Raw genomic sequence first — 144,179 nt, forward strand, 5'->3', positions numbered from 1 at the left:
TGAAATTTTTTGTGTGTGTTCAAGGGGATCTGGGAATGGTTTAGATTCACAATTTTGTCCGCTGGACAATGTTTTTTTAATTAATTTTTAATTTATTAGTAGTTGTTGATTTTGGAATGTTTTACATTGGATCCGACAGACGGCGCTACCATCGCAGTGTCAAATTGTCAGACAACGTCTGTCGGGTCCGCTAGTAAACTATAATAATATATGTCGCGTAAATATGTTTGTATATGTTTTACTATCACATTCAGAGTGGCCAGATATTTATAGACTATGTTTTACACTGTCCAGAATATTACTATTGCATAAATTTTACGGCTTTCTCTATTGCGACTGTGTGGATTTTCATCATCGTAAATTTAAACACTTTTAATTCTAACAATTTTTCTCAACATAAATCTGCATTTTAATGACTCTTGCAGCTTTAAAAGCTTACACAATGAGTATTCGACAAAAAGAAATCAATATCGTAAGAAAACAATGGAATAGTTTTTAGTAAAAGAAAGAGAGAAAGGTAACATTTGCTTTCATATATTTGGGTCACCTTGGAACGTTTACTTTTTTATTTTTTATAGATGATAAAACTTGGCCAGTATTCACTTTTGAATATTGTAACACTGGCAGGCATATCATTTTGAAAAATAAGGTTATTTAACAGTGGTAGAGTCAACAGAAAACTTTATGAATGGCCACTTACAAAACAAACGTAAAGTGGAATTCCGCGGCATTTTTTAATTTTTTTTTTCGTTGTTGACAACCCTACCGCTTGATTTATGTGCAAGCTGTTTGTTTACAGCTGTACTCAAGCTACTTCAGAGCAGTCACAGACGCTTTGTGACTTTGAACGCAGCTAAGTGCTCGTAGGAATGATATGTTATGCATAAAGCTTGATGACTTTTACTCGGTCGTGTAATAATTGGAGTACATGTCTGTCCATGTTAATGAATAGCCTTATAGCCGTTGATTTTGGTCCTATTGTCAGATGTCATCGATGACTCAGTAGTTAAGCACTTGAGTTGCTAACTGCAGGTCCTGGGTTTGAATCCAGACATGTACTAATGATGTTTTTCGTCCAATATACGTACGATGAAGGAAAACATCGTGATGCAACCTGCATGTATCTGAGAAGGGATTCAACGATATGTGGGAAGTCAACCCTCACTGAGCCAACATTGACTATGGTATGTCACCCCTAACTTAGGGTAGGCTCCGAGCCCCTTGATGGGGACGTATAGTGAGCTGATGATGAATACTTATAATACCGTTTTATAATTTTCATTGTACGTGTACAAAAATTAGATCGACCTAATCTTCTGTGGTCTTGTCTGTGTTATACTAAGCGTTTGTTTACGCCGTCTCTCCGCCTGTCTAATGTGGTTTCGGCCTAATTTTATGTGCATCTGTGTTATATTGAATTAAATAGAATTGCACAGAACAGAACTGCACTGTCATATAATTTTAGCTGTACTGACAAGATTCTTCGAGAAGCGAGACCAGTCTTTAATTATAATTAAACTAGGTGTCGCCATCGGCTCCGTCCGCGCGAAATAAAAAAAACAAAATGAGTAGCATATGCGTTCTTCCAGAATATGTTCTACTTATATACCAAATTTCATCTTTACCTTCCTAGTTACCTTCAAACTAACATCCGTCCATCCGTCTAAACATTCGCATTTACAATATTAGTATGATACGATCGTCAAACAATTATTGTCTTTACAATAATTTTTAACATATTGTTTTTCTTTCGACGGATTCGCGGGCAACATCTAGTTAATTATAAGAACACAGTTGTTAAAACCAAAGTTGTTTAAAGTTGATGTATGCTCGTTAGCTTTTTGATTTGATCTACGGGAACTTGATTGTGATGTAGATTAGAGGGCGCTCGTGTCGCGGAATACATTATCTATGCAGATGTGACGCCATTTTAGTTTTCACACGTCTTTGCTTCTCACACTTAACATATAAGTGTGAAAGAGATAAATAATTATTGTTTATAATTTTTTATATATTTAACATGTAACAAAATAGAGTAATTTTCTTTAGTAATATTTTGTGATTTGAAGAAACAATATCCAAAGATTTGATATTTAACTGCAGTCAGTTTCCTTAGTCTAATAAAACTGAAGCTAAAAAACTCTACATTTTATATAGAGTGCAGTGCTGCATATTAAAATTCCTCAAACAAAAACAGGAAGCAAGCCCAAAAGAAATAAACGTTTCTCTAGTAAACAATTGCCCTACCAGCTGACTGCGGATAAACGCAATGCGGAAATTCGAACTTTATTCCGTTTAAGTAAAGTTTAATTTCCTTTGTTTTCAGCAAACGGTATGGCCTTGGAAAAGTAATACTAGAACATACAGATGAAAATATTTTCTCGGAATTTTTTTTTTAATTTTTATCATTATTTATTCTACTTCAATTATGACTTCTTACTAATATTATAAATGCGAATATTTGTATGGATGGATGTTTGTTTGAAGGTATCTTAGGTAAGGAAAGGCATAGATGTAGAACACAGTCTAGAAGAACACATAGGTTACTTATCAAGATTTTTTTTTAGTCCTGCTAGAAGGTAAACTCAAGTCTTTGAAATCTTAATGAGCTTCACCTTTCTACACTTGCTGGCTTCTTTCATTAAATCGATGATACATTGATGGATTGCTTATGAAAAATTCAGACGACGATTGCTCTTTGCCTTGCGTATTTACCGCTTCAAAAGATTCAATTTGAAATAAAAAATACACGGGAATACGGAAATTAAAATGTCATTCCGAGAAGATGAACATCTACGTTTTTTTTTAAATAAATATACTACAACTTCGTATTTAAAATTGTTTTATGTTATTAAATAAATGAAGTAATAACTTAACTTGTACTTATTCGTATATTGCATATATTTTAAGTGCAAAAATTGGATGTACAGATTATAAAAGATATCTCGAGAACGGGATCTCGCTGTCATTTTGAATTTAGAACACAGAGACGTTTATGAAATTTGCAAGTTTCTAATTAGACTTTATTAAAAAAAAAAAATTTTTCTTAATGGCCATGACGATCTAATACTAAGTATATTTAACGTTTGCAAACGCCATTAAAGTTGAAAAATAGTTTTTTTTTTATATCATAAGGTTACAAACGAGCGAGCGGCCACCTGAAATAGCGGAAAGAGTGAAGTGACCGTTGCCCATAGACATACGCAATTGCGTATACGTTGCCTACCTTTAATCGACGGAGGAGACGATGCACGGAAAGAAAATATTTTCCCTTTCCATGCATCCTCTCATTCGGAAAGTCCACTTCCACTTCCCATCCTTTCCTTATAAGAAAAAGGGTGGGAAGGGAAAGAGGACTAAATTAGGCCTCCGGGACGCACACTCATCAGACGGTACGCGGAATTGCTTCCACTTCACGCCTGTCTTCTGTGTGGTAGCGGTATTTCATCGGGCGAACCGGGCTACTTCGTGCGAAGATGTTAAAGCGGACTCTACCACTTTTGCTACAAGCTTTTTATTGTTGTTAAAACTTCGGTTACTTACATAAAAATTGATAGCCTACTTCAATGAAAAAAGCGTTTAGAACAAAGAAAAGGGAAGTTATTATCATCTGTAAACATCACGTGTTATCTTTTGATGTTCCTTTGTTAAGAGTTTTATTTATAATAAGGTAAGATGGTTCAAATAATTGAGTAAACAGTTTACAGACTAAATACAATTTACGATTTAACATCGTTTAGTGCGAACTAACCGTGAGTTTCAAAATAGGGCGATTTGGTTGTTTTTTTTTGTTTAATATACAGAAATCGATAAATTTTATTTCTAATTAATCGTCACTAGCCTAATGGTCAAGAGTACGGATTTCCGATCACGAGGTCGGGGGTTCGATCATCACACGTAACATCACAAGTAATCCATTGAACCTTCAACGTATCATTAATTAACTAACAAGTGATAAAAATTGGGTCATGACGTTTGTAAAGTGTTGAAAAAGACCCGTTTGAAGATTTTCATAATCATCAAAGTTTACGAGTTTCTTTATGTATGAAAATGTATTCACACAATTTATACTCTTGTTTTTCTTACTTTGATTTATTTATATGTCTGAAATTTCGATAAGATAAAGTTATGCAATTGTGAAATACGTCATAGTGTAGTGGTCTTTGTTTCTTTGCAAACGAATTCAATTCCATTCTTAATATATAATAATAATAACACAGTAATATTTAAGAAGCTCCATTAAAATTGTGAGTTTCAACTGTACAACATCTTAGAAACCATATTGTTATTTCATTTTTTCCTAAAGAGTGAAAGTGATGGCAATATGTTTTCACAAATGTTATTCGGAAGTGGAAACCCACACTAAAGCTCCTTTGTTCTTTCCCTTTGTTTTGACTCTGACTTTCCTTATTAACATCTATACTACTATAAAAAAATTGTATTTAGTTGTATAAACTCAAAAACTACTGGACCGATTACAAAAAATCCTATGCCTTTAAAAAGCTATTATATATTATTACAGTTAGGAATAAAATCCGAAAATGTGACAGTGTCCAACACTAGACTTACTAAAATGTCGACGTTTATGTCCCCTCACTAGTCATTCTGACACCGGACTTTGTAACGAAAGCACGTGATCCTCGACAAAGGATTCTAATTAATAAATGTCTAAAATGACTGAGTAAGATAGACAATATTCATAACTAGTTTTTTTAATTCTGCTCGGACCAAATAGTAAACAAAAGCTAGTAGCCACCAAACTCATTTCTAACGATAAACGATTACACGTGGAATAATAAATAAGACGCTAAAGATTCCTGGCACTTGTCCTTTTTAAACGACGGTAGAATATTTAACGGCTCACAAACAGCCAGTTGGTTGCCAATTGTTGAATAAATCAATAAGAACGTGGAACTGAGAAAGTATTAAATGTTGCATTCGACATTCAAAAAGACTTATGCTTTTTTAAGTAATTAAGGGACTTCAATAATGAGTTTTTATATACTTCATTAAAAAAAACAGTAATTAAGAATTCATCATCATCATCATCAGCACACTATACGTCCATACCGAGGGGCTCGGAGCCTACCCTAAGTTAAGGGTGATTAGGCCATAGTCAACCACGCTGGCCAAGTGCGGGTTGGTTGATTTCACACATATCTTTGTATTTCTTCTCAGATATGTGTAGGTTGCATCAAGATGTTTTCCTTCACCGTAAGAACGTCGGATAAATGTACATATGTAAATCAGAAATCGAAAAACATATTGGTACATGGCGGGATTCGAACCCAGGACCTGCAGATTACAAGTCAAGCGCTTAACCCCTGAGCCACGGATGCTCTACATGTAAGTGCATTGAAACATTGTGTAGCATAATAATAGAGATAGTTTCCAGTGGTGGTCGTTTGTGCCAAACCAAACAGATTTCTCTAGTGGTTTACTTGTCTGTATTTGTTTAAACATTTAATATAGACATTGTTTTACTGACGTACGTTATGAAATGTTATGTGATTGTGATTACATTTGAGAGGTTAAGTAACAGAGTTTATGATCTATTTATTATTCAAGAATGTTTTATCTAGAATTAACTATACATCAGTATTAAGACGCATAGCACTTTTTTAAAATCTATAACTTAAATATTATGCGCTCTCACCGTTGATTTCCGAGACCAAAATTTCTGTATGAAACATATCGTCATATCTGTCATTATCTTTGACAAATCCGAGATAACATGATGTTTTAAATGGGGATTTTTGTCTTGGAAACCGTCGGTTAGTGCAGACTTATTTTATGCTTCAGATAATTTCTCGATAAGCAAGTAAACAAAAAAAAAATATTGAGTAATATAAAGGAAGTCATTAATGTAATAAAGAACAAAGTAAACTGAAGGAAACATTACATTTTGTCGTTAGTTATCTTAAAAATATAATTTTTTCATAAAATAAAAACACAAAAACATAACGAGGGAAGTTAGCATGAAGCATTAAGCATTTATACCTTTTATATCTTGAGAAAAGTGGCGTAGTTTTCAGTTTCCGCCTTTCTTTCAGTACCTACCTATGTGACCTAGAAACCTACTTTAAAACGACGAGTGTGTCAACACAGCTTTTTGTATCTAACCAATTATTTTAATGGTCACATTAGTTTAGATTGCATCATTAACTACTTTAAAAGATAAAGCACGAAATATAAATTATAGTTAATCATGAATTTCATTAAATCTTCTCTGGAGCGTTTTCCAATATCCAAAATCAATAGGGAAGAAATTATAACGAAAATTTTTATTGACTCTACATTTCTACACCATGTTTTATCACATGTCAGTTGAAACGCGTGAAAATTATCATCTTAATTAATTTAAAGCGCCCATTGTCTCATGAACATACTAAAGAAATGACCCAATGAAGTAAGGTCTTAACCCATTGTCATAGAATACATTTATGATTCCAGATACGGTGACATGGTACCGGGAACAATCGCCGGTAAGATAGTGGGTGGTGTGTGCTCGTTGTCCGGAGTACTCGTCATCGCTCTGCCCGTGCCAGTCATCGTGTCCAACTTCTCCCGGATCTACCATCAGAATCAACGTGCTGACAAGAGAAAGGCGCAGAGGGTATGATAAACAACCTTATCTCAAAATTTTTAAAGTCTTTACATAGCATAATATTAGAAAGAGATTAGATAGAGGAACAAGCAAATCAAATGTTGATAATATACTGATGTACGAACCCATAGTCATTAAAATTAATTTGATAAACTATTGATCCTTTAGAGCATTTCATTCTTCGTACGTAATACGAGTCGTACCACATATAGAAGGTTTATTATTCTGACATGGCACTAAAGATCCATCTTCTTTATATAGTATTAACTTTGGACTATAACGTATTACAGAAAGCGCGCCTGGCCCGCATCAGGATTGCCAAGGCTTCGTCAGGCGCGGCGTTTGTGTCCAAGAAGAAGGCTGCTGAGGCACGCCTTGCCGCTCAAGAGTCTGGCGTCGAACTTGACGACGCTGGACGGGATGAAGACATTTTCGAATTGCAGCATCATCATCTGCTGCGATGCTTGGAGCGTACTACTGTTCGTATACTCTTTTACTTTCAGCTCATAGCGAATCGAATAAGTTATGTCTCTTCTACTCACAAAATTTCAATTAAATCTAATTGAATTATCAAATAAACTTTTATATTATACTAGTACCAAATACATTTATGATTTTAAATGTTTAGGATCGTGAATTTGTCGAAATGGAGAATCCGTACAATGGTGCTGCAAAGCGCCCCGGCTCACCTTCCCCCCTAGCGTCGCCCGCGCATTCGGGCCGCGCCCCAGCACTGCTCGCCTGCTGCGCGCGCTGCGGCTGTTGTCCTCAGAAGTACCAGGTAACTTTACACACCGAGCTTTATGTGTAGAATAACAGCTTAATAAAATAATGAAACATGGGTGGTGCATTTCTCAACCCAAACGGCATTTTGCATAAAATTAAAATCTTTCAAAATTCATTGCAATACGTAGTGTTACAATATTACTAATAATTCAATTGGTTTTCACTAATATTATTTGTAGAAATTCACTAGCAAATACGATGTATAATAACATGTTTTTTTTTGTTTCTATTGTCAAACTAATACACAATACATTTCAGAAAACAGCAACGTCGTAAACGTTAAAAATAAAGACGATAATAAAATCGAGGTATGTTGAAGCATCGAAGAACAAACTAATATTTGTTGGAACCATGTTGAGCAAAAACATTCCAACATGTTTCTAACAAACTTTAAATACGAAAGAACTGTTTTCTTCTGTTTAATATGTTGCGGCAATCATCATGCATCTAGTTTATTTCAAATGTGTAGTGACATAACTGGCGATACTTTATTACTACCTTAAATAGGAAAATAACTTGTTCATTGTGAGATATCTCTGTTTTATTGTTAGCCAACTTCAATTGTTTTAATTACTCAGTACACTTTGTATAAAGCAATGTTTTCACAACAGAAGCGCCGTCGTTCCGTAAGGTGCATCAGTCCGATCGGGCTGGCCGCGCGGCCGCGTCGTGAGGTACAGACCATTCCGCACTGACTTGATGTCAAACCAATTTCGTATAAGATTGTTTCTATGGCCAAACACTTTCAATACAATCTCTGACATCTGACAGACATTAAATTTGATTTGTATCAGGTTTTTTTTGATAGGCCATAGAAATTGATCTCCATGAGCATACGTATTCCCTGTTGTCGCTTCGCCAGTGTGGTTACGACGTCTTGCTAGAGTCCGCTATTTGTCCCTTTCGTGCTTAAGGCGGAAATACTTCAGTGGGAACAGCTTTCGCCTTATGTAAGCACATTTTGTTATCTATATAAGGTGCTAATTCACATAGTATTTTTACACAAATAGGTTGGAATTGAGCACCAAATGATTTGCTATTGCTATTGGCCCTTTACGATATGTATTGTCACCCTGGACTCGGAAGCCGAAGTAATTCCTATTAACATGAAATGTATTGTCCAAAGTCTTATTTACGTGTTTATATAAAACATTATTTCACAAAGCATTTATTGAAGGTAATAAGGTAAGTATACAATATGATGATCCTAAGTTTATATCCATTTATCCTACTGTTACATAAATGATGTCAAATCTGTTTAGTGTCCTACCATATTGTGCTATCAACAGGTAATGATGAATATATTTAATAATAACGTAGAAGCCATGATATATATTATTTATACATTTAGATATTATAAATTGGAAAACATTTTTTCCATTCGAATTTCAAATTCATGAATTTCATGATTATAATTTGGGTCAATCATATTAACATTTTCCAACATCCGCCAATTCTTTTACACTACACAATACACTGACTTACTTAATATTTTTATCTAATAGTTAATTTACAAATACAGCCAATCGTAACCAATGTTTGAGCAAACGTTTGTGCATTTAACGAATATTCGGTATCCAATTGGCTCTAACAGGTCCTGCTATTAGATCCTGGTAGGAAAGGGCGCGCACGAGGCAACCGTCGGTACACTGCAACCTCTCGCCCCTCTGACACGTCAATGTCGGCCGCGCCCAGTGAAGACCCTTTACCAGTACGTCCACATGATTTTACCATGCAGCGAACCTTGACGACAATTTAAAAAAATGTTTTTTAAAATTTCAAAAATATTACCAAACGTATATTTGGCATTATACAACGTGTACACAGACTACAAATCAAGATAATATTCAATTAAATTAAATTATTTATTTATTTATCTCTACAGATTCGGCCAGTGTCATATGCTTGATCATTTATTCTCGTTCGGAAGAGACCGAAATGAATCAATATATGACATGACAACTAGAAAAAAATGATTTAAGAAGTTTTTGCATTCTGTTTACACATTGTATAATCCAAAATTTGTTTTAACTTGTATAATTCGATAGTATTCGCTGCGTGGTAAATATTTGTGGTAAAAGAGATGTATTTGAGGCTTTAAATGTCTGCAGGGTGTTGGCTGCTAAAAGATTTTGCTTCATAATTAAAGATTATTGTAAAACTTTCAATGTCTTAATGTATTCTTAAGCTTCTGCTGTCGTATCGCTGTAAGTCAAGTGTATTCTTGTATCCGTCAAGTGTATATTAAATGTTATGTATAAGTATTTATGTAATAAATATTGTGACTGAATCACATCATTAGCACATAAATGTTATTCTAAATTTAAATAGATATTTTCATTATATAAGTAAATACATAAATGCTAGTGATGTGATTCAATAATTAGTAGATCCAACAGTGTTGTATATTTTAAATGATTTTAGATATATATTAGCGTATACATATGTGAAACTAAACAATCTCAAAGTCATGCCAACACACTGCACACATAATTGGCAGACATAGGCTGTTTGAATCCAAGACTTTGTTTACATTTATAACGGTTAACTGTACTAACATTTTATCAGTCATTCACATACGAGTCAATTTCAACACTAACAGTATTTGATAATCAAAATTACATATAAACAATTTCGGTCGTAGTTAAACTTCACACACTAATGGGTCTACATATACAAATAAAAACAATATTTTTTCTTTTTAATTGGCATGCTTTGAGCACATTTTACACACTCTTGCTACTTGTCCCCCACTTTTACATGTCGACACTTCATTCTTAATCCTTTTTTCTATTTCACTCTCCTAAATCACGTCAATGTTTTCTTTTTTAATTTCCAGTTTTCTGGAATTTGCTTTAATGTTAATGCTTGTGCGTCTCCAAGAAGCGAATTTATTTGTGTAGATAGAAATAATAATAATTTTTACTTTTAAAAGTAATTATTTAAATAATTCAAAAGTTGTCAGATTACAAAATATTTATCAAATACTTTGTTTTGGCAATCCTTTGCGGAATAATAAAGATCGATACTTAACGATTAATGAAAAATAATCACAGAAATAAAAAGAGATATTGACAATAATGTGACCAACAAAATACTAAGAGCAGTTACAGATTTAGTTACTAATGCTTATCAAGTTACAAAAAGAATTAAAGATAAAAATCTAAAATTAACTACAGTATTAAAGTATTTCTTTTATGATTTTACAGCAAGCATGTGGCAAATACATTCCGGCAGGCAGCACAGTGCAAGGTAACCAAACGGGTGTCGCAATGGACGGGACTTACCTCGTAGAGGCATCCTTCTAGGACCCAACCACTAGCGCTCATGTCGAGAGCTATGTGTGACTTGTGATTGTGTATACAAGTTTGGACTTCAACAAATGGATGAAGATATAGTGCAATGACATTGCTAAATTTTGACAATTACTAGGTTATGAGCCTTTATGGTATTTTTAACATAATACTGCCTATTAATATCAAATTTGTATTTTGTTTCCAATTTCCAATGAGGTTTTATGGATTTGAATAGTGGTTGAGGAATAGACGATTTGCGTCGCTATCGGAATATAAATTAAACGTCCTATTCGATGTATTTCGTATAGTTGATAATGTTTAAGACTTTTTAATCTCTCAGAGCGGACACGCTTGTATAGAATCGAAAATCTATATGTGATTCTTCGTTAGAAAAGACAAATTTAAATTCTCTGTAGTCAATAGTTCGTGTCATATCAATTTCTTCATGTATAGACTTCTGATATCCATTCTTTATTGTCTTAATATTTTCCTATCTATGTCCCTTTCCCTTCCACTAGAATTCTAGTGCCTTCGTGAGACAAAACATTATTGTTACTCGGTGTTAGTGAAGAATAGGAGTTAGATAAATGTTTATTAAATACGATTAAAGATACGAGAAGTAATGTGTTTGTGGAATTTCCTGAGAAATAAAAAGTAAACAATCATAGTATTGTGATGTACAGTTTCTTGTAAAATATTAAATTGAAAATTAGTTATTTAAGTATAAATGAGATTGTAGATAGTATATCAGCCAACTTTAACGATATTATATAAATAATTAATCATATGTTATCGAAGATTTAAATGCAAGCATTTTTTTATATCATAATGTGGTCAAACGAGCGAGCGGCCACCTAAAATCGCTGAAACAGCGAAGCGACCGCTGCCCATAGTAATACGCAATTGCATACGCGTCGCCCACTTTCAATCGACGGAGGAGAGACACACACAGAAAATATTTTCCCTTTCCATGCATCCTCTCATCCGAAAAGTCCACTTCCACTTCCCATCCTTTCCTTATAAGAAAAAAAGGGTGGGAAGGAAAAGAGGACTAAATTAGGCCTCCGGGACGCACACTTATCGGACGAAACGCGGAATTGCTTCCACTTCACGCCTGTCTGTATGGCAAAGTCCAATCCAAAAACAAAACCAAGTCAAGGTCATCTGGACCGGTAAGAGGCTGCCCTCAGAGTTCTATCAGAAAATAAGTGACACCAACATGGGCATAAATAACAAAAGATAGAACAAGACAGCTATATTAAAACAAAGAACTTATTACATCTGTTTTATAGAGGTCGCTAGTGAGCTGTCTAATTTAGTTTGACATATGTCCACCGGGTCAGTTAACTTAGTAGCGTTATACTTTGTTCCTAACCATTGTAATATGAATAATTAAAAAGCGTTCAAATAAATATTGAAACTGTCATATTATGACGTCATAGCTTCATATTAAATCCTTTTTTAAGCTTAACAGTTCGAATTAGATTTGATGTTCCATTTTTTTATTTTAAATACATAAATATGTTTTATTATACTGTATTTAAATCTTTGAAATGTAATTTGATATTTGTGTTATGAAAATCTTATGAATGGTATATAAATAACACTATTTACTACATAATGTAAAAGTTGGGATAAATACATAGATAGATGAATTTATCGTGTTAATTAGAGAATTATTAAAATAAATGTTAACATTCTAGGATATAAGTAATATGACTTGTGTTTGAAACGTTATGTTACCAACAGATTGTGTAATTCGTAAGTTTATAATCGGTCTAGACAAATTATATTTTTTTTTTTTGTAAATTGCAAATCGTAACAATTTCGCTTCAATGGCTTATGAATCTTACTAATGCGAATGCTTGGATGGGTAGATGGATGTTTACTTGAATTTGGCTTGGATGTAGAACATAGTCTGGAAGAACACATGGGCTACTAATAAAGTTTTTTTTTAATTCCGCACAGACGATATCACGGGCGGCAGCTAGTCGATAAATGATATGTCAAAATGGTAATTCATTCAACATAATATTTGCTGGTAATAATTAGTCTAGTCCGATTATAGAGTGACGGAATTCAGAATTGTTCGGTGACATAGTTTAATATATAAACATAAGTTTTGTAGTTCTAAAACCGAATTCAATGTTAATAATATCTTCCATTATTATGTCATTAATTCCTAATTGTCTTGAAAATAAATTATTGATTTTTTTTTAAATCTTAAAATGCAAATTATTATAATAAGATTATATCTAGTCAAATGGTTATTAAATCTTCTAGTTATTATTTTGAATTGTTATATATGTGAACTTGTACATTTTAATCCTGTGATTCTGTGGCTGTAGTCATATTAAGTTGTGTTTGTTTGTATGTTTGTATTTATTTTATGAATTTACGAATGTTAAACCATATGTTATAATTAATTCTATTTATTTAAATATATAGATGTAAAACGAAAATGTTTAAAATAAGTAATTACTATTATATTATTAATAATTACGCTAGAATTAAAAATTAATATTTTATTTTTAATATAATTATTTATCTTATAATATTTATTTAAAAAAAATGTCCGGTTTAAGAGTTTACAATTATTAAAACGTATATACTTTATGTTTTTAATCTGATTACTTTTAAAAGCTTTCGTTTAGCTTCATATGATAGATATATAAATACGTTATATAGAATTATAATTCAATTAATGATATCCAATTTACAAACGTGTTCTTTATTAGATAATATAATAAATGTAATTCAAATCAATGGAAATGTATGTATGAATGTCATGTAATGGACCAAAAAAAGTCTTGTGTGAAATTGATGGATTTAATGTAAGTTTCTGAGAACTAAATCCCTGTAAACATATAATAAAGCGTCAATAGACGGTTAAGGGTACGGATTTCCGATCACGAAGTCGGAGGTGCGAACCGATTCGACTATTGTCGTAAACCATATCCTAACACAAGCCTAGAGCTTAGTTGGAATGGTGAAATAAATATTAGTAAATTTACAAAAAAAATCTGCTAATATTTTTTATAACAAAAAAAAACATATAATTGTCTATGACAAAACAGAAATATGTTTTTTATAGCGATTTTGGTCTCAGGAACTCACAGTTAGAGAAAAGTAATAAAGGTTACATTTTAAATTTCAATTCAAATTATTATTAATATATTATTTTTCGTATTCATTTTTATCGTTTTTAATATAAAAATTTATGCAAAATATTTTATATTAAAAATAGAACACTACCGGCTGCGGAATCCTCAAACTCAAACAACCAGTGGTCAGGGCTGCAGAGACAGGAACCTTCTCACGATGCGTGTCTTTAGTATCGGGCCCTTAATCCAACTGTTTAGCGAGAGCTTCTTGAGATGTTGGTCAAAGCTCTTCGCCATCACTCCATTCACCGAATCGACTATTAGAATAATTGATATATTATTACGTTTTTAAACTATAATAATTTGCCTTAGTAAGTTTTTTTAAATAACTACTTAATTAAAATATTATAAAAAATATAATAAATTTATTTAGTTTTATTGAAAGTTATCGTGTTCTTAATTAATTAAGAAAATATCAAAAACAATTGTGATTATGTTGAAATTTTAAATGGTTACCTTTATGCGAGTGTTCCTGACATGTTCAAAAGCATATGTCTTTGTTTTTGTCGTGTAAGGTTCAAAGTGTTGTTGTTACCGTAAAATTATAAAAATCGTTATTTTATAATGTCACTAATAAATTTATAAACTGATGGAACATTGTAAACTCCAAACTTACAATTTATATCAGTTATTTTTATCAGTTTATACTTTAACGGCTTACGACCGACAGATTATAAACTATCGAAATTCTTTATATAGTAAATCGTTCTGTCAAGAAGTGAATATGTAATTGAGGATATTGTAAAATGATTTTTACAATTTTACGGTGACATAGTCAATGTGCGTTATTCGAGGTATGTTTGTGAGATTGACTTATTCTGGAAATTGGTCAAGTCAACTATGATGTAACTTTAAGGTTCTGAACCTCTAGCTTAACAATTCTTTGTTATTTTGAAAAAAAAATGATAATAAATTTGATTGTATATAAAGGTTTTATGACTTTTATTTGGAGCTTAAAGGGAACAATAAATAAATAATTTATTTTTAAAATTAAAGCTTGATAAGAAAAATAATCCTTCATTTTAAAAAGTTGAAGGAAAACTGAAATAAAAAAAAATTCCGACTCTTTATAGATATATATTATAAGCGCCATCTATTGACACTTGACGGCATGTTAAATAATATTTAGAGGTTTGGCTTTTGACAAAAAACCCAAATGAAGTTCAAACATAAATGAGTTCTATTCGAATTTTGAATAATGGGCAATCACTAGCTCATATGGATATTTGATCGCCGATTATTCCAGTAGAAAAAATGTTTATTTCATTATTTTTATAATTACTGATTTTTCCTTAATAGCTCCATCTATGATTAAAAAAAGTAATTGTCTAGTTGATGATGCCATTGCATTTTAGTTTATTATACGTTTAATACAATAGATGGCGTTAGTACCGAATTACTATAACACTTTTATAGCCATACTTTCGGTGTCTGTAAAATGTAAGCGACATTTTAATATTTTGAGAAAAATTCAATATAGCAGATAAAAAATACTGTTAATATGATTATTAAAATTTTTAAACCCCTTTTAAATAACATTTTTATCAAAATTTTCAGGCATAACATTAAAAGTTAAACCAGTACCTTTATTCTTGCTTCCATTAAAAATCATTTGGATATAATTATATCTCAAATTAGAATTTTGTTTGGTACTACTGCACCGCCGGTGGGGCAGCAGCGCGGACGTCCCTTACAGTCCCCACCCGCCACCCCGCGCGCCTTACACTCTACATCTACCAGTTGCGCCACGCCATTCCGCCCAACGAAATACATGTCAAAACATTTTTGTATTTATAATCCTTTACATTACAATTGTCATTTCGCCAAACCACTTTTCATTCCACTTGCTCAACAAATTTAAAAACTTAGTTCTACCAACCAAATATCCACGATAAAGTATCAAAAATGTTCAAAAAAGTAACTTCAAGTCTCAAACCGCTCTCTTCTAAAGGAGTACTACATTGCCCTCATATTTTATATTATAAAAGTTTATAAATTCTGGGACATACTCAATTAAAATGCTATTTTGTAGGATAAATGACGTATGTTAAATGGTCATTACCGTGTCTGAACATAACGACAGATTCAGATGCGCACATTTTTTATATAAATACTTAAAACGGTGTATATTAACAGTTAACTTGGTACATACAAGTAAATACATACACACACGCGCCAGGTAATTGTGGAGAGAATAAAAAAGTTCGCGCTAAGTGTGGCTTACTTGAGCGATGTAAGGTGTGTACAGGGGGACGTAATATTGGACATTTATAAAATTTCTATTTTTGTTTATGTTAGTTAAAGTTTTAGTTAAATAACGTTACGAATGTCATAACCTTTACAATAACGGCGCGAATTAGAGGTTATATTGCGGTCAAGGATTTTTCGGTTAATGACGATGTCACCGTTTAATTCTAAATAATTTCACAGTCACGTGATTAATTTTGATGAAATGATTGACATTGAATTAGGATTTAATTTAAAAGAGGTTTTATTTAATATCAAATATAGTTTTACACAGAGAATATAAATATATAAACTTTCAGAAAAATAGCACATCCTAAACAGACAGATTAACAGATTTTTAACAGAAAACATCGTGATGCAACCTGCACATATCTGTTAGGCTCTGAGCCCCTCGGTGGGGACGTATAGTGAGCTGATGATGATGATTAAAGGGAAACTGATTCATAACTTTATTAGTATTTTTAATTTTTTAGTTAATTACTTATATTTTAATAAAACTGTAACTAAACATACTTAATAAATTTAATTTTCTTCATATATCACAAGCATGTCGTTCCCCTGTACATAGCGGGCGCCGTTCCAGCTGGCCACAGTTGGCCGGCAGAGCGCGAAGTTCAAATCTCCTCCGCAGTAATTGATAAATAAATGCGGCACGTGCTCAGGTCAACCAACTCGTATGCCACCACAATACCACCACTGGTATGTAAGTTAAAGCTAAGTATGTTCATGATATCACTGACAAGATTAACTGTGGGTTTTTAAGACCAAAATCTCCGTTATAAAAATGATGACGATATGTTTAAAACAGATGTTCTAGTCTAAGAAACCAACGGTAAGTAGACTGAAGAAAACTCGCACTAATTTAAATTAAGAATGATTGAGATTTTTACTGGTTGGATTGTCTGATATCATCAGCTCACTATACGTTTACTGCGGACGGAGTTGGGTTAGAAACATACCCTAAGTTGGTGACAAGGTCATTTTCTGATGTACCTAGAAATAATATAGCTAAGGTAGAGAGACATTCTTAAGATCTTTGTGTCGTATCGGTTCAAAAATTATCTTACTAATATTATAAATGCGAATGTTTTTATGGATGGATGTTTACTGGAAGGTATCTCACGAACAGCTTCATGGATCTCGCTGTAATACATAAGAACATAGTCTGAAAGAACATATAGGCTATTAAATAAGTTTTTTTTTGCTCCGGCGCCGACAGAATCGCAGGCAACAGCTATTATAAACATGCTTTAGTTTGTTCTTATTATACGTAATTTAAAATGCAAATTAACATCAAAATATTACAACGCGAAATAACCAGAAATACATTTTAAAATGTACGAGTTATTATGTTTATTATTCAAATTTCTTAATAAATAAATATACTTACGATGTGGAAAATTACCCAAAAATTAAATTAAAGAAACGACAATAATTAAATATGTTTTTGTAAAACATTTAATAGAAAAAAAAGGTTTGATTTGAAAAACTAAACTGACCTTTCACTATTTTTTTAAAAATAGAGATTATCAAATCATTATACACATACATTCGCCCGCGACTTCGTCCGCGTGGAGATAAGTAAAACATAATAAGCCTATGTGTTCTTCCATACTATGTTCTACATCTATGCCAAATTTCAACGAGATCCATGCTGCTTGTCTGTAAATATCTTATGACTAATATCCATCCATACATCCAAATTTCCTCATTTATAATATTAGTAAAATTAAGATATCTATGACATTTTTACATATCACATATTTTTTTATTATAAATATTAGCAGATTTTTGAAATTTACTATTAAAATATTTCTTTTACCATTCTGACTAAGCACTAGGCTTGTGCTAGGATATGGTTTACGACAATAGTCGATTTCAGGATTCGAACTGTCGACCTCGTCATCGGAAATCCGCACTCTTAACCATTAGGCTATTGGCGCTTCATTATCTTCAAAGTTTCTAAAGTCCATCGACTTTATAATGTCAAGTTAGATATAAGTACTAGAAATTTCCGTTAAAGTAACACATAAACTCACACAACAAACACACACATGCATTACACGCGTGCACACACATATGTAACCTCGCATGTGTGCGTACAATAAAAAGACGGCGCGTGCGCAGGCATAAGCTACATAACTGCTCCTCTCTTTCTTACCCGCTTATTAATCAATACAGCTATCTCGCTCGCACTCGTACTGGTATATAATTACTGTACCATACCCGCCCGTTCCGTTTAAAGTTTCTGACCGTGTGTTGTGTTACAGTGATTTAGTTACGAGGAAAATTGTACGTAGTCGAGAATATTGTTTATAAAACTAGATGTCGCCCGCGATAATCCGCGCGTAATTAAAACTAAAACTCTTAATAAGTAGCCTATGTGTTCTTTCAGATTATGTTCTATATCTATGCCTTTCAGCAGCTGTTCTGGAGATACCTTCTAATCAACATCCATCCATCTAAACATTCGCATTTATAATATTAGTAAAATAAACAAAATTGAATGAAATTGTTTTTTAATTTAATAGAGACGTTTTTTATTATTTAAACCGTAATTTATATTCGAGATATTTTTTACAGATTTCAATATCCTGAAATCATTGTTAATTATCTGATCTGAGGGAAATTCGTTATCAAAAACATATATGAATGTAGAAGAAACGAAAAAGGTGTTTCTATATATATGTTACACTACACATTTGTGTTGAGATTACGAGTTGCCTTTAATACCTTCTAGTACCAGAGTTTCCGAGAAAAAAACTTACCGACTTTTGTCGACCTTACGTATAAAATTTCTATATTAATACTTTACAATGGCTTTATCATTTAACAGTAACTCTTATACTACATACAGGTAAAGAAATACGGAAGATGTTATTTATGGTTTGAGTAAAAGACAATCATCATCAGCTCCTATGGATACAGATAGGAGCGTAGCCTTAAAGTTAACACTTAACACGAAATGGAATCATTTTCAAGCGCCATTTTATTCTTTTAAAATGATTTAACATATATTTAATTTAATCAATCTATAAACACACGATAGAGTCTGTAGACATAATCATTCCGTGCAGTTGTAGGCGTTGGCAACAGCTAGCAGAGGTATAGAAGCACATGTACAGTGGGCATAGATTGGGCATGATCGTGGGATATCCAGAGCCGACAGTTCAAGGCAAGCAGACGGTCACTTGCGTTTCCTCGCGGGAGTGTCGGTTGGCCGTTACGACGGTTGTACTTTCTTCGTCGCGCTCCGCCGCGTGCGGGGCTAGTGATGTGATGATATCGATAACTACTTTTTTCTACTATGAATTAAAAACATGGAGCAATGGACTGTGTTACGACTATTTGGTTAATAGACAAATAACATTTTTTAATTGATTATGTTATAACTTATAATATAATTAATTTAAAATGTTATTTGTTAGTAGTTATATTAATGAAGAAGAAAATCAACTTAAATACATGTAATAGAACAGCAAAAGATAGTCAGAGAAATTCGCAAATAATTAAAATATGTAACTTAACCTATACGACGTAAAAATTTCAAAACTTCGCAATATAATTATTAATTAAAATTAACTTAAAAGGATTTTATAACTAAATAATATTGAAAATATCGATATCGATAAACGTCGTAGTGTCGACACTTTTATCCTTCAGCGGAAGTAAGATAATTGTGCCGTCTTCCCCTCACTAGCCGGACTGCCGGCGTCCAAGCCCGGACAGATAGTTCCCAACTTATTATTATTATTGTAACACCATGGTAATGTTACTTGCTTTACTAGTTTTTACAACATTTCTACGTTTATAAGTTATGTTTTTCAAGACAAAATAGAAGTTAGAATCTCATGTGCACTATTAAATAGAGATGTGCGAATTATTCGATTCTCGAGTTACTATTACTACATCGAAATATAGAATCCAGATGTAGGACGTACTTTTAAATAAATGTTAGCAGACTCCGTACGCGCGGTATTCAAGAAACTTAGTAAGCAGCCTATGACAAAGAACATTTCAGACTAGGTTCTACAAATATACCAAATTTTAGCGAGATGCAACCAGCCTCTCTTGAGGTAGCTTCTAGTTAACATCCAATCCATTCATTTACTCGTCTATCTTAAACATTCGTATTCATATTATTAGTAAGACGCTATAATTTATACATTTTGTAATTTAGTTTTAGGCATGTGCTGGTATATGGTTTACAAAAGTCGAATGGTGGAAAGTAAAAGATCTTTTTATTAAAAAGAGAATAAGTTAAGATAATCTGTTTTTCATAGTGTGTGTACACTAAAAAGGAATGGTTACTTTGTTACAAAGTACACTCGTATATTAGACATCAACGAGTTTAGGAACGACATTTTATAAATTTAAATCATTATTATGCTCTAATAGTATTTAGAAATAATAATAAATATAGTAACTATTCTTCAGAGTGATATTGAATCTTAATAATATTATAAATCCGAATGTATGTATATTTATCTCCAGAACGATAACATGGATCTCGGAAATTCGGCATAGATGTAGAACATAGTCTGGAAGAATACATAGGCTACTAATTTATTTCAGCGTGGATAGAGTCGCGGGCGACAGCAAGTATTTACTTAAAAACAAATGATAAAAACTTTGATTTAGCTTTTTCATTAATCAATGTTGTAACTACAAAAAATAACTGTGTTATAAAACTTATTATATAATTACTACGAAGCGTTAATAAGGACGCAAAAAAAGTGGGCATAGCAAACTGGAAGTCCGTGGCCAGAGATAGACCGAGGTGGAAAAAGTTGCTGGACCAAGCTAAGGCCCACAAAGGGCTGTAGAGCTAGTAGAAGAAGAAGATAATTACTACGAAACAGTTCACTATTTCATTATTGGATGTAATAATTAGAACCGTCTTTTGTTTTTTCGAGTGATGACTATTCCGTCTACTAGTGCCGTCTCTATTCTTTCAAAGAGAATATATGAGATGACAATATATGTAATAGGGTCATTGTAGTTAAAACCTATATTTGCAAATGTCTAGTGCACCCATAGACATGTTTACAGTATAACTTGCTGACGAGAATATGAATCGAAATCTATTGTTAGGAAAAAAACAACTCTTTGTCTATATATCGACGCAACACTAGCCTTACTAAAATGTCAACGTTTATGTCCCCTCACATATAATTCTGACACCTGACTTGGTAACGAATGCGCGCCACTCGTGTCAAAAAATTATTACTAAAAATGTCTAAAACTATAAAATTGGAATCTCTATGTTATATTAAAAAAAATATTACGCGAAAATCATGTATTAGCGTTGCTTATAATGAATATCCAATTTTTGACTGTCTGTCCACAATGTGCGTTTGTTCCGGTTAATGTCTAGAACGGATGGACTGAGTTTGAAGGGACTTTGTCTGGAAGGTGGCAAATGCAAGCTGGCATATTATAGGCTACTTTTTTTTAATTCTGCACGTAAAAATCGTATGTGACTCTGTGTCACTTATTCTGCTGAAGGAAAAACATCTCTATGAGCAATTTTTCAAACAGAACACAACACGAAACAGTTCCATGTACAATTTTTCAAAATGATCTTACTAAAGTGACCGTTAATGACTCTTGCCTATAAAGTTCTAACTCTACTAAATAATAAATATAGAAAAATGTAGACTCTACATAGATACTGTTATCTTTTCTTTTTACTGCAAAATTAAATGTAAGAGTCTTAAGCTCATTACCCTCTAGACCGTAGCAAGAAGTTAATCAGATTCTAAAATAAAGTACAACGAAGGAAAACTATACATTTTTATACAGAGATTTTAGTCTCAGAAACCAACTGTAAATTTTGTATATAATTTTTTTTATAGTGAACAAATTATGTTTCATCATCACCATCAGCTATACATTCCCACTGAGGAGCTCGGGGCCTACCCTAAATAAATGGTGACTAGACCATAGTCAACCATGCTGGCCAAGTGTGGGTTGACTTCAGACATATAGATATGTGCAGCATCAGGATATTTTGCATCAGCGTAAGAAGGTCGGTACATATGTAAATCGAAAATCGAATAACACATTGGTACATGGCACGATTCGAGCCCGGAACCTACAAGTGCTTTAACCCCTAAGCCACTGACACCATTATTAATAAAAAATTATTATTATTTTAATTTTACCTACTTTGCCAGCCCGATACTTCTAACAATATAGACAAAATTACTTGAATTGTTTCTATAATTGATTTGTTATGTTATTTGTGAAATCTTTTGGTGGACAATCGTGCGCGTGCGCCGGTAGCGTTTGTTAGAACGGACAATGCTTCTCAAACTTTCATAAAAAAAATAATTTAACAATGTAACTACGTAATTAAAGTTAAAATTAAAGTAAAGCGTCAATAGCCTAATAGTTAAGGGTACGGATTTCCGACCACAAGGTCGGGGCTTCGAATCCCGCCATTCGACTATTATCGTAAAACATATGCTAGCACAAGAATAGAGATAAGTTGGAATGACATCATCAGCTCACTATACGTCCCAATCGAGGGGCTCGGAGCCTACCCTAAGTTAAGGGTGATTACGCCATAGTCAACCACGCTGGCCAAGTGCGGGTTGGTTGACTTCACACATATCTTTGAATTACTTCTCAGATATGTGCAGGTTGCACGATGTTTTTCTTCACTGTAAGAACGTAGGATAAATGTACATATGTAAATCGGAAATCGAAAAACACATTGGTACATGGCGGGATTCGAACCCAGGACCTGCAGATTGCAAGTCAAGTGCTTGACCACTGAGCCACCGATGCTCCAGTTGGAATGGTTAAAGAAATATTAGTAAATTTACAAAAAAATCTGCTAATATTTTTATTGTAAAAAAAATATTGTGGTGTGCTAGTTGTAAATTCCTAAGGCAACGTTTGTTTAGCTATTTTATAGGTATACGTCTGTATCGTTATGAACCTGCCCTTATCCCTACGGAGGGTCGGCATAGTGACCAATGTATCATCATCATCATCTCACTATACGTCCCCACCGAGGGGCTCGGAGCCTACCCTAAGTTATGGGTGATTAGGCCATAGTCAACCCCGCTGGCCAAGTGCGGGTTGGTTGACTTCACACATATCTTTGAATTTCTTCTTACGGTGAAGGAAAACATCGTGATGCAACCTGCACATATCTGACCAATATATGTGTGTAACCAATTGCAATCTAGTTTTTCAAAGAGAAAAACATAAAATCATCTTTTGACCACATCATCACATAAACTCAAGTTGGATTGTGGTCATTCAATAAATAAAAATTGTACTATTATAATATTATATATGCAAATGTTTTGAAAAAATGGATGAATGGATCTGATTCCGTTGAAATTTGACATAGATGTAGAACATAGTCTGGAAGAACACATAGGCTACTTATTAAGTTTTTTTTAATTAATAAGACCCTACAATTTTAATAGTAACGCTTAAGTTTTCAATCATACGATTCATTTTGTTATATAAATTTTGAGTGTCTGTATTCATATAATATTTAGTTTCAAATCCAAACTTTGAGAATATCCGTTCAACAAAAGTCAGTTACGACAGCCGGCCGTTACAATTTACCCATCAGTACAGTCTTCCGGTAGACAGGGACGGATATATCGAAGTATCCACGTGTGTGACAAAGATGGCAACATATCCACCTGTCTCTACACTTTGTGTTCTATGTTTTTTTTTTAAGTTTTAATTAAGTAATCGTGCAATACTCTACGATGTACTACTTTTGAGTTTCTTTTGTAATTAGAAATAACTGCTGTGTGATTTATATTAACAAATGGAAGTATTCTTTGCAAATTGGGTTGATAAAATATTCAAGACATCTTGTATGCGAATGTTTAAATGGATGGATTTTTGAAGGTATTACCAGAACGGCTGGATGGATCTTGATGAAATTTGGCATAGATGTAGAAGATATTAAATTATTCAAACTTTCGTGAGACATTATACTAAACTGATATATAAACACGGCTGAACACTCACGTATATTCGTCCGGTGGCGGCACCGACTAGTTTCCCCAGTGAGCGACGGGCCGCTTCCGCGAAATAATACCAGTACCACTCATCCTGATGAAGTGCCCCCGATGGGCTCGAAACTAGTCGGTGCCGACACCGGACGAATGTACTTGAGTGTTTAGCCGTTTTTATATATCATGTAGAAGATAGTCTGGAAGAACATATAGGATACTAATTAAGTTTTTTTTTAATTTATTGATTGATTAGTAGCATTTGTTTAAAGGATGTCACACTGGACGATCTGCATTTGTTTGCGGAAAATGACGATTAAGATGTGCTTTAATGATGTTCCAAATATTCGTTTTATAGTTAACTAGCAGTCGCTTTTGAATTTGTATGCGAAGATTTTAAAACAAATGCTCATAATATTCCCATATACGTTAGCTACCTTCCCGTTAAAGGCATAAACTAATCGATCAGCCGTTTCGGAGGTTAGCAGGAAACTCGAACTCTAAACTCGACTCTGCAAACTCCAAACTCGAACTTGCGGATACTCAGCTTTAGTTTGAGTTTGTTCAAGACAAAAATTGGTTATTCATTATGAGTAGCGCAAGTATACATTATTAACGCGAAATATAGAATTTTATCTAGAAATTTCAAAGCAATTGATAGTTCGAAGGTTTTCTTGCTAAAGTAGAGCAGTTTGTAGTAACATCTAAGTACAACTCTGGTAGCACTAACTTAAGTATTTCTATTAACTGTGGATTTCTGAGATCAAAAATCCCTGTTTATGATATCTCTATTTTGTTAAAAATAATATAAGGGGTGACGATATGTTTTATAAAGAGATATTGGTCTCAAAAACCGACTGTAATTGAGTTAAAACCGTATCGAAATCACAAAGAATGCTAGAGGAAACTATCCTTTTAATAGTTGTCGATGAATAAATAAACAATAGAATAAAGAAAGGGCTTTTTGTAAATAAAACCACTTAATTAAAAACCTACGAAACTGTCAACGCAATCACGAAAACAATAATGGCTCTTTTCCGTCTCGTGTCCAAATTATATGCCTTTACATAAGGTCCTTACATAAGCGTGGCTGTGTGTGTGCACACATGTACAGGACCTGTCTCAGATGGCTGCGCGGGAGTCGACTTGTTCCACTCAAACGCATTTGAGTACCAAACGCCGACGTGGTCGGACGTGGCTGCGATCACTTCGAATAAAAACTTTGAATAAAATTTTGTGTTAGTGCGAATAGTGTTTTCTTGACTGTGACTCTCGGTGTGTAATAGAAAGTTTTCGGCGTTAGTTTTCGTATTTTATTTATCAAGCTGTTATATTTTTTTTAAATAAAAAAAGGCAAGATTACGTGATTCTGTTCGGCCGCTCGACGATTTTACAGTTGAGGTATGTCTTGTTTCGATATTTTTCCAGCTCTTAAATGTTATGAAATTTTACGTTTATTCGTGACTATTACAATCCCTTACAGATTAAATAGTAAATCTACAGTATGTTATATATTTCCAATAATTACTATTATATACAACCTTATATGTGAATTACGTATCATTATTAAGACAGAAAACCCGTGTTTCAAAACGTTGCCGTTCTTAAACTTAGTAAGCCTTTCTGTAAGTTTCTACAGCCTGTATTAACTATTGCCGTCTCTATTATTTTAAAGATGATAATAGAGACGGCATTATAAAACTTTCGGTAGCGGAAAATTATACTATAAATTATATTTTGTCTCTATCGTATCGTTGAAAAATGAAAACTTAATTAAAATTAAATTTAATTAATCATTGGTTTCTGAGAACCTAAATCTTTATATAAAACATATCGTCATCCCTTATCCCGTCTTATTATACATTCCAGGGATAGTAATATGTTTTAGACAGGGTTTTTAGTCTCAGAAACCAATGATAAGATTCTTTTTGGAGAGTATTTTATATAAAAATTGAACAATACATAAAAAGTTTTTTAATTTTTTTTCCATGTACAGATAACGATCGGTTATATACTTACTTTTAAAACATTCGAATTTTATTTAATATTTTACATGAGTCTTAAGTTTATTAAGTTGTTTCTAGAATATAAGCTACTGCTTTTTATTTAGTAATAAATTAATCCGTCGGCTTATCGAGAATTTGTTAATATTCCATTAAAACTAGTAACATATTTTTCAGGTTTTTGATTAAAACTTCTTGCTTACATTATAAAAAACATTCCTAAATATCCTAGCAGTTGCCAGCGACGTCTGAGCGGAATTAAAAAATCTAGTAATAATTATACGTCTATAGAGATAATAGTCTAGAGTAGCTTCCCAACATTGAAAGAACTTTTTCAATCACTTCAGTAGTTTTAAAATAAACAATTTAATCATTCCACTTTATAATCTTACTAAAAATATAAATGCGATTGTTTTGTATCTTCAGAACGTTTTTTTTTGATACCGTTCGGAAGGAGTCGTGGGCGACGGCTAGTATTAATATATACAGATAACAATGTGTTAGACATATTAAAGAGTTCCACACTCTATCTCTATATTGTCTATATGTAAGCTTCTATCTGAATTTTCTATTTTTTTTTTGTCTATACTCACCCGATGACTTAATGCTCAGAAACCAACGATAAATGTCTTAAATAATATGTTTGATTGTTACTTAAACTTACTAATATTATAAATGCGAATGTTTGGATGGATGGATGTTTGTTTGAAGGATCTTGAAAACGGTTGTATGTAGAACATAGTCTGGAAGAACACATAGACTACTAGTTTTTTTTAAACCGCGCGGACGGAGCCGCGGTCGATAGCTAGTTATATTTCAAAGTTTTCACATCGTCTTGAACTTCATAGATAAACCTTACGTAAGTATACAAGTGAAAACATGTCTTTTTTTACTTAATGTTAAGCTTCAAGTGTGGGAACGCGGTATTGTGGACGCGGGTCTAGGTTAAACCTTTGTTTTACTATTATTCCCATGGCGTTACCGGTCTTAAATTAACCTTTATGTCATAGACAAGCTTATGTTTTTTTGTTTTCGACCAGTATCAGAAAGAGGAAAAATTTTATATGTTTTCTGTTGTACCGGTTTTTATATAGTAGTAATAAAATCATATAAAATAATGAATCACTTTTTAAAGTCAACTCACTGTCCCGACACCTTCCGCGCGGAATTAAAAAAAAACTAATAAGTAGCCTACGTGTTCTTTCAGACTATGTTCTACATCTATGCCAAATTTCAATAAGATACATGCAGCCGTGGTGGAGATACCTTCTAACATACATCCATCTGTCTACTCAAACAATTGCATTTATAATATTAGTAACATAAAAATCACATTGTTTTGTATCCCGCTTCTAAACAACTGGATTTATAGTGAGAAGATTTTTTTGATATAATCCGTGACACCTCAGAGAAGGCTTATGTCCTAACCCAAAAAGTACATTTCAAGATTAAGGTTTTTAACTTAAGTTAAAGCATAATTATTGACTGTAATTGATAAAACAGATGCAGTATTCAGTTTCTAAATAAATTAATCAATAAAATCGAACCTGGACCACTTTGTATATACAAAATAAAGCAAACAAACTACTGAACAGTAGAGTCTATTGACACATTCATAATCTATCATTTCTTCGCTCGCCGGTGACAGCGGCACCTTTCGATTGCTTTTTGTCAATAAAAAAAAGCAAGACAAAAACTTGACAACGCTTTCTAAAACGTTCGCGGGCCAACTTCAACTATCGTAACTAGCTTAGGGATAGGGTTTTTGGCGAATATCACTAGCAATCGACCACAACTTCTTCAGTAGGGGATTAAAAAAAAAGCTTAATAAGTAGCCTATGTGTCCTTCTAGGTTATGTTTTACGTCTATGTCAAATTTCATAACGGGATATCTGACTCACCGTCAGTTTCTGATACCAGAAACTCCGTTTAAAAATATTGCTATCTCAGTTTTGTCAAAGATAATGACAGGGATGACGATATGTTTCATACAGAGATTTTGGTTTTAGAACGGTCATGAGTAAAAATAAATTATGGAAACTCACTAGCGCCATCTATCAAATTAAAACTACGGTTACTTCATGCAAAAATCCTTCCTTACAATTGCGTTTTATAAGTATTTTTTTTATTTGCGTGACCAAAAAATTTAACTCTTCAAGACTTATACACCTTGTTAATTAAATAATTGGGTATTTTATCAATCTTCTTGATATTTCATGATCGAGTACACTGTTGAAACAATGTATAAGCAGTCATCTCTTTCATATTCATTGAAATAAACAAGGATAGCAATACGTTCGGAATTACACGTTAACACTAATTTCAAGGTAACTTAACATTGCATTAAATCTAATTTAAGTAACAACTTTCAAAAGAAACTAGGTATTGTTAGGAAGAAAATCCAACACTGTGCTATCGGCGCAAATAATCTTATTAAAATATCAACGTTTATGTCCCCTCACTAATTATTCTGATGCGACTTGGTAACGAAAGCGCGCCATTTCGCGCTAAATGATACTAACTAATGTCTAAAAATATAAATATATTCCTTTAAAATAGTAAAAATTTAGATGAAAATAGATTAATTTAAAATTGATTTACAATCATATATATAAAACTCTCGTGTCACAATTTTCGTTCCCATACTCCTCCGTAACGGCTTGACCGATTCTCATGAAATTTTGTGAGCATATTGAGTAGGTCTGAGAATCGACCAACATCTATTTTTCATCCCGCGCGGACGGAGTCGCGGCGACAGCTAGTATACTATATATTAGTGATAGTCCGCAGCAGCGTTAGCTACCTCTAAAAACATAAAGATCTACCACGAGTTTTTGTGACCAATATCTTGCTTTAAAACATATTATATACCTACGTTATAGCCTTCAACTTATTCCAATCCTTTTTTTCAGAGGGGAGTGCTTTAGGCATACTCCGTGCCTCGGGGAAGGCACGGTAGTTATGTGGGATTCTCTCCCCGAATGGGAGCACATCCACTAAACCCCTCTGTTCCCTCATACCCATAATGTGGGATCGTGTTAACTTGCCACCGCGACGCCCCTCTGACTAACCTGTGAATAGGGCCCCAATAAAGCGCTGCACCCGTAGGCGCTCCTCAAAGACGACACCGTGCAATGCAGGTTCGGGTTAACTTGTTCCAATCCTTATCCAACCTGTGATGAGTTTTCGTTCACCTGTTGCGCGTCACGCTAATCGTACCCACGTGAGGCATGCTCGAGTGGGTCGGCAGGACGGCAATGTTTGATTCGCTCGGTGGTCGCCTTGCTTACTCACTGGTTGGATATGGTTGACGGCATACTCCTCTCAGAATGGCTCCGTTAAATGTTAATGAAATAGTGAAATAAGCACGTGTTCTATTTATAATAAAATTTGGTAGTCATGGTTACGTAGATTCTATTTTTGAAAAGATAACGCGCTTAGCAAAACTCCACACAATTCCCAATGTCAAAAAAAGAATAGAATATTGTCTTCTGTTTTTTCAAATTATATTAGGCCTATTTAAATCGTATAAGTTACAAAGATAAAGCTTCCTTCAGATACCTTACTGTGGGTTGCACGCAAATTCAAGATAAGAATGTGTTTTTATACAGGTATTTTGCAATGGAACTTTACTGATTCCAATAACAACAGCAATATAGTACAAAATAATCTCTATAGTTAATAAAAATGGATTTCTGTATGTAATGCATTTCAAGTAAAATTATTTTTTGACCTTTTTGTTTGTTCCTAAATCCGCGATTGTTCCAAATAGTCCGATACGGATTGATACTTTTTGTCGGGACTCTTATTGTTAGTTAGCTGATGTGTGCTGGAATAATTTATGCTGTAGTTCCATGCTGATGAAGTCGCCAACGATATTTTGTACATAGTTTTATAGATCATTAAAAAATAAATTATCAGTTCGTCTGCAAATATTTGCAATTTCTGTCGAAATCGAATATTATAAAGTAGCGTCGTAATTACTTCGCTGGCGGCCATTTTGTAATCGATTGTCAAATTACGCGGTCGGATTACATTGCTGTTTATAAAAAGTGATGACAGTTTGACGTCACAATTAAATGGCGAATTAGAAGATTCAACGAATGTTTTGTCATGTATGAAAATTGACAAAAACTATTTAGAATCTTATGATAAAAACTATAATGACTAAATTCCAATGAATTGTTATTTAAATTGATTGAAAGATACTCATTTTAATTACGAATTAATTGATCTTCGGTTAACTGTATTTTTGTTCGTTTAAGCTCTATTTTGTCAAAGATGACAAGGTTTTATACAGAGATTTTGATGTCAGAAACCCACGGTTATAATATTTCGTAGCAAAAGCTAATGCCTTTATTTCCCGTGTTAAAGCCATTTAATAAACTATTTTAAATAACCTAAAGATGTAATCAAAATTGACAAATATTCAGTACAATAGGAATTTCCTAGCTTCAAACACATCTAAGTCATGGCTCTGATCTACTCTAAATTTGATGACCCTAATATTATAACAAAAAGTACTGTAGCATCCCTGAAATGACAAAAACCACGGAGGTCGGTTGACTAAGGCACTTTTTGTTGACTACAATTTGTCGACGAGGTTGTCAGAATCTGTCGGATTTGCGCAATGTCAATTCACTATTGCAATGGTAAATACAATAATGGTTCACGCTTTTTATTACCAATGGTGTTGGTATAAATAGTCCTAATCAGTTTCGTCTCGTTAGGTACAAATATAAAAGAAATCATACTAATATTATAAATGCGAAGGTTTGGTTGAATGTTAGAAGATATCTCTAGAACGGATCTGAAATTTGGCATAGATGTAGAAGACATTTGGCATGAAAGAACACATAAGCTACTTATAGTTCTTATTTAATTCCACGCGGACTGAGTCGCGGGAGATAGATAGTTTATTAAAATTATATAAGTAAAATTTTTTCTTACGGTTAATTATGTAAAATCAAAGTGGCCACCGGATGTACTTATGTCATCTCACCCTTAAGCTGACGATAAATAAAGTAAGCACATAAAAGTTTTAATATAATTTTAAATAAGGTGAAAACACTTCATTTGGCGAACGAACAAGGCGAATTGTCTTACTACTATTTTCTAATAAGGAAACGATGGCCAGTGACAAACGGAGCAGACGTTTAATAGAAAAAAGAAATAAGCTTGTTCAGTACAGTCCTTTATCCGATATAAGTAGGCAACGCATCTGTAACTCATATCATTGCTGATGTATAAAAAAGGATCTACGAAGCAAGCGCACTTACCTTTACTAAACTCTTATATTAACTAACAATTATATGATGTATGGATTAAAATGATTCTGTGTGGTATAGACAATAAGTTCCCAGCTCGAGGCTAGGCCAAGTTCGAAGCGGAAGGTCGCGCAATTGTCTACGCTTGATTTTTTATCATCAATTTTTTCATACAACATTGGGAACAACTTCGTTTCGTTATTTTTACGTTGAAGTTTTCGTTGTAGTTACGTGTTGTTTTTTACACACGAAACTACGTTTATTGTGCACAAAGATAAAAGATAAAAACACTCACGCCCGTGACCTAAAGTGGTGGATAGAGTTAAAAGCAACAAGGTCTTCAGTCAATGCGAATTAAAATTATCGTATAATTTCCGTTAAAATTTACATTAAATTTATACGTAAATTGTCGACTCCCATTAAAAATTCACCCATAAAAACTATAACCGTGTCCCCCCCAACAACATCCTTTCCTAAAGGAAATCCATTTTGCTCGCTCCTATTTCCCATGGATCCGACAATGGCACAGAGGCGCAGGCGCACAGACGCCGACGACAAAATGGCCGCCGCTGACGTCACTCCGGAAACGGCTCCGTTTTGAATTTGGAACGGTCGAGCGAGCAATGGCGGAACATCCGGCGCTCAAGACGTTACAGTGATCGCGCGCGCGGCAAAACATCGCGCCACGATGTTTATGCATTTATCTGTTATATTAACTAGATCATTAGTTACATCTCAGACTTCTTTTCTCTTAATAACTAACGACTCCTTTGACTCTGTAGAAATTTGGAAAAATATAAAGTACGTTTGCTTTTTAAAACTGGGCCCATTGCCTATTAAAATGAAATAAAATAACACTTTTTGAACACATTGGCACACCGACAAGTAAAAGACAATCTAGACCCATCTCTCCTTAATCATAATCAATCTTACTAATATTATAAATGCGAATGTTTATATGGATGGATGTTTGAAGATATCTACAGAACAGTTAAACAGATCTTGATGAAATTTGGCATACATACAGAACATAGTCTAGAAGAACACATAGGCTACTAATTAAGTTTTTAATACAGCGCGGACGGAGTCGCGGGCGACAGTTAGTACAGAATACAATCTTAAGTTAGCAAACATTTGTATATAAAATCAAATATTGGTATTCGTCAGCTTCGTGTGAAGATTTATTACAGCGGCCGAGTTGGTAATGGCTCGGAATGGTAACCAGACCGCTAATAGTTGCGGTTTATTCGTGATGTACCAATCAAACTATCGATATATGCTACAAGCTTTCTTTATTCAAACTGAGTATCCACTATCAAAACAATTGTTTAAAAATATAGCCCTCCTTTACATTATCTTTGAAATAAATAGAGACAATGATATATTTTAATACAAATGATGCAGTTATGGTATTTCATTGCGTCAATCTTTATGCAATATTTATTTCTAATCAAATTTTACTCGAAGATAATGTACATTATATATGTTTTATAAAAGATTTTTTTGATAACTTTCTGAATTCATACAAAAATTAGCTTTCGCCCTCGACTAAGTCCGCGCGGAATTAAACACTAAATTAATAAGGAGACTATGTGTTCTACCAGACTATGTTCTACATCTATACCAAATTTCAACGAGATTCGTTGATCCGTTCTGCAGATACTTATCTATCTATCGATCTAATAAACATCCATCCATCCAAACATTCGCATTTATAATATTAGTAAGATTATCGAATTTGTTTGTCACAACACTATTGAATTCAAATAACGGCTTCTGTTTAAAACCAGAAAATACAACATTGTTTCGATTATATTATTTTATCGATAGGTTAAATTTCTCAAAAGTACAAAACTAGTGCGGGTTCGCAGATTTATTTCTTAATTTCCATTTCAAGATGACCGTATACCTAAAGCTATAACTAAATTTAAAACTCTTATAAAACATTGAGATACAATCAAAAATTGTCGTAAATCTATATCTTGTAAAATTAAAAAAAAAAAACTTAATTAGTAACCTATGTATTCTTCCAGGCTGTATTACATCTGTGCCAAATGTCACCGAGATCCGTGCCATGTCTTGCAGATAACTTTTAACAAACATCCAAACATTCGCATTTATATAAGTTCAAGCTTGTATTCCGCTCTCGCTGCAGCGCCCTCTACCTAGTACTGTGCACACTACGGAAGCGGTTGCGGTCGTTCCCTCCCTGTAAAGATCTCAGATTGAGAGCCACCGCACAAAGTGTCAGATTACACATCTTAAATTGTTTGTCGACAACACGAGATCTATTGTTTTATTACACTAGTGTAAAACTAAACCTTAGTTTACTTCGACGAAGGATAGAAATGACACCATATTGTGGTTATTAAGGAATAAAAGCATCGTAATGCAACCTACATATCATCATCATCAGCTCGCTATACGTCCTCACTCGAGGCTCGGAGCCTACTCTAAGTTAAGGGTAATTAGGCCATAGTCAACCACGCTGGCCATGTGCGAGTTGGTTGACTTAACACATATCTTTGAATTTTCTTCTCAGATATGTGCAGGTTGCAACACGATATTTTCCTTCACCGTAAGAACGTCAATTGTACATATGTAAATCGAAAAACACATTGGTACATGGCGGGATTCGTACCCAGGACCTGCAGATTGCAAGTCAAGTGCTTAGTCAACTTAACTTTGGATAAACTCCGAGCTCCTCAGTGGACACTTTATTGTGTTATTCAATTGCCGTACTTGTATTAACGTCTACGTATTAAGACAATGGACGGTTCGTCAATGTATTTTTGAATCCATCCTTTTTTATTTTATGATGATAAAACTTATTATGAAACTTTCTAAATACTTACCTATTCCACTGGTGCTATGATCCTAAGCGTGTCTTGTCCTCCAACACAAGAGAACGCCAAAGTAACCTTTCCTGCGCCGTCCGGCGTTGTCTGGACCGGCTGGTTCGGCCTAGCAGTTTCCTGAGACCTGCCTTGACTGACCGATCTTCCTCCATCCTCATAAGGTGGCTCAGCCATCGGAATCTGTGATAAATAAAATAGATTGAGATAAATTGTTTCATGAGAAAAATCATGTCCTACTTTAAAGTTGTTAAATGGCTACTTAGAAAGTCCTTAATAATAGAGTATTCACTAAGGAATAACTTAATTATTACACGATTCTGAGTATGGTAAGTCTTCTACCTTTGTGAATGAATAAAAAATAATACATAATATATTTTAATATGTAATTAAATTCAGGAAGACCGAAACGATTGCCGCCATTTCGACAGTTTGAATAGTACCCGTTTTAAAACATATGTTGAACATTTAAGCGTAGTTTTTTTCTTATATTCTATTCAAATACGATGGCACGTGTTACTATCTCCGAATTACAAGGGTGAAGTCATTTCCTGTGATGACAATGATACGAAAGTGTTTTGAAAAAAACCGTCGTCTAATTACAACATGGCGGTTATGCAACGGTTTGGCGCCAAAAATTAAACGTAATTTTTTTCAGGTTCCTTTTTTAAATTATTATAGTAATAATGAGTTAATTTAAAAATAAATTTAAATTAAGAATCATAAATAAAATTAAAATTCTTTTTTTATTTACACTTAAATTTTTTAAGAAGTAAACACTTATTTATTTTAAGTATTCCCAAGTTACTTAAAGCAAGAAAAGGTTGGTAAAGATTTTTTTTAATTTTTTTATAAAATATATTTTATTTGTAGATATTTAAGATTATATAAAGAACTAGATTACGGTTGATTGATTCTAAAAAAAACTAATTTTAGTGCTTCATAGCCTTTAGATTTAATCTAACTTGTGAGTACTTTTGTGTGTGGCCGTACTTAAGTTCGATAATTTGTCACCTTCAAAGTTGATGCTTTGATTATTCACAAACTAATGCTAAAGAAACCTTGGATCAGTGTAACAATGACTGTTGATTTAAACTATTGACAGTTATCAACATCATGCGATTTTGAACCTTATTTCTATGAAAAATAAAGTAAATAATACCACAAATGTATCTTATAATTGTTTCTCGGTTGATGAAATATTACAAAATAACAATTGCAGTCTATAAAATACTTTAAATTCAATTTTAAACCTTAAGCCATTGAAATAAAGTGCATGTTACTTTTGTGAAGTGTTTCTTAAACTTGTTAATAACAGCTGATCGGAAGGGTATTTTTTTTCTCGACACAGGTTGAAGGGTCGAATGTAACGGAAAAACTCATGCCACCTGTCTTAGGGTCAGAGAGAGTGATGACCTCTGATGAGGTAACGTCTTGAAGATGATCAGACTATAAAGTTCAATATTTACATGAAATAACATGGAACAGAAAGCTATTAAGGTACTTGGAAAGATCGCTAAAAGGGGTAGAAGAATATAACCAGAGGTTATTAAACAAAAAACTAAAATGAATAGCAGCTTAATATTGTAATTTAGCATGAGGAATATATGCAGAGTACTGACCAAGAGTTACATTCACAAGCAAATAAAGATTTAGCAAAATAAAAGTAAATTTTATTTTCGACAACCTTTTTAACCGACTTCAAAAAGAAGGAGGTTTTCAGTTCGTCTGTATTTTTTTATGTTTGTTAACGCATAACTCCGCCCCTGGTGCTCCGATTTTGAAATTTTTTGGAAGGTTTTGCGTGCTTGTGGGTCCCATTTTTTTTAATGACTAGAAGTTTTGTATAGAAAAGTTAATGACTTTTCAAAACAAAACAATAACAACAAACTATACTCGTATAATTGACTAAAAGAAGAGTAACTTACGATAGTCAATCATTTGACGAGACTAATAAGTCTAGGACGACTCTTAGTCTTTTTGTGTCTCCATTTTCTTATAATCCATTCCATATTCAACTCAGCATATTTCTTCAAGATCTTTTAACCACAAATTTTATATGAACATGTTTTAAAAAACATTTTTATTCATATAAAAGAAAGTTCAATCGTAAACGTTAAGGGTTAACAAACCCAACCCGACCTGTATTGACATTTCACATTGCCAGTGCAAAAAATCACGAGACGAACCACGTGGGGGCGCCAGCTGTGCTCGGGGTTGCCATAGATTATAAAAAGCGGTCGCTTGCTGTTTATTTTTCCCGCTAATCGATTTTCGCGCCCTTTCGTGCGTCTTATCAGTAAGAATTAAATGTCGAGATAATTAGGATAATATTAGCATTAATTCTAGATTTTATTATTATATCGCTTAATCAGGCGATGTGCTAAAAATAAAAAAAAAAACATATACTACTAGAAAAAATCGTACCATATTACTTCTTACTTATATTATAAACAAGAATGTTTAGATAGATGGATGTTTGAAGGTATCTCCAAAACGGATGAACCAATCTTGATGAAATTTGGCACAGATGTAGAACATAGTCTGGAAGAACACATAGACTAATTAAAAGCGTCAATAGCCTAATGGGGTAAGCAATTAAGGGTACGGATTTCCGATCACCAGGTCGGGGGTTCGAATCCCGCCATTCGACTACTATCGTAAACCATATCCTAGCACAAGCTTAGAGCTTAGTTGGAATGGTAATAGGAATAGCAGTAAATTTCCAAAAGAAATCTGCTAATATTTTCATTAAAAAAAAAATTTTTTTAGTTTCGCGCAGACGGAGTCGTGGGCGACAACTAATATAAGATATATTTCGTTCGTGATGTTAAGACTTTTAAATACATATTATTTTAAATTTTCAATTCTTGTAATAGTCGCTTGATTTGTGATATTGTGTATTGTAACTTGATTGTCACTTTTTTGAACAAACAAATACATAAACTTTTAGTTTGAAACTAACAGTCGCCAGTGACTCCGCGCGGAAATAAAAAAAAAAAGTAGCCTGTGTGTTCTTCCAGGCTATGTTCTACAGCTATGCCAAATTTCATCAGGATCCGTTTAGACGTTCTGGAGATACCTTCAAACATTCGCATTTATAATATTAGTAAAAGATTGTAAGTTATTCGAAGTCCAAAAATCTATACAAATAAGACATCAATTGACGAAAACCGTAATGACAGAACCGCAACAATCATTGTCTATTACAAAAAAAAAAACAAAACAGCATAGATTATAAAAAATATCGAAGTCTAATAACTACGATTAAAGTAGTAATATTTTATCTGTAGCATAGGGTTGTCGACGTTCGAAATTTGAATATATTTAAATTAGGCGGGAATTGCGTAACGTATTTTGTATAACAGGTGGCATATTTATGTGGGAAATTTAAGCACTTTGCATATCTGTCATCAGTTACAATATTAATAGGATAAATTAGTAATTAAATGAAATATCACGTCTCATATATTTCACTAAAAATATCAATAAAAAGTAATGATGACTTACATTTTTCAAGATATACCTACTCGTCACTAACAATTTGATTTACTTTTCTAAGAAATAAAATAACTTACTACAAGTACTTAAAAAAAACTAACTTTTAGTTCATAACATGATCATCTAATAGTCTAATTTAAACATAGTTTTTAGACAAAATACTACACGGAGGCTGCCTGGTTTAAAACCAGGCAGCCTTCAGTAATAAACTGGAGGCAGCATCAGCTGAGTGAGCCTCTTCCAATTATCCAATTTTTTCCTTTTATCGTTCCGTACCTCATAGGAAAAAACGGAACTCTTATAGGATCACTTTGTTGCCCGTCCGTCTGTCTGTCAAGGCCCTTTTTGTCGAAAACGCTTGAAGGTATCAAGCTGGAATATATTTTAATTTATATATTTTATAAATGTAATTTATATTGTTTTTGATTAATAAATTGTATTTTATTTGATTGTTATTATATTACATTTCCGTTAGTAACACTGTAGTATTTAATGCAAGTGTCAACCCTGTGTAAGGCGGTGCGACAGCGGCGCGTGCGCAGGATTCCGTTACGTCAGGTGCCGCCCCGCAGGTGTAACGACCGGGTATTCGCTCCCTTTTAACAGCTCCCTCCAACCTGTACTGATAAGGAAGCTATCGAACTTTGTATATTTATTCCTTAAGGACTCGGATGTTACATTTTTTTGGCGGGAAAGCAAACGGTTTACTTACCGAATATACATTCAAAATTCTTGTAATTCCATGTGTCTCTACAAAGTCATTGACATTTGCTTAAAAAATAACTTTTTAGCTGTTGGAAAAACACTTTTCAGACATTCAAAAAGTATTTACGGTAATTTTTTTACTATCAACGTTAATCTTAATTTTTACTAATATCTAATATTATAAATGCGTATGTTTAGATGGATGGATGGATGTTTGTATGGTATCTCTGGTACGGCTCAACGGATCTCGCTGAAATTTGGCATAGATATAGAACATAATATGGTAGAGCATATAAGCTACTTATCAGGTCTTTTCTTTCTATTCCGTATGGATAAAGTAGCTGGCGAAAGCTATTCTTAAACCTTCATAAAATTAAGGAAGATTTCATTCGACTAAAGAATCATAAATACCTATAGTTCGTGTTAAGTATTGCTAAGCAATTATTCCATCAATTGTCGGTTTTTTTCCCTCCATTGTATTACAATCAGGCAATTAAAGAAAGGTGAATGAACTTTACACGTCGACTGATAAGATATCTACAATGCAGTCTAGCAAGATTTAACATTTAAATTAAGTATTAAATCGATGACTAGGCCTAACTATGATTAATAGTCAGCCTTATTGAGTTTTTGGTTTACGTAATTCGTTCTTCAAAAAACTTCACCTTTCCGATTCATCACCAAATTCGTCAAAGCATCATCAATTCTTTTGTCATAAAAATGCTCTTCCACAAAAATATAAAATATAAATAAATGAAAATCGATTATTCTAACGAAAATAATTTCATAACGATAATAGTACGTAATAAACAAAGGCCAAGATATTTGGTATGTGAAGTCAACCAACCTGCACTTGGCCAGCGTGGTTGACTATGGCCTAGTCACCCTTAACTTGAGCTGATGATGATGAAACAAAGGCCCTTAATCCCTAAAGAAATTACAGGATATATTTGTCTTCGTTTATCGAATATTTTAAAACAGATTATACGTATTTAAGGTGAAGGAAAACATCGTGATGCAACCTGCACATATCTGAGAAATTCAAAGATATGTATGAAGTCAACCAATCCGCACTTGGCCAGCGTGGTCGACTATAGCCTATAGCAGTGGAGACGTGTAGTGAGCTGATGATGATGACGTATACAAATTCACGACCACCAAGTAGTAAGTTTTGTATAAATTGAAAACAGTAGCACGGCAACCAAAATGTGTTTATACAAACGTAGCAAAGATTCTTACTGGCCAGTATCACTTTGGCAGAATGGTTAACTTTACTCAACAAGCTACTGTTCTTCTTTTGTTTTAAAAATGTGTAATTACGTAAATACGTGAACTTGATATTGAAATGTTATCTACGGGCTGTACAGAGCTGTGCGCTAATTCACACGCCCGCTCCCACGGCACTGTCGAGGTCGTACTATGTAATATTATGTCATAGTTTTGAAAGGAAAAATTATTTACTTTCGTTAGTCATCAGTCTAAGTGGGAGAGAAGATTTTTTTTAAGTGACAAACAATCAAAAGCAGTTGGTTACCTGAATCCGCCGATAGCGTAGCGATTGCCCATAGACATCCATGCAGATGCGTTCCTTTAATCGACGGAGGAAGGACGTACAGGAAGAGAATATTTTACCTTACTATGCGCCCCCTTTTATGTCAAATTCACTCTCCTTCCCATACTTTCCTTATAAGATAAGGGTGGGAAAGGAAAGAAGACTAAAATTAGGCTTCCAGCACCATTCTGAGCAGACGATTATTACTTTAAAAAATCTAAATTATTACAAAACCTTTAGTGCTTTTTCATCAGAAAAATCAGTAAAATACCTTCAGATCGTTATTTAAAATGTTACTTAATTTAACTTAATATCATTGCATTGTTCTTATAAACAAAATGATCGAATCTTCTCATCTATAATAAGTTGTGTCAAAGCCTGTATAAAATTACCAAATTATCAAACGGAATTACTAGACCGTTCAACGACTAGTTAAATATGCGTGCTTTAAAATGTTCCCACTTAAAATCACTTTAGTATGCGCATTTAGTTAGGTTTGACCACCCTTCATTATGTTTGTCATCACGCGATCATAGCACCCCCTGGTGGACAACTGTCGGAATGTAAAGCGCAATTGTAATTCACATGTCAATTTTGTTAAGGGTTGAAATTACCAATTATAGTTTTTAAATGCGTTTTACCGTGGGTTTCCGATACCAAAATCTCTGTTTAAGATAGAACAATTTTAAACGAGGATTTTTGTCTCAGAAACTCATGGTTAATGTGATAGATTTTTCTTCAATATAATTGTTTCAAATATCTAAATTATACTAGACATACTGATTAGATTATATTAAAGGTATTTTAAGATATCATAATATTGTCTAGATGTTGCCCGCAACTTTGTCCGCGCGGTATTAAAATCATATTTAATAAGTAGCCTATGTGTTCTTCCAGACTATGTTTTACATCTACGTCCAATTTAGCGAGATCCATACAGACGTTTTAGACAAATATCCATCCATCCATCTAAACATTCGCATTTATAATATTAGTAAGATATATAGTAATTTTATAATTACGATTAAAAGGTTAGGAACAATGTTATGTACAATTTTGCCGATCACTGTCGATTTGACCTGCGCATGCGCATGGGGTAGAAGGGAAATCTACCGTAAAATTGCTAGTGTTTATAAAAAAAACTCTTAACCATCAACTCTCTGTCACGCACCGATAATCAAAAGGGGGTAGGGAAAGTTGGTCATTTTTACTGATACGTTGATACCAATTTTCTATTAAATCTACCACTTATAAGAAGAATTAAGACGTTTGGTAGTTTGTCAAAAAACAATTGTAGATTATTTTCCAAAGGCAATATTAAAATATATTTTTTAAATCGGGGAAGTACTGTAATCGTTTACAGTCTTATTTATTATTTTTACGTTGTTTTTTGCTTTATTTATAAGTAAAAAAAATGTTACTAATATTATAAATGCGAAAGTTTAGATGTTAGCTTGAAGCTTCAGAACTGATCAGATGTCGATGAAATTTGGCATAAACATAAAACATAGTCTAGAAGAACTAGGCTACTTATTTTAATTTCGCACGGACGGAGACACGGGCTAAAGCAAGTTTAAGATAGTAATTTTTTCTTTTAAACTGAATTATAATTTCTAGACTAATAGAGACTGAAGTATTAATTAAATAAAAACAGCTAGACCTAACAAGTTAAAGTCTTTATCTATATACTAAGCATAAATGTACATAGAAGTAAAAATTAACTTTATCATTTTCCATTGCTGACTTATTGACATATGGCCTTGTACTTCACTTGTATTTAATTTTATTATCAAAGCAAAATTCAAATTAAATTTTTTTATTATATTAAATTAATTTTTTTTTAGAAATAAGTTTAATTTTTATGTACCATCTTACTTATATTATAAATGCGAAAGCTTAGAAGAATGGATGGATGGATAGATGTTTGAATCTCCGGAATCGCTGTACGGATCTTGCTAAAATTTGGTATAGATGTAAAACATAGTCTGGAAGAACACATAGACTATTAATCAAGTTTATTTTTAATTCCGTGTCGACGGAGTCGCGAGCGAAAGCTAGTACTTCCAAAGTTTTCTATATTTCTATTATGATGGTTAATAAAACAAGGTTAGTAAAATCTTAAATTAACAGTCCACTATACCAACCATCGTCGTCGAGCGTCGGTGGCTCATGGCTGAAGCACTTGACTTCCAATCTGCAGGTCCTGGGTTCGAATCCCGCCATGTACCAATGTGATTTTCGATTTCCGATTTACATTTGTACTATTATCCGACGTTCTTACGGTGAAGGAATACATCGTGATGCTTCACATATCTGAGAAGAAATTCAACGATATGTGTAAAGTAAACCCGCACTGTCCCAGCGTGGTTGACTATGGCCTAATCACCCTTAACTTAGGGTAGGCTCCGAGCCCCTCGGTGGGGACGTATAATGAGCTGATGATGAAATGATGAATACCAACAAAAAAAAGATATAAAATACAGTATATTTAAAATAACGGTTACAGTAAGATGTTAAAGCTTTAAAATCTACACAGATACGGTCAGTACATAATTCTAAAATAATACGTAATAATCCATCTCTGAGTCCAAAAAATTATGTTTACGGAAATTCGATTGAAATCTGATTTTTTTTTATTGACAAAATTTATGAACACATCCTTATTTCAAACGCGTTAGTAATTCAAAGAATAAAAGTGACTTCATTTCTTGAAACGTAATTTCAAACGTTTGTTTCATGAGTTCATTGTTTTATTGTAAAAAAAACAACAAGAGTCCTTGAACAACACGACTTATATCGTATGTGTGATGGACACGTACAGACCTGTTTAAAAACGCGCTACAGAATACCTATAGTGGTTAGGGTGACCATAAAACATTATAATTGTAAGCAAATAATTTAGTTTATTATTTACTAGACGTCGACCGTGGTTCCGTGCGTTCGGAATTGAAAAAAAACTTAATGAGTAGCCTATGTGTTCTTCCAGATTATGTTCTATATCTATGCCAAGTTTCAGCGAGATCCATCCAGTCGTTCTGGCGATACCTTTATATAAACATCCATGTAAACATTCGCATTTATAATAATAGTAAGATTAATTCCTGTTCTTACTAATTGGCATTCACAAGATAAAAATCAATGTTTTTAGACATTGATGTATTACTTTTTTCAGGATTAAATCAAAGCGTAGTTTTGTTAATTTGCTAGTGTACCATGGAATAAGTTTCGTATCCTTACATGAGTCGAATGAGTGAATAGTTGCTTGGTTTACCATCTATTTAAATGTATGCCGCAACAAATTAGTAAAGAAATCAAGTCCTTAGAAACCAAGCTCATTGAAGTTAGACATAACAAAATCTTGGGAAGAAATATACATCAGAAATCATCTTATGATATTGTTTAAAACATATCTGTTATAGTGACATAAACCGTATATGCAGGTTCAATGCCAATATGCTATTTACTTTTGCTTGTCCTTGATTCCCTAAAATCATAGTCACCCTGTTAATAATTAAACGCGCCTTTGTCTAACATTTCGGTTAAGACAATCGTGCATTTCAATGTCACAGGTTTTTGTCCGCGTGAGACACGGTCGCCATTTTGTCGACGGCCATCTTGGATTTTGATAACACGTGGCCTCAAATTAATTAGTGATATAGAATATAAAAAAATCGAATATAATAGTAGTCTTACGAGTTTTAATTTTTTTAATCATAGCATTTTAAATTATATTAAAATTAACTTTTAAAACTATTAGAGAATGAATACTTAAGTTTACTTAAATCCTGTTTTAAATTTAAATTGTATAATATTACATTTTAAGAAATTTTAATGCTGTAGCCAAATTTCATCGAGATCCGTTAAGCCGTTCTGGAGATACCTTCAACATACATCCATCCATCTAAACATTCGCATTTATAATACTAGTAACAAGATTAGTAATTCTCTACCATAGTTAACAAATTATTATTACTAAAGTTTACTCAATAATGAATCGACGTTCTTTTACGATGTTGTATGCAGGTCAATAATCAACAAAAAGTGACGCCCGAACAGGGACTTGAACCCTGGACCCTTGGATTAAAAGTCCAATGCTCTACCGACTGAGCTATCCGGGCTATGATGTAGTCTTTAAAATTAACATTTAAATGGCGTACAAAATACTTCACACAATTCTTAACAGAAATGGTATAATTTAAATTTAAATTGATTACAGTTTTAATTAATTATTCTATTTTTAAAAATAATAAACACTATAGGATAACATTTTATTACTAATATTATAAATGCGAATGTTGGATGTATGGATGGAAGGGTCTTTATGAAACTTGACATAGATGTAGAACATAGTCTGTAAGAACACATACTAATTACGTTTTTTTTCATATCTGGCGGACGGAGGTGCGGGCGACAGTTAGTATACAGTGTCGTTGTATTGATTGGGATAAATTTGAATACTACAAAATTTTGAAAGAAAATTGTTGTGATGTTTGACTAGCTTTTGCCCGTGGCTCGATCTGTGAAAATTCAAAAAAAAAGTAGCCCATGTGTTCTTGCAGAGAATGTTCTATATCTGTGCCAAATTTCATAGAGATCCCAACCCTAGGATCAAAATAGATTGAATGACACGTTTTTATACACGAATAACAACTGTGGAAACTCATGAATATGTTTTCGATCAAATTGTCGTACATCATTAAGTTCCTGTGAGTTTGGAGACATCTTGACTTTCTCACGTCATTACGTCATTATATATCTAACACCTTGTTATTGACAAACTTTTTGTAGTCATTTTATAAAATAAGGCTTGTCTTTGAATTCACTGTTTACTTCCAGTTTATTTGTTTTTATAAAAATTATAAGTATTTTTTCAACAAATATTATGTAACCTGTAGACTTTGAAGGTCCTGACACAACTCTCTAGTCACATTTACATTCATACATCTTATTTTCAATACCATACAAACAAGCATAGATTTGGATGAATTTTATCTTAACAAAATCTACAGTAGGCCTAACAGGAATGTTTGTGACAATCTCCATCGTAACTTCATTGACAAAATTTGTGGCGAAACGTACACCAAAAGACATCACAAATCTCTTACAGAAATATACGTGCTAGGCTCTCTAGTTCATCTTTGGAAGGTTTGATTAAAGAGTGATTTTGTTTTTTGTAAAAACAGTTGAAATTTCAAACGAGACGAATATCTTTAGTTAATAAATGGTATAATAAAGCCTACCTGGATACAAATAAGCAGAAAGATGCTAAGATCTGCAGATATAAATCGCCGGATATAATTGACGCGTGAGAAAATCTTTATACATGATCTAAAAACTTAAAGATAAATCTGCAGATTGTTTACATGATAATTTTAATTTCTAAAAATCACCAATACGTATTTTACCTACTTAACATTAATTAACAGAGTGCGTGCACAGAAATGGGATATTTCCCCTACCTATGAATCCCCTCCAACGGCAAACTATTTTCCCTTCCTATCTTTTAATTGTACAATTAGGGGAGATCGGGGAAGATGACTTAAATTGGGATCTGGGAATGCCAGTCCATTTGGGTTCTTGGGTCATACGCCTACACTTCGGTCTCTATCCCACTATTATCTTGGATTTCTTAATCGCCTAAAGAAGTAAACCTTTAAATATAAAATTAACCTCAAAAATCCGTTCAGGCAAAGGAATTATTTGATTAAGATATCTCGTGATAAATCTTTAGGAACAATCTCATGTGTACACGTCATTGTCAGAGAGTTCCCACAGCCTTGTGCTTGTAGGATGGCCATTGACTGTACGTACGACTCATATGCTCATTGAATATTTAAAGTTTTAGTGAAAAAGACAGCTTGATAAAAGAATAATCGATAATTTATAAAGACAATAAAATGTAAAAGAAAAGACAATTTTAATTCAAACACATTTTATAGTCAGTTTTTCGTTATAATAATTTATTTAAGTGTCTTGTAACTATTCCAATTAAGATCTACATTTGTGCTAGGATATGTTTTACAAGTCGAATAGTTCGAACGGTCCGTACCTTTACCTTCTCCTTTTACACACTCTCCTAAAAATAAAAAGCAGCTATACCTTTGGTGTCTATGAGGATACCAAGTGACCGATTGTTCATAATTAAACAAATGAGACAAAAAATGAAATTATGATTTTTAGGGTTCCGTACCTCGAAAGGAAAAACCCTTATATCACTTTGTTGTGAGTCCGTATGTCTGTCAAGACCCTTTTTAACCGAATTCAAAAAGAAGGAGGTTATCAACGCGTTCGTTTTTTTTAAATTAATGAAACATCGTATAATGGTCTAGAAAGTCCAGTATATCTAGACCTAAACTAGACAATTGGAATAAAATCCCATGGAAGGTGTAAATATATTATTTTTTAAGTTTACATTAAACATTGTATGTACATTAGAATTTGAAAACAAAAGACAATCCTGTAGGAGCGCAAGCGATGAGCACTGTTGTACCCAATAGTCACATAGAGCTACGAAAGATAAAGATAGAATTGTAGTTTTTTATGACGAAACTCAAAAACTACTGGAACTATTTGACAAACTCTTTTACTATTATAATGCTTCATTATACCTGAGTAACATTGGTTTAAATTAATTGTCTACTACAGTGGATTAATTTTTTTTAACATATTGTTAACAAAAATAATTAAGATATAAGATACTCGACAAAGTGTAAGAAACATTTCCAAAAAATTACAAAAATATATTTGTAAATTACTAAATATTTTTATACAATAAATGAGATTAATAAAGGAAAGTGAGAAATATTTTCTTTATCAAATTTAACTGTATGCACACTCTATTACTTTTATAGCTCTATGGTACACAGAAAACAATGGTTGCAGGCGACGCTGCACTTTGTTAAAATAAACTGTAGAGCGTTTTATTTGCGAAACGGAAGCAAGCCTTGATTTATGTATAAATGCAATGTTTAATTAATAATATTGTTTTATATACATACTAGCTCTCGCCCGTGACTCAGTCAGTGTAGGATATAAGATAACTTAATTAGTAGCCTATGTGTTCTTCCAGAATATGTTCTACATTTATGCCAAATTTCGTCAAGTTCCGTTGAGCCGTTTCAGAGATACCTTGTAACAAACATCCATCCATCCATCCAAACTTTTGCTTGTATAATATTAGTAAGATTTATTTCAAAATCTTCACTTTTATTCAAAATTTAAGAAGTTTTCATACAGCCCGGATAGCTCAGTCGGTAGAGCATTGGACTTTTAATCCAAGGGTCCAGGGTTCAAGTCCCTGTTCGGGCGATCTTTTGTTCATTATTAGAGCGATATTTACTGAAAAAAATCTTCGTTCAATAAAAAATCTTATTTAAAATGCGAAAGTTTAGATGGATGAATGGATTTTGGTTAGAAGGTAATTCCTTAACGGCTCAACGTATCTTGATGAAATTGGCTCACGTGTAGAACATAATCTGGAAGAACACCTTAGTTTATTATTTATGCCGAGCGGACGGAGTCGCGGGCGAATGTTAGTTTGAAAACAAAAATGTCATATTTTTATTTTTAAGTAATAAATGTCATAGTAAAATCAATATGTTTGATTGCAGGTAACAAGATGGTGAAATTACGATTGAAAATGAGAAAGAAATTACGGTGACGTGAAACCAAAGCAAAACATTACGATGTGACAGTCAAGTGTAGAAATCGGACATTCCGTAAAACGACCAAATAGTTCCTTTAAAACAAGAATACTCGAGCATACTCAAGTGCTATAAAGTGCAATTATAAGCAACCAACAAATACGATAGTTTTTTTTTTTTTTAATTAGTGAAAGTAATTCGCAAAAATTGATTCGTACAAGAGTGATGTTGTAGGGGGGTACGCGATGGATATCCATACGCCTGCCCTGGTGGTGCATGGGTACGAGCCCCATGCACCGCTGCTGGAAGTCGAGGGTCTTGACCCCCACAGCCCTCAGCAGAAGGTCCTCATCCACGCCCCCACGCTGCAGAGTCAGGAGATGATCAGCAATGAACATCGGAATGGAGGTCAGTACTTTATATCTATTGCTAAAACAACTTTTAACTTAAATAACTGCAACAGAAAGCAAATGATAATACACCTGTATAAATTTATAATAGTGTGAAGCTTCAATAGCCCAATGATTAAGAGTATGAGTTTCGGATCACGGGGGTTCGAATCCCGCCATTCGATAATTGTCATAATCTCTATCATAGTACAAGCATAGAGCTTAGTTGGAATGGTACAAGAAATATTAGTAAATTTACAAAAAATCTACTAATATTAAAAAAAAATAGAAAAATTCTTTGTGATATTTAACTCCACCTTATGTTAAGTAGCAATGTGTTTAAGAAATGTTATACAGGATGTCTGAATATTGTGAATTCTGTACACCATACACAGGATGTTTAGAATAATATATTAAATGTAATATTGTTGTTATGTAGAGCAGATGTCTGATCTGACGTAGAGTATGATTTCGCAGACGAGCAGTACCACGCGCACAGCAGCGGCCAGGGCGGAGATGGTGAGTACCAACTATTATAATTCTACACTCCAACTTCCACCTACACTTCGTTACAAACAAGGTGAAAATGTTCTACTCATAGTCACAACGCCTTCGCCTCAGCAAGCCAGAGATAGACATTGGCCGAAAAAATTGAAATTAGTGGCTGAAATAAAGGTTTAATTAAAAAAAAGTTATATTTTCTATTATTAACTGTGGGTTTCTAAGACCAAAATCTCTGTATGAAACATATCGTCATCTCTGTAATTATCTTTAACTAAAGTGGTAACAATATGTTTTAAACTGGGTTTCGATCTCAGAAATCCACGGTAAGTGCATTATCACAATCAAGAAATAAGTTGCACGCTTCTATTTTGAATGAATCAGAAAAGTTACCGCCTTATCTAAGAGCGTACTTATAGGTTTTGGTAAAGGTGTGGTCTCACTTCTAGAAAGAAAATAATATTTGAAAATCGAATTTAGTCAAAGGATTGCTTATTGATTGTATTTATTTATACACAAAAAATTGTATTTATTTAATAAAATTATAGTTATTTTAATGTATAAATACCGAAATTGTAAAACCTGAGAAAATTAAGTTTTATTTTATTGGTAAAAATATTATATCTATTTTTAAATCATCTTTCAAAATAAAAAGTTTTGAAAAGATATCGACCAGAAAATTTGATTATGACATCATAAATTAAAAACGTAAAATGTAATTAAAACATCTTATTTGATATTCAAAACTGCTGACACTGTGACCCCACCTCGCGCAACAAAACTAGTCGAGTCGCAGCGGCGGCAACTAATTTCACACCGATTTAGGCAAGTGTACTCGCACAAAAAATGCTCCATTCACTCGGCCGCCTACTCGACTGACTACTCGACCGATGTGATGTTCATCTCTCAATGAAGCGATGTGCTCGTGGTTTGAATGCATTCATTGTTAAATGCAGAATTAAACATTCTGCCAGAGACGTGGCTTACTGGCCACTAAGAAAACCTTTGCCTTTTTAGTTATAAAAAATATATGTGAAAAATAGCGCGGGAAATGTAGACAACAAAATGGAGTCGTGAATAGAATGAGTTATTATATTAATTACTAATCTTACTTCTTACTAGTATTATAAATGTTTAGATGGATGGATGATTCTTTGAAGGTATCTCCGAAACGGCTCAACGGATCTTGATGAAATTTGGCATTGATGTAGAACATAGTTTGGAGGAACACATAGGCTATTCATTAAGTTTTTTTTTTTAATTTCGCGCACTAATAATATTGAAATATACTCATATGCCGAAGTTTAAGTGTCGACTATAAATCAATTGATTTTATTTACATAACATTTTGAATGTTTGCATTTAAATCTATTTTCTTCTCTTGTTTATTGTTTGCTTAATATCATTGTTATTTCTTCAATTTGTCATGGTTAGATTTAAAATACAACACAAAATAAGAACAGAGGAATATCAAAAACGAAGAGTTAACAATTTCACTTTTATGTTGCAGTAAATATTCAAATTAAGGCTATGTATAAATCTCCCATATTTGTCACTAAAATTTAAACCCACCAGATTATTCATAATAAGAAATTACACACTACATTACTCGGTTTATATCCAACTAACTTTCGCCTGCGAATCCGCCTATGCGAAATAAAAAAAAAACTTAATAAGTAACTTATGAATTCTTCCAGGCTATGTTCTTCATCTATGCCAAATTTCATCAAAATGCGTTAAGCCGTTTCGTATTTACTTTCAGACAAACAACCATCTAAACTTTCGCATTTATAATATTAGTAGGAGGTATTAATTGTTTAACTTTATCTTAAACTTTTATCTCTGCTCAATTATTGCTCACTTTATTGATAGAAAAGACAGACATACACGGACTGCACAATCAGTCGGTTTCAACAGCTTTAGCAACGGCGTTGGACAAACAGTTGAAGTAAGCTTAAAGCATCGCCTGCTTCACGAAGTCAGTATAAGAGTTTAGTTTTAGTTTTTTAGTTTAGTTTTAGAGAGAGCTTTTAAGAGTTTTTAAACTTTTTAAAAACTATTGCTTTCGAATAAAAAGGTTCTATATCGTGAAGATATGTCTCATTTAGATAAGAACGTCAGTTACCAGCCAGTCACTGTTGGGTCACGTCGCTTGTTTTTTTTTTCTTTAGTACGGGTTTCGCTTTCGACGCGCGTGATCGGAAGTCGCGGTATTTGAATCTTTCTCCTGCTATATTTTTATTATATTTATAAGTAAAGGTACTAAGTATTTTTAGACATAATTAGAATCTTTTGGCGTCAATGACGTGCTTTCGTTATAAAGTCCAGTGTCAGAATGAAGAGTGAGGGGACACAAACGTCTACATTTTAGTAAGGCTAATGTTGAGTTAATACACTGCCACATTTTCGATTTTTTTCTGAACAGTATTAAGTTATTATTTACTAGCTGTCGCCGAAGACTCCGTCCGCGCGGAATAATATTAAAACTTAATTAGTAGCCTATGAGTTCTCCTTAACTATGATTTACATCTGTGCCAAATTGTTTCGATTAAAAATAATGACTTAAAATTTCCAACATAAAGCTGGGTTTCTGGTCCTATCTTTCTTTTAACTCTTCCCATTCATTCAACACTATCTCGAACGCAATCGGTGTGGGTACAGGTGATCCACCGCGTTGACCGCAGCCACATCCTTGGGAGCGACCTTCTCGAACGCTACACACGCTGACTCCGCACTTTATATCTTATTACAAGCCAAACATGAATATTTGTATTAAAAGTGCAGCTAACATAAGTAAAGTACACAATCACGTATTAATCTTATTTCTTAGTAAATTCGAAAAAATGGATGGAGGTACCTCTGGTACAGCTCTACGGATACCACTGAAATTTGGCATAGATGTAGAATGTAATCTGGAAGAACACATAGGCTACTTATTAACTATATTTTAAATTCTACGCGTACGGTGTCGACAGTTAGTATACGAAGATGTTTGTCGCAATTAATCATACCAGGTCCATTGAACCTTGTATGTGAGCTTATGTTGAACAAATGGTAAGACACATATAACATAATGATGATGTTGAATCCAACATGATTATTAATTCTACGTTAAATTAAAAATGATATGAGGATGAAGATACTCTGTTCAAGTCAAGACATACTAGATTCACAATAAATAAATACGTAAACTGATATATAAACACGGCTAAACACTCACGTATATACGTCCGGTGGCGGCACCGACTAGTTTCGACTAGAGTGAGCGACGGGCCGCGTCCGCGAAATAATACCAGTACCACTCATCCTGATGAAGGGCCCCCGATGGGCTCGAAACTAGTCGGTGCCGCCACCGGACGTATTTACGTAAGTGTTTAGCCGTTTTTATATATCAATTTAGTATAATGTCTCACGAAAGTTTGAATAATTTAAATAAATACGTATTTGGTTTGACTTTATCTAAAATATTATACAATAAAAACATTTATTAAGACAGAGATTTGTATAAAGATAAAAAAAAAATATTTTAAGAAACCTTTAAAAAGTAACCTTAAAACGATCGTTGTCATTCGAACCCAAGATTCAAAATAGGGCTAATATAGCTTTTTTAATAAGATGATCCATATACAAAGAATTTTTATATCAAGACATTATCGAGAGAAACAGAACATCTTTGCTGACTCATGGAGATTAGTTATGCCATCTGGCACGACCAATAATTCTCAGTATAAAGGTAGCGCCATCTAGTTTAAAAATATATAAACTCAACACTATTATTTTACAGAAAAAGCTCAAAAGATTCGCTTTTTTCATCTTTTAAGTACAAAAAAGTATTTCCATAATTTTTGGACCAAACATGACGTAGATAATTTCATCGTTTTATTTGTTCTTTGTAAGTGGCGACATCTATCCAGCCTTGTAACCTTTTACTTCAACATTAACATAATAGCGGATGTGCACATTTATCTATAAAGATTTATTAACAAATATCATGTTTTCAAGTTGCGTGTTTTAATAAATCGGTTAAGCAACTTAAACACACAGAACAAGTTAAGTTATTAAAACAGATATATCATTTAAATTACGTAAAAAATCAAATAAACAAAAGAGATAGATATAGGTTTCTTAATGTCATTGTCTTTAGAACCGCCTCGGTTTCAATTTTGACAGTTCTAACGCCAATGAAACGTTATCGAACTCGTGTTTGAATTTGGAACCAATTTTAAATTATAATTATTACGACTGGAACGAGCAACTTTATAGCTTAGGAAATAGAGTTTAAATTTGTTTTAAATAAATTATGAACTAATCAATGTCTTTAAGCCAATTAAAGAATCTTTAGCGTTTCAATGTAATCAAATATAGTTCTTATCTTTATGGAATAAGGTTTAAAACTGGTAAACACAATTAGTATTCAGAATTTTAAAGAGCATAGTAAAATGAATCAAAACCAAATAGAAAAAAGGCCTAAATTTGAATAAAACCGTGAGTACGGAAATAAATTGTATTTGAAAAAAAAGGAAAGAGAAGACCAATGTGTAAAAAAAAAACATTTCAGTAATTGATGGACGAAAGTATTGTTTAAATTATTTTGCCTTACCTTACAAAAAAAAAATAGTAGGTAATGGATTGCCAAAAATAGCAACAGTCTTCTCTGTTTACATATGATTTGTAAAACGTGGCCTTAAGTAGTTCCCAGCCGTGAATGTTTTAAAAACGGTTCGGAATGTAAACTTAACCAATTGAATATCGAGATAAGATCACTTCATTGCTGTGCTCGTCCGTCTAAGTTGTTAACTAAAAAGTGCACTACGATGTCACATCGAAGTACATGTGCAAGCGACAAATTAATTCCGGTCTATTGATGAAGCAGGAAATGAATAATGATTAAGAAAAGAAAATATCGAACAGTTACAATGATAAAATAAACATTACTACGAGGGTAGTATATCCACGACATATACATATATTGTCATGATTTCGACCAAAATCAATAATCAAATGCATTTTTAAAACTGTCTGCGACCGATGGTTGACAAGTAGTGTGTAGATGGATAATAGCATTCGGCGATGTTAATCTCGGTCAACCTTATGTGTATACATAACTTCAATAATATAGGTACAGTCACCTCCAATAAAGTGTCAGCGATGGAGAAATTGCAAAGAATGCTAAGAAAACTCGGTTTGTACGATCGCATGTGTTCTCCATATTCCTTTATGCCTCCAAAACGTGGACCCTACGAGAGAGTGAGAAAAAGAAGATAGACGCGCTCGAGATGTGGTGCTGGAGAAGAATGCTGAAGATACCTTGGACCACCAATGTAATAAAAAGGCAGCGACTAGGTGGCGCCTAGTAAAGCAGATCACTGATACATGATGACCATGACCAATCTGACAAAACTGTAACGAAGAAGAAGAAGAACTTTCGCACTTGTCTACAGAGTATAGCTGACCATTAAATTGGTTAGATCATTGGTGTCTTGGAGATATAAAAGAACCACGGCTGACCATTAAATTGGTTAGATCATTAAAGTGTTACAGGTATAAAAGCACTACAGCTGACCATTAAATTGGTTAGATGATTCATGTCTTGCAAACATGAAAGCTGCATAGCGGACCATTAAATTGGTTAGATCAGTCATGTCTTACAGACGTGAAAGCAGCACGGCTGACCATTAAATTGGTTAGATCATCTCATCGTTAAATCGATAAGTTCATTTACAGCCTGAAAAGTTATCAAGTACATAAATTAAGAAGATTGAAACCCTGATCGATAAATTGATATTACGAGTGGTAAGAAGTTTGAAGCTAAAATTTGTGTGAGGCAAACTGTTAACTAAATTAAGGTGAGAGGTATCTAAATTAAGGTGAGAGAAAATACATTATCTACAATAAAATCAAAATAATGACTATTAATCAACTATATGCCTACAGTACATGTTTTATAATTAGAAAAACCATCAACAAAACAAATCATCAATAACATGTCGTTTGTAAAGTTCCAGATTAATAAACGCAGCACTCGGCGAGCAAGTCTAATTGTTGTGCCGAAAGTGAGTGGAAAGAGATATATGTATAACATACGAAGGAGTACAGCTTCATAAGTTGTTAGTGTCATCTTTATAAATGTAAGTTCAGTTAATCAATTTAAATCTAAGCTAGCTGAATACATTTTAGATTTTTGTAAAAAAGTAAAGTAAATTTAAGTCAAATCAATGGCGACTATATTATGTACATTGTACGATATTGTTTTCAAGTAAGTGACTATTCCTTTGTCTTTTTGAGAAGTAATTCTTTTAACCCTGTTATAAGCACCTTACTACAAAATACGTAGTACAAAATGATATAAAATGTGATTGACTATTAGTCACGTTTTGTTATGAATATTTACAATATGTATAACGCAATTTCTAATATTATATTGCCAGTTACTAAAGTCATCATAATTGGCTTTATTAACGAATCCGTGGCTAATGCTGGATTGGTGAAGTTTCCAGAGATACTATTAACTACGAGTATATGTAAGTTCAAATCTCGTGATGTACTGTGCACTAAACGAATTTCGATTCAATAATTGTGAAACAGATAAGTAGTTCCGCTTCCGGCGATAGATGACTCTGTATTTAAAATACATCTGAAATTGATTTTATTGCTCTAATTTGGTAAAAATAAGAGCGGAAAAGTGTTTTTCTTTGATAATGACATGCTACAGTTGCCGTAAATAGAATAAATAAAGGTTAATGTTTTCTTTCTGAAATAGCTTTATTTATAGCATAATTATTGGACCAAGTCATGGAGGAATTCATTGTAAAAGTCGCTGTTTAGGCAACTCCTCGCTGAGGACACACTAGTCGCAGTCGGGGTATGTTGAAGCTGGATTTTGTTACCAATAACCCGCAAAAAATTGGTGAGTCAACTTGAATTAAGTTTTAACGGCTTTAAACTCAATTTAGGGAGTAGAAATACCGATTTATGAAATATTGAACCAAAATCGCACTATCGACTTATTTAAACGACTTCAGCACACCGCCTAAAAGTGTGTTTAAAATCAAAGAGATCTTGTTGACATAATATATAATTTTACTTTTAAATGGCATTCCATTTGGATTATTATAAGCTGAATAAAAAACGATTGTGGAATAAAATGCTATCCCTTAGTTCTACAAGTAACTTAACTATTTTCATACAGAAATAGCTATCTGTTTGATTGTAAATAACATTAGAGAATAAACGGCAATGACAAGTTCATTTGCTGACCTGTGAAAAGAAGGGACAAAGAGTTTGTCTCTTTATGTTTATTTATGTTACGCTTATATTGAAAAAGACTTTTACTATGTTCAGAGTAGTCATTAGCAATTCATTGTTACATATAGATATAGTTGAACATCTGATAAATTGAAAACTTTTAGTGGCATTTAAATATTGTCCATCAAGTTAAATATAAAGTTCAACATAATTAAATACCGTTAGTGACTCTGTGTTGGGGGTTGAAAGATCTCAAATAAGCTGGGAAATAAATTTGGTAATTAAATATAAAAAAGGTATAAGTCTTGACTTTTGAAACCTTCATTCAATAGAAAATGTAACATCTATGAAGGAGAAGAAACATTAAATTGTTAACATAGTAAGTTAGTCATTTTCAGGTTATGTATTAGAAAAGAAAATTATCATTGACTATTCCATAATATAGGGATAGAACATTCTTATTGATGCGAGGGTGCCTTCATCTGTCTGTCTATCTGAGCTTAGGTTTGGTACATTGATGGACAGGAGCCTGGGACCATTGTCATGGACTGATTTTGATGTATTGGAATATGTGAAGTTTGTGCGAGTTTTTGTGGGTTTAATATGTTTCAGTATAAAACTTAATAATATTAAGTGATTAGCCTAAGTGATTAAAATGCTATCCAAGTCAGTATTTCGTACGAGCGAAGTCGCGGGCACAATTACATCTGAAAATTAAAAAGTAAACAAGTTAAATGGTCACACAATCAGTTACATCTTTTGGTGTTCCAACCAACTAGTACTGTGTCTACAGTGTATAACATTCATAGTAGAGAGTAAAATTTTATTGTTACTACTAGCGTAAATTATCACGCCTAGGATACATTCAAACTGTTAAGTACTTTTAAGTACTGTTAATTATTAAACATATCTTTTTAGCAAAATATTTGGCTTCGACATTGATAATTTACACAAAGATAACAAAGTAAACGTCAATTAAAATCCTGCTTCCCATACCGTAGAGACAGGTATTGATGGCGATATTGAAGTTCGGAATATTTTAACGTGACAAATGCCAAGACGAAAATAAGTTTATTTAAAATGAATTGAGGGACACTGACGCGTTCTAAATAACAAATGGAAGGAAGTAGAGCATATATAGAAGGAAGAAATAATGGAAACATGGAAGATAAGTATAGGATGGTAACAAATATCTATGCAGTTGTTGTGAAAATAATTATTAAGTGAATTTATAGAAAATTGTTATTGAATCTAAGTTTATTAAACTTACAAAATGGATATACATGTAGAAGTGTAGAGAAACTTAGAAAATCGAATTTTATGTATACTTGTATTCTATTAATTGATAGTTTTAGAATACAAGTACCTATACTTAGCAAGATTAAATATATTAAAAAAAGGAAGGGATGTAGTGTATGCATAAACGTAGTGTTGTTTGTCTCGAGCGTTTTAAGAATATTAAAATATATTTATGCAAAAAATTATGTTGTTCTTTTTATTTTAAAATTCGACAAATGATTTTTCATTATAGGTTAAAATAGTCTTAAATGTTGAGATCCTAAGGTGTATTTTTGTAAATCATACTGTTTCCACTTTTTAAATTAAAATTAATTTTAAATATTCCAATATGATATTGGTCTCTAGTTTTTTTTTTAATATAAAGAGAGATGGCTTTTTGCCTTGTAAGTCCACAGCCAGGCTTTTTAAGACATACTGTATAAAATATATGGTGTTCAATAAAAATAGAATTCGACTGTCGCGATTTGTATTAATATATATTGTCGTCTCTGTTTTTTCAAAGAGAATGAAAGGGATAGAACTATGTAAGACGTCTATGACAGCTCACTATACATCCGTACTGACAGGCTCGGAGCCAACCCTCAGTTAGTGACTAGGCCATAGTCAATGCTGGCTCAGTGCGGGTTGACACATATCTTTGAATTTCATCACAGATATGTGCAGCATCACGATGTTTTCCTTCACCGTAAGAACGTCATATGTACATATGCAAAATAATCGGTATTCGAACCCAAGACCTACAGATTACAAGTATATCCCCTGAGCTAGCGACGCTATGTTAACATATTAATTAGCATCAATTAATAAAGCACTGTATGTAATGATGCGTTGCCTGCTGTCAAAATACATAACCTAATGTAGACACGACTTAACGTATAGCTACGATAAGTATAGACTTAGGACATTTACTTAATTAAATAGGTGCTTATATTATGAACAATGTAACCACTGAATATTTCTCTCAGATAGTTCTTAGGTATTTTTTAACTCTTTCAATGATTACCTGAACATGTATAAAAACTTATTAACTAGTTTAGTAGCTTACCGTGGATTTCTGAAACCGATATCTGCGTTTTAAATATATTGTTATCTCTTAAAAATATGATAGGGACGAACATATGTTTTATACAGAGAAGAGAGAGAGAGAGAGTATGGTCTCAGAAACCACCTGTTAGTCATATATAGACTAAGATTACCTATATTTAAATCAATCAAAAATGGGAATATACATATTGCGAATTTCTAAAAGTCTCAAGTCCTAACTTTACGTAGTCTCGTCATTATCTTCATTTATATAAAATATCTCGTTATTTGTCAAATGTCTGTCTGTTTGTCATCTCCTAGTGTTATGTTATAAACAAGTACTAATATAAATCTTCGATACCATCCATTTCTAAATGATAACGAAGTTTCATTATGTATGGAGTTGGATATAAGAACAATATTAAAAGCATCCGAAAATTTATGTATGAAGATGTATGAATGTGTAAGTAAGATCCAGGACCACACCAAAAGACTATAGACTCTGTCTATCCTTTAGGGTCACGGTTGTAGAGTTATGTTGATAATAAAATATAGGATGTCCTAAAATTTTTTTTAAATTTTCATCTTATTTCTTGTTTTTGGTCGTCCCGGTCACCAGATATATCACACGGTAGAATATTGAACTTTATATCGAAGGGTCTAAGGTTCAAGTCCTTGTTCCCTATTTTGCATTTATAACATTCATACGTTATTAAATCCCAAAGAATTCTAAACTAATATATATTTTTTTTAACTAAAATACAGCAATTTTTTTATTAAATATCAACACACTCCTTATTCGTAAGTTCAAGATCTAAATTTATTTGTCTAATTAAATTGAATTAAAAATTAAAATCTAGTTTCCATACTTTTATTCTATTAAATATACGTCATAAAGTGATAAGATATGATATATCGTGTGAGAGAGATAGCATTATTCACAAAAATCTGGAGGGGGCGGGATCTATCTGGTACGTTCGGATACTCGCACTGAATTTTTGGTAAAAATATATTTAATTTCATTGCTTTTTTAATCTAAAAAGAACTTGATACAATATTAAACATATATCCATAATTATTTGTAGTTATAAATATATTATCTGTGATTTAAACTAGAGAATGTATCTAAAAATGATAACTTAAGTTAAATAACTAAATATTTAAGAGAAAAATAAGTTATTTAATTCAATTACTTAAGAAAAACTTACAGTTTTATCTTCTTTCTGATGACACAATCTCTGTATAAAACATATTGTTGTCCCTGTCATTTTCTTTGACAAAACAGAGATAACAATATGTTTTAAACAGGGTTTATTGCGTCAGAAATACACATTAAATGCAGCATGAAGCAGTACGTAAATCATAGTTAAATTGATAATCGTAATATTAATCTATTAACGAAGTATCCAAAGTAAAAAGAAACCGTTATATTTCATCGATTTATAGAATATAATTGGTATAATTTCATGATCATCTAAACATAATAAACATAGTTTCTTTTTGAAAACGTTACATCAATGTAGAAATATAAAAAATAAAAACACCTAAATTATGTGAATAGACAACTTTATTGTAAAAATACAAGATTATTTAATATGAAAAATTAAAAAAAAAATTATTATATCGATATATTAAATGTCGTAATAAAAATTGTCAAATTATAAAAAAAAAAATTCCATCCCCCGGGAAGATATCCGATCGCGTCAGTCATAAGCCACGTGCGGCAGAGGGAGCCGGCGAGCGCGCTCCGCACATCTTCCCGCGGATTTCACGCAGTTCGCGCGCGAAACGTGACTTTCGTATCCTCTGTGGTGATGTGTCAAATGTGACGTCATAATTTCTTTTTTTTTAAATCAATATGGTGTTTAAAGTGGAAAGTTTTTTGTGAGTGTGCATTGTTATTTTTTTTAATCTGTGATCGTAAACGTGTGATTTTTTTTTGTCTAAATTTTTATAGCCAAAAAACGTAAAAAATATTTAATTATGTAGGTTACGTCTAATTATCCTATTTAAAATATTCTGCTATTCTTTGCGCTTTCCTTAATCTATACAAAATTAATCATCAGAAAAAATGGCCATTCGGACTTTTAAAACAAGTTTAAAACACTATCAAAACCTAAATAAAAATCAAATCTTACTAAAATAATAAATGCAAATATTTAGATAAATGTATGGATGGATGTTTGTAGGTAACTCCAGAAAGGAATAAATCACGATATAATTTGACACAGATGTAAAACACAATCAGGAAGACCACATAGGCTACTCGTTTTTTTCAAATTTTAAATAAAACCTTTTTTTGTAGCCAGCCAGTTTTCAATTTTTTTTTATAAATAAAAACCAAGGAAATACATATAGACGTATTTATAAGATATCGTTTGAAGGTAGTTATTTACGATACAGTGTAATATAATACTGAATATAAATCTAATACCAGCCGTCTGAATTAAACCTACACAATATCAGATTACAAGACGGCCGTGTGAACCTATTCTTATACGACATACTATTTACTGGCTGCAGCGACTCCGTCTGCCCGAAATTAAAAAAAAAACTCAATAAGCCTATGTGTTCTTCCAGACTATGTTCTACATCTGTGGAAAATTTTAACGACACACATACAGCCGTTCTGGAGTTACCATGTAATAAACACCCATCAAAACATACTTCTAATATTAGTAAGATTATTAACTAGAATAAAATTGCAATAACAAAGTCAAAATATATTTAGAACATAGTCTGGAAGAACACATAGGCTACTAATTAAGTTTTTATTTAATTACGCGCGGACGGAATCGTGCGACAGCTAGTTACATTGAAATCGACTGTTAAATCAGTACCAAAGGTCTTATACCTGTTAAACGGTAAAATAAAAAAGATTTATTAAAGAATAAATTAAAAGGTAATACGTCAAGCGTTAAACAAACAAATTATTTATTCTCTCTAATTAAAACGCATAAAAACAGTTTAGTTATTATGTTGGTAGTATACTCGATTTCAGAATACTCATTATTTGATTTTTTCTGTTAAATTTAATGTTATGTAAGAAAAATAAATGAAATAAACGTATCAAGTATTAGAAGATATCTCCAAAACGGATGTATGGATCTCGCTGAAATGTTGCATAGATGTAGAACATAGCCTGTAAGAATTAGCTGCCTGGAACACTATAAGGTCTGGAAAGACACATAGGCTACTAATTAAGTTTTCTTTAACTCCGCGCGGACGAAGTCGCAGGCAAAAGCTAGTGAGCATATAACACAAGTTTTTTTATAACATTAGGAATATAAAAGCCTCAGTTCTTGTCAGCCAGTATCAAAGCGACATTTAATTTTAAAAAAGATAAAGACTATTAGATTATAACTTTAGTTCTTTCCAGCCAGTGTCAAATCGACATTTAATAAAAAAAACAAAACCAAAGACGATTAGATAAAGATACAGTTCTATCCAGCCAGTGCCAAAATGTCATTCAATCAAAATTATAAAAAAAAAAGAAAAACAAAGACAATCCCACGACGACGGCGTTTGAAAACCGATCCTCTTGTCTCAATTCATCGGTCTCGGACGAATCGAGCGTAAAATATACCTCAAAATGTACACCGCAATACCGGACGGTCCGGCGAACGATTAACACGTTGTTCTAATAGAGATGTGAATCAGAATAATCGATTTATTTAGTGATGTGTTTTGTGACGGGAAACTGTGATATTGTGTTTTTTTTGCGGTAATGTAAAAAAAAAAAAAAGTTTATTAACATATTAAGATATCTTTTGAGAGATTTATTTTAATAGTTCAACTCTATATTATAATAATAGTGTAATTTGGGCGCGCGAAAACGTTATTAAGTAACCTATGCTCTATTTCGCTAACTTAAATTTTGACTTAAAACTAAGTATCGCCTACAACTCCGTCCATCCGTTCGTATGTGTTATTTCAGACTATGTTCTAAGTCTATGCTACATTTCAGCGAGATCCCTTTAGCTGTTCTGGTGATGACTAACATCCATCTATCCATCCAAAATAAACTTTTGCATTTATAATATTAGTAAGCATTGACAAACATTAAATTTGTCAAAAGCATTATATATATCTATAAAAGAAAGTCGTGTTAGTTACACTATTTATAACTCAAGAACGGCGTTACTGATATGGCTGAAAATTGGTGAGGAGGTAACTTAGAGCCAGGAGATGGACATAGGATACTATTTATTCATTTTTTTCGAATTTATGCCATCTATATATTAAGTTTTTTATATATATACGCGGATGGAGTCGCGGGCAAAAGCTAGTTTAACATAAAATTACTATTAAACAAATATTAAAAAAAAAAACTGTCGTCTATGGAAAAATAACGGTTATTTAAAAAAACGCTAATCGTCCAAAACAATTAAAGATCTCGCAACACCGGATAGAAGGCAATGCTCACTTCCTCGTTATAAAAATAACCATTAAAAAGTATTCTCGTGAGAAATGGGGACTTATGGACCCACCTGCCTCTATCCAACCGGAAAAGTAGTGCTCAAACAGCGGAAAATCGTCCAAAAACCGGCGAAATTAATCCAAACGAATCGGTTTTTAAAACGAAACGGACTAACGATTATTGCTTTATATCGCTTTCACGGTTTAAAAATGGAATGTTTTTTTTTTCTTTGAGAAATCATTAGCGCATTGCAATTAGTGGCTACTATCTAAATAAAAGATTTCCACTTTTTTTTTCTACCAAACTCTTTGGTCACTACAAGATTGGTTGATATTTTTTTAGACACCGTCAGCGCGGCTTTAAAAAAACCTTATTAGTTGCCTATGTGTCCTTCCTACAGCGCGATCCATGCAGCCGTTCTAGAGATAAACAAATAAACATCCATCCATCCATACATTCATCCAAACATTCGCATTTATAATATTAGTAAGATAAAACGGTAATTAATTACTAATCGAAACATTATATCTGTAGCATAATAAAAACCAGTTATATAAAAATGCTGCGTTATCTAGAACACACAGATAAACATCACAACAGTGTAATTCCACTTTTATTATACAAATTTTAAACCTTCATTTAGCTTTCATAACGTTCAAGATATGAACATTCTTTAAAGTGAAATATGAAGAAAATATCTAACATAATTTCCGAACGAAGATGACGTTTAAAAGCGCGGCAAACTAATTTCAAGATGGCGTCAAATTGTGTTGTTTTTGTGTCGAGATTACTTTGATTGTGAATTAAGTGTTGACTTAATACCATTTGGTGTAATTGTGAAGTGTTGTGTAGTATAGTAGTGAAAAGTTATATTTGGCAAACTGGAGGGCCAAAGTAAAGCTACGTTTGCGGCCCTCTTCGGGCTGAGGGCCGGCGGCGGGGTCGACCTCTCTGCCGCATATAGATATAACCAAAATATGATGGAATATTATACATGTAAGTTTTATTATCTTAAATTTAACAGTGGTATAGTCCGCTTTAACATTTTACACGCACGAATTATCAAAAAAGAATCACGAAAAGACAGGCGTTAAGTGGAAGCAATTCTGCGTTTCTTCTGATGAGTGTGCGTCCCGGAGGCCTAATTTAGTCCTCTTTCCCTTCCCACCCTTTTTCTTATAAGGAAAAGATGGGAAGTGGAAGTGGACTTTCCGGATGAGAGGATGCATGGAAGGGGAAAATATTTTCTTTCTGTGCATCCTCTCCTCCGTCGATTAAAGGTAGGCAACGCTTATACAATTGGGTAATGGTCGCTTCGCTATTTCAGCGATTACAGGCCGCTAGCTCGTTTGCCACCTTTTAATATAAAAAAATCATGAGTGACACAACTATTTTAAGTAATCATAATATCTTTATGTTGTAAAATTTGATTTTTATTTCCTGATTAGAATATGTAATACGTAAATTACTGAAATACTCGGGAATATTTTATTTATAATATTGTCTTTGTCCTGAGTCCATCATTCTAATATTTTCTATTATCAACATCTCCCCATAACGAATTTAAAAATAACAGTCAAGAGTGATTCAAACACGAGTTTTAAATTAATAATAACGAGTCAAAATATTCAAAGATTTGGCAAATCTACATCGTGTATCTTCAGGCATAATACACTTATCCTTACGAGCCGGATAAAACAAAAAAAAGAGGCAGCACCCGCCCGCCATTATGCAAAAACAAGTGCTCCATCCATAACGAGATTATCATAGCCGGCGACAAACATAAAAACCGCGTACAATCATGCCGCTATAAAATACCTCGTAACATCTACCGCACATCTGCGACACAGTGATTTCATAAAACACCCAAAAAATTTCCCTCCGAAATTCGAGATCAGCCAATGCGCGCTTTGGAAGTGTAGATCGTTAGTGGTACAGCCAATGGGAGCGTCGCTTTAGTGTCGTAGGGCGCGGGGAGGCGTGCCATTGGCCGGTGCGCTGGGCGGGCAGTGTTGCCAGTGTGTGTGGCTGCGTTCGGAATTCGCGAGGCTGGCTGCACGGGTCGGTGTCCGTTGCCTCATGTGCCGACGAACACATTGAGATTTAAAATGGCGGACATACAAAATGATTTTATTATAAGATTTTCATCTTATAATTTGAATACATTGCCACTTCAATGAATATGATTTTTGTAGAAAGTAATTACTACTAACTTATTCTTCTTAAAACACTATTTACGCATATTTCTATGTGATTAGAAAACTAATTGGAGTAAGCAACATCTATCAAATACATCCGTGCACAAGTAAAGTGTAGTTTCAACAGTTTTAAAGCCCGCTTTAACATCTTCGCACGAATTGTCCCGGCTCGCCCGGTGAAATAGTACGACCACACAGAAGACAGGCGTCAAGTGGAAGCAATTCCGCGTTTCGTCTGATGAGTGTGCGTCCCGGAGGCCTAATTTAATCCTCTTTCCCTTCCACTCTTTTTCTTATAAGGAAAGGATGGGAAGTGGAAATGGACTTTCCGGATGAAAGGATGCATGGAAAGGGAAGATATTTTCTTTCTGTGCATCCTCCGTCGATTTAAGGTAGGCAACGCATATGCAAATGCGTATGTCTATAGGCAACGGTCACTTCGCTATTTCAAGTGACCGCTCGCTTGTTTCCCACCTTTTGATATAAAAAAAGTCGTCTCCAAAAATGACGTACAAATCATTACGTACTCGTAAAATTTACACATCCAATTATTCATGTATGTTGAAATACACAGCCAGTGAGAAACAGTAAAGTTTAATTGCTATAGATCCTTTAAAATTAACATCAGAAATACATTAAAAATGTCGATAATATCTGTTATATACAAAATAATTACATTCAAATCAATACTATGAAGATATCAAACATTCGTGATGCATTCTATTAAGGGGTTTCCTGTTAAGATCCTTTATTAATGGAATTGAATCATTCAAATATAAACATTGCTAATTATAAAACATCCTTTGTATACCGATCAGTTACGATATATGACTCAATTGACTTGTAGCTCAGGGGTTAAGCACTTAATTTAAAATATACAGGTCCTGGGTTTGAATCTCATGTATTAACTTCGAATAACATATTGTTAGGAAGAAAATCCGACACTGTGCCGATGTACTGACATAACTCTAGCCTTAATTAAATTTCGACGTCTATGCCCCCTCGAAAGTTTATTTATCCGACGTTCTTATGGTGAAAGATAGTCAAAGATATGTGTGAAGTCAACCCGCACTGAGCCAGCATCGACTAAGGCCTAATCACTAATTTTGGGTAGGCTCAAAGATCCTCAGTGGGGTGGATGATGAGCTGATGATGATGACTTTTTTTATATCATAAGGTGGCAAACGAGCGAGCGGCCAGCTGAAATCGCTGAAACACCGAAGTGACCGTTGCCCATAGACATACGCAATTGCGTATACGTTGCCTACCTTTAATCGACAGAGGAGAGGATGCACAGAAAGAAAATATTTTCATGCATCCTCTCATCGGAAAGGTTACTTTCACTTCCCATCCTTTCTTTATAAGAAAAAGGGTGGGAAGGGAAAGAGGATCGAAGACGATTAGATAGAAGATAAGAAGATAAGAAGATTAGAGGGAAAGTGGATACGTATACGTAAATAATCGTATCTACACAACTTTGCCATTTTAATAAAGATTAATATTTCATTTAACTTGTCAAATATACTATTATTTAATAATATGTTTTTTTAAGTAAATTAAGTTAGAATTTTAGTTTGCTTTTGTCTATCGTATATAGTTAAGTTCTGTGCTTTAAAATTTAAATTACAAAGACATACGATTATTTTCGTTGATACAGTTTTGTTGAAACTGACTGTTAGGATTTAAGATATATTTGATGTCATCATCATCATCATCATCATCATCAGCTCACTATACGTGCCCACCGAGGGGCTCGGAGCCTACCCTAAGTTAAGGGTGATTAGGCCATAGTCAACCACGCTGGCCCAGTGCGGGTTGGTTGACTTCACACATATCTTTTGAATTTATCAAAACTCAGATATGTGCAGGTTGCATCACGATGTTTTCCTTCATCCTAAGAACGTCGGATAAATGTACATATGTAAATCGGAAATCGAAAAACACATTGGTACATGGCGGGATTCGAACCCAGGACCTGCAGATTGCAAGTCAAGTGCTTGACTCCTGAGCGACCGACGCTCCTCGCTGATATTTGATGTGTGATTAATTAAACAATATATTTATTAGTTTAATAATTACAATACAAGAAACATCTCATTACGAAGTTAACAAACGTTTTTTTTTTACAACTAAGATTAATTGTTGTGATACGATCGTGTAAATGCAATCTTTACATAACATAGTATATAACGAGCGACGCAACGGGCCGGTCCTAGTTTCGAAATACACTGAACGGACCACCTTTCTAAAATCTCGACGATTACAAGTCAAACTCGTTTTAAAATGATTCTGAGTGATGTATGCGCATACGCAACTTGCTCCGACCAATCAGAACGCAGGTGCGTATGTGTGTGTTGTGTAACAGAGAACGCGTATGTGTTTGTGGTGATATATGAGTTTAATATATGTGTGCGTAAGTAATTTGTCTCGTATTACTCTAACAAGTTCTGATTGTTTTAAGAGTTAGTTTGATTTTAGACTTTATGCTTTGAGAATAGAGTCGTAAGGTTGGTTTTGTGATGGCAAATGTATATGTAGTGTCATTCATATTAAAGGCGCGGTGTCTTATGCTGTATGTGTGAGTGTTCATTGTGATTGGAACGGTTGTATGACTCAGATTTTTATTATGAAAAATGTTGAAGGAAGTCGTTTTATGTATGCGTCCATAATTTTTTTTATGTCGAGTTTATAATTTGATAAATCTGGTTCCATAAAATGTGATTTAGAATTACCGGTTTTATAATGAATAATATTATTAATTTAATGAAATGTTTTCTGTCTGTGATCTAACCTTAAGTTCTAAAACGTACTTAGTATTAGGTAGAAGGTATCTCCAGAATGGCTGCATGGATCACGCTGAAATTTGGCTCACATTAGAACATAGTCTGAAAGAACACAAAGGTTTATTTAAGGGCACGCGGACGATGTCGCGGGCGATAGCTAGTAGCTTTATATAACGATGATACTAGTAAAATATGTTAATATTATCAACATAAAGTTTTGATAGTGTGAGAGGATGTCGCATTACCATACCGGACCGGATGCGCCGCCGCCATTGTTACGACGCCATCTTGTTTTACAATTTAAAAAAAAAACAGATATATGGCTTGTTTTATTGTTATAAGCCGTCGCCAGCAACTCCGACTGGTATAAAAAAAAAGCTTAATTAGTAGACTATGTATTCTTCCACACTATGTTCTATATGTATGCCAAATTGGTATCATCCAAATCCGTTCAGCCGTTCTGGAGATACCTTCAAACAAATATCCATCCATCCAAAACATTCGCATTTATAATATTAGTAAGAAGAAAGATAATCAAAGTAAATTTTGTCTATTTCTGAAAAGTTGTAATAACAACCACGTACCTCACGCTCATAACCCAGAATGGTAAGCAGAGACCACGGACTTTACGGCTCTGTCCTAACACACCTGTCTCGCTTCTCCTACGTTTATACATCTACGCATGCATGTACATTGCATTCGGGTGTTCTTACTTTTAGAAGGCTTTCGGATTTCTTCAGTTGTGGAATAGTCTATCCTCTGCGGTATTTCCAAACCGCTACGACTTAGGGTCCTTCAAGAAGCGAGAGTATCACCATCTCAACGGCAGCGCATCTGCGGTTCCCCTGGTATTACTGATGTCTGAACACATCGTTGTACCCGCTACTCGTTTGCCCCGTTCTCTTATAAAAATAAAGTTAAAAGTTAGTCATAAAATTAATCTATAAATATTAAAAACTAATCACAATCACCAAATTTAAGTTCAATTCACAAACACTTCTCTGTTTTCATCAGTACTCATAAATAATTTAAACATTCGTCTAACATATGAGAAAGTGTTTCATAATAAGATTGTTCAATAATTTGCCGTCCTGTTTTTAATTGAGGATATATAAAAGTTCAGTAATCACGAGCTTTGTCCATTCAACCTCCCCACCGGAAACTGACGTCGGATGTTTAATGAATTTTAAATGTAGTCACGAAGTACATAGTTTATTTTTAATATACTTTAAACACTAAGAGTAGTATTATAGTTATTTAAGTAGCAACTTAGTGAAGATTTCCCATACAAATTAAGTGGTTTTCTTAAATTTAGTCGTTTAGTGGGGGGGAGTCTTTAAAATACTACCGTCAGTCACAGGAGCGGGGGCTCAGATTTTAGTCACGTAGTCGTTACTTGTTTTTTTTCATAATACATAATTCATTAGTAATTTAAGAATGCATGCAGTCTTATGCTATAAAGAAGAGTATGAACCAAATTATTTTTGCCTGTGAAATGATTAAAAATCATAATTATGAATTACTACGTAACAACTAAAGGGGGGGGGGGGGTCTTGGCATGTACTAGGAGTGGTCACCGAGGGGAGAGAGAGGTCGAACGTGTATAACTGTTTTGTCAAAGATGATAGGGCTGACGATACGTTTTATACAGAGATTTTAGATTCAGAAACTCACAGAGGATCTGGCAGTTACTATATGTAGTTATTCGGACCTATTTATAACAACACTAACCCTTTGGGTGTAGAATTAAAAATAACAGTAGCCTATGCGCTATTTCAGGTTAGCTATATCTGTTCCAAATATTATTCACATCTGTACACCCGTTCAGAAGTTACATGGTAACGAACATCTATAAAGACTCGTATTTATAATACGAAACTTATGTCTTTGTGTTAATATTCAGGGAAAGAACATACGTTCAACATTTCTATATTAACCTTTCCATTATGTTTGTATTAAATCGAAATAGATAATAAAATATCCATTATTTTCAAGGTCAATAACAAACACACAGACCCTAAGTCGTGGTTTAATTTTTACTAATATTATAAATGCGAATGTTTAGATGGATGTTTGTTAGATAGTATCTGCAAAACGACTGCATAAATCTCCCTGAAATTTTACATAGTTGTAGAACATTCTAGAACACATACTAATTAAGTTTTTGATTACGCGCGGACAGAGTCGCTGGCGTCAGCTAGTTAATTATAAGTCGGAATGTCCTGATGAAGGTCGGCCATGCGCCACTGCACACCTACACTTTTATATGGGATATTTGAAATATGTAAGGGGATACTGTGAGAAACTTAGCTTTGAAATTTAATAAAGAAGAAATAACAAAGTAAATGTGAAAGCAGCTGTCAAAGATTGGAATAATAAAATGTGAAAGATATATATTGACTTCTTTTTGATTGTAGTATTGCACCGAGCAAGGCGATCATTCGTCCCACCAATGCTTTCTGCTGGCTCCATCAATGTACCAAAAATGCATTTGTAATATAAAAGAGGAAAGATTACCAAACTGAAGCCAAACTATCCCAGGGTGACAGAAATTTATTACTAGATTTTAATTCCATGCGGCCGAAGTCGCATGCAACTGTAAATCTCTATTGCGAATCTTACTAATATTATAAATGCGAATGTTTGGATGGATGTTTGTTAGAAAGTATCTCCAGAGCTGCACAGATCTCGCTGTAATTTGGCATAGAAATAGAGCCTATCCTGGAAGAACACATTAGCTACTAATTATCTTTTAATATCGCGCGGACGGAGCCGCAGACGACAGCTAGTTGATAAATAAATTGAAATACCGATAACTAAGAAAAATATATTTATTGGACGTTCTTAACTACATAACAAAGCAATAAATAACAAATTACAAGAACAATATTCAACGTAAATATGTATTCAAGCGAGACGAATTGACCATATGTACATAACTTATGCTATCCTGGTACAAACGCATTCGGAAAGTATTTTTTTCATAAAACCTCCTCCTCCTTTGGGCTTCAAATATTTCTTACAAAAGCCTTCATAAGTATCGTCAATTATGTCATAACTAGCTGTCACTCGCGACTCCGTTCGCGCGGTTTTAAAAAAATAATTAGTAGCCTATGTGTTCTGTGTTCTACTTCTATGCCAAATCGATGTACTGGAGATACATTCTAACAAACATCCAACGAAACATTAGCATTTATAATATTAGTAAGAAAGATTAATATGGGAATTTTGGTGTAGATTACGAACGATAGGGGGCGCTACGCAAATTTTATTAATTTCGGCGATAATTATACGATTCGGTCACAAATATTTGGATTAGGCCCACAGAAAGTAGCTGCTTTTTTATACTCTAAATATAGATTACTCGTATTTACTTACTGCGTAAAGTAATTAATGTTTTATTTACTTTTATAATATTTGTAAAAGTCAACTATCTATAGTTTCCTGATGCAACACATACACGTCGTCATGCGTCGCTGCTCTCCCCTGGATTCCAGCAGTGAAAGACCCCAACGTTAGTAATGGCGAGGATTCCGACGCATAAAACTATTTTAAATGGATTCCTGTTTCATTTGTTTATTATACCATACTCATAGACACTCACTAAGGGAGAACTTAAGTCATGATTTATATACGCAAATATGATTGTAATCAAATAATAAGTGTGATTAACCGTGGGTTTCTGAGTCGAAAATCCTCATGTAAAAATATATAGTCATATGATAATGACAGAGATGATGTTTTATACAGTGATTATGGTCTCGCAAACCAACAGTAAATGTAAAAAAAACTAACAAATTACCTCGTTTTTGTTTGTTTACTTTTTTGCAACTCCGCACAGCCGCGTTAGGCAAACCAATACGACTTAGGGACCTTGAAGAAGCGAGCATACCATTTTCTTAAAGGCCAGCAACGTATCCGCAGTTCCTCTGGTGTTGCAGATTTCCATAGGTGTCGTTGATCACCTCGGGGTTCCCGCCGCTCGTTTGCCCTTTTCTCTTATAAAAAAAAGAAAACAGTATTATTTTGTAATTATATAATTTAAAAACTAAACATACAAACAATCGTGTGCAACTTGTGAATATAATTTTGAAGCCAAATCGTGACGACAAAATTATACGAACTTATATGTTAGGCGTATTGCCAAACTACTTGAATACAAACCTAGATATTAAATTTCATTGTCCTACTGAACTTTCACAAACTAATTGGAATACTGCTTTACAATTAGTCTGGTAACTACACCGACTAGGTTAGGAACCGACGAGGGTCCTTCAAGGTGTCTAGCTGCCTACCGTCTAGGCATAGTTTTCAACACCGACTTAGAGTCCTTCAAGAAGCGAGCTTATCACTATCTCAAAGGCCGGCAACGCATCTGCGGTTCCTCTGGTATTGCTGTCCATGGGCGTCGTTGAACACCTCGGTGTTCCCGCTGTTCGTTCGTCCCCTTTTGTTATAAAAAAAACACTAACTTGAAAGCCATTTTCAAATAACTTGAGTATACTTATTTTTCGACTTTGTTTTTTTTAATTAAACATCATTACTTTGTGTAGAGTAAGATTTAGTATTTCTTTTCTCACAAAATAACGTTCAATCTGAAAAATAAGGAAGGAAATAAGAAATGTATATTTTACGTCTCCCCCTTATTACGTCTGAATACTTATAAAAGGTTATTTACACTGGTTGGAATTGAATTTAAATAAATTAGATGATTTTTTTTTTGGAATACAAAAAAATACGTATTTAATAAAACACTGTATTGCAACATTGACTTTTATTAAAATTTAAATAAAGTCTTAAATAGTCCTGTTTCTAATTTTCAATCTAGTTCTGATTTTTTTACAAAAAACGGTAAAGAATACCAAAAACAAAAATTACATGCATCTTTCTTAATTAATGTGTAAGGTTTTTTATAGTCATAAAGGAACTATGTGAAAATAAAAGATGTTACAGTGTGAAAGGTCCTTTTTAGCTAACAAGAGAACACGATGGCGACACCTGGCGAGTGGAGAGGCTGCCGTACTTCCGGCGCGCCATCTTGTCCGCCATTACACTTAATTACTAGACGTTAAGCGTGCGCTTTAGTGCTGCCCTCTAGGGGAAGCTGGGCGCTTGTTTATCGCATATATCAAAGCTTTTTTTTATAATTATATTCAAAAAATATCTTGCTAGATACAGATGGCTAGAAAATAAGAAATTATGAATTTAAATTGGCTAAGACTACAAAAAGCATCGGTGGCTCAGGGGTCAAGCACTTGACTTGCAATCTGCAGGTCCTGGGTTAGAATCCCGCCATGTACCAATGTGTTTTTCGATTTCCAATTTACATATGAACATTTATCCGACCTTCTTACGGTGAAGGAATACATCGTGATGCTTCACAAATCTGAGAAGAAATTCAAAGATAGGTGTGAAGTCAACCCGCACTTGACCAGCGTGGTTGACTATGGCCTAATCACCCGCAACTTAGGGTAGGCTCCGAGCCTCTCTGTGGGGACGTATAGTGAGCTGATGACGATGAAGACTCTTAATGAGTTATTTTTTGTCAAATTTATAAAATTATAAAGGTCAAAATGCTAACGACTAGATATTTTGACTAAGCTTATTCATATTTTCTTTAACAAAAAGATATATAACTTTATTAGTATCAGTTCAAAATATCTATTGTCCAACTATAAATATACATAGTAACTTTGATATCTTGTGTAGACCTTTAAGAAACACTTTCACGGCAGAGCCGGGCATACCCGGGTGGGGGGCGCACGAGGCGTGACGACTACATCGATCGGTCACGCCCCGCCGGCCCGGGTGAATCGATACAACCGGGTATAACCGGGTGTTTGTTTTGATTTCGGATATTGTATACTTTCTATAACCGGGTATAAAATTATTACAACAACTACTCTTCTATCTCTTTTATAATTGAAGATTATTAAACTGTGGGACATGGACAGATAAGCTTTTGTTATGTTCTCCACTAAGATAATTTTTTGTGATGGAAAATTTCATATATAATTTAAGTACTTAAAACTAAAATTATTATTAACAAATTGTTGACCGGAACTTCGTCTGCACGGAATTAAAAGAAACTTGTAATAAATATAGCCTATGTAACCTTATGATAGTTTAGCTTTCCAATAGGGAAAGAATTTATTAAATCGGTTCAGTATTTTTTTATAACATACTATAATGTAAAAATTGCCAGTTTAATAGTCGCTTTTTCATATACTATATGAAAATCTGTTATAATACAAAATAATAGGGCAAACTAACCAGATAATGTACGTTTTGTCAACTTGTCGTCGCACTGGCATCGATTCTGTCCGGTCTTGCTCGGCTGAGCGCCGGCACGCCCGGTCTCACCCGGTCTCACCCGGTTTGCCCGGACGGTCGATACGCCCGGTTCATGGCCGTGTACGGATCATTAATTATTCTCTATTTACTATTTTATTGATAATATTTGTTAAATTCAATTCATAAAATATTGATGTCTCTATTAACTTTTCAAAACGATATGTAATTTTATTTAAATCATTATAAGCACTGTTTCCGAGACTAAAATCTTTAAAAAACATATCATCTGCATCTTAACAAAACAGAGGTAATCAACATCAACCTGCCCTTATCCTTATTGGAGGTCGGAACAGTATGTACTACTCCTCCATACATCTCTATCAGCCGTCATGTCCTCTTTCACACAGTCATTCCATACTTTTTTTGGTCTTTCTCTACCTTTGTGGCCATCCACATTCAATTTCATTACTTTTTTGCTTTTATCATCATCATCCCTCCGCATAACATATCCAAACCACGTTAATCTTTTACTCCTCAATTTCTCGATCAATAGCGCTACTTTCAAACTTCCTTTACACACATTTCTAGCTTTATTTCTTGTCACACCACACATCCATCTTAGCGTACGCATTTCAGCTACATGCATTAATATGTTTTAAATTGTGGTTTCAGAAATCCACGTCAACAAAAGCTTTAACTTGGCTATACATTTGTCTCCAAAGCTTATTATTTTTTACAGTAGAATCCGTTTAATAAGATAGGTTCCGATGACCGAAATCCTTGGGAACATTTTATTCATTGAATTAATAAAAAACAAAACAAAATCGATTAAAAATATTGTCAGTTAAAACAATTGAATACCTATTATCCATCTCTTCGATATCTTTATTATTAGTTTTATCTGTAAAACAGACCAGCAACACTGGATCTTTATGCCTCTTTTACTATGCCAATATAAAACAGTAGCACTGTCCTAGTTCACTGTCTCCAGTTAGTGTTTGAGCGTCGGTGGCTCAGTGGCCAAGTACTTGGCTTGCAAATTGCAGGTCCTGGGTTCGAATCCCGCCATATACCAATGTGTTTTTCGATTTCCGATTTACATATGTACATTTATCCGACGTTCTTACGGTGAAGGAAAACATCGTGATGCAACCTGCACATATCTGAGAAGAAATTCAAAGATATGTGTTAAGTCAACCAACCTGCACTTGGCCAGCGTGGTTGACTATGGCCTAATCACCCTTAACTTAGGGTAGGCTCCGAGCCCCTCGGTGGGGACGTATAGTGAGCTGATGATGATGAGTTAGTGTTTTGAGTTACTGTCCTTATTGACATAAGAAATAAGCCTTTAATCTAGTAATTCTTCATAAAAAAATTGCTACAGATTTTTATCTCACTGGATATTTTAATAATATACTATTTGTTGTGTCCCCAGGTCACGGCGGTGTTAACCAACTGGGCGGTGTGTTCGTCAATGGTAGACCCCTACCAGATGTGGTGCGGCAGAGGATAGTAGAGTTGGCGCACAGCGGAGTTCGTCCGTGTGATATAAGTCGACAACTACGCGTCTCTCACGGCTGCGTCTCCAAGATACTTTCCAGGTATGTCAGGTGTAAGCCAACATGAAGAAAGACTGCGTCTTGAGCTTTCAAAACAATTATTACAGACTAGCGCTCTAAGCGAAAAGACTCGGTCCGCGCGAAATTAAAAAAAATATTATAGTAGCCTATGTGTTCTTCCAGACTATGTTCTATATGCATGCCAAATTTCATCAAGATCCGTTCAGCCGTTCTGGAGATACCTTCAAGCAAACATACATCTAAACATTCGTATTTATAATATTAGTAAGAAGTATGAAACAGAAATAGAATCTAAAAGCGGTATTCCCAAACTAACCTTACTTTCAGTCGCTTATCTAGGTGTACCGAAATTACGAAGCACTCAAACTGTAAGTTGTCTAAAAAAAATAAACTGGATTTATATTTAACTAGATGAGAGAACAGTTTAAACGTAGCAGTAAATGTAAGAACAATAGCAAATGACATAAGTATGATAGCGGATGTTCTTAAAGTGAGCGCACGCGCCGCGCCCGCGCCGCTGCGGTACGATGCACACATACACTGTGTGTGTTTGTATGTATGTAACATAGTCTCATACTGTACGTCTATTTATTACTAATATTATAGCTGACGCCCGCGACTCCGTCCTCGTGGATATATTAAAAAACTTAATGTATAGTTAAGTTAAATAAAAAGCAGCTGTTCAAGGCATAAATTCGAAAAAAAAAGAAAAAATAGTACCCTATGTCCGTCTCCTGGCTCTAAGCTACCTCCTCATTAATATTCAGCCATATCGGTAAAGCCGTTCTTCAGTTATAAATAGTGTAACTAACACGACTTTCTTTTATATATATGACTTTAAATTTATATATATAAATTTCGCATCTTCACATAGGCTATTGATAAAGTTTTTTTTTAAATTCCGCGCAGACGGAGTCGCGGGGAATAGCCAGTAATTAATAACTACGCTACTTAGGGGTATAGGTAGAGATTATGAATTTCCACCTAACATTATTTGATGCTACACTAAATTAAATTCGAATTCCGTACATAGCAACCACAATATTTTACTTTTCAAGTCTATTTTTTTTATATCATAAAGTGGTCAAACGAGCGAGCGGCTACCTGAAATCGCTGAAAAAGCGAAGTGACCGTTGCCCATAGACATACGCAATTGCATATGCGTTGCCTACCTTGAATCGACGGAGGAGAGCATGCACAGAAAGAAAACAATTTTCCCTTTCCATGCATCCTCTGATCCGGAATGTCCACTTCCACTTCCCATCCTTTCCTTATTAGAGAAAAAGGGTAGGAAATGAAAGAGGACTAAATTAGGCCTCCGGGACGCACACTTATCAGACGAAACGCGGAATTGCTTCCACTTGACGCCTGTCTTCTGTGTGGTCGTGGTATTTCACCGGGCGAGCCGGGACAATTCGTGCGAAGATGTTAAAGCGGGCTCTACCACTGTTGATTTAAAAATGGTACGAGTCTGATAACTCATCACAATGAAAAGTAGATTTTTCCAACAGATTACTACAGATTGGTCCATTCCTAGCTTAGAATAGAATAAACAGTGGTCAGTATCATTCTGAGAGATGAAATACAAATGTACAAAGTAATATAGCTGTGTTCTGCAGCTCGCGCCGGACGCCATTGTCTGTTTTAAATTGAAATTGTACGTCGTAGTGACGTGACACTATTCAGACTTTACTATGAAGTTTATGAATATTCCATTCCTTGCAAAAATTATTTATATTTCACTTTAAAATAATGCTAAATTCGTGTAATAATAGCAACGCTTACGAAATTGCGTATGTCTATGGGCAACGGTCACTTCGCTATTTCAGTGATTTCAGGTGGCCGCTCGTTTGCCACCTTATGATGTAAAAAACCATTCTCTGGTTAATTATAATTAATTTTGGTTAAAAATAATTGGTTTTCTCATTTGATATTTAGTATTTAAGATTAAACTTATTTCGTATTACAGATAACATAGGCTACTAATTATTTATTTATTTTTTCGCGCGGACAGAGTCGCGGTCGATAGCTAGGTAATATATTTGTTAGTTTTATTCAATCATCAATGAATATCTATTTCGTTGATGAGATTATCGAAGTACTGTTTTCACTCACTCATCCCTATTCCCATGGGAGCGCGGGGTACGGGAGCGTCAGGGGAAAGCGGGGTAAGGGGACGGACATCAGCTCTCAATAGAAACACCCTGTATCGCTTTTCAATTTATTTGTGCGCCCTTTACTAACGCTGTTAAGATGTGTTTGTATGTTGCTTGTTGACGTTTCCACTGCAAAAACTTGTATAAAATATTGTCATTAAATTAAAAATGTTAACGACAGGAATTTAAAGAGATATGAGACATCTACATATATGAAGATTTTAGTAATTCTACAATCAGATTTAGACTAGACTTTGTAATTAAATTTCTGTGTTTGAATTCTACGTCTTTAGTTATTGCTACATACAATTTTCCGGTAATAATTAATAAAAACAACCTAAATATAACACAAATGAAAGTAGTACGCTCGGTCCTGTATCCGTATATAATAATTAGTCCGTTTTTTTTTGCTGTCCGTACGTCTGTAGGCAGAAAGCGTGACTGCCCACACTTCCGTTCATAGCTAGCAACACTAAGGGTAACGAGTCATTTGATTTTAGACTCTATGGCCTTAAGAATAAAGTCTATATTTGTAATTTGTTAAAACCAATGAGATCTATGTTACCAGCACTTGATATAGAAATTTTAGTGTTTTTGGTTTGATTACATTTTAATTAATTAACACAGTTGTGTTATATTGTTTTTATTTGTAACTACCTGTCGCCCGCGACTCTGTCTGCATGGAATTACAAGAATAAGCCTCAGCGTGGTTAGACAAGGTGCTTCGAGGCGATACCATAGCGAATTTCAAAGGTGTATAGATCTGACGATATCTTTCGATAATTCACGTGATTGTTGCGCGTCAATTTCGTACATTTTGGAAATTCGTTATGGAATTACGTCGAATCGAATGTACATTGTCTAACAAATCTGTTCTTCCATATTATGTTCTACATGTACGCTAAATTTCAGCAAAATCCTTGGTGCCTTTCTGAAGATATCTTTTAACTAACATATGTACACACATCCAAACATTCGCATTTATAATATAAGTATGATTCACTTTTAGCCGCGTCTTTGATTTTGTTGAATAAAGAAAACAATTCTAATAATAATAGTCTTTACTCATTAAAAATGTAGCTTTCCAAAGCAAAATAATTTTAGAAATCGGTCCAGTAGTTTTTGAGTTCATTCGTTACATAAAAGAAAAACAAATCTTTCCTCTTTGTAATATTAGTATAAGATATAAATGTAGATAAACTATTTTAAATTTCACTTCCTATTTTTAAAAATATATTTTATATTTACGATGGATCCAAAAATACGAAGTAGAAGAATTAATTTTATTTTTAATTATATTAAAATCATTTAATTTCATTTAAAATATAATTCCATTTATATTTTTATAAAACATAATCACTAAATTAATTTCAAAGAATTTTCCCTTTAAAATACTTCGTTCAAACAATAAACGATAAATGGATTCAAGTTACATTCAAGTTGAAGCTTAACACTAAGCTAGCTGTGTTAAGTTACACGCCCTTGTGCGTGTTATCTTGATTGCCAATATGTTCAATATACGACAAATTGAGAGAGTCGTCTATTGATGACAAATTGGTGACAAACTATCGTATGTATAGTACTGATCTTTATTCAATTTTAATATTATGTTATATATAAAATTCTCGTGTCACAATTTTCGTTCCCATAGTCCTCCGAAACGGCTTGACCGATTCTCATGAAATTTTGTGAGCACATTGAGTAGGTCTGTGAATCGGCCAACATCTATTCTTAATCCCGCACGGACGGAGTCGCGGGCGACAGCTAGTATATATAAAGTAAGATGTGACTATAGATAGAATTTTTAATAGGATATCTGTCTTTGTGGATAGTTAAACTAAATTATGAAAGCGAACTAACGCTACCCCAATCAATTTCGCAAATGTTTTGAAGTGCTGTAATTGTCTCATTTTTCCTTCATCGTAAGAATGTCGGATAAATGTTCATATGTAAATCGGAAATCGAAAAACACATTGGTACATGGCGGGATTCGAACCCAGGACCTGCAGATTGCAAGTCAAGTTCTTGGCCAATGAGCCACCGACGCTCTTATAAAAGAGCCATTGGTATATTAAAATAATTCGCATTAGACAACCCTAAAACACCAACCCTCCCCCGACCCCTGCGACGTAACATTACTATAATGTCAGCGTTCCCCGCGGACTGAACATAGCGCCCTTGTTCATAGCCCGCGTAACGTCGCATACTAAAGTTGTTTGGAACAAAGTCAATGTGAATATTTTATTTAGAAATTTTAAAATTTATCTTTCCAAGTAGTGACGGTATAGTTAAAGATTCTGGATCAATTTTGATTTTGCTTATTTATTTATTGAAAGAAATTATAATATAGTGTAATTTTTGCAATGGCATGGGTTTTTAGTCGGATCACAATGTCTTTGGGTCAACTTTTCTCTTTACTGGTGAACTTTGTGTTATTTATTTATTGATCTAGACATTAATTAGGTAAATATATAATCAATCCATCTCAGAATATCATCAATCAAATTCGAAAAAAATATTATTTTTATTAAACACTTGTCTACAAGAGTGTCCCACTCGTTCAGTCGTTCGGGGTGCGATCACACTTATAATTGACTTATCTCGATATAGCGTTTGTGAATAAGTGTACAACACGCAACCCCGCACCCCGCAACCCCACACCCCGCAGACCCCACAACCCCACGCGCCAAATTACTTAAGTGCGGTCCAGTATCATTGTTTCTATCTGCGTAATCTACCACTCTGAAACAAGCTTAAAGCTTCGGAGCTTTGAGCTTTGCATCGGTTTCGGATTTTGATTATATTACCTACCTTTGATGTTTGCTTCTTGTTCATGAATACAATTACAAACAGAGTTGTTCGATGGTAAATAAAGTATAGATTTTTCTTACTGTGGGTTTTTAAGACCAACATCTCCGTTAAACATATTATCTTTGTTTTGTCAAAAATAATGATAGGGATGATATCTTTGTACAGTGATTTTGGTATCAGAAACCCACGGTCTTTACTTTCCAGACGCGAGTGTCCCGTTTTTAATTAGTGTCTATATTATTAGATGTCGTATATTCTTTGTATTCTTCAGAAGATCATCAGTTTTTACTTAAAGAAGATTCTAGATGTATTACCTTATAAAGTCTTAGACGTTGACTATGTTACATTATTTGTTTTTTTTTTATATCATAAGGTGACAAACGAGCGAGCGGCCACTTGAAATCGCTGAAATAGCGAAGTGACCGATGCCCATAGACATACGCAATTGCATAAGCGTTGCCTACCTTTCATCGACGGAGGAGAGGATGCACAGAAAGAAAAAATATTTTCCCTTTCCATGCATCCTCTCATCCGGAAAGTCCACTTCCACTTCCCATCTTTTCCTTAAAAGAAAAAGGGTGGGAAGGGAAAGAGGACTATATTAGGCCTCCGGGACGCAGAATTGCTTCCACTTCACGCCTGTCTTCTGTGTGGTCGTGGTGTTTCACCGGGCGAGCCGGGCCAATTGCCAATGGCCAATGGCCAAGATGTTAAAGCGGGCTCTATCACTGTTTTTTCATAACTGTAACATTTGAATAAACATATTAACATACACTTAGAAAAAACATATATCCATATGTTATAAAACAAGTGTTACGCAGATGTTTTAAGCTACAATCTTTACCAATTTGCATAATAAAAAAACATCTAAATATCTCCAGTAAAAGACGGCATTACAACAGAAATGTCAACAATGTTTTTCATATTATCTGTTTACAAGTGGTAATGTAGACAATGTATTATCAAAGAGACAGCAATCCCGGCCCCGAGTCCCGTCTGTCCCGCGGGACTCACGTTGTCCCTAACACGCTCTGTCACTGACACTGGGGTACAGACATTGTCCAAAAATATTTTGAATTTACGATACCGTTACACAAATTCAAATTTGGAATAAACAATTCGAATTTGGAACGAAATATTCAAATTTAGAACGAAGAATACAGATTTGAAATCTCCGATATTTTCCTTATTTCTTTCTTCTTTTTAACGCTTGCATATCATCATCAGCTCACTATACGTTCCCACTGAGGGGCTCGGAGCCTGCCCTAAATTAAGGGTGATTAGGCCATAGTCAACCACGCTGACCCAATGCGGGTTGGTTGACTTCACACATATCTTTGAATTTCTTCTCAGATATGTGCAGGTTGCATCACGACGTTTTCCTTCACCGTAAGAACGTCGGATAAATGTACATATATAAATGGGAAATCGAAAAACACATTGGTACATGGCGGGATTCGAACCCAGGACCTGCAGATTGCAAGTCAAGTGCTTGACCCCTGACTCCCAACGTCTATTTGTATCAATAGTTGATTATTATAAGTACTCTAGGACACGTGATAGGTGAAAAAATTAACTATTGTGATATGATGTTAGAAGTAACATACTCGTATTTTCTTTGAAGAGCCAATAATTCCCTTGCATTAGAAAGTTCTTGAAAATATTTATATAGTTTGAACCTTCGAATTTCGAACAAATTTTTAATAGAATAGCGCTCTTAACTCTAACCAGCCAGTTACTAACAGTGAAATCGAATCATAAATTATAAAAAAAGAACATCGTCAGCGACAATAAATCACAAAGCAAACGGGGTTGCACTTTACACGAAAGGGTAGGGGTGTCCGGTACTAATCAAATTGTCATAATACAGTCCCATTATTTTATTGGGCTGCCTGAATTTAATTTCGTCGATCGTAATGCCATCTCTCTGGGGACGCGGGCGTGAGTGTGTAGGGTTGTATGGCTGGTTTGGGAATCGATGATCGTCTCTATACCATATGGTCGTGATTTCCCGCTTGCGAAGTTTTGATTATTTTCACTTCACTTAATAAGGAAAAGAATGATAGTTATTTTAGAATCCTCTGTTGCGTCGTTTAGTGCCTTTCGTTGATCTTCAAATCCTGGTTGATTTCGTCTCCATCTTACTTAATTATATGATGATTATATCTTTAAGTATATACCTTTAGTTTTATGATCTTATCAAGTTTGCAATCTGATCTTCTGTAATGTCTGATTCCATCATAACAGACGCCTTTCGACTACGACTTTCTTTACGTCCAAGATACTTGAAGAACCTTTTGACTTAACTTCCATTTAATGTTAGAGGTAAAAGTTTTGTGGTCGTGTCGAGAACTGTCTGTAAGATTAGGATCATCATCAGCTCCATGTATTCATCTATGTATTATTTTCCAGGTACTACGAGACGGGCAGTTTCAAGGCCGGCGTGATAGGTGGGTCTAAACCGAAAGTAGCGACGCCGCCCGTGGTGGACGCGATCGCGGCATACAAGCGAGAGAACCCGACGATGTTCGCGTGGGAGATAAGAGACCGGCTGCTGAGTGAAGGGATCTGCAGTCAAGATAATGTGCCTTCAGTGTCTAGTATAAACAGGTATGTTCTTTTGGATACTGTAGAATCACAGTAGGACTCCTCTGCCGTGACATTTGTATTCACATAATGCCAACACTTTAATTTTCTTTGACAAAACATTATATGTTAATAATGTTTACGGCAATGGAATTCTTCGGCATCTTTGGGTTTTAACTAAACACACAAATACAATTTTTATATATTTTTTTCAAGAAAATTCGAAGGATTGCAATATGATTTTAGAATTAATGTTTCGCTGGTGAAAATTGACGATTATGTTTGTGTCTATTGGCATTTGTTAAATGAGAAACTCGGTGTTAGATAGAACTTTATTAAAAACGCATTCTATTTAAAGAAAACACAGTTATTTCTGAATGCTGTCGAAAAATAGGTACTACGATTTGAGTTTATTATAATAATTATAGGTATTTAAAAACAATGACGATATGAACATTCGATATATAAATTCGTATGTTCTTGTTTTCGAAATGTTTCTTCTATGAACCTAAATTGTTGAGGTCCTTTAAGGGAAAAGTTTGGGCAAACTTTTCAGATCACATCATTGTAAATTATGTTCTATTGTGTTACTTTAGAGTGCAGTTTGGTTTGCACAATTACGTAGTCTAAGAAAGAGTTGGTTGTGGCCACGAAAAGAGCGAAAATACAATATTTTGACATTTATTGGTTCAAATACGAATTTTAAAAAGGCTATTTTATAATTAGTGTCGTATGTGTATATTTATTACGAATTAAAAAAGGCTTTTGATTACTTACAACAACTATTAACAGAATAATAATGTCTAAATCGTTTTTAATTACGAATAGAATACTTCTAGAAGTAGATAAAAAGTAGAAATAGGAAACAATGTAGTTGAAAGTAATATCAATTGTCCGTTGTCTTCGTGGCCTTAATGGCAAGGGGTTGCGTGTCTGCGGAGAGAGGATCCCGGAAACGGAAAGTGGGGGAACAAAGATGGCGGCGCCGGAAGTCGGGACACGTGCTCGCCGCGCGCCGGACATCCCGAGCCTCGCGTCCATTGAATTATTACTATTCGTGAAAATATAATAATAATATACAATTGTAACGTTTCAACATATCACCGGGTTTTCTAGAATTATATCTTTTGTGGATCAAACGAACATCGTTTTGCTTTTAACTTAATGATTGATTTGTGATGAAAATATTATTTTATATGATATTTTATTGCGTTCGGATATTTTTTTAAACCAACTTATCGACCGACTAACTGCGGTTTACTGAGACCGAAATCTCCGGTTATTAATATCTTAACTTTGTCATAGATAATGACAGGAATGACGGTATATTTAGTATAGAAATATTAGTCTCAGAAACCCATGGTAACTATAAAAACTGCTTCTAAAATCAAGTCATTAGATCTCTTTAATGTCTTCTTACATATTCAGGCTTATTCATCCATTCACTTGAAAATCCTATTAGTAAAGATTTCTCATACTTAGTATACACTAAGAGGTTCCCTTAGGGGTTCTTTAACTATTACAAATATAACAATAAGGTCACAAAAGACACATGGTTAATGTAACATGTTATTCTTTTACAATTAGCGACTTAATTCAAGATTTTCAAAATTTATGGTGAAAATATTTATCGCAATTGGCAACATTCACGGCTGTAATAACGCGTAGTGTTACCAGATAAGATAAAACTCCCCACTTGTTGGCAGTGCTGTTATTAATTTGCCGACGCGTGTCATTCTTATCTTTCCTATCTGTCCGCTACCGTTTATTAATTTAGGTTGAATATATCCTTTGATAATTTGTTGACAGATTACTTGTGTAGATTTTGATTGCACGCTGATATCGCATGGTAATGAAAAGTGTAAGCTTAGGTTAGGACATGCGAAGTATAACGAACTTTCTGCTTTAAATATTTCTAAATTTTTTCATAATTTTACACATTATTGAATGGCGTGCTTTCGTTACAAAGTCAAGTGTCAGAATGATTAATGACGAGACGTAAATATTGACATTTTAATAAGGCTAGTGTTGCCAGTACACCGGCAGTGTCGGATTTTCTTCCTAACAATACATAGAGACTATTAAACGGTGTAATTATAGTTTTGTAAAGAACAATCATCAAACACAATTGATTTAACAGAAAGACAAAATAATTTTAATCAAATAATGTAATTTTTCATTAACTAGCGGTTTCCAACGACTTTACTAGCGCTGAATTGAAAAAGTAGCCTATATCATGAACATCATATATCTTCCTATAAAAATCGAGCCGCTGATCCAGATATTAACCGGAACAAACACAGTTTTGCGGATAGGCAGACAAACGAAAAACTAAAAAAAAATTATTTTTTATTATTAGCATCGATAATACTTCTTGTGTACAAAACGATTTTCTTTGTATATATACAGACACTGCAATTTTATTAATATAATAAGACAGTTATAGATATGAGTAGATAGAAGCATCGGTGGCTCAGGGGTCAAGCACTTGACTTGCAATCTGTAGGTCCTGGGTTCAAATCCCGCCATGTATCAATGTTTTTAAATTTCCGATTTACATATGTACATTTTATCCGACATTCTTACGGTGAAGGTAAACATCGTGATGCTGCACATATCTGAGAAGAAATTCAAAGATATGTGTGAAGTCAACCAACCCGCACTGCTCCAGCGTGGTTGACTATGGCCTAATCACCCTTAACTTAGGGTAGGCTCCGAGCCCCTCGGTGGGGACGTATAGTGAGCTGATGATGATGATGATAAGATAGTTTAGAACCTGTCATGTCCATGAACTATAAGATCATTTATACACTTTTCTTACAGCAATTAACAATTTAAAAAGTAAAGTTTCTGTTTTTAAAATACACTCATTTATGAGAGTTGTGGGCAAATTTAAAAGCAAATTTGGGTTCAGCATTCATTCATTCGTAGGGAGCGAGAGTCCATTATCGAACAATGAACCAGTATTATTGGTCTCAATAAACAGTAGCTCGCCTGGGGGAATTTTTAAATCGTATTAGTGCAGTTTTCGTTTTAAATTGGCAACATTGTTTTCGGGAGAACCTGAGGGAGTTTTGATGTAATTATGTCGGAGTTTTTGTTTTATTTAACGTATGCTATTTTGAGATATGTTAATAAGGTAAGTTAACTAATTAGCTAGCAGCTTAGCTCTTGTATTAATCTTAGTTTATTCATCAAAAGGTCAATCGACAAAGTTGATTGTAGAATGTTTTGTTTTAATTTAATGTATGCTTTGACAAGCAACAAATTAAAATTTCTTCGATTTGTCTACTAATCGTACTAATATTATAATGTTTAGATGGATGGATGTTTGTAAGAAGGTATCTCCGTAACAGTTGAACAGATTTAGATGAAATTTATAATTTGAAATTTTAACACCTCGCGAACAGAGTCGCGGGTGATAGCTAGTTTTATAATAAAATTAAAATCTTAAAAATTCGCCACAGAATCGAAAGTCGACAGTCAATTTTAAAGCAATTGCGTGCTCAATACAAGGGCGATTCTCGCCCCACGACACGTTTCCGACACGTGTCCGCCACGAGGCGGTAATGCGACGTCTATGTGCGGTCGTGGGGATCCTAAATACGAATCTATTTGAGTGGAAGCATCGCCTTGCTTATTGAAGCGTAGTTTACTGAGACTATTGCAAGTGTAAGAAATTAAAGGTTGCTGTATTATGTTTGTAGCGTTGATGGCTCAGTGGTCAATCTGAGCACTGAAATTAAGCAGATTAAAAAACTATTTCTTAGATTTAATTTTAAAGAATAATAAACAATACATCGTCATCATCATCAGCTCACTATACATCCCCACCGAGGGGCTCGGAGCCTACCCTAAGTTAAGGGTGATTAGGCCATAGTCAGAACGTCAAATAAATGTACATATGTAAATCGGAAACGAAAAACATATTGGTACATGACGGTATTCGAACCCAGTACCTGCAGATTGCATGTCAAGTGCTTGACCACTGAGCCACCGACGCTCTAAATGAAATGAAATATACATTTATAAAATACATAAGTTTATTTAGATGTTATAAATAAAAAAACATCTAAAAGTCAATTTAAAAATAATTTAACTTATAAAAATCAACTCACCGAAACAGTAAAGTGATAACCATAAAAATGCCCACGAAAAAATACAATAAAAAAGAGCGGGCAAAATAAAAAATCGCAAAGTCGCAAAAAACACCAAGACATTTTTTTAATCGAGGGCTCCGCGTCGTTTGTAATTGGACCCATAATTCTGCCAGCGCCGTTTTGACATTTGATTTTTTTTTGTAGCGCAAAATTGTGTAACTCTTGATAGGGTAATTTAGGACTATTTTGTGGGGGGTTGAGTGCTGTCAACGATAATGTTTTTCTCTTCCTGTTTTTCTTAAGATTTCTTTAGCTATTTCTTTGATATTAGTGTATTTTTCTTATTATGAACATTTTTGTTTCAAATAAATTTGAATAAAGGCATTTTGTTACTAAACATGTATTTTGACTGGAGAAACTTAATTAAGTACACAAAAACAAATAAATAAATTACAATATATCTAAGCTTTAAAACAAATATACAATATTTTGGGTAACATCCCTTAATATACAAGGGTTGAAATAAGGGTTAGTTACCCTTTCGCCCGGAAGCGCATGCTTCTTAATGTTTGCAGAATTGTGTCCGTTAAAGTGCATTTATTATGTATACAATAAAATACAAAAGACGTCATATTTTTACAAAGATGATATAAAATAATAAGTATTTTAACAAATATTCTTTAGCAAATAAAGCTAGTAAGGCAAATCGTAAAGACTGAAAATTCTATAACAAATTAATTCACAAAGTAACGCGTTATAATTCGTCAATTTTTAAAACTTCCCTTACTTGTTTTGCCCTTTGCATCTTTTTAACAAAGACATCAATCACCAAAATCCTTCTAAAGGTAAAAACTAAATATTACGTCCCCTAAACGAATGTGACCTTTTTTGATAAGTTCGTAATACAATTTTTGCATATGTCGACCCGAGAGATACTGGCAATAATTCACCGGGAGCCATTATCCATCATGGCGGGAAATGAACTGTCATCCCGCGACGTCGGCAAAATGGCCGCCAAACAAATAATGACATCATCGGCGCGCGGTGTACCTAATTTGCGTACCTCATGTCGAAATTATAACAATAATAATTCAATATGTTGGTAACATTGTCTTTAATCTTACTAATATTATAAATGCGAATGTTTAGATGAATGGATCCAGAACGTCTGAACAAATCTCGATGAACTTTAGCATACATATAGAACATAGTCGGAAAGAACTCATAGGCTACTGATGTTTTTGTTTAAATTCCGCGCTCTTGGAGTAGCGGGCGACAGCTAATAGGTAAAATAAGTGTAGGTTTAAAGTGTTCACGTTTTCACTTATATCGTTTACGTACGAACTAATTTTGTTAAATAAACTAATAATAAGCTCGTTCGATGTAGTCATTAAAGGTAGGCAACGCATCTGCAATTGCGAATGTCTACGGACAACGGTCGCTTTGTTATTTCGGCGAATTAAGATGGCCGCATGATCGTTTGACACCTTATAATATGTAAAAAAGGTAGACAATGGATCAGGTAATTACGATTAGGTTTTGTCTAAACATATAAATAAAGATTAAAAAAATATATAATTTTTTAATTCGAGTTCGTACCGTAATAAACAAATTTGTCTTCGCATGCGTTATTTTTTAACCGAACCGCAATAACAAAGCATAGGAAGCGTTACAAATCGCGACGTACGTCTGTTTATTGCGGATAGATGTCGCTGCACGTGCCGCTTTCATAGGCGAATGTTCCCGGGAACTCCCCGACCACAAAGTTCTAATTGATGACCGTGTACTTTTTTGAGGGTTCAACAGTAATGGAATATGCATGTCGTTGCAATTTCTATTGCCTGATGATGTCTTGATTTTTATATCTCTAAATACTATTTGAATGTTTATTTGTTTACTCAACTCTATATCCTTCAAATATGCGGTTATCCATTTCGCATAGTGCAGGTTGGTATCAAAAGTGTGTCAAGATGATACAAGATATTTAGAATAAATAGTTCTGGAATCTCTTACGTCTTATGTTTGCGATCAAAAAATAGTAGAAGAACAAACCTAATACAATAATAGTAGAGGACTAAGACCTTTCGTACACAAGGTAACGCAAATCGTCAAAACCCGGTCGCTAAGCGACTTACGCTCTTGTCATAGATATTCTTACGCGAGCCGCGTCGTCGACATTTCTATCTGACGCCGTCAAAGACAGTCGTGACCTGTTTGTCACAATCGTCGTAAGAAAAGTCGCTGTAACAAGATGGCGGAGCAACTCTATACAATTGAAATCTAGTCGCTATGCCTTTACTGGCAAGACTCGTAGACGATTCAACGCTTATGTACGCAACGCTAGTCTAGTGACGTAATCAAAAAAAATAATTTGAACGATTAAGGTTGCTTTGTGTATGAGTGGCCTAATATAAGATAACGCACTTGTTAATTAAGAATATAATGGTATTCATTGTGAAACATGTTGTCAGGATCGTGCGCAACAAAGCAGCGGAGAAGGCGAAGCATGCGCACAATCAGCAGCAACAGCAGCAGCAACAGCAAGAACAGGAGATCAGCTCAGCGCAAGGAAGCGTTGTCTCCGTAAGTGTAGATTTAACATATACCATGTCATTACAATGTCTCTATAAAGTTGCTTCAAACTAAAGATGACAAAGTCACTAAGATATGTAGTGTTAGGAAGAAAATCCTACACTGTGCCGGTGTATTAGCGCAACACTAGCCTTATTAAAATATCATCGTTTATATTCCCTCACTAATTGATTGACTTGTCACTATCACTTGTCTTGGTAACGAATCTATTCGCGCCAAAGAATTCTAACTAATAATGTCTAAAAGTAGAAGAAAATTAAAAACAAAACTTGACTTCCAATCTCATTGAGACTGAGATGAGAATTGTTTCCATTTCTTTAGAAAGAAAAGAATAACTATTCTCCGTAAAAATGATAGACTCGACAAAAGCAATTACAATAAAAAACATGTCTTCTTCATTGGTTTAAAGTGAAACTTAAAATAAATAATATAAATCTATATACCCATTACAAATAATACTTTAACATAAAACCCTTTTAAATGATCTACAATTCGCCAGGTGATAACGCACGCGGGTAATGCACCGGGCACGACGGCGGTGCTGTCTCCAGCAGCAGAGCACGTGGCTAACACGGGCAGTTATAGTATCAACGGCATCCTTGGAATTGAGCAGGTGGATGGCTTACACAACGGCAGTAATGCGGGACTCAAGAGGAAAAGACATGAGGACCAAGGTAAGGGATTTAAAAAGAGCTACGCTACTTTCTTAATTTATTTCTTCTTTTTCAAACGAAGATATTTCCGTTTTTCCTAAGAATTTTTCTTTCCTTGATTGTTTACTGATACTGTGTCCTTGCTTCTGAGTCTTTCTTTCCTGATTGTGTTTTCTTTATGAATATATTTGTTCTAAATTCGAATTTCAAAATAAGTTAACAGTGGTAGAGCCCGCTTTAACATCTTCGCACGAATTGTCCCGGCTCGCCCGGTGAAATACCACGACCACACAGTAGACAGGCGTGAAGTGGAAGCAAATCCGCGTTTCGTCTGATGAGTGTGTGTCCCGGAGGCCTTACTTAGTCCTCTTTCCCTTCCCATCCTTTTCTTTATAAAGAAAGGATGGGAAGTGGACTTTACGGATGAGAGGATGCATGGAAAGGGAAGATATTTTCTTTCTGTGCATCCTCTCCTCCGTCGATTAAAGGTAGGCAGCGCATATGCAATTGCGTATGCCTATGGGCAGCAGTCACTTCGCTATTTCAGCGATTTCAGGTGGCTGCTCGTTCGTTTGCCACCTTTTGATTTAAAAAAAAAAGTTCCAATCAACGCACATTAAATTACTTAAAACTTAAAACCCTTAAATGAAAATAATAAAGAGAATAGATAAAATCATTAAATTTTTAACCTTCATTCATAAATTTTAAATTAGAAATAGTATTATAAAGGATTCCAAAAATAAATTTAATAATGTAACGCTCAGTTGAACTTATACGTTAAAACTTGCGCACAAAGTCTGCTTTATAAGTTGTAAGTAATTATATAGAGGTACATGGATTAGAACAGAAACCCCGTGCCTTACGAGGATACTACTATAGTGATGTGCCACCACCTAACTTTAAAATAATTCGAAGAGCTGAAGCTAAATATAGCTGATATTTGCTAAATTTTCTGATCCGACTTTAAATGTGTCTTCCGCGTTGTGGAACGGTCTGTCCTCGGCGGTATTTCCAAACCAATACGACTTAGGGACCTTCAATAAGCGAGCACACCATTTCCTTAAAAGCCGGCTACCCATCTGCAGTTCCTCTGGTGTTGCAGATGTCCATGGGTGTCCTTGATCACTTCGGTGTACCCGCCGCTCGTTTGCCCCCTTTTCTTAAAAAAAAATCTACGGCGATACGAATCCGAGAGAAAGGCAATGGAATTGGCTTGCCCTGTACGGACAAAAAAAGATTAAAAAACAAATTAAAAGTATATGTCGTTTTATCATTACATTTCATAATTATTATCTCTAGTGTTATTAAATATAAGCTAATCCAAAATAATTATGTAAACACTTAAAAATTATTAAGAAAATATTTTTGCCTGCTTTTTAATGTTTAATGCTTTATAACGTTTATTGTTTATCTATTTTAATAACGAGTCTTTACCTAGGGCATTCGAAAGAAGTTCATTTTTTTGTTAATTTTATCGATAAATATTATGTACATAGCACATCACTAGCGTCCTCTATGCGCGGTGCACTCAGCGGAACGAGCAAGATTTACTGAACTATTAAATCTGCAGCACAAATTCTGCCCATATTATATTATCTTATAATTTCTCTTCATATTTTCTTGCAAGACTTTATGGTTGAGTCTAGCTCGTTATTTGCACACTCGCTTAATAAGAGCTAGGGTAAAATCCCCAGTTATTGACACTACTTAAAATTATACTCCGTACGCGGAGTATTAAAATACCTTAATTAGTGGCCTATTACTGTTAGTATAAGATTACGTTGTAATGTTGGTAGGACTGAATTTAACCTTTAAAAAGGATAGAAATAAAATTTATTTTCTTATAATATTTCTATCTTTTTTTAACATATACACAACATAATATAGGATATACTATGTACTTAGAGTGAGATAATTAATTATTCAATTGTCAACAGACGAGAATCGAGACTTCAACAGTCATTCAGAAGACGACGTGAAGAGACAGAGAAGTCATTACAATGGCGATCAAATATACTCCAACGTAAGTAAAGTACATTTAGAAAGTAAGCTTTCAACGATAACACCAAAAGAAATGAAGGAAAACATCGTGATGAAACCTGCACATATCTGAGAAGATATTCAAAGATATGTGTGAAGTCAACCCGCACTTGGCCAGCGTGGTTGACTATGGCCTAATCACCCTTTACTTAGGGTAGGCTCCGAGCTCCTCGGTAGGGCCGTATAGTGAGCTGATGATGATGATGATGATGATGACACCAAAGTTTTCAATTACAATTCACACACTTAAACAGACACAGAGTCGAACAAAGCTCACTTAAGAGAGTCTTAGTGTAGTTGTAGTCCGACAAATCTTGCAACTAATCGTATAACCGTGAGTTTCTTATACTTTTACCTCTGTTTTGTCAAATATTATGACAAAACAGATATGTTTTCGTCCCATACTCGATTTTGGTCTCAGTAACTCACTTTTTTATATATCATAAGGTGGCAAAAGAGCGAGCGGCCACCTGAAATCGCCGAAATAGCGAAGTGACCGTTGCCCATAGACATACGCAATTGCATATGCGTTGCCTAACTTTAATCAACGGAGGAGAGGATGCACAGAATGAAAATATTTTCTTTAAACAATTACTACAAAACAGAAGAGAATACAACAAGTAACCAGGTCAAATAGCAGGAAAGCAAAAGGCCATTTGAGCTGGTTTTGGGCTTTTTCATACACTATTTGCGCTTAAGTGATACTAACATGGTACTTTATAATTATAATTTGTTCACAGCTTTGGTCATCGAAATGGAGCTTGAAAGACGAGTACAAGTTGCTGTCAGAGTTGGGCGGTGCGGGTGGCGCTGGCGGTTACTACGGAGAATTGTTTGAAGCACCTTACGAGCATGCTGCGCATCCACATTATACCCCACACTCAGGTAAGTAAACAGAAGATATCAAGAAACCCACCACATCCTACCTTCTCTTCTAAGAATAAGAAGATGGATGGATGATAGGTCAAGGAATGATGATGGCTGGCAATACACAACTGTACGGTCTGCGTGAAACTTCTTGCCTCGCACAGCAGCGTTGTGGAATGGTCTGTCCTTAACGGTATTTCCAAACCGCTACGATTTAGGGTCCTTCAAGAAGCGAGCTTATCACCACCTCAAAGGCCGGCAACGCATCTGCGGTCTCTAGTATTGCTGATGTCCATGGGCGTCGTTGAACACCTCGGTGTTTCCGCTGGTCGTTTGCCCCCTTCTGTTATAAAAAAAGGAAGAAAACCCCATTCACCGAAGTCACGGAAACTTCAACAATATTAGGATTTATGGATACAATTTTACACCGACCAGGGTAATAGCAACAGATATAATGTTCTAAAATGTCAACAAAACAAACCGCAAATCTCCGGGGAATCCGGTGGAAACAGTTAACCAATCCGAATAGCATTGCGTAGTCCGAGGAGTGAGTTTTCAGGCCGTGACAAATCATTGTTTAATAGTCAGTTTTGGAAGGTTGTTTTTACTATGTAAACTCTTAATCACCTCGCTGTTCGCTATTATTTTTTTAGTAAACTCCTGATGATCACTCGGGACTTTTCTACTTGTGTTAAAAAAACTAAATTTATAGACTGCACTATTTTTACATTCTATATGTATTCAAAATTTTATAATGATCCGTTCAGCCGTTCTGGAGTTACGTAAAAATTCAAATGACCTCGTGTTTGCACGAAAATTGTTGACATAAATATTCTTTCTAGTTTTATCACAATCTTTTATAACTAGCTAAAGTCATTGATATACAAATGGTAGTAACATGGTATCACATTCCCCCTCGTCTTGTCTTACTGAGAGCACCAGGATGCGGTCACCTCCCAACGGATTATGTTCGCTTCCGAGTGATCCCATTGTTTGTTACTAACAAATACACTATGGGGTGTTGAATTGATTGGGAAACCTGTCTCTGATTGTTGATATGATTAGCAACAACATAACAACATCTGTATATCAAAACTAGATTTCGCTTGCTAGTACTCCAAACCCTTATATTATAACTTTCTTGTTATAGGTTTATCTTGCTTGTGCTCTTGACCTCTATACTTTTCTTGACGCTGTAATGTCGCCAGGTTATATACGTCCACACTGAGGGGCTTGGAGCCTACCCTAAGTTAGTGACTAGGTAATAGTCAACCACGCTGACCAAGTGCGGGTTGACTTTACGCATATCTTTGAATTTCATCGCTGCTGTGTGCAGTTTGCGTCACAAATATAGATTTCGATTCAGTCTGGTCAAGCTCTAACGACACTCCCCGAATTGGAAATTTTGTTTTTCTGTTTAATTTTGAAAATTTCCTCTCGAAATTCTTTTTCTACTTCTCAATTAACTTCAATAGTCCTTGCTTGTTTTTTTTCTTTGTATTTGCTATGAACAGGTGTGTATTTATCAATGAAAGTATTTTCAATATCTGACCGCTTCCCATGGCGTCTGACCGCACTCCGCGGTTTCTCTCAGAGATATCCGTTACGATTTCGTCTCTGTAGTCACGTGGGAAATGAGTTCCGAGACTGATGTGTACGAGATAATTTATATTAAGACGGAATACACACGCTTTGTTGATGGTTGAAGATATTTTCTATCAGAATATGATAAAAAAAACTTGAATAAAAGTAAATTCAATAACTGTATCCTTCATCATGTGACATATAAAGAATATATTATTATACTAATATTATAAATGTTCAGGAAGATGGATGGATGGTATCTCTAAAATGGATCTCGACGATATTTGGCATACATATATAGAACATAGTTTTGAAGAACACATAGGCTACCTATTAAGTTTTTTTTTAATTCCGCGCGGATGGAGGCGCGGGCCACAGCTATATTCTTATAAATTTTATGGACGTATGTTTGGAAACTATAGTTTCTTACATAAATATCCGTGTGTTATGGAATACTAAGCGTTTTATTATTTAGCTGTATTTGTTCCTATATTTTGTGGGTATACAACAAAAACAAATTACACAAACTGCGTCAAAATTTCAAAATGTCAGCCTATTCTTGCACAACCTTCGGTAACCAGAAATGCAACAATTAAATATTGTCGACAAAGTGCATTGGCATCACATCCAAGCCGGGCATAAATCTACCGCGCGCACCGACACGCCTCGGCCGGTGCGCAATGGACGCTATCGATCAATGCTGCGAAAAAAACAACCATCAAAGAGATTTATACATGTTAGATGGAAAAATGGAGCACCCTTTTTTGCCACGTTTGCTATTGCTTTTGCAACGAAATAGATTTCTGAATCTCTTATTTACTGAGCTACAATCAACCTATAGATTTCTTTATGAAAATCCCAAACTTTCTCTCAAATTGGATAGCATAATATTGTTGTCCTTGTCATTCCCTCAAAAAATAAAGAGTCAACTAGTTTTGTTGCAGTTGTAGCCTTAGGTTATTCTAGCACAGAACGTATTAAATCACATATTTTTTTCAGTTTTGTTCAAAGAGAATAAAGGTACGCGTCTATTGGGCCGCACCGGACGCACCGCATGCACGGATTAAACGGATTTGCTTTGTCTAGATGCGAGGCGATGCGGACGATGGACGCAGCACTATGTAAAATCATATAAAGCAAACTAAAATCCGTTTCTGGCCCTGCGTTGCGTCCGGCGCAGGCCAATAGACCTTAAGAGAGAAGACAGAATATTCTTGTACAAGACTATCATTCGAATCATATTTGAAACCCTTAGTAACATATTTTTTTTGTACAGCTACGAACGATTCCACGGGGTCGAACGGAGGCGCGGGCGAGCCCCCATCTGCGGCAGCCAGCCCTGATGCCGCAGCGCTGGTGGTGTTGCAACCACCCGCACCACCATATCCACCTTACGCACATTACGATGGTACGTATACACGTCAAGTGACAAGAATAACGACGACATGTCATATTGTTGGCAGAATAGTTAACAGAGCTACGTGTAAAGGTGCTTAGTTTGGGCAATATAGATCACCAGATGGCCCTAAACTATGTGCTTTTTTGTTATTGAACTTTGGCCTTAAAATGTCTATTTATAGGGAGCGGATAAGTGTAGTATAAATAAAATTCAATATTGAATATTGATTAAGCTTAATTTATTTTATAACTCAGTCATTAGTAAAGGAACCAAATTTGGTTAACCTTTTTGTGTAAATTACTTAAAAATAAATGATTTCCGTTATTTTATACAAAATCACTTGAAACTTTAAGAACTCGAGGAAAACTCGACCGCAACTTGAGCACTATCCGAAGCCACTCCTAACAAAATCCAATTTTCTTCCGATGCTTTTTAACGGAAATGTTATAAAAAAACTAACTTGTTACTGTAATATAGACTTTATGTACATACATTAAGTGCTAGAATAGCATAACAAACGTTATTAGACGCTAGGTTATGTCTACAATAATATAAGATTGGCGAGAAAATTTACGATAAAACGCTTCCATGAAGTAAAAAAACTAAAGTCTTTTTAAATTTTAATAGCTAAGGAATTTAAATTAAATTTTTACAGAAAAAATTAAATTTAAATTTAAATAATCTCACTTAAAAACCATGCCATGTAGAGGTCGAGAGTATTTTTAGTTAGTATTTTTTTTAATATATTAATATCCACAAATATTTGTACTATAACTTGGAAGTAATATTGCGGTATAAGATTCTATATCAAAATATTTTAAATCGAATTTATTATTTATAATTTCTATTCCGCTTTCCGCGTTCTCTTTACAACAAAAGCGCTTCACGCTTGGTCTTTAATCTACCGCAATCTGCTTACGCGGCGGAGATGGGGGAGTCAGACATCTTTAATAGCTCATTCGGGGCTATGCAAATAATTTTAGCAAGGGGAGGAGAGGACAGAGTAGGGGAGAGTAGGGGAGAGCCATACGGGCTTTGTCTAAGACGAGTAACGAACCGTAGCGCTGCTGCGAGGCGTCTTCAAACGGGTTCGGAGGCTTATTTCGGTTATAAATATGAAAGTGTCATCTACGGGGTGGTTGAGAGTGGTTACGGTCTATGTGGCGGGCAAGGGGCGTGTCCTGTATGAATTTTAAATACCTCAGAGGCGTGTCTATATTATAACTAAATGTTGCCGTTACTTTTAAGTAAAATTATTAAAAATGTAAAGGTTTTTCTCTTTGAATTATAGATTGTGGATTGCACACTTCTTTAATCATCTCCATCTTATCACTAATGTAACTTAAATTATTTATAAAACCTTATAAATGCCTGATTAGTGCTTTTTTTGTCTTTAAGCGTTTCTCCTAGTCATAGTATGTTGTTGTTATAGTTTTTTTTTTAATTTAAGGTACGACGACACTGGCCAGCGAGTACGCGTACGCGGCACCTTACTCCCAGTACTCACCTTACGGCGCCCCCTACTCCCACACCACCGGCCTGCTGTCCAAGTGGTGAGTAAGAAATGTTCCAGTTTTTTTTTATCTTACTTTATTATTACTAGTAGGGAAAATCTGCGATAGATTCGAGTATTGTGCGAGTTAGTGGCTAGTAGTAGGAGACGTGTTACTATAATGATACGGTTTATAGAAATGTTGTCTCTGATAATGTTATCGATCAATCTCTTAATCAGAGTGTATTTCTTTAGTTCGGTTAAATTTGTATGAAATGGATCATTTTTTTGCCTAATGCCAATTTTAGGCAACGATATTTAACTAATGTTAATCGTGTATTATCTCTTTAAATCCCGTTCTCCCGAGACGGACTTCAACGGAGCTTTTGACCGCACGTACATTACATTCCTGGCCAGATTTTACAGCCTTTAAACCGTTGGCCCATTTAACAAATGCCGAGTTACAAATGGCCGCGTGTACTGAATAAATCTGTAACGTTTTATCACTCCGCGCCGCTGGCCGGGCTTGCTTTCAGAGGTGTGCCTCAGGGAGATATGTTGGCGCCTGCGGTTTTCCTGCGTTTTAAATTTCATCGTCCTTCATTTGTTCTGCTCGAATTTGTTGCTAACGTTTTGGTTAAGGCTTAAATTTATTATAATTTAAGATGGCTATTAACTGAAAAGGCTGACAAAGACATAAATTACGATTATAAAATACTTTTGAATTAATCGAATTTGTTAATTACTTTAACTTATGAACATTAATTGGTAGGAAATAAAATTGCAAATTTCGAATTCATAGATATAGGATGTTTTAAAATTACAGGCTTAGGGAACAAATGTATCAAATCTACTGTCAAATTGATGTCTGATCCTCGAACCGATATATTAAAGCCGATGTCAATTCAGTTTTTGATCCAGAAAGTTCTATTGTCGAAAATATACAATACTCGTAGTTTTTATGAATTATTTAGAATGCAACTTAATAATCTAATATTATCCTAATTTTTATTATACAACCTGTTTCTCAAGTCTCGTCTATGTCTATGCTTTTCTCAAATACTTATTTTTTTCATGGTTGCTAATTATTATAAATTTACTACAAGTCGCTCTCGATTCCGTCTGTGTGGTAATAAAATAAATTCCAGCTTGATCCCTTCACGCGTTTTTGAAAAAAAAAAGGGTCTTGATAGACAGACGGACGGACAACAAAGTGATCCTATAAGGGTTCCGTTTTTTTCCTATGAGGTACGGAACCCTAAAAAACTATTAGCCAGATCCAGACTATATCCTGCGTCTGTGCCATATTTCAACAAGCCATCCAACCGTTCTGGAGGAACCTAAAGATATTTATCCATCCAACTAAACATCCGCATTTATAATATTAGTAAGAAAATTGTGTTAAGCAACTATAAGATTTGAAATTACAGATTAGGTACGTGCAAAATACTAATGATATAATTTTATATTGTCCTATAAATCTTTTTAAATGTAAAACAAGCTATATCAATTGAACGCAATAAATGAATGCACTTTCGCACATTTGTCCTCCTTTCCTTTATTCCTCCCTAAGGGCCTTAGACAAAAGGCCGGGTGAAGTCCCGAGGGGAGGGAGTAACTTATGGGCATTAAATTTAAGTGATTCTACTCTGATCGCTTTTAAAGTTTTTCTAGCTTAAGCTAAGGGGAGTTTGGAAACCCTTGGATCTGATTTAAGAGTGAAAATCAAGTTGTTACAAATGTATACTTATGTTTTCCTTATAACGTTAAATGAAATTATTATTATTGCTGTTCTAAAGTTATTCCACTAATCAACTGCTAAATTTTACTTCTTACTAATATTATAAATGCGAAAGTTTAGATGGATGGATGTTTGTTAGAAGGTATCTCCAGAATGGCTCATCAAATCTTGATGTAATTTGACATAGATGTAGAACATAGTCTGAAAGAACACATAGACATATTAAGTTTTTATTTAATTCTGCGCGGACGGAGTCGCGAGCGACAGCTAGTTAAACCATAAATCGCGATAATAGGAGTATATTTTATAAATTACGAATACTTTTTAGTTTAGTTAATGTGCTCCTTAATTTTTTTTGTGACCTGACAATTTTTGCTTATTTAATTTGAACAGGGACATTAGTAGTTTAAGAGTTTATTTCGAACAAGAACATATTTGTGTCCTATATGTTTTTTATATTTGTTTTTTTTTTCTTGTAGATATCAGAGGACGCCGTGCCAACAGTAGCTGCCGGCGAGGTGCAACGAACAGACAAAGTGATATTTGGACACTTATATATATAATTGTGAGTGTATTAGTTTAAATAAAACTCAATCCATTCCTTTAGTAAATCTCATATGTAGATAACGTATTATGTACAATTGTTAAACTTTTTTTTATTATTTTCTGCGGTCAGTATGCTACCAATGCTTTCTCAATTGTTACATTTAATTTAGCGTTTCATTTATACTCGTAAATATTTAGTTAAATGAATTAATGAGAGAGCCAAAGTGTTTATAAGATCTTTCATATAATCTAAGATGTAAATAAATGTACGTTAATGATATTAAATGTAATTACATTTAACTTCGTAAGTTAGTTATTATTCTTTCATTTACTTTACCTCAATTTAGCTACAATAGTGTGTAGTTATTAGATTTCTTTAAGTTTAGTAAAATTCGAATTTTATTTAGTCTTGTGCACAAGTGAAAAAAATCAATATTTTTTCATAATTTAACTTATTTTATGTTGTTAAAAACTATTAGTTTCTTTTCGTATATTTATTAATGCTCCTATAGGAAGCTTAAGGTTTAAAATAAATGTAATTTTGACCTTGAAATGTAAATGTTAAATGAAATTACTATGAGATTATTTGTGTTTCCTTTTTTTTATACTTTTTATATTAAAAAAATTAGTTTATTAATTGCAACAAATGTATACAGATTTATTTTGAACATCGCTATGACAGATTAATATATAATATATTACGTTCAAAATATTTTAGTATTATTTTTTTAATATTTTTTTAATAATGATTCAAAATCTTATCTTTTCCGTCCATTATTTTATTAGTTAATATTATTTTGATGTAAATATCGCCTTAGTACTTTTTTTTTTCTTTGTTTCCGCAGTTAGTATATGTTGTATGTGTTTCATAACATGTTTAATTTGTATCAAAACATTTGACATACAGTTTAGAGATGCGCCAAAGACCTTTGAATATTGTAATGTCTTTATTAAGGTGTGTTTAGATAAATTACACTGTTGTCCAACTACTGCCTTACTAGAATGTCGACGTTTGTGTCCCTTCACTAATCATTCTGACACTTGACTTTGTAATGAAAGCACGCCATTCGCGCCAAAGGATTCCAATTAATAATAACAACGAACGACTAAAATACAAGTTTTTATACTAAATTTGGAGATCCAGTTGTATTTTGCAATTTTTTTTTTGTAATGTTTTGTAATGACGTCCTTTACAAACCTCATGTCAAACAGTTCACATGACTTGGTTGAGTTGAGTATTGGTCAATTTCGCAATTGTATCATAGTAGAATGTATAACCGTTGATTCTTACAACTAATCGTGGGTTTCTGAGACAAAAATCTCTGTAAAAACATCCAACATAAATGCAAATATTTGAATGGATAGATAGATTGATGGATGTTCGTTTGAAGTTATCTCCAGAACGGATGTATAGATCTTGGTAAAATTTAGTATATGTGTAGAACATAGTCTGGAAGAACACATAGGCTACTAAGTTTTTTCTATTCCGCACGGAACAAGTCGTGGGCGACAATGATGATCTTTGACAAAACAGAGATAAGGGAACGTACCCATACTACGTGACCCGTTTAGGGGGGGGATCCTTAAAATACTACGGTCAGTCACAGGAGCGGGGGAGTGGCTCAGTTTTTAGTCACGTAGTCGTTACTTGTTTTTTTTTCATAATACCTAATTCGGTAGTAGTTTAAGAATGCATGCAGTCTTATGCTATAAAGAAGAGTATGAGCCAATTTTTTTTTTTAATTTTTACCTGTGAAATGATTAAAAAACATAATTATGAATTACTACGTAAAAACTAAAGGGGGGGAGGTGTCTTGACATGTACTCCGAGTGGTAAAAATAGGTCACGTAGTATGGGTATGTTCCCTAACGGTATGTTTTAAACAGAGTTTGTGGTCTCAGAAACCCATTTATCTAAGCACACCTTTACATCAGTTCATATTCATAAATTATAGCGTATGTTTTACGAAATGCAATCTCATTGCCAAAGATGCAAGGATATTCGTCTTCTAGATTCCTTATTATATTTTTAAAACAACAGTTAGTACATGTGTAGTTAATAAAATAAAAGACTATAATTAACTTCAGAAACCTATCTTAAGTTCTTGTTTATTGCATGTAAGAGTGATTAAAGAATGCATTGTAAAGGTCATCGCTCATTCAAACCGTATAACCGTACTAATACGTGAATGAGTGTCTGACCTCTGTTTTATCGTCTCTTGCTTGTTTATTTTGTAGACTTTAAAAACGTTGCATAGCGATTGAAAGTTTATATGAGCGATGACCTTAATTATTACCTAGAAGACGAAGTCCCCAGTGTAATGTTTTTCTTATAATATTATTTTACATTTCCCTTATGTAATTTCGCTTTTGTTTATTCGAAAGCATATCATTGTAGTGATACATAACACAAATTGACTTCTATAGATATCCACTGGATAGGTCACTGCTTGGAAATTATAGTTTTTACTTCTTTATAATTAAAGCGCCGTTTGAATTTACTATCGGCCAGTTACATCTCAATTGTCACTTCAAGTTTCCAATACCGCTGAACTGTCAGCGGCAAAATGTCGAAAATGAAATAGGCACAATAAACTATGGCTTATAGCCTGTCCAGTGGAATATAGGGGTCAATGTATAAATATAATTCAATTTTGTTTTAATTTGTACTAAGTATATTTGTAAGGCAAACGCACCAGTACGAAATAAAGGCATATGAATTTATAAGTAAACATTTTTTATTTACGTTCCTAATTTGAAAAAGACTTATCATAATCGAGTTTACACTAATGAAACATGTTAAAAATACATAAATCTAACTGTTTTATGACATGTTTGTAAACAGATGGATTTAATCTAAGAAACTAAGAGTGGTAGAACCCGCTTTAACATCTTCGCACGAATTGGCCAGATTCGCCCGGTGAAATACCACGACCATATAGAAGACAGGCGTCAAGTGGAAGCAAATTCGCGTTTCATCTGATGAGTCTGCGTCCCGGAGGCCTAATTTAGTCCTCTTTCCCTTCCCACCCTTTTCTTATAAGGAAAGGATGGGAAGTGGAAGTGGACTTTCCGGATGAGAGAATGCATGGAAAGGGAAAATATTTTCTTTCTGTGCATCCTCTCCTCCGTCGATTAAAGGTAGGCAACGCATATGCAATTGCGTATGTCTATGGGCAACGGTCACTTCGCTATATCAGCGATTTCAGGTGGCCGCTCGCTCGTTTGCCACCTTATGATAAAAAAAATAAGTAAAAATATTCTTCAAAGTCATCATAACACAACAAAAAAAAGATTTTATTAAAAAGTATTTTTGCAAAAAAAAAAACTCTTTCATTTACTTAAGTAGTTTGGAAAGATTTCGCGCAGAATTTAAAAAGAAATTGTCTGACAAAAAGAAGAAAATACGTCAAAGTGACATTTATTTATAGAAAAAAATAATTAATATTAAACATAAAAAAAATTCGGATGCGATGTAAATAATCAGTGCAAAATCCTAAACAATTCAAAAAGCAGTGTTAATAATGTAATTGTTAAAAAAAAGAGAAAAAAAACAAGAACGATGTTTGATCATCACCATCTAAAACTTAGTACGCAGAATCCATTTTTTACAAGATGAATCCACACAACAATAAGTATAGGGAATCGGATTTATCCGAGACCTCAATGGACCAGGACAGTGAGGCAAGTTTAATCATCATCCCGGACTCTGAAGACTCCAGAAATACATTATACTCCACAATAGTTGATGTCATCGAGTCAAACTCTGGCGGAATCTTGGACTACACACAAGAAATTCCAGATAAAAGAAACTGTAAATCTACAGAAACATCTTTTATAGAGGACAACATAACTGAAGATTATTCTAATTATTCTACAACCATATCAAGAACATTAAGCGAAAATCTGTTTTATAGCAATGAGATTTTAGAACCGTATCCTCAGACTTACTCCGTAACTCCTGCTAACCTGGGAGATCAGCTCATAGCCAGGAATGTACTCAAAGGAGAAAATTCATCGAACCTTACAATTGAATTAACAGATGATAATCATACACATACCATAGTTCCATATTTATGCGGAAATAGTAGCCGTAGTAACGACGATCCAACAAAGAATTATCAAAGCTCATGTAAATCTCAAAAAAATGAAGAATCTAACGCATGTCCTGACAAAACTAAAACAGAAGTATGTCAAGGTAACTCTAAACCACCTGAACCGAAATCATGTAAAATCAGTAACGATTCTAACATGAGTTTGGAAACTAAGAAAATTTGTGCAAGTATGTTTTCTACTACAAGTGTAGCACCTAAACGCCACGTTCCAGCCCCTACTGTAAGCCAGGATACAAAGGATATCTGTGAAGGTAAGGCTAAAAGCTCAAAGAAAGCAGATACTGAAACAAAACATTCTTGCATGACAAATGATCCAACCAGGTGTTGTGCAACCATGCTGAGAGCACCAAAATGTGATCCTGATGCTTTAAAACCACCACCAAAAAAGGAGACAAAAGTATCCTGTTGTTCGATTGCGCCTCAAGCGAAAAAATCTCTCTCAGATTTGCAAAAGTGTCCATACACCGACGAAATACCAAAACCATCTGAAGCTGATTCACAAATTAAATGTCCATTTAGAGATCATTCACAAACTGAATCTTCCAATGACCAGAATAAACAATCAGAATATCAAAAGTGCCCATTTAGAGACGATTCAAAATCTGCAATTGATAAACCATGTCATTCAGAAAAATGTCCATTTAGTAACGATTCCAAATCTAACCATTCCATTTGTCAAAACAAAAGCTGCGCTGCATATTCGGCTTCGTCAGAAAGAAGAGATTCTACCAACGTAAGCGCCGAGAAGGTATTGAGTTGTACAGGGTCTGAAGAAAAAACAAAGGAATGTAAAAACAAACCTAGCTACTGCTCGAATACAATGATCTTGAGGGAGTCCGTAACTATGATGAACGATCGTTTCTCAGTTTTAAATCTAGACAAACGTCCGTCGAAAATTAATATAGAGAATATGCAATACATGCACGCGGAATCTCAAGACCAACCAGCATCTAACTCCATGGAGGAGGAAAGGCTCAGCGCAAGCAATCTACTGACAGAGTCGCAGAGGAATATCAACGCATATTACGGCTTCAACAGCAAACCTAAAAACATACAAAACTGTATGAAAATTAAAGTTATTCCTTCTACAGCACATTTAACACATAGCGAACTAAGCGTGATTAAAATGAAAGTAGATCGGAACGAAACGATACCGACGTGTAAAATTACCTCAGATGATTTCACTTCCATGGCTAAAGGTTTCTTTGGATGTATTTATACTAAAACTAAAGATGCAACAACATATATAACACGTGAAAGTGTCAGACTATTAGATGCGGTCAACCATAAGACTCAATCTTGTAACACAGACGAGACTTTAATGCCGGTTAAGGTTAGCAAAGATAAATCCATTGAGACGCCTTTAAGCTATTTGATGCGAAATAATGGTTTACCATTAGCGATGGTTGATCAAGGCACGAGTAAAAATGAGAAGCGTAAACGTGGAACTAAACTTGGTAATGAATCACCGCACGCATCTTTCTCAACTGTAAACCTTTGTTCTTGCAGTAGGAAATACAAGTCACCAGATTTTTCCAATATCGGTGTCCAAGAGCCACCGCAACCGATAAACAGCGTGTTTACGGCTATAAAATCAAAAATATTCTCGATCTTTAGAGATGACGATACAGCGACCGAATCTTGCAAATCGAAAAACTCCAAATCGAGTTCACAATCTGAAGATTCGGACAGCGAAAGCGAAACACTTGAAAGCATGCTGCCTAAAAGGAACTGATTTTTTGTTATTCTCATTTCATATTATATCTTATATCAATATTATTTTGTTTAATTTTTAGCACATGTAGTTTGAAATTGTGTAAATTAATTTTGATTAAAGTATTTCGAAAACTGAACTAGATAATACTGAATTTAATTTTGATGCAAAGTTGCCAATTTTCAAATACGTTCGTTTAAAAATAATTATGACATGATGAATAAAACAACAATTACACCCTTAACTTCGGATAGGCTTGGGTCGCGGACGAGAGCGAAAGCGTGGTCCCGTCCCGATGCTTTGGAGGCACAGAGAGGTTTAATGGGTATGCCTCCGCTGAGTAGGAGAATCCCACATACGTACCGCATCCCACCCGGGGCGCGCAGTATGCATAAAGCATTCCTCTCGGGAAAAAAGAGGGTAGGCTCCGAGCCCCTCGGTGGGCACGTATAATGAGCTGACGATGATGATGATGATGAATAAAACAACAAAAACCTTGGATCTTTGTCTGGAATCGAATTTAGGTTTTATGATGTAAGATACATTAGAAATTTTACTACACCTTACATTAAAACTGTATTTTTGCACACGATTTTTGAGAGAAAGCAGCACGATTTTTATCTTTGACACAAACCTTCATGCTGCCAGAAACAACTGGCCACTTTCTTAATCCTCTAATCAAACTCTTCTGTCATTAATTTCTCCATTTCAATCAATATCTATAATAAAATCAAAGCAATATTTAAAATTATACCATGTAACTTTCACCATACATATCCATCCAATTCAAAATGTCTGAGGATAATTGCAACGATAGTAAAAACATGCAAATGAGATGTCTTCCTTGTGTGATGCCGTATACAGAGGACATAGAGAATCTAGGTCAGGCCGCTGCTAAGGGAAAGACGGGGAAGAACCAACCAAATGGTCCATGTCACGGGAAGATTGACGACGTAGACGGTTCCTGCCAGTGTACTCCTGAGAGACCTTGCTGCAATTTCGAAGACGTTGAGAAATCAGAAGAACCATAAAACAAACAAAATACTTAATAAATTATTTACCAGAGTGATCTAAAACTATAAAAATCATGGATGATCTTACAATTTCTCTGATAGAGGAAGTAAAACGCAATGTAACCAGACGAAATTATTTTGACGATAATTTAGACGATACTGAAAAATATCGTCTTGAGCTTCTCAAAGATACAAAGGCCAATAAGAATAGTAAGTTACAATATCTTACTTCTTACTAATATTATAAATGTGAAAATTTAGATGAATGTTTGTTTGAAGGTATCTCCAGAGCGGTTGAACAGATCGATTTTGAACACAACATGGACTGGAAGAACACATAGGTTACAATTTTTTTTTCCGCGCGGACAGAGCGAGGCGTCAACTAGTTTTAAATAAATAAAATTTGTAAAGATAAAAATCGCGGTTATTAACCAATTAGATCTCTAGTACTTACTTAACTTAAGAATTCAAACTATATAACTTTCATACTTACATTTTGATTTACTCTAGATGAAAATGTTTTAAAAAGAATACATGTGGATTTTTAAATTAGTATTATAAAAATTAGTTATGTTTTCTTTTCTAGATAGTATTACCTATGGTTTTTATATCAGACTGTCTGTCTCTCGCTACACCGTCCGTGCGGAATTAAAATACTAGCCTATGTGTTCTTCCAGACTATGTTCTATATGTATGCCAAATTTCATCGCGATCCATTCAGCTGTTCGGGAGATACCTTCAAACAAACATACATCTAAACATTCGTATTTATAATACTGGTGTTAATATATTTGTGTTTTGGCTACTAGTCAATAAATTTCAACTGCGTACACTGCGACTAAAGAATTTATGAACAATTTTTTTTTAGATGCAAGTAGCGTCATCTATGTGAAGCCATGTGAAAACAACGATCCCTCGCAACCTTGCGGTACAAAGCATAATTTCTATAAGAGACATGTTTCCACGCCGTTCCTCTGTTCGGAAAAAATAAAGAACCCTGTGATCGTAAAGGAGGAAGACAGAATCGAAGAAAATTAAATGTATAAAAGTACTGTGAACTACACAAGTGTAATAAAGTAATTTTATAGGAATAAATTGTTTAATTTACGTCTTTGACCGTGGGTTTCTGATAACAAAATTCTAAGATGATAGACTGGGATGACAATATGTTTTACAAGAAGATTTTGACGTTAAAAACCCACGGTGAGTGTTCAAAAGTAGTTTAAAGTTATATCAGCTGTTGATAGAATCGTTGTTCGCTTTAAAGTCATAAAACTTTTCTTAGTTTCCACAATTATTAAGATTTAGTTCAAAATAGTATGCTGTGCTTAAGATGGGAGTTTCAATAGTAAAAAAATTACATTTCGATTATCGTCATCATTTTGATGTATATTTCATATGTCTCCAAGCAAAGACTCGTATAGCTTTATTAACAAGGCTATAAAAGACTGGCACATTTGAGCAGTTATCTGCTCCGTAAAAAGAAGATTGACATCTGACAAACATCACTCAAAAGCCAACAATAAATTTTCAAAATTAATAATAAACAGTCAAACCATGACTGAAACACTCAATGTAACATGAAAACAAAAAAATGTCACGTCGAACCAACCCCTGAACCTCCCCCGCCCGATCCGTGTAAAATACAGAAGCGCAAACAGCTCGAAAAAGCTGGAGTAAAGATTTGTGAGAAACCGCCCATTCCGCAGCCGTCACCGCCACCAGAGTGCACCGCTATCTGCATAGAAAAGGTAAAGAACCCTCCCCTTGCTGTAAGAAGTCACGACCTGCCTGTAGTGTGCGAAGTCGAGCGCCAGAGAACGGGAACCTCCAGGTGTGACGACATAGAGGCCGCGGTCGCAGCGCATCCTGACCTACCCTGGCCCGGCTGCCCACCCACACCCACTATTCCTCCACCGCCTACCCCCGACCCCTGCGAGGAGCAAGCCAAACGATACAAGCTAGAAGAGTGTAGAGAAAGAATGAAAAGATATCGAGAATAAGATGGACCCCTGCAAGACCCCAAAAACGAAAACGTCGAAGGAGAAATGTAAAAATCCTTGCCAAACAAAGAAACCGTTCTTTGAAAACATTTTGGATAGATTTCGAAGTAAGGAGAAAAATTGTCAAACGACAGGTAAGAAAAGATCTAATATAAATTTTGAAAAGCGCATTGCGAAGCTAGAGAATCTGATAAAGAAGCTTCAAAACGAGATCTGTGAACTGTCGACGAATGCGGAGACCTCTATGAAGGAGATGCAGATGGCCAACCGCGGCTCGTCCGATACCCCTTACCTGCCGGTGCAGGGTTCCGGCGCAAGCGCGTACTCCTGCACGCCGTGTCAAGTGAAGACCATAATAGTCAAAGATATTAATTTCACACGTGAAGATATTGAAAAAATAACCAACAAAATCCCTGAATTACAAAATCTGTTCGATTTTGAGGAATCCTGTTGTTCTTCAGAATCGAGAAATAATACAAGTGAAGATTTAGATAAAGACGATTATGATAACGTAATGGAGGAAGAAGTTGACAAATTAATATATGAACTTAAATCTGAAATCCGTAACAAACTTGGATCCACGAAAGGCAGCGGACCAAAAATAACTGCTTCAAAAGATGAAATGGAATGAAAACTCACATATACTAATAGTAATAGAAGAGTTGTTGTTTTGCTATATTTTGTTATGTAAATTATGACAAAGCCTTTGAAATAAATTTAAAAAAAATCTCAAATTCTCTTTTAATATGTGATTTCGCGTAAACCATCTCCAAAATCCTTGGATAATATTTCTCCATGATGATGATTTTTTCCCAATAACGTCAATCCTTTGAAATCCAGTGATATTTCTTAATAGTCCAAAACCGTAGTTCTGTTGACAAATTTACTTCGTATTGTCATTTTCAGATAATAGATGGCGCTTTATTAAATTTTCCGTATAGAGTTAAAAATAAAAAAAAAATATTTTAAAAATTTAATAGCACTAACAATTATAGTATATTTCATACAAAATACAACATTAAATATATAATTTATCTATATACTTCATAATTAATATATTATTTACTAAAGAAGCGATAGAGAATGACTAGAAAACGAACTTTCTCATATAAATGGAAGAAATACTAAGTTACACTTAATAATATCGAATGTTTATATGAAATAGGTATAAGAAAAGATATACAGACAGCAAAAAAAATCATTACAAAATATATATAAATTGCACATTTTGGCACAAATGTTCATAAATATACTTTTTTAAATTTTTTTAAGTTTTAAGGCACATTGCCGCACATAATACATAATTGTACAAGACATTTTTTGAATATATTAAAAGTAAAATCCGATACCTTCAGTTTTAAATGAGGGTCTATCACGAATTTATACGACATTGTCAAAATTTGTCGTACTTAACGACTGCACTGTACAAATCTAATACAAATTTTATCAATACGTTACCAATACTTTCTCGCAATATTTCGTACTAGACCCTCGGTATAGTGTACACTTAAAACTTGTGTGTAGGCAAAATTAACAACTGTACAGTTGAGATTTTGCCCATAAATGTACAATTTAACTGTACAGTTTTAACTAAAGTTCAATGAGGATTAAGACTTTACTTTTGAAATATTTTTAAACATACATTTTACTATCAATGTACATATTTTTGATATATATAAAACAATCCTTGGAACATAAATTAGTAATAAAACAATCCAATAGAAATTATAAATTTCCTAATTAATAAATAACAAAATATATCAAACCTAGTAGGCTTCCACTGAATTACAAGATATTAAAATCTTATTAACTTTATAAAAGCTAATCTATTAGTTGGTTTTAATAATATTCAGAATAATACAAAATCAATTTATAATTTTATTAACGGCCTAATGTAAGACATATTTTTTTTTAATTTAAAATTACTTTTCTTTCGGCACAAAATGCGAGTACAAATTTTCTCTCTAACTTCATTTACCCTGAATTTAACAGGCACTCAGTCATTCGAATATAAAAAAATATATAAAAAAAAGTTCGACAAATAACATTCACTCGTAAAAAAATAGTTAAAATCACCGATCTCCATAAAAGGATTGGCTGGAAATGATTTTAGCTATGTTATGACGTTGAAGTTACTGACAGTTATCGTATCAACGGCAAAATAGTGAATATCAAATAGGCACAAAATACCACGTCTTATAACCTATCCATTTATAGAGGTCAGTTGAAATATTCCTTGGAAGATTTTTTTTTTAATTTTATGACCTGGTAACATAGACCTTTAGGTTATGGTTTTGGAAGAAAAATATCATTGGTCATTATAGATTAAATACAGAAAATCATCGCATATTTTTTACTCGACCTTTTTTTTTACTTGCAACATAATAAACAAAGCTAGACGTAACCACACTAAAATATTATATTTACAAAATCAATAAATTTCTCCTCAGCACCAGCCCAGCCTCGGGCAGCCCAAAAACCCTAAACGGGTACAAAAAAACCTATACGGTTGCCAACCAGTATAGGGTCAACTAGAAGCCAAAAAATATATCGCTGCTAAATTTATTTTTTTCTCGGAGGAGGTTGCATCGCCGGCTGATGGAACGGATGATACTGCCGCACGAAAATACTGTCCTGGAATTTAAATTTAATAATTTAAAAACAAAATTAAAAACCTCATGTAAGTTGTTTCAGTTTTGAACTAGATGGCGTTAGTAGTTAAAAGTACTAACCACTTCGCTCGGTCCGTTCCCAACAGTTTTCATTTTCCGCTCTTGCAATATTATTTGGTTCGCGGCGCTGTAAAAACCACCCACATTAGTAAAAGTAATTTTTATCTCCATTTTAATGATTAATTAATTAAATATAGTGCGGTTTGTCATAATGTCAAAGTTCTGTCTTACCAATATTATAAATGCGAATGTTTATATAAATGGATGTTTGTTTGAAAGCATCTCCGGAACAGTTCAACGGATTTTGATGAAATTTGGCATACATATAGAACATAGTCTGGAAGAACACAGGCTACAACAGCTGCGGACAACAGCTAATGTAATATAAAGTCCTCACGTGTCCATCTCCTCCTGCGTGAGGTCGAGCGCCTCCTGCATCTCGCGCGAGGTGCTCTGGATAAAGTCCTTATCGCAGTACTTGCCTAGACCTTGCTCCATCAGTACCTGGGAATAGACACATAAGCACACAACAACATATATAGCTGTCTCTATCGTTTCAAAGAGGATAAGAGGGATGACATTATTAAGGATACTGTTAGCTCCTGCAACTTCTATTGCCCAATGAATTTACCAGACTTGAAATACCATAATGTGGTCTCACAGAAGACGCATGAAGTTGTAGAATCTTCGTGTTTCGTCTGATGAAGGATACTGAAGGTCCGATTCTGGTCATTTTTACCTGTTGATTGTTTTATTAAGAAAATTTTATACTCACTCGGGCGATAAGACTCTCTGCAGGATTCACTACACAATAAGGCACGGCGTCGTTCTGTCTGGGCGTTCTGTCACGATCTGCACGCAACAGAATATTAAAAAAAAATTAGTAAATGTAGCGATGTAGTTCCATATTGGTTAGTCTGAAATATTATCTATAATATTTAGAAACTAGAAAAGGAAAACTAGTATTGATTTACATAACCCATGCTGCATGCTCCGCTAGACATAAAAACATGTTCGTTGTCTACCTTGTTTGTCTCATTTACAATGCAATTATAAATAAGATTACATTGAAAGGTTTATGTTATGCATTTCGACTTGTATCACAAAAATATTTATGTTAGTTGCACTTAAGTTAGTTTAAAATAATAACTTGAATATCAAATATAATCATACTAATATTATAAATGTTATTAAATTAATTTGTTGCATATTTGGACCATGTCTTGCGACACGAAAAATATGAACTTCTTCAACTAATTATGATGGACAAAATCGCAGGCAAAAGACGAGTTGGAAGGAGGAGAAAGTCGTGGCTAAGAAACATCCGGGAATGGACCAATATTGCCAGCGTTGAACAACTTTTACGCTTGGCACAGGACAGGAAAGGGTTCGCTGAGCTGACTGCCAACCTCCAGTAATGGAGAGGCATTAGAAGAACAAGAAGAAATTAATTATAGATGGATGTATCTCCAAAACAGCTCAACGGATTTTGATGAAATTTGGCATACATATAGAACATAGTCTGGAATAACACATAGGCTACTTATTAAGTTTTTTTTAGTTCCATGCGGATGGAGTCGCGGGCGACAGCTAGTGAAATATAAGTAAAAGCGATCAAAAAGTAAAATAAAAGCAAAATTAAATTAAATAAGAAGCAACATTGTCAGAACTAAAGTGAAATCAAATTTGATACAACAGTTGTTATGGTAACACAATCACAACACACTAAATCCAACTTACGGTTGTTTCTCATATTCTGGATTAAATCGTTTGATGTTTTTCTGGAAATGTGGACTTTATTCAATACTCCATACTTGTGTCATTATTTTAAACTGATTTCAATTGTCTAGAATAACTTAACTTCAAGACGAAGTTAACTAGATACAAGACAAAGGAAAGATGTAAAATATAAACAATAAAAGAGAAATAATAGGAATCCTAAAACTTTAAAAATAATTCAAAAACCGAATCAATCCTTCCAAAATAATTTAAGATACGACTCATCTTATGATAGGACTAGCTAATATAAAGCTGTAAGCCTATACATTGCAAAAGACTTGATTATATATAAGAGAAAGTAACCAGGGTTAGACAAAGTGCATTCGCTTCTAAGCGATTCCATAGCGAACTTCAAAAATGTATTTTTTTTATAACAGAAGGGGCAGCGGGAACACCGAGGTGTTCAACGACGCCCATGGACATCAATACTAGAGGAACCGCAGATGCGTTGCCGACCTTTGAGATAGTGATAAGCTCGCTTCTTGAAGGACCCTAAGTTGTATTGGCTTGGAAATACAATAGGATAGACCATTCCAAAACGCTGATATGCGAGGCAGGAAGTTTCGCGCAAACCGCACGATTGTGGATTGCCAGCCATCAAGATGGTGTGGATGGATCCTGGCGGTCTGTCGGAATCGTTACAAACTCTTCAGAGAACTCCCCGTGGTAGATATGGTAGAAAATGCAAAGGGAAAAAATAGACGCGCGACAATCACGTGACTTATCGAGTTCTGTCAGTTTGTCAGTTATAGATTTTTAAAGTTCTTTATGGAATCGCTTCGTAACGAATGTATATTGTCTGATGTGCTGCTCTCTTTAATATCAATAGTCTTTTTAAAACGTATTAATATTTCTATTAATAATAATGACCAAGTATGAAGTAATATTTAAGATTTTAATGTGCCATGATGTAACATACAACACGTACAACATTTAAGAAAGAATACTATAGAAAAAAGAAAACAAAAGAAATCTAAATCTAAATAAAAATGTAAATTTACAAAAACTATGCAACAAAATTTAGAAAAGATAATATACAATTTACGAATTAAAAAAATGGGATTAAGAAAATATTTTTTTATTGTTCTTATTTCCATTTTCTTAATCCTAATATTTTGTTCATATCATCAGCTCACTATACGTCCCCACCGAGGGGCACAGAGCCTGCCCTAAGCTAGGGGTGATGAGGTCATAGTCAATGCTGACTTAGTGCAGGTTGACTTCACACATCTCTTTGAATTTCTTCTCAGATATGTGCAGCATCACGATGTATTCATATAGAATTATCAAATTAAAGCTGACTTACTCTATAACTTTGAATATTCTCTCAGAGTCCTTGCCGTGCAGTAGAGGCTGCATGGCTATCTCTTCGTCACTTTGATGGCCATCATCAAATTTCCTTGAAAAACATACAAAAGTTAGTTAAAATATAAAGAAAAAATTGTGTAGTATTGAGAAAAGCGTTCGAGAAACATGATATGTATAAAATTCTTTGTATTTATGTTAAACGCAAAATATTACTTTTAATTGGTAAAAATATACAAAGTTATGTTATGTCATTATATTTTTGCATATAACAGTGATAGAATATAATTCTAATTTCAAATTTTACGTTGACTTTCACAGGGTTCATTTTTTGGACCACACTGATTTCAAATTTTATTCTTGTTATTCTTTATGTATGGAGTTAAATTATTTTACTTTTGCTTATTATTGTAAAATATTGTATACTTACGAATCGTCCTCTGGCATTTTCCCATCTAAGCCCAATTCTCTTTGCATCATCAAACTAAGAGATTGACCCTTAGATGCTCCTAAAATTAAATCCATAAGTTGGGAAAAAAACAAAGAAATGAATATTATAAAACATTTAAGGATCACATAAAGTTCGAAAAGTTATTTTACTTTTAGAGAATCGAGGCCTTTTGTTTATAAAAATGCTGTTATGTATTTCGAAGTGTTTTTAGTTACCTTTACTACTTGTTTTCTTCTCAGGCCGTGGTGTGGGCGGCTTGTAGAAACCTTCTCGTCCACGTTTTTTAAATGTTGTCCACACAGCACCAAATAATGTGTGATTACGCTGTAAATCAAACATATTTAATCAAGTTGAATTGAGTTCATTCAACATTGATTCCCATCTTTAATAAAGGGATTAATTACCTTACTTACTCAGAAACATAATTATATTTTCTCAAGTCTAAGTATGTTTGTTTTTCAGTTTGTGGGTTTAAAAGTACGTCATTTTCATGAGACCAAAATCTATGTGTACAGCATTTCTATCAAGAACTATCAAGATCTTTGATAAAATAGAGGTAACAATAATATGTTAAAATGAGGGTTTTGGTCTTAGAAACCTTAGAAGTTTGGTTTTTTAATTGCTCGTTGAACTCACCCTATGCATTGGTTCCACAGCTTCCGGGGTAATCTCATCCAGGTTACCGGAGATAGCCCGTTTGAGTTCAGGTCCTGCTTCGTGTAACGTCCTCAGTCCCGCTTGAAGAGTCATCTGGTTGTTCTGAACTGAAGCTGCTGCGGCTTGCTCCTTGCGTTTCCTAAACCTGTTACACATAATTACTATGAGACGGACCAAAACTATGAAATTTGTTTAATTTACGCAAATCAACTTTTCTGTTAGTAAAATCCATATTTGAGAGTGGTGTTTAAAATTTGGAATAATTTTTTAAGTCTGTGAGTTAGTTACCTCTATTCCAAAAACATGTCTTCTCTATGTAAATTCAATAAATAACGATATGTTAGATAAAGCCAATTGTAATAAACGTTGATTTGTACATGCAGAATTTCGGAACACAATATCACGCTATAACACGCAAAATATCAGCAAAACAAATAAGATTGAACGATGTATGTGCAAAAATTGAAAGCGAGTGATCGAACAACAAAAATGTTACACACGGAGAAAACATGCTTTGGAACGTTTAATTTTAAATTGAAAAAATCATGCTGCAACGATATTTGACAAAAAAAATATCCTTGACATTGCAGGAAAGCTGAAAATAAAACATTTCGTGTACAGAAACATACAATCGTCTTTAATAACAAGAAAATCTTAACAAAACACCATTATTAATAATAAAATAATATAAAAGATCAAGTAAAAACCGTTAAATTTGGAATCGACTTATTGGTAATAATCGATTTCTTCACAACTGTAGTTACGCACTGACAGCTGTCAAAACTAGATAGTGACAGATGAAATCGATTAAATAAAATCGATATTTAACAAATAAAGTCGATTGTATAATTGTCTAAGAATGGTAGAGCATTCGCAATCAAAACTTCCAAAAAAAAGGGTAGAAAACTTTGAAGCCAGGCCTCGGGTTCATTGACAGAGCGATGTCACATAATCGATCAACAAACACCGGGCACAAAAGCGTAAATACAGCGTTTGTTTTCTGAGTTGCTTATACTTTGGTTCACTTACGCATGGTTCCTATAAAATAGAAATAATTCGTGTTAATTTTGAAGATAGTCATTAACTTTATATGAATGAAATCAATAGCCTAATGGTTAAGGGTACGGATTTCGGAACACGAGGTCGGGGGTTCGAATCCCGTCATTCAACTATTGTCGTAAACCATATCCTAGCACAAGCTAAGAGCTTAGTTGGAATGGTAAAAGAAATATTAGTAAATTTACAAAAAAATCTGCTATTTTAAATTTAAAAAAAAATTACATTTGAATGTCAAATTCTCGACCAAAATTAATTTATAGGTTAATAAGTTCTTTTGATGTTAAGAAAATAAGTAGAAATGATAATAGGTAAAATTTAGAAGAAAACTACAAATTATTTCCAACAATTGCACCGAAACGGCAATATTTTAGTACTAAACTAAAAACAGAGATTAACAAAATCAGTATTTCCTTGTGTCTACTTCTCAAAGATAAAAATAATAAAGACGTACCTTCTGAAATAATCCTGTATAAGGAAGGTGGCATAGAACTTGCCCACAGTTATTTCGTTGGGGTCTCCTGGCGGAGGAACCACTTGGTCTAGAAGCTTAGGAGACGTCCTCTTCCAGATTTTTTTGATGATAGCTCTTAATTCTGTATTGCACTCGTCTATGACTCCTGTTTCATTATAAATAAGTTCAGTTTTTTTAAATACTACCGCAGGATTGTAATTAGTAGCCTATGTGTTCTTCCAGACTATGTTCCACATATTTACCAAATTTCAGCGAGATGCAGCTGTTCTGTAGATAACTTCTTACAAACATCCACCCATCAAAACTTTCGCATTTATAATATTAGTAAGATTTTAGTTTTTAAATAAGCTAACAAATTAAGTAGTTAATAAAAAAAACAATTCTCAAGAAAGCGCATACTACATAGAAGTCGAAGTCAAATGTCTTCAAGGCAAGTAAAACAAAACAATATTGCAGTTTTCCTGGAATAAGGAACAAACGAAGATACGCTAGTCTCATAATAAGCAGTGTATCCAGATTCAAACCTGTAGTTTTGATCTGCAATTGTGTTCGTACAACAGCAAATAACGTTGCATTGAAGTTGACGGTACCATCGGAGTTAAGGGGCATGTTCATTGACACGAGTCGCTTACACGCTGTGCGATGCGGGCATAGCTTGCCGAAACCTAACAAACGGAAAAAATTAATCTACCTATTACCTATACTTATATTAAATATAAACTATCTAGTACACATCTAGAAGAGCGTCGGTGGCTCAATGTTAAGCTTGACTTGTAATGCAGGTCCTGGGTTCGAATCCCGCCATATACCAATGTGTATTTCGATTTACATATGTACATTTATCCGACGTTCTTACGGTGAAAGAAAACATCGTGATGCTGCACATATCTGAGAAAGTGAAAGATATGTGTGAAGTTAACCCGCACTGAGCCAGCATTGACTATGGCCTAGTCACGTATAGTGAGCTGATGATGATGATCTACAAATCTTCTTAAATTGTCATATTAAAAGATGTTTTATCAAGTGATTTAAGGTCACTGTTCATTTCAAAGAATATCATATTGATATTTTTAGACATTATTAATTAGAATCCTTTGTCGCGAATGACGTGCTTTCGTTACAAAGTCAAGTTTCAGAATGAACAGTGAGGGGACATAGACGTCGACATTTTAGTAGAGCTAGTGTTGGGTCAATACACTTACACATTTTCGGATTTTCTTTCTAACAATATAAACAATAATTTTTCTTCTAAATTATGACGCAACATTGTCCTGACGTCTTTGGTAATTATTAATATTGTTATGCTTACCTAAAGGTGGACTGATTTTCCTCAGCAAAGTCACCACATCTAAATGCTTGATTCTTCCTTTAGCATCCGGATCGTATTCACTCCACAGTCTGTTAAATATAATAATTTACATCTTTCATAACTAAATGGTTAATTTATTGGTTTGAATAGGATCTCAGAATACATATTTTTTTATATCATAATGTGTCAAACGAGCGAGCGACCACATGAAATCGCTGAAATAGCGAAGTGACCGCTGCCCATAGACATACGCAATTGCCTATGCGTTGCCTACCTAATCGACGGAGGAGAGGATGCACAGAAAGAAAATAATTTTCCTTTACATGCATCCTCTCATCCGGAAAATCCACTTCCACTTCCCATCATTTCCTTATAATGAAATGGGTGGTAAGGGAAAGAGGACTAAATTAAGCCTTCGGGACGTACACTCATCAGACTGTACGCGGAACTGCTTCCACTTGAGGCCTGTCTTCTGTATGGTCGTGGTATTTCACCGGGCGAGCCGGGACAATTCGTGCGAAGATGTTAAAGCGGGCTCTACCACAGAAATATATATTTACCTGACAAATTCATCAAGATGATGTGGTCCCAGTATAGACCAGTCTCTAGTTAAATAATCGAAGTTATCCATGATTACTGCTACAAATAAATTGATGATCTGAAATTTGAACATAATAAAATATATTGGAAATTAATTGGTTTTAATTGTACTAAATAATTTGAAAGAAATTACTAACCAGAAACGTACAAAGTAGGGAGAAGGATATGAAGTAAGGGAAGGCGAGGATAGTGCCGCAAATTTCTTCAGAGATGTCGGTAGCGTTGCCTATACAGCGGACCTGCTCTCCCGGCAGCTCCGCGCCGTTGGGGGAAAGAGACATCATTATGTCTTGCCATGCTTCACCTGGAAACAATATTAGGTCCGATAGATGAAGTACAACTCTAAAAACTTAATTTTCTCGTCTAAGAGCATAAGTCAAAAATCGTAGTGGATTGAAGTTTGTTTGAATGCATCTCTCTTGATGAAATTTGGCACAGATAAAACATAGTCCGGTAGAACACATAGGCTACTCACTAAGTTTTTTATTATTCCACGCGGACGGAGTCATGAGCGACAGCTAGTACTATTATAAATGCGAATATTTGGATGTATGGATGTTTGAAGATATCTCCGTAACAGCTGAACGAATTTCAATGAAATTTGGCACGATGTAGAACATAGTCTGTTAGAACACATAGGCTACTCACTAAGCTTTTTATTATTCCGCGCGGACGGAGTCGCGGGCGACAGCTAGTTGAGAATATTCTTAAATTTACCTGTGGCAGATCTGAACAAAACCATAACTGCACCACCGAATGTTCTGAAGTTATTGTTCCTTGATATTGTATCAGAAAACTCCACTCTGCCGAATAACTGTAATTTAAAGTTTTCAGTTTTATTAATAAACAAAGGAAAACTTCGCAGATTAACGCATATAAAGATGAATAATAAAATTACCTGCATCCCAACCACAGCGTAGATGAAGAACAGTAGAACAATCAGTAGAGCAACATAAGGTAGAGCTTGGAATGACTTTATGAACGTCCATAGAAGAGTTCGAATTCTTTCACCTCGGGAGAGAAGTTTTATCAAACGCATTGCACGAAAGAGACGGAAGAAAGTAATGTACTTCAGTCCTATCGTTTGTGTGTTCTGGAACATAATCATTTTGATTTTAATATGAAAATAAAACGAATGTGAATAATACAAAATATGTAGACCAAAATCCAGAAGCATTTCAGACTATATGCTGGCACACCTTTATACTACATGCATACATATTCCTAAGTACTCGATACTTTTAACACAACCTTTCTTAACTTACTAATATACTTATCACAAATTTAACGTCTCCAATCATAGCTTTAATTTTTTTAACATGCATCAATTTATCTCTTTCAAACATCCTTCCAAGACTTCTATGTTAAAGAGTATTCAATTGGATTAATCAAGGAAATTTAGACATACGGACAAAAGAAGAGGAAATGGAAAATATAGTAAAAGATGTGCTATATTCTAAACTATAATATTTATTTCGCGTTAAAAATATATAAAAGGGGTTTCATATCTACAGGGTTTTATATATTTTGAAATCTCATACCTCATCATTTCCTTTAGTTGGAACAATCTGAAAATGTGAATAGGACGATATTATTTAATCTGATCAAAAACTGTTCCATATCTAGTTTATTTCAATTCTTCCCGACTGTTGGTGTATTTTGGTTACATTATTTTTAGTAACCTAAATATTTCAGTCCTTTTACTAACAAGATGAATTTTAATTATAACTGAGCCACAAAAATCCTATTTTCTGAATGTGCAAGTTAGTAATAGAATAAAACTAGAAAAGAAAAAGGAGACAAATAAAAGAAGAACATGTTATTTACATTTAGTTAAGTAACTTACACCGCCCGGCATCAGTTTTGGATTATTTTCATTTGCCTGTGTAACTACGATATCTATAATACTGCCAACCACCAAAATGAAGTCAGTCGTGTTCCACGCATCACCGAAATAATTCTAAAAAGATAATTTATAAATATATTTAAAAGACAAGGCTAAAAAATAATGGATTGATGAAGATTGAAAATTGTTTTTGCCTTAAACTTGTCATTTGTAGCTAGAAAATGGAAATTAGGCCTTTACTAAGCTAGCCCAAACCATCTCTCGAACACATCATCACTTTCATCAGGTGGGGTGGTGGTCCAGCGTTAGCTTTTTCAATACAAAAAATGTGACAATCTAATCTTATTTTAACTGATAATGGCGTATATAAAAATGACAATGACGAATGTACAGAACAAGATATTGTTACTTACTTTAAAACGGAATGCTGCTAATTTGAAGATAAATTCAAGCATGAATACTGTGGTCAGTAACATATTTAGGTAATCCAATACCTGAAAAAATGGCGTTTTTAAGGTAATGTGCAAGCTAAATGAGGCATAATTTAATAACATACCCTTATAACATTATTAGTAATGACAAAACAACAGTAAGAAACGGCTCTACTGATTTGGAAGCCATTGAAATTCTTCCCCAAAACTGTTTGCTAAGGTTTTACTAAGATTTTACCCTCTTGTACTCCGGCGATGCATTGTGGAACTTCATCATGAGGGCAATCGTGTTCAGCACGATGAAGAAGAATATGACGTACTCAAACCGGGGTGACGTCACGAACCACCACGTCTTGTACTGGATACGATGCTTCGGTATGTACCTGTATGAAATAAGTTAAAACAATTTAAAGATTCGCTTCCTCGAATTAACATCCTACGAATATAATTTTTCTCACAGTCTATCAATATTTTAGTTAGCCTTCCCCGACCTTTTAAGCTTTGAATTGCACATATCGTAGGATTCAAAATTTGTTAGTAAAAAGGTGGAAATTCTTCATTTGATTTTCATTTAGTTATTATAGTTAGTAATTATCTTTATTGACATATTTAAGACCTTAAAAACCTATAAGCTAAACTTGATTAATAAGTTAAGAAATGTATCTTGTTACTTTTGGAATACCAAGGTTGCGTTAAGGGAACCAAACGGCATTCTGAGAAATCTAATTTTCTATGAATTTCAACGTCAAAACGCTCGTAAAACAGTAGTCTTATCTCAATGTTTTTAAAGAAATGAGATTTATAAAATATGTTTTATGAATGATAAAGTCCTGTTTTTAATTAAGTTGTTTTTAATCCACGGTTATGTTAGATTAGAATTATCTTACCTTCTAACTGGCTTGGCTTTGAGTGCGAACTCAATGCAATTCCTTTGGTTCTTATCCAGTTCGCAGTCTTTGAACTCCTGCTCACCCTCCTTTTGAAATGTCACTATGACGAAACCGACGAATATGTTGACCTGATAAAATATATTGAAACACATACAAAAATAATTCACTACTGATTTGAAACACTTATTTACAGCTTTTAATGTTCATAATGGAATCTAAAGATAAATTTTAATTTTAAAAAATATGGCTGGTTCCTTTTTTATATGAATTTATTGGAAAAAGAGCTATTCCATCTCCTTTATTTATTTTCATTTTAATAAATGTAACCTTAAAATATATTTTGAACGATATACTTACAAACTAAATCAGTGATAGTACTTACCATGAAGAAAGCAATAACGATTATATAACTAATATAGAAGAAGGCTACAAGAGGTCTTGAATTTTCAATTGGTCCATGATCCTCATCATTGGAGTCCATTGACGTTGAAAGTAACCTGAGAAATAATACAAGAACTAGAGTATAGAAGTCTTGTATAAAGAAACAATTTCTTCAACTATTTAGTCAATATGATGAACTGAGAGTTTTCTAAGTTACTATTATTTTAAGAAATGTAAAAGGAAAGAGAGAAATAGAACCCCGAGAACATTCATGAAATAAAATAAAGAAATCCTTGCTTCGTCGATAGAAGATAAACATCGTATAGTAAAAGGAAGATAGAAGAAGAAGGAAAGGGTGTCAAAGACTAGGAAAATTTCTAATTACTCCAATGACAAGAACAGTCTTAATAACAAACTAGTCATGTCATCATCAGCTATACGTCCCCACTGAGGGACTCGGAGCCTAAATCAAGGGTAACCAGGTCTTAGTCAACCAAGCTGGTTCAATGCGGTTTGACTTCACACATGTCTTAATTTCTTCTGAGATATGTGTAGCATCACGATGTTTTCCTTCACCGTAAGAACTTGTAGTTAATTTTAATACTTACAATGGCCAACCTTCAAATGTAGATACAGTAAACAGAGTAAGCATTCCGTTAAGTACATCGTCAAAATTGAATTTATTCTTCATCCATACTCTGTTCTGTATTGATGGCTTCTGATTTTCATACACGAGGTAAGATCCTCTAAAATGAACATAAAAACTTATTATACTTGTATATTGTATATTCAGTTTTCACCGTTGAAACACTCACACAAAACATCGTCTCGCACTTCGCACCAAAATGTCACAACTCAGTATGTAGATAAATAAACAAAAATGTCTTACCGGCATTCTTGTTCTGTGACTTTAGTTATATCACTGCATTTAAAAAACTTTCCCTGAAATCAAACTCAATTTAGATCATATGAACATTTAGTCAAAGGTAGAAAAATAATTCAAAATTATCACCTGACCTCGCTTCGTTACCAAACATATAAAGCACACAATAATTAGCACGGACATTGCAAAATAAACCTTGTGACAATAACAATAAAGGTGACAACAATAAAGGGTGACAGACGAAAACGTACCTTAAACAATTGAATACCCAACACAGCAAACATGAATTGTAACATATGGTTAATAATGAATATATTCCCAATAGATTTAATCGATGCAAAAACACATTTAACAACATACTATGTTATTTAAATAAATCATTCCTCATTCGACATTACATTACCGGATCACAAGGTTTTTCCACCCGTTTATGCCAATATCGTTGAATATATACATGTGCAAGAAAATGAAACAAAAAACAACGTTAGAAACTTAAAATTTAAAATTGGAATTTCGCCTAAGAAAGAAAAAAAAATCGAACAAAAATGCCAGTGTCCTGATCTGACCGTTAAAAAAGGTATAAAAAAAAACAATAATCAAAGTACCTCATTCGAATTGACAGAGCGAAAATGTCAAGGTAGGGTTGGATTGTGCAAATTAAACACAGTAAAGCTTTTTTTTACTCTTTTCTGAGTCCAAAAAATCACACGTATAACAAAAAATGAACACCTCAACACCTTTGGGCTGTTTTATTAATAAAAAAAAACACAAAATCATGCAAAACCTATTCAGCGATATTTTGGACCCACGGGCAAAAGCGAAAAAAACAGGTTAGTAATTCTAACTTCGTGATAAAACGAACAAAAAGCCGCACACACACGAAACGAAATCAGATGACTTTTTTTGCAAACTGTACTATTTTTTATTACTATTATCATGAATACTTACTTCGAAAAAATTACAAAAGTTACAATTGACCCAAAGGTGTCGTTAACAGAATTTTTTTTTTCAAAAATGTAAAAATATTTTCGTCCCTACCTTGAACATTTGCACCCCCATTACCGCGAACATGAATTGAAGAAGATTTGTCACCAGCAAAATGTTGCCGATCGTTTTTATAGCAACAATCACGCACTGAACTACGTGCTAAAAACAATTCATAAAAAAAGAACAATTCCATTTACAAGTACTAGAATATTACCGAATATATTTCTACTAGTTAATTTTATTAAACTGACCTTTAGTCCTTTAGCTCTGTTGATTGCTCTTAAGGGCCTCAAAACTCGAAACACTCGAAGAATTTTTATGAATGATACGTTATTTGACCTGTTAACATAATTTATAAACATTTAAAAACCTTAAGCAAATAATTTTAGGCTTCGTAATCTTAAAAAAAAACGTCATATTGTTGTACATAAAGATCCTGGTAGGCATACCAGTAAGAGTATTTGAGACTATATTAATCTAGCTAGAAGCCCTGTACCATATTTCTAAAAGTTAAGAAGGAAAATTAGACGAAAATTTGCATTTAAATATAGTTTTAACACAAAAACCTTAAACTCTTACCCAGTAAGCGAGACGAGAGAAACGATAACGACCAACAAGTCCAGTAGATTGAATGCTGAGCGACAGAATGCGTCCTTATGCAGTATGAAGCCGTAAGTTATTAGCTTCAGAATCAACTCTATAGTAAACACCGTTGTAAAGAAGTAGTCGATTTTACGGAGGATCTGGAATTCAAAATTAATATTATAGGTACGTGAGCGTCCGGAGGCTTAGGTGTTGGGCAGTTGACTTGCAATCTGCAGGTCCTGGGTTCGAATCCCACCATGTAACAATGTGTTTTTCCATTTTCGATTTACATATGTACATTTATCCGACGGTCAAGTTGAAGGAAAACATCGTGCTGCTGCACATATCTGAGACGAAATTCAACGACATGTGTAAATTCAACCTTGGCCAGCGCGGTTGAATATTGCTTAGTCACCTCTAACTTAGGGTAGGCTCTGAACCCCTCAGTGGGGATCAATAGTGAGCTGATGACTTAGAAATCTTACTAATATTATAAATGCGAAAGTTTAGATGGATGGATATTCGTTACTCTCCAGGATGGTTCAACGGATCTTGATGAAATTTGACACATAGGCTACTAATTAGATTTTTCGGTAAATCGGGGACGATAGTTAGTAATTCTATAGCTATATACACATGGGGTTATAGTTAAAAATTAATAAATATTTTGATGACATAAGCATGATACCTCATTAGTAACTCCAGTAGGCACAGGCTCCTCCATAGCCAACATAATAGATGACGCTAAAATGCATAGCAGTATCAAATTCTTGAACCACGAGTTGTTTTGCACATTGTAACATGTCACCCGGAATCTGGAGATTTTAAATAGCATTTAATCTACACTAAGGTGAACACTTAAGTGTTTTTTAAAAATCATAGTGATCATATTGTTTTACCGGTTTTTTTTAGAAAATATAAAGAAACTGCTGCCATCTGGGATTGGTTTTTCTTGTGTTTTAATTTCGACTTCAGAGAGTCGTCGTGGTCGTGCTGATACAGTTGGCTGTCTCTTCATAGCTTGTGGTTCTTCTTTCTTTACATCTCCTATAATAGATAAATACTGAGGTAATAGCATAGATAAAAACCTGGTTCTAAATTTAAATAAAATCAGTAAACTTCCTGTACATATGACATTTAGAGGAATAATACGAATGCTACCCTCATTCATCAAAATTGGTTCAGTTGGCTGAGTTTAAAGTGAAATTAACATAAACACGTGCATAAATACATTGAGTTTCACTTCCTTTAGTTTTAATAATAATTTGAAGCATTTTAATGGATATAAAAGTAAATTAAATTAATTTCAACTTTACCATTTTGTTTAACATCATTATTGACAAGAACTTCATTAACATTGTCTCTTTCTTCCTGTTCTTGTTCAACTTCCTCTTCCTCTGAACCAGTTTCTTCATATTCATGTTCTGATCTAAAAACACGTAGAATAAATAAATCCATTTACTTATTCCTATAGAGATTAGCATCAGTAGAAACATGTTTTATGCAAAATGAATACAGAAAGTCAAAATATATAACAAAATCCTATTTTTTTAAAATTTATTTATGAAAGCTTTAGTATTAAAAGTTCCCTTACCTGGCTACCTTCTTGTATTTTTTATTATGGCTGCATTAAAGTAATAACATGTTATTTAGATTCAAACGTATTCTTATTAGTACAAGGCAAATAGGTTACTTGTTAAATCATCATCAGCTATACGTCCCCACTGAGGGGCTCGGAGCCTACCCTATGTTAGGAGTTGTTGTTGTTACTACTTGGTAGTTAATTACTATTAGTCTAATTAACGTACCCTTCACTGGAATAACCTTCTTCATCATTAGCGTATTCATCATCAGTCTCAGCTCTCTCTTCATCAAGCTGAGGGTTACCAGCCTCAGGGTTCTCAGCTTCCTGGAAATAGATTTTTTGATATGTATATATATTCTCTGGTCTTTTAATTATGTCTATGATATGTTTCAGTGAAATCATTGAAGACTTACATCTTTTTCTTTCTGTATTTCTTCCATTTCCTCTGCATCACCTAAATTGTCAACAGCAATAGCCAAGAACACGTTCAATAAAATATCTGATCAATTATTAAGGAAACAATTAACTTACTAATATTATAAATGCGAATGTTTAGATGTATGGATATTTGTTTGAAGATATCTCCAGAAAGGCTGAACGGATCTCGATGAAATTTGGCATACATATAGAACATAGTCTGGAAGAATAAAGAGTTAACATAGAGACGACCAACTAATAGTTACTTTACTACTAAGCTATTAATTTCATACTCTTTGTTGTATTTCTCTTGTTTTCAAAAGGATACAGTTACCACAGATAAATATAACAATGAAATATATAGAAGCCAACATCCCCGGTGTTCCTGAGCCGCCGTATGCGTTGATGCCGTGATACATCACCGCGTTCCAGTCCTCGCCTGTCAGGATCTTAAAGTTGAATAAATACATATTGTAGTCCATATTTTTTCAAAGAGTAGAGTTGTGTATAGAGTGGATGTCTAAAGTAAAATAGACACGTTGAGATACACCCATGTATAGTAGATTTTTTTTTATATCAAAAGGTGGCAAACGAGCGAGCGGCCACCTGAAATCGCTGAAATAGTGAAGTGACCGTTGCCCATAGACATACGCAATTGCATATGCGTTGCCTACCTTTAATCGACGGAGGAGAGGATGCACAGAAAGAAAATATTTTCCCTTCCCATGCATCCTATCATCCGGAAAGTCCACTTCCACTTCCCATCCTTTCCTTATAAGAAAACGGGTGGGAAGGGAAAGAGGAGTAAATTAGGCCTCCGGGACGCACACTCATCAGACTGCACGCAAAATAGCTTCCACTTGACGCCTGTCTTCTGTATGGTCGTGGTATTTCACCGGGCGAGTCGGGACAATTCCTGCGAAGATGTTAAAGCTGGCTCTACCACTGTTGTGTATAGAGTGGACGTCTAAAGTATAATAGACAATGGGATACACCCGTGTATAGTAGATTTTTTAATTATTATTTAAATTACATTATTTTGGAAAACCAAAGTCGAGTAAGATTTTCGGTGCTTAGTAAAATGTCTGAATACTTTTCACAAACAAAAATCCATAGTTTTTCTTTCCTGGAATTTATAATTAAAAAAATAAGTTAAATGATTACTTGAAACATCGTCAACACAGCTTGCCAGAACGAATCAAAGTTATGCCTCTCTTTTTCTTGCACAGGGTCGTAATCAAATCTCCCTCCGAAGACCTGCATGCCGAGTAGCGCGAAGATCATGATGAACAGGAAGAGAAGAAGTAGAAGAGAGAAGATAGACTGTATGGAATTGAGCAGAGAAGCTACGAGGTTAGAAAGAGATCGCCAATACCTGAAAAATACAAGAAAATAGGTATAAATAAAGCTTTGATGGCCTCAATTGCCGTGATGATGGTCTAGTTATTAACTTTAAAAACAATCATCATCAGCTCACGATAGATTCTCACTGAGAGGTCTCGGAGCCTACCCTAAATTAGGGGTGATTAGGCCCACCACGCTGGCCCAGTGCAGGTTGACTTTACACATATCTTTGAATTTTTTCTCAGATATGTGCAGCATCACGATGTTTTCCTTCACAGTAAGAACCCCGGATAAATTTACATATGTTAATAATATTATAAATGCGTGTTTAGATGGATGGATGGATGTTTGAAGGTATCTCCAAAACGGCTGGATGGATCTGGCTGAAATTTTTCATAGATGTTTTAATTCTGCGCAGACGAAGTCGCGGGCTAGTTATAACATTTAGTACTTACTTAGTAACTTTAAAGACCCTAAGCAGTCGTACACAACGCAACACAGAGATGCCGAGCTGTGGGATTGTGTTGGACAGTGTGAGAGCCAGCTCCACAATGGAACAGACCATCACGAAGCAATCGAAACGATTGAACAGAGACACGAAGTAACCCTGACAACAGAAAACATATCTTGTACATATTTGGTTACTTTCCATTGTCTCCATACCAATGAACTTATTAGATTTAGTGAAATTGTGTCATTCCCGCACTATAGATATTTAGAAGCGTTTTGGTTAAGAAATTTTGACTCACCTGGAAACCTAATGCGTACATTTTCACAAGCATTTCCATAGTAAAGAGTACAACGAAGAGATAATTAGCGTAGTTCTGGAAATAATCCAGCCATTGAGGTTGTCTGAAAAAGAAGATGATTAAACAAAGCTTAATGTTTTAGGAAGATCAGATTACTTTGTGTATAGTCGCTAGAATCATTAAGGCCACAATATCTTAATTTATGTCACTAGTGAAATTATAAACTGACGAAGTTTACACCACCTACTGTTTAAGGCATCGGGAAGGGCCCAGCAGTAGGCAGATAAATGCTGTCGATGCTAATGATGCTGGTGGTGATGATGATGATGATAATAATGATGGTGATGGTGTTTAAAAACTCAATTTACAAATAGTAACTTACCGATAATGCTCTGATGCCAATACTAAAGTGTTGAGAAAGACCAGAACAATAATAGCCCAGTAAAAAGCTTGCGATTTAACAGCTTTCCTGCAAGCTCTGCGCATGCGTCGATTAATCTGAAATAAACATGAATATTTCTCACTCTGATCATAGAATATTTAGGAAGACATGATTTTTTGTTAATCAAATCAAACGCAGTAAATATTTACAATAAAAAAAACATTGTTATAAATACCTTGTCAAATCTCCTGCAGTATATTTTGCATGTGGCAGTTTTTATTTGATCTCCATTTGCATTCACTTCGTTCTGTGAGCCCTCGTTGCTTTTCCTTTCTTTTTTACCTGATAAATTACAAAATAATGTTTTAAATGCATCATCATCAGCTCACTATACGTCCCCACTGAGGGGCACAGACCCTTCCCTAAGTTAGGGGTAAAATTTACAGTCTCCAAGTTTCAAGATAGAAAACATCTCACCTTGTGAATCTCTGTCTTCATCTTTCTGTCCCTGGTCATTTTCCAAATCTAATTCCTCTGCGACTGTAATCCAGTTCAGATAACCTTTTAAATCCTCTTCGAACTGCTGTCTCTCCCTAGACTTTTGGAAGTCGCCTCTACTCTTCGCTTTTTCTCTTTCTTTAGAAAATTCACTGCAATCAAAAACGTAAACGATTTCATTACGAATTAGCTGTCGCCCACGACTCCAGCCACGCGAATTTAAAAAAAAACTTAATAAGTAGCCTATGTGTTCTTTCAGATTATGTTCTACATCTATGTCAAATTTCATCAAGATCCGTTGAGACGTTCTGGAGATACCTTCAAAAACATCCATCCATCTAAACTTACGCATTTATTATATTAGTAAGATTAGCTGCCGTCTGATTTTCTCTTTGAATTAAAAGAACACTGAGTTGGCTTATGCGTGATCCGTTCCGATTGGATCCAGATCCCATCGACCGACTGAATAAATCAGTAATAATATGTATTGTTTTGATTCTATTTGACTCAATCATATTGATCGGTTCACAAGTAACACGTCAAGTTCAGCCCTCCTGGAGATTCGTGGAATTGGTAACGAACATCTGTACATCCATCCATCCAAACTTTCGCATTTCAGTAACGTATTAATGTATATTATATATAAAGCCTCACTTACCCAGAAAGTACACCAAGAATGAGATTCATCACGAAAAAGTTGCCAAAAATAACCAAAGTAACGAAATAAATCCACACCCAGGTATTCCCTTTTACATCAGCTATCTGAAATTAGAAAACATATTTATTTAATTACTATTTTTTACATTTTTAATGTTCCGTACCTCATAGGAAAAAAACGGAACCCTTATAGGATCACTTTGTTGTTCGTCCGTCTGTCTTTCAGGACCCTTTTTCTCATAAACACGTGAAGGTATCGAGCTGGAATTTTTTTTTGCAGTTTAGTTCTTAGTTGGGTTATGAAATCAAACAAATGAAATACGCTAGCAAAATTCTATCTAGCACAATTGAGGCCTATCTATATCTATCTTAAGAAACCGAAAGACAGGCTCTGTACAGTTGTAAAACTTGTCTCAGTCAAAATTATGAATTATAGATTAATCTGGACATCTAAAACTGTACAAAGCCGACACCAAGAAAGTTACACAGAGTTTGCTAATGACTGGGAGACGATGCCAATAATTATAGTGACATAAAACCTCCTTACAGCATACATAATATCAGTCCATCCCTCCAATGTGATACACTGGAAGACAGTAAGCATGGAGTAGCCTATGTTATCAAAGTTTGTGATGCCGTAATTCGGTCCTTTCCAAGTGGACTCCTTGCAGATCTGTCCCGGCTCGCACTGCACACCCACGTCCGGGTCTTTACTACATACTGATGGCTCTTCAACCATATCTGGAATTAGAATATTTTCTATTACAATTTAATTCTTTTATAAGATGTTTAGTGCCAGCAACTCGCGTGGCAAGTTCACTTTAAATTTAGACATTATTAGTTAGAATCATTTGTCGCGAATGACGTGCTTTCGTTACAAAGTCCAGTGTCGGAATGAATAGGTAGGGGACACAAACGTCGACATTTTAGTAAGGCAAGTATTGGGTCAATACACTTACTCATTTTTGGATTTTCTTCCTAACAATAAGTAGATGGATAGAATGAGATTGAATGTAACAACAAACAACAACAACAATATAAGTTTTTTTTCAAATAATAAAGGATCTTAGAAATGAACTTACAGTGTAAGTATTTCACGAAAATTCACAATGTTGAGCGAGTGGACTGTATGTTGTAATGAAAGGCTGGTTGGTTGCTGGTGATTGTAATAAGAATGAAAGATGATGTACAAAATAGACAAATATGATTGATGTGTCGGTGCGCGGAGTGCTGAAGCACAACTGAAGGTCGCGGTGTGAGGGCGCGCGGGAAGTCGGGTGAGGTCTGGAAGAGACCCCCGCGCTGCTTACACGCCGGTAGTGCAGTACATAACAACTAAGATTAAATTAAATGTGTGCCCTCCCTTTCAGTAAGTATGTAAGTAGTAGAAAGTTATGTAAAACTTTTATTATAATGCTTAAAGAGTATATTAGTTACCTAGAGTTGCTATTCTATTAACTAACTAGATCTTTAGACAAAACTGGGCGTTAGCTTTCGACAATGTTTTACTTTAAAGCAACTTACCAGTGCCATTATAAAAGCAGGTATTATGAAGAACACCAGAGAACAGTTCAAGGCCGATTATGGCGTAGATGATGATGACGAACAGCACCAGGAAAGCGATGTGGAACAATGGAATCATCGCTTTCAGTATTGAATTTAATACGATCTGTAGACCTGTGGAAGAAAAAGGTGACGAGTTTGGTTACATTTCTTAATTTAAATATAGCCTTTGCCAAACATAAGTATAATGCAAAAATCAAAGCGATATAAAGTTTTAGAGCGGACAATCAAGACATTCTTCCATAATCACTGTTAATAATTCCTTAATTCGTTTCTTAGTGGTAACAAATTTTGGATTAAGGCTTAATACTTGTTCCTTCTATAAATACGGTATTATGTTAAATTTCTTTTCACGAAAACTTAAAATTTATGAACATCTTACTAATATTATAAACACGAATGTTTATATGTATAGATGTTCTATCATATCTAGAGATATAGATTTATTTAGTTGCAGCGAGTCGAAATTCACAGAGGCTGCGTACAGATGTGTGGAAGACGTTTGAATATTGATGTTTAGTTACGTGTTGATATATTCTTGCACTGTTTATCTATGTATTTTTTTCTTCTTTTTATTTATCATTGTTATATGTTATTTACTGTTATTATAAAATATGTTATCATGTAAACTGTTATGTAAAGTGTGTATAGTGTCAAATTGGTTGTATACTGTAATGATGCTATGCAGTTTTTAAATAAATAAATAAATGTTTGTTAGAAGTTATCTCCAGAACGGCTGCATGGATCTTGATGATATTTGGCATAGTTTGAGAGAACACATAGGCTACTTATTAAGTTTTTTTTTTAATTACATGCGGTCGGAGACCACAGGCTATTTAGTTAGTAGTGTCGATACTCACTTGGTACACCAGAGACCAGCCTCAGTGGTCTTAGTACCCTGAACGCTCTCAGTGCTTTCACGTCAAATGAATCTTTGAAAAAATCTTGTAGTATCATACTCACTATACTGAAAGAAGGAGTAACAATATTAAATAAATTAACAAATAATTGAAGAGTAAAAAGTGAGAAAGACAAGACATTTTGGTAAACTATACCACTATTGGAGGAAGTCTAAATCGCATTTACGCAATTAGAATAATTTAAGATTTACTTAAATAGACACTTAGTGTAGACTTATGCTAAATCAACACTAAATAACGCCTTAACTATTGGTGAGGTCAAAATCTATGTATAAAACATTCATCCTTGTCATTATCTTTGACAAAACAAAGATAACAATATATTTTAAACGGAGACTCAGAAACCTACGGTTAACTTAGTCTTAGTCTGAATATAGCTGTTAATTTTATGATAATCTTACTAATATTATAAATGCCAATGTTTGGATGGATGGATGTTTGTTTGAAGGTGTCTCTGACTGAACGGATCTCGATGAAATTTGGCATACATATAGAACATAGTCTGGAAGAACACAGGCTACTAATTGTGTATGTTTTTAATTCTTTAGTATGTCTATATGGTTAGGAAGATCCGACACTGTGCCGGTGTACTGGCGCAACACTAGCCTTACTAAAATGTCGACGTTTATGTCCCCTCACTAATCATTCTGACATTTTACTTTGTAACGAAAGCACGTCATTCGCGCCAAAGGATTGTAACTAATCTTATATATAAAATTCTCGTGTCACAATTTTCGTTCGCATACTCCTCCGAAACGGTTTGACCGATTCTCATGAAATTTTGTGAGCATATTGAGTAGGTCTGAGAATCGGCCAACATCTATTTTTCATAAATAAATGTTAAGGGTAGTCCAACCCTAATTTTTTTTTAGACAAACACGCGGACGTTGTCGCGGGCGACAGCTAGTAATCTCTAAAAATATAGTTATGTGATATTATGACTCACCCAATTGTAACTATAGTAAAATCTAAACTGTTCCAAGTGTTCCTTAAGTAAGCGCCGGGATGGAATAAAAACCCGTATGCTATTATCTTCATGATACATTCCCCAGTAAATATCACCATAAATATCCATTCAACCTTTTCCTGTAAACAAAGAATTTTTTTTTTCACAACTACATAGGGCACTAGCGGACCCGACAGACGTTGTCTGACAATTTGACACTGCGATGGTAGCGCCGTCTATCGGATCTAATGTAAAACATTCCAAAATCAACAACTACTAATAAATTAAAAATTAATTAAAAAAACATTGTCCAGCGGACAAAATTGTGAATCTAAACCATTCCCAGATCCCCTTGAACACACACAAAAAATTTCATCAAAATCGGTCCAGTCGTTTGTGAGAAGTTCAGTGACATACACACTCACAGAAGAATTATATATATAAAGATATGTATGAACAAAGTGAAATGATACAGAGTATTGAAGTGTAAGCGTGTCACCAAGTCGTGGGGTTGTTGGCATGTTCGTTGTTCTGTGGATTTATTATTCAAGTTGACTTTTCTAATACTACTATTCTTTTGTTTATTAATATTATCATTCTATAGAACTTCAATGCTTGAAACAATTCAAAAAGGTTGTATGAACTTCTGTTTATATCTATCACTCCACAGATGGCGCTGTAACTTATTTTTCAAATTAATATCAAATTTATGTCTTTTATTACTTGCTGTTCTATTAATCGTGAGTGTCTGAGACCAATATCATCGTTTAAAACCTATTTGGGAACATTCCCATACTACGTGACCTATTTTTTTTAGTTTTTTCGACCCCTCCCGCCCCTCGGTGATCACTCGTAGTACATGCCAAGAACCCCCCGGAAGTTTATACGCAGTAATTCATAATTATGATTCTTAATCATTTCACAGGTAAAAATTGAAAAAGGAATAATTTGGTTCACACTCTTCTTTATAACATAAGACTGCATGCATTTTTAAATTACTAGTGAATTATGTATTACGAAAAAAAAAAACAAGTAACGACTACGTGACTAAAATCTCAGCCCCCGCTTCTGTGACTGACGGTAGTATTTTAAAGACTCTGGCCCTCCCCTTAACGGGTCACGTTATATGGGTACGTTCCCTTATCGTTATCTATACAGCGATTAATCGTTTCAGAAATCACCGAATTAATATTTTCATTAAGCTAAATACTTCTGTTGGAGTAAAGGAATATTCGGAGGCACTTGCCTTGATGAGGGCACAGCAGCGCCCCCTATAATTCAATAATAGGATACTTACTAATATTTGATTAGTGTTGTTTGTGTCTCCGGACGGGTAGGGCGTGAACACCGCGAGAGCGATGCAGTTTGCAAATATAGTTGTCAATATCATGTACTCAAAAGGTCTGAGAGCTAATTAAGGAAGTTATGTAAATCAATTAACAAATGCATTTAGTATTTCTACAACCTGCAATCTTACTAATGTTATAAATGCGAATGTTTAGATGGATGTATGATTGAAAGTTCAGAACGGCTGAACGGATCTCGATGAAATTTGGCAAACATATAGAACATAGTCTGGAAGAACACATAGGCTACTTATATATGTTTTTTTTAATACCATGCGAACGGATTCGCGGGCGATAGCAAATTTTTTAATAGAGCTACATAAATTCATCATTTAAATCAATACTTAGCTACTAATGGCCTACTCAGAGATCTTTATTTTTCTCTTGATATATATTTCTACTAAACACATAATGAGACACTTTAAATAACTAATTACACTCAGAATACGATAAATAAACTTTAGTAAAGGATACTTCCATTCGACAATATCATAGCATAATTTCCTAAGAGGGTTCTTAAGGCCTAAACAAAAGAGACTTCTCTTTGGTTTCTCGGGTTGTGGCTTGCCCCTAGGTCTAGCAGGTTTCTTGGGCTGGGCGACTAACGCCTGGCCTGTGTCTGGACCTAGACTATCCGCCCCGGGTGTTGTGGCCCCCGTCACTTGTGTGGGGTCTGTCGCCATTTTCACCTGGAAATAAAGAAGAATAAAATGTGACTTATCACAAGTATAAAGTCAATCACTTTGGGATAAGTAACCTGTTTTTTGTAGTTCCAAATTTCAGGCTTTTTAATCTATTTGTCTCTCATTGTACTAATCTAAATTAAAATACTGTTATTCGCTAGTTACTTCAGATAAACAAATATCTTACTAATATTATAAATGCCAATGTTTAGATGGCTGGATGTTTGTTTAAAGGTATCTCTAGAACGGCTACATGGATCTCGCTGAAATTTGGCATACATGTAGAACATTGGAAGGACACATAGGCTATTAATTAAGTTTTTTTTTTTCAATTTCACGCGAACAGAGTTGTAGGCTACAACTTGTTTATTAGTAAGTTCAAAGTTTGATAGAACTTTTATTAAAAACAAATATTTTACAACCAATACCGTTAAAAGCTTGTGTGTTACGTAAATTGAATTCATCATATAAAAGCAAAAGAAAAAATAAACTGCATCTCCCTGCCACCCTCAGGGAGCCACCCTGGGGGATGCACGTATCGATTTTTACCTGTACATCTCTATACCAGTAATGATTTGTATAGAACACTAGCTGTTTCCCTCGACTTCATTAACGAGGAATTGCTAAAATATTAAAAAAAAACTAAAATAATTTGAATGAATAATCTCTTTTCAGAGATAACCACGTTGGACTTGCAGACAGACATACCTTCCTCATCAGTTTATATTCCTCGGAGCCTACCATAAATCAAGGGTGACTAGGCCATAGTCAACCACACTGCCCCAGTGCGGGTATGTTGACTTCACACATATCTTTGAATGATTGCATCAAGATGTTTTCCTTCACCGTAAGAACGTCGGATGTACATATGTAAATCGGGAATCGAAAAATACATGGCGGGATTCGAACCCTGGACCTACAGATTGCAAGTCAAGTGCCTGACCCCCGAGCCAACGACGCTATGCCAGACAGACATACAAAAGGTTTGGTTCTGAATTATGAAATTATTTTATTTGCCTAATAAAAGATTAATAAATAATAATTTAAATATTAATTTCTGGATTTCTCCTTAGTTCGTCTTAATCTGTACGCATCTGCGTCTTTTAAGATGCACATAAAGTGTTACAACATCTAACACGTTGTTTATGACAAATATATTAAAGCAATTTCATTTTTTTCACTCATTTCCCCTCGTAAACAGTTCACACTAAGAAATAAATATCTTAATATTGCGAGTAAACGATCGTTATTGCACGAATACTTTAGATTTATGGATCAATTTTGTATTTTTCGCGCGCAATTTACTTTCATTTCAAATTTGGAACGGATATGTTTTCTTCTTTTTTTTACGTTTATGTCGTTAATCTGGCGAATATTATTCACGAAGCAAACAAAGATGCGCTATGCAATATGTTACTAATATAAAAGCGAATGTTTGTTAGAAGATAAACCTCAGAACCGCTGTATGGATTTCAAAGTAATTTGGCAAACATGTAGAACATAGTATGGAAGAACACGTAGACTATTATTTAAGGTTTTTTTTAACTACGCACAGACGGGCGACAAATAGGAATTACATAATTGTACGAAAAATTTATCAAGGTTGATTTAAATTAAAACTAGCCAGCGATTTCGTCCGCTCTGAATAAAAAAACTTAATTAGTAGCCTAAGTGTTCCTTCAGCCTATGTTCTGTATGTATGCCAAATTTCATCAAAATCCATTAGGCCGTTCTGGAGGTTCTTCAGGGTGGGGTCTTTAACGCTCAAGCGGCCCTGAGAAGGTGGTCGAACCTAAGAGTACGATGGAGCTGGACCCAAAAGATCTAGTCAGGCGTTGTAGGGAGGCGGTTTTTTTGCCTCCCCCATTGTTAGCGCCGGTTGCGACCACCGTGGGGTTTTAGTCGGTGCAAGCCCGACGTAACCACCTTTGTCCCCGCAAGGATGGTATGCGAAAGGCATTTCCCCACGATAAAAAAGGCCGTTCTGGAGACTTACCTTACTTTTACCTTCTAATAAACTTAGTTATAATATTAGTAAGAAGTAGGGTAAGATGATAATTAATATCATTTTACTTTTCCTTACTAAAATGTCATTCTTACAAAAGATGTTGACACAAAGAGGTTATTAATATATGACCTTTGGACATAACAGGCAAGTAATGTCAAACATAATGGATTCACGTAATATTGTGTGAAAGTGGCGCCAACACTCTTATCTATATATAAAAAAAAGTCGTGTTAGTTACACTATTTATAACTCAAGAACGGCTTTACCGATATGCCTGAAAATTGGTGAGGAGGTAGCTTAGAGCCAGGAGACGGACATAAGATACTATTTACTCATATTTTTTTCGAATTTATGCTTTGAAGAGCTGCTTTTTATTTAACTTACTTATATTATAAATGCGAATGTTTAGATGGATGTGATGTGGATGGATGGATGGGTGTTTGAAGATATCTCTAGAACGGCTGAACGGATCTCGATTAAATTTGGCACACGTATAGAACATAGACTGAAAGAACACATAGGCTAAACTAATTAAGTTATTTTAATATATCCACGCGGACGGAGTCGCGGGCGACAGCTAGTATCATATAACAAAGCCATTTCGGCTCACTAACAGATCATTATAGTTAACATATCAAAGCCTATGTAGTAATTACGCATTACACTAGAATTTATCTTTATACTAGCTGTCGTCCGCGACGCCGTTCGTGCGGAATTAAAAAACTAGTAGTCTTCGTGTTCTACCAGACGATGTTCTATATGTATGTATTACTAAAAAAATATTTTAAAGACTATTTAATTGTTTGATTGATGGTAAAAATATTGGAAATTTCTGAAATGGTTTAAAAAATATCAAATTTAAATAATCTATACTAAAGATATTTGAATCTAGATTTTTTTATATTTGTGATAATTTTAAATGTCGTATCCTGAAAGGTTTAAATTATAATCTTATATATAAATATCTCGTGTCACAATTTTCGTTCCCATACTCCTCCGAAACAGCTTGACCGATTCTCATGAAATTTTGTGAGCATATTGAGTAGCTCTGAGAATCGGCCAACATCTATTTTTAATACCGCGCGGACGGAGTCGCGGGCGACAGCTAGTAATTCTTAAAAAAATACTATAATCTTTGCTAATCTGTCATCCATTGATGTTCAAACATCACCTTACACTTGATTAATACTAAACAAAAACGCAATGTATCGGATATAACGATGCGTTCGAATAACTGGAGCGTGAATATTTAATGAAATAGATTTGTCTCTTAAATGACTGCATATATGTAATTATGACGTCATAATACTAAGGACTAATTCAAAAACAAATATAGATTTACTAGCTGTCGCCCGCAACTCCGTCCGCGCGGAATTAAAAAAAACTTAACATTTAGGGGGATGAAAAGAAGATGTTGGCCGATTCTCAGACCTACTCAATATGCTCACAAAATTTAATGAGAATCGGTCAAGCCGTTTCGGAGGAATATGGGAACGAAAATTGTGACACGAGAATTTTACATATAAGATTATAATAGAACTAGCTGTCGCCCGTAACTCCGTCTGCGTAGAATAAAAAAAACTTAATAAAAAAATAGTCTATGTGTTCTTCCAGACTAAGTTCTAGAGCTATCATATTTCATCGAGATCGATTGTCCCGTTCTGGAGATACCTTCTAACAAACATCCATCCATCCATACATCTAAGCATTTATATATTAGTAAAATATATTAATAGACAAAGAAAGTGGTGTAAGTAAAGAATATTTCCCTTGCTTTATGCAGAAATACATACCGTGGGTTTCTGAGACCAAAACTGTTTTATCAAAGATAATGAGAGGTGAGATATTTGATACAGAGATTTAGGTCTCAGAAACCTACAAGTAGAGAATCTGACAGAGTTAATATCAGCCTATGGTTTTTTACCAGGTTATTTAAAGAAGGTATTGTTTTTCCCACCTTTGTTCGTTTCATTGTCACCTCTTGTCGAAGGCTTGACCGGATTTGAAGTGTAAAAATCTTATTCTTCTCCGGATTTTCAACGTTTTGGTATATTTTAACTAAATAGTGTAACATAAAACCGAAATCTATAATCAATCGATATTTTAATTTATAGCCGTTGTTTTAATTAACAATTGAATCGATTTTGAATGAAAACTGATTTATAAATCGACATAGCAATCAAGAAACATGATCTTTGTTTAGTCATCAACTAGCTGTCGCCCGCAACTCAGTCCTCGCGGATTTAAAACACTTAATTAGTAGCCTATGTGTTCTTCAATATTATGTTCTACATCTATGTCCAATTTCATCCAAACATGCATCCATCCACCCAAACATTCGCATTCATAATATTAGTAAGAAGTAAGTAAATATAGTAAGATTATTTTCTCGATTTATAATATTGAATTCGCCCCATTAATATTAAATGTTACAAGTTTTTTTTTAAGATAGTCGCCGTCTGACTGTCCAGTCTACGACAGCCGTCTCTAGCCCGCTGTGATATCACTCCATAAACAACGGGAGGTCCACTATCGATATTTCTCTGCTAAACATTGATATAAAAATACTCGTATCGTTGTAACGAATGAAAATTTTAAAGAGTTTTCTATCCAGAAATACCAAAAACTCCAGTAAAAGAAAGATGTCGCTTATATTAGAAGAAATTTAATTGTCGCACAAAATGTTTTATAACCAAAATCTCTGTATAAAATATATCGTCATCCTTGTCTTACATCTTTGACAAAACAAAGACAACACTATATTGTCAACGGAAATTTTGGTATTAAAAACCCACGGATAGTTAAACATTGTTAATTCTGACTTTTTAAAGAGAACTAGAGGGAGAGTAATATGTTTTATACAAATACTAGCTGTCGGCCGCGACGCGGTCCGCGCGGAATTTAAAAAAAGATAATAAGTATGTTGTCTTCCAGACTATGTTCTACATCTATGCCAAATATCAGCTGAATCCGTTCAATCGTTCTGTATATATATACCTTCAAACAAACATCCATCCATGTAAACATTCGCATTTATAATATTAGTAAGATTAGTAAAATTTCGCAACTTTAATTCTTTTAACTCTAAAAGAAATGCGAATAAAGACTGTACAACACAAAAGCTCAGTTCAATGTATCATACGAGGTCGAATATGTTTGCATTACCATCACGTATTGCCCCCCCTTGCCCCCCCCCTCCCTGCAGATACATACAATTTATGCATCACACAACCCCATGAATGCCATACATTCCTCTATTATTAAACATTATTCACACCATTTAGTATAATATATCCATCCATCCATTTATCATTCAAGATATTATCTTGACTTATTAAAGGACTAGCTGTCGCCCACAACTTCGTCTCTCTCTTGTCAACTGTTAAATTTGGATTAAAAAGGTGTTAAAAAAGTGCGGGTTGGTTGACTTCACACATAATTTTGAATTTCTTCACAGATATGTGCAGGTTGCATCACGATGTTTTCCTTCACCGTATATTTATACGAGGTTCCTACGGTAAAGGAAAACATCGTGATGCTGCAAATATCTTTGAAGACAATCAAAGATATGTGTGAAGTCAACCCGTACTAAGTCAGCATTGACTATAGCCTAGTCACTAACTTATGGTAGTTATCCCTCAGTGGGGACGTATTTCCTTCATTAACCTTCTCTTTTAAGTAGATCATATCTAAATTTATCTCGTATTTTAAATGCAGTTGTACACATTAACAATATATTTCATCTTGAAATATAAAAAGCAGCGATAAAGCAATTTGATTTATATTGCAAATTTAATATGCTTTTTTACATTTGCCTCAAGGGCTTTTTACAAGTTGATTTAATTATTTTGAACGCATCTCAAAGAAGACATATTAAGCTTTTAAATAATAATGTAAGGGTAAAGTCACACTATAATCCTACACTTTATAAATGTTTCCCTTTGGATTTTTTTTGGTCCTATCAAATCGATAAAATTAAACGCCTAATCTGGAAACACCCTTAAATTCGGATAACGATTACTTAAGAGGTTCATGTAGCTTCCTCTTAATTTAAACTGAATGGCTCTCCTTAGCGACCATTTAAATTCTCTGAGTGTATTAGTTATTGACTTCAATAAATAATAATTTAAACATATAAGAGACATAATTTATGCGAACAAGACAGATCTAATTTACTAAACTACGGTTGATTTTTATAGAGAAGTAGCTGTCGCCCACAACTCCGTATGCGTGGACAAAAAAAAACTTAATAGGTAGCCTATGTGTCATGACTATGTTCTACATCCATGCCAAATTTCAGCTAGATCAATGCTGTTCTGGAGTTATCTTCTATCAAACATCCATCATATTAGTAAGAAGTAAGATTTAATTATAAAATGATCGCAAAACAATCAGAAATCAAGAAATATTCTAGTATAGTTTCTATATTATTTTTGTACATGGTCCGACGATGTTATTAAAAGTTGTTAATTTTGTTATTTACAACCCATTATATATTTATATGACATGTGATATTCATCCACGTGTGTTACAATGTAACACTAACGTGTGTTACATTGTAACGCTAACGATTGCTATAAACCGTTTAAACATATTTTAAAACAATAGCAAACAATATTAAATGTACTACAAACTTCCATCCAAAAGACTTAAAACTATTTTTTTTAAATAAAATATTAGCAGATTTTTTTGTAAATTTACTAATATTTCTTTAACCATTCCAACTAAGCTCTAGGCTTGTGTTAGGATATGGTTTACGACAATTGTCGAATGGTGGGATTCGAACACCGGCCCCCTGTGATCGGAAATCCGTACCCTTAACCATTAGGCTATTGACGCTTTAAAATTGTAATTGTCTCTGTTATCTGTAAATAAAACTGGATTTTCAACACAACTGTACTTATAAAAATACATCGAATGCTTACAAACAATATATTATGGTACGAGTATCGTAATATTATATTCGTGTAATTAATACGCGTCAGATGTTTGAATAAACAGCGCCTAATCTTGACCCATTTGGCCGCACTTCATTACCCTGTCTGTATCAACACGATATAACTGTCTGCTCTGAAAATACACTAAGATTTAATAGTCTCGTTCACTGCAATCACTTTAGTACAACAATAAAGTAATGAGATTGAACGATGGCTACACAGGTAGAGGAAGACCAAAGAAAGTATGGATGTGTGTGAAATAGGATATGCGTAAGAAGGGGGTTCGATTCAAATATGACTGCTGATAGAGATGTGTGAATACATAGTGTGCCAACCCACCGTTAGGATATAGGCAGGTTGATAATAAAGAAATAATTAATACAATCATTATAAATAACTAAGAGCGTCGTTGGCTCATAGGTTAAGCAGTAATTTGTAATCTGCAAGGTTCGATTTACATATTATACCTGCGCATATCAGCAAAGAAATTCAAAAGATATGTGTGAATTTCCGCTAGAAAAATAGGAAGCAAGGCGCCACCCGTCACATTCAGTTTCTTGTAATGGTGAAAAGTGGATTGCTGAGGTTCGTTTTGCCACGTCAAATGGAATTCCGTAGTGCCTACCCCTCTGGGTTGTAGACGTGAGTTGTGTTTATAAATAACAAGGAAATGGACTAAACTTTACGTTAGCAACATATAAATATAAAAAGATATATATAAACACTAATACTCGACATTAATCATAGTACATACAGGAAAGAATCGATATAGATTTAATACAGAGATCATTGGCCGCTACCCAGGTTCATCACCTCGATATTCATTCATTCATTGTATTTATAATTTCTTCCACTACCTATATTTATCAAGTAGTTACTCGCTACTTCTTCCGCGAAATTAAAAAGAATCATCTATCATCTTCAAGTTACGAATGTGTTTTTAATAAAGTTAAAAAGTAGCGTCAGTGATCGATAAATTGAGGAGTAGAAGGTTAGCGTGGTTTGGACATGTTAAGCAGTGGGATCCACAAAGTAGTGATATTAAAAACAGGGGAAGACCAAAGAAAGTATGG

The 144,179-nt window shown here is 34.2% G+C and overlaps 4 protein-coding genes and 2 non-coding genes across 16 annotated transcripts in view; 4 read left to right on the plus strand and 2 right to left on the minus strand.

The window, feature by feature from the left end:
- The window catches only part of Shal (potassium voltage-gated channel protein Shal), a 44,530-nt gene extending 32,997 nt beyond the window's left edge, over positions 1 to 11,533 (plus strand). The window contains exons 2-6 of one of the 4 annotated variants that reach the window (XM_013319415.1): positions 6,454 to 6,616; positions 6,898 to 7,086; positions 7,236 to 7,388; positions 8,005 to 8,067; positions 10,603 to 11,533. In XM_013319415.1, the coding sequence (XP_013174869.1) occupies positions 6,454 to 6,616; positions 6,898 to 7,086; positions 7,236 to 7,388; positions 8,005 to 8,067; positions 10,603 to 10,701 (667 nt within the window). In that variant the 3' untranslated portion in view covers positions 10,702 to 11,533. Of the gene's footprint in view, positions 1 to 6,453; positions 6,617 to 6,897; positions 7,087 to 7,235; positions 7,389 to 7,651; positions 7,685 to 8,004; positions 8,068 to 8,987; positions 9,105 to 10,602 lie in introns of those variants that run through there. The other 3 variants (XM_013319414.1, XM_013319416.1, XM_013319417.1) reach the window with 3 other exon arrangements.
- A 13,740-nt stretch (positions 11,534 to 25,273) lies between these two features.
- sv (paired box protein shaven) lies at positions 25,274 to 100,063 on the plus strand. 3 transcript variants are annotated; one of them, XM_013319408.1, is made up of 12 exons: positions 25,274 to 25,495; positions 47,588 to 48,028; positions 48,472 to 48,528; positions 75,208 to 75,373; positions 82,732 to 82,929; positions 89,477 to 89,588; positions 90,097 to 90,271; positions 92,188 to 92,273; positions 93,031 to 93,175; positions 96,018 to 96,149; positions 97,591 to 97,697; positions 99,853 to 100,063. In XM_013319408.1, exons 2-11 carry the CDS (start codon positions 47,866 to 47,868, stop codon positions 97,695 to 97,697), a joined length of 1,341 nt encoding a protein of 446 aa, XP_013174862.1. In that variant the 5' UTR covers positions 25,274 to 25,495; positions 47,588 to 47,865; the 3' UTR covers positions 99,853 to 100,063. The 3 variants fall into 3 exon arrangements, with proteins under 3 accessions (XP_013174862.1, XP_013174863.1, XP_013174864.1); XM_013319409.1 differs by having other exon boundaries at positions 97,591 to 97,693; XM_013319410.1 differs by having other exon boundaries at positions 48,487 to 48,528.
- On the minus strand, positions 44,023 to 44,095 carry TRNAK-UUU (transfer RNA lysine (anticodon UUU)). The gene has a single exon. It is a non-coding gene; the product is annotated as a tRNA-Lys (tRNA).
- TRNAK-UUU (transfer RNA lysine (anticodon UUU)) lies at positions 47,213 to 47,285 on the plus strand. Its single transcript has one exon. It is a non-coding gene; the product is annotated as a tRNA-Lys (tRNA).
- An 8,181-nt stretch (positions 100,064 to 108,244) lies between the features above and the next one.
- Positions 108,245 to 109,501, plus strand: LOC106123188 (cyclic AMP-dependent transcription factor ATF-5). The gene has a single exon (XM_013319406.1). The coding sequence runs from the start codon at positions 108,342 to 108,344 to the stop codon at positions 108,762 to 108,764; it is 423 nt and encodes a 140-aa protein (XP_013174860.1). The 5' UTR covers positions 108,245 to 108,341; the 3' UTR covers positions 108,765 to 109,501.
- A 1,154-nt stretch (positions 109,502 to 110,655) lies between these two features.
- The window catches only part of LOC106123148 (muscle calcium channel subunit alpha-1), a 42,748-nt gene continuing 9,224 nt past the window's right edge, over positions 110,656 to 144,179 (minus strand). The window contains exons 2-48 of one of the 6 annotated variants that reach the window (XM_013319332.1): positions 135,953 to 136,167; positions 135,430 to 135,535; positions 134,133 to 134,272; positions 133,127 to 133,233; positions 132,228 to 132,380; positions 131,251 to 131,444; positions 130,705 to 130,808; positions 130,026 to 130,198; positions 129,784 to 129,890; positions 129,549 to 129,664; positions 129,167 to 129,269; positions 128,873 to 129,024; positions 128,238 to 128,448; positions 127,402 to 127,522; positions 127,070 to 127,155; positions 126,880 to 126,980; positions 126,388 to 126,500; positions 125,971 to 126,118; positions 125,760 to 125,886; positions 125,066 to 125,229; positions 124,738 to 124,825; positions 123,751 to 123,858; positions 123,506 to 123,558; positions 123,225 to 123,362; positions 122,618 to 122,732; positions 122,233 to 122,363; positions 121,584 to 121,728; positions 121,328 to 121,408; positions 120,915 to 121,028; positions 120,610 to 120,636; positions 119,967 to 120,161; positions 119,786 to 119,882; positions 119,206 to 119,372; positions 119,029 to 119,126; positions 118,469 to 118,557; positions 117,684 to 117,824; positions 117,139 to 117,304; positions 116,658 to 116,666; positions 115,608 to 115,773; positions 115,187 to 115,295; positions 114,951 to 115,029; positions 114,522 to 114,614; positions 113,177 to 113,217; positions 112,212 to 112,288; positions 111,834 to 111,940; positions 111,497 to 111,563; positions 110,656 to 111,398 (exon numbers count right to left, since the gene is read on the minus strand). In XM_013319332.1, the coding sequence (XP_013174786.1) occupies positions 111,327 to 111,398; positions 111,497 to 111,563; positions 111,834 to 111,940; positions 112,212 to 112,288; positions 113,177 to 113,217; positions 114,522 to 114,614; positions 114,951 to 115,029; positions 115,187 to 115,295; positions 115,608 to 115,773; positions 116,658 to 116,666; positions 117,139 to 117,304; positions 117,684 to 117,824; positions 118,469 to 118,557; positions 119,029 to 119,126; positions 119,206 to 119,372; positions 119,786 to 119,882; positions 119,967 to 120,161; positions 120,610 to 120,636; positions 120,915 to 121,028; positions 121,328 to 121,408; positions 121,584 to 121,728; positions 122,233 to 122,363; positions 122,618 to 122,732; positions 123,225 to 123,362; positions 123,506 to 123,558; positions 123,751 to 123,858; positions 124,738 to 124,825; positions 125,066 to 125,229; positions 125,760 to 125,886; positions 125,971 to 126,118; positions 126,388 to 126,500; positions 126,880 to 126,980; positions 127,070 to 127,155; positions 127,402 to 127,522; positions 128,238 to 128,448; positions 128,873 to 129,024; positions 129,167 to 129,269; positions 129,549 to 129,664; positions 129,784 to 129,890; positions 130,026 to 130,198; positions 130,705 to 130,808; positions 131,251 to 131,444; positions 132,228 to 132,380; positions 133,127 to 133,233; positions 134,133 to 134,272; positions 135,430 to 135,535; positions 135,953 to 136,161 (5,508 nt within the window). In that variant the 5' untranslated portion in view covers positions 136,162 to 136,167 and the 3' untranslated portion in view covers positions 110,656 to 111,326. Of the gene's footprint in view, positions 111,399 to 111,496; positions 111,564 to 111,833; positions 111,941 to 112,211; positions 112,289 to 113,176; positions 113,218 to 114,521; positions 114,615 to 114,950; positions 115,030 to 115,186; positions 115,296 to 115,607; positions 115,774 to 116,657; positions 116,667 to 117,138; positions 117,305 to 117,683; positions 117,825 to 118,468; positions 118,558 to 119,028; positions 119,127 to 119,205; positions 119,373 to 119,785; positions 119,883 to 119,966; positions 120,162 to 120,609; positions 120,637 to 120,914; positions 121,029 to 121,327; positions 121,409 to 121,583; positions 121,729 to 122,232; positions 122,364 to 122,617; positions 122,733 to 123,224; positions 123,363 to 123,505; positions 123,559 to 123,750; positions 123,859 to 124,537; positions 124,646 to 124,737; positions 124,826 to 125,065; positions 125,230 to 125,759; positions 125,887 to 125,970; positions 126,119 to 126,387; positions 126,501 to 126,879; positions 126,981 to 127,069; positions 127,156 to 127,401; positions 127,523 to 128,237; positions 128,449 to 128,872; positions 129,025 to 129,166; positions 129,270 to 129,548; positions 129,665 to 129,783; positions 129,891 to 130,025; positions 130,199 to 130,704; positions 130,809 to 131,250; positions 131,445 to 132,227; positions 132,381 to 133,126; positions 133,234 to 134,132; positions 134,273 to 135,429; positions 135,536 to 135,952; positions 136,168 to 144,179 lie in introns of those variants that run through there. The other 5 variants (XM_013319331.1, XM_013319335.1, XM_013319334.1 and 2 more) reach the window with 5 other exon arrangements.

This window comes from Papilio xuthus, unplaced genomic scaffold, assembly GCF_000836235.2.
Source record: "Papilio xuthus unplaced genomic scaffold, Pxut_1.1 DF826159.1, whole genome shotgun sequence".
In the NCBI taxonomy this organism is placed as follows: Eukaryota; Metazoa; Arthropoda; class Insecta; order Lepidoptera; family Papilionidae; genus Papilio; species Papilio xuthus.

Bases quoted from the DNA above. Each gene is read 5' to 3' on its own strand.
- sv (XM_013319408.1), top strand. From the start codon at position 47,866: ATGGATATCCATACGCCTGCCCTGGTGGTGCATGGGTACGAGCCCCAT. The intron at 48,529-75,207 runs GTGAGTACCAAC...TTGTGTCCCCAG, and splicing joins CAGCGGCCAGGGCGGAGATG to GTCACGGCGGTGTTAACCAA. The intron at 89,589-90,096 runs GTAAGTGTAGAT...ACAATTCGCCAG, and splicing joins CGCAAGGAAGCGTTGTCTCC to GTGATAACGCACGCGGGTAA.
- LOC106123188 (XM_013319406.1), top strand. From the start codon at position 108,342: ATGAAAACAAAAAAATGTCACGTCGAACCAACCCCTGAACCTCCCCCG.